At 41.8% G+C, this 134,639-nt stretch overlaps 3 protein-coding genes across 3 annotated transcripts; 1 reads left to right on the top strand and 2 right to left on the bottom strand.

Moving 5' to 3' along the window:
* Positions 1–28,059: 28,059 nt before the first annotated feature.
* Positions 28,060–46,467, top strand: LOC139170772 (protein-arginine deiminase type-3-like). The gene is made up of 16 exons (XM_070758278.1): positions 28,060–28,151; positions 30,489–30,672; positions 32,371–32,443; positions 32,671–32,732; positions 33,149–33,266; positions 33,649–33,774; positions 34,702–34,874; positions 35,341–35,444; positions 36,288–36,396; positions 38,843–38,950; positions 39,223–39,383; positions 39,964–40,102; positions 41,906–41,999; positions 42,302–42,381; positions 44,409–44,570; positions 46,194–46,467. The coding sequence occupies exons 1-16, from the start codon at positions 28,060–28,062 to the stop codon at positions 46,425–46,427; spliced, it is 2,019 nt and encodes a 672-aa protein (XP_070614379.1). The 3' UTR covers positions 46,428–46,467.
* A 10,568-nt stretch (positions 46,468–57,035) lies between these two features.
* On the bottom strand, positions 57,036–93,027 carry LOC139170770 (protein-arginine deiminase type-3-like). The gene is made up of 17 exons (XM_070758277.1): positions 92,997–93,027; positions 92,749–92,902; positions 78,580–78,781; positions 77,669–77,741; positions 76,608–76,669; positions 75,971–76,085; positions 75,470–75,595; positions 74,865–75,043; positions 74,356–74,459; positions 74,109–74,220; positions 73,616–73,723; positions 73,185–73,345; positions 61,689–61,830; positions 60,453–60,546; positions 60,074–60,165; positions 59,250–59,411; positions 57,036–58,260 (listed from the first exon to the last, which is right to left on the bottom strand). The coding sequence occupies exons 2-17, from the start codon at positions 92,838–92,840 to the stop codon at positions 58,027–58,029; spliced, it is 2,058 nt and encodes a 685-aa protein (XP_070614378.1). The 5' UTR covers positions 92,841–92,902; positions 92,997–93,027; the 3' UTR covers positions 57,036–58,026.
* Positions 93,028–103,102: 10,075 nt separating this feature from the next.
* Positions 103,103–125,249, bottom strand: LOC139171331 (protein-arginine deiminase type-1-like). Its single transcript, XM_070759451.1, has 16 exons — positions 125,035–125,249; positions 120,408–120,588; positions 120,031–120,103; positions 119,171–119,232; positions 117,572–117,689; positions 116,125–116,250; positions 114,122–114,300; positions 112,349–112,452; positions 111,991–112,114; positions 110,923–111,030; positions 110,426–110,577; positions 108,897–109,041; positions 107,093–107,186; positions 106,821–106,900; positions 105,591–105,716; positions 103,103–104,091 (listed from the first exon to the last, which is right to left on the bottom strand). The coding sequence occupies exons 1-16, from the start codon at positions 125,127–125,129 to the stop codon at positions 103,858–103,860; spliced, it is 2,001 nt and encodes a 666-aa protein (XP_070615552.1). The 5' UTR covers positions 125,130–125,249; the 3' UTR covers positions 103,103–103,857.
* Positions 125,250–134,639: the final 9,390 nt, after the last annotated feature.

Below are 134,639 nucleotides of genomic sequence, written 5' to 3'. Positions count from 1 at the left end.
ACAAAAATCCCAGAAGGCAGCATCAAATTGCTTCCATATTGTTGCCAAGAAAGCTATTTGGAAACAAACATCAATAAAATGATGAGATGTCATTCTCATAATGAGCTAGATTTTACTTTTGCCTCCCAAGGACAATTCTATCTGTCCGTGGATCACCCTGGGGGGGGCAATTATTGACTCCCTCAGAGAGGGTCCGCAACTTGGGCATCCTCCTCAATCCACAGCTCACATTAGAGAAAGATCTTTCAGCTGTGGCAAGGGGGGTGTTTGCCCACAGTCACTCATGCCCTCATCACCTCAAGGTTCGATTACTGTAATGCTCTCTACATGGGGCTACCTTTGAAGAGTGTTCAGAAACTTCAGATCGTGCAGAATGCAGCTGTGAGAGCAATCATGGGCTTCCCTAGGTATGCCCATGTTACACCAACACTCCGCAGTCTGCATTGGTTGCTGATCAGTTTCCAGTCACAATTCAAAATGTTGGTTATGACCTATAAAGCCCTTCATGGCACCGGACCAAAATATCTGCGAGACCACCTTCTGCCGCATGAATACCAGCGGCCGGTTAGGTCCCACAGAGTTGGCCTTTTCTGGGTCCCTTCGACTAAACAATGTCGGCTGGCAGGACCCAGGGGAAGAGCCTTCTCTGTGGCGGCCCCGACCCTCTGGAACCAGCTCCCCCCAGAGATTAGGACTGCCCCCACCCTCCTTGCCTTTCGTAAACTTCTTAAAACCCACCTCTGCCGTCAGGCATGGAGGCACTGAGACATCTCCCCTTGCCTATGTAGTTTTATGTATGGTATGTTTGTATGTATGCTTTTTATATAATGGGCTTTTTAGGCTTTTAATGTAAAGTTGTTATTTTAGACTTTAATATTAGATTTGGTATTGTATATTGTTTTATCACTGCTGTGAGCCACCCCGAGTCTGCGGAGAGGGGCGGCATACAAATCTAATAATTAATAATAATGGCATGGTGTCATTTTCTTCTTTTTTTTTTTTTTTAGGACTACCTAGAAGAAAATGACATCATGCCAGTGGAACAAAAGGGCAATAAAAGACGAAGCAGAGGTACGAAAGACCAGCTCCTAATTGATAAAATGATTTCAGAGAACTGTAAGAACAGGAAAACAAACCTATACGTGACCTGGATTGACTACAAGAAAGCCTTTGACTCATTGCCACACAGCTGGATCATAAAATGCCTGGAAGTCATTGGAGTCAATGAAAACATCAGGAAATTCATAGAAAAGACGATGAAATATTGGAAGACTGAGCTTTTTGTTGGGAATGAACATCAGAAGGGGCATCTTCCAGGGGGATTCTTTGTTCCCATTGCTATTCATCATTGCTATAATCCCGTTGTCACTCATCCTACAGAAAACAAACCTAGGCTAACAAACTGTTAGAATTCACCAAAAATTTCACACCTGCTGTATATGGATGACCTGAAGTTGTACGGAAAATCAGAAACTGAGATACAGTCACTAACCAACACTGCGAATCTTCAGCAATGACATCAGCATGGAGTTTGGCCTGGATAAATGTGCCACAGTGGCACTGAAAAAGGGGAAAATCACTGAAAGTGAGGGCATTGAAATGCCAAATGGTCAAACCATCAAGTGCCACCAGCCAGAAGCCTACAGATACTTGGGCATCTTGCAACTGGATAATATCAAGCATGGCAGTATGAAAACTGTGATCAGCAAAGAGTACATCCAGAGGACAAGAAACAATTTGAAGAGCAAACTGAATGGTGGCAACACTATCAAGGCTATAAATACTTGGGCCATACCTGTCATTAGCTACACACCTGGCATAGTGAACTGGACTCAAGCAGAGCTGGACAACCTGGACAGGAAAATCAGAAAATTAATGACGATCCATCATGCACTACACCCCCGCAGTGATGTTGACAGGCTGTATTTACCAAGGAAAATAGGCGGCAGAGGACTTTTGCAAGTGAAACAGACAGTGGAAGAAGAGAAGCATGCATTAGCTGACTATGTGAAGGAGAGCAAAGAGTCAGCATTGATGGAGGTCAACAATAGGAAGCTTCTCAAGGTGAAGCAAACTAAGAACCAGTACAGAAAAACTGTAACTCAATGCCGTATGGACAGTTGGCGGAACAAAGCATTGCATGGCAGTTCTTGGAGAAGATTGAAGGCAAAGTGGATAAGGAAAAGACCTGGTCATGGCTTACAAGTGGAACACTCAAAAAGGAGACAGAAGGACTAATACTGGCGGCACAAGAACAGGCCATTAGAACAAATGCTGTCAAAGCCAGATTTGAAAAATCAACAGACGATCTAAAGTGCAAACTCTGTAAAGAAACAGATGAAACAATCAATCACATACTCAGCTGCTGCAAAAATATCACACAGACTGACTACAAGCATAGACATGATGCCGTGGCACAGATGATCCACTGGAACTTGTGCCGGAACTACCATTTACCAGTGGCAAAGAACTGGTGGGATCATAAGCCCAAAGAAGTGGTTGAAAATGAGCAAGCAAGACTTCCGGTTTGGTGGAGATCGCGGCGGGACATCCTTGGCAGGGCTCTGCCAGGCGATCCCTTCTACCCCCTCCGAAGGTCGCATTTGCGATCGGATCGGGCTCGGATGGCCCGATCCCAGAACAGGGGGCTCCCCTCTGCCCGAGGAGCCATCGCTGAGACTCCGGAGGCAGCGGTTCGCCCCGCAGCTTCGAAGACGGGAGAACCGATCCTCTTTGCCTGAGAGGACCGGCCAGCGCTTTCTCCCCTCACCCAGCGGGAAGCTGAGAAAAATTTTTAAAGTGAAAGTTTTACATTTAACCAACTGAAAAAGAATACATTCGATAAAGGACTCAAGGTAAAAAATTTCCTCTTTGTTTCAAGACTAAAATTTGAAGATTTGATCGTTCGGAAGCCTCAAGGGAAAGTTTTCTTTAACGAGGCGAAAGTGAAAGTTTTTTTTTCCTCTTTGAGTCTCATCCGCAAATAACAGCCGAGACTAATTCTTCTCATTTTCATTGTTTCCATCTTGTATTTGAACTTTGGAATCTATAAAACATTTTTTCTACCTTATGCTTTAATAAAAGAACTTAAACTGGAAATGACTATTTAGAAGATTTTAATGCTTAAAAGAAATCAGTAATGATGAGTAAAATTTCTTTTTTATAGTCTGTTAAAACATTGTGTTCCGGGCTGACATTTCAACAGCGGAGGAATATAACTTTGTTGCCTTATTTTTTCTCTCATCCTGTTGTCTCAGCAACATAATAACATTATATAACAACTTGAAAATAAAAGGGAAATAGAAAGAACTGATACCTTTCCTTTGGAATATTCACCTTTGGATTAACCTAGCTGGATTACTTGCTGATTGCCTTTGGATTACTTTGGATTACTCGCTGATTGCCTTTTTCTTGGGATTATTTTTTTTTTGAGAACCTTTTCACATCTGCCTGGTCATATGAACTTCTGACTTCTAACCTGACTCCATTTTGAGATCTACTTTTTTTGCCTTTGTCTTGAATTTGGAAAAGAACATAGACTCCATTTTAATCACAAGAAAATTATTAATTTGACTTTCTTTTTGAGACCTGCAACTGGGATTAAGTATAATTGTATCTTCTGACATTTGGATTCACATTCTTCATTTATCTAGTATAATTTCTTGATTTATAAGAAGACCATAACTATATATACTGTGTTTTCTTTTTGATTAATTAACCCTTTTTTGATCTCCTTCTGATTTTCCTTCTTTTTATTCCTATCTGTAAAAGAAGTTTGAATTGAAGACTATGCACTGTTAGCAAACCTTGGTTTCCTGCTCTATTCTAATTATTTGAATTGAAATATTCCCCCTTTTTTTTTCTTTCTCTCTTCTTTTTCCTCCCTCCTTTTACTGCCTTATTAAGTCTCTTTTCTCTTCCTTTTTTTTTTCTTTACCTCCTTAAAATCTCCCTTTTTAAAATAGTTATTATTCTTTCTTTGCTGTTATTTACTCTGTCTTTTTATTAGACCATTTATTTTTAACTTTTACTGGTTTCTTATTCCTAAAAGTTTTACATTTGTTTTCTGTGTTATTATATTTTTAAATTTTTAAATTTCCAAAATAATAACAATAATAATAATAACAATATATATTGGATTTTGAATTTTGAATTCTCTTGACAACTGAATAGTTATAATTTAAGTGTAACTGATAACAAAACAGATTGAATAGATTTGGAATTTATAGAAATTTTCTCCCTTTCACTACATATAAATTTAGATTGATTTAAATTAATTCGAATTTTAAACAGTGGATTCAAAATTGATAATGTCAACTTCTTCAACTGTTGTTAAAACGGTCAAAAAACAAACTACTGCAACAATCTCTTCTCCACAAGTGTCGCCGCGTCCTTCCCCGACGCACCAGGCGTCAGCTATGTCTTCCAAGGATAAAGAAAAAGACAAAACAATGCAGTCCAACTTTGCAACACTACAAGAAACTTTAAACAATATGCAGGACTTTATGTTTAAATCTCAAGAAAATGCTACCCAACAAAGAGAGGCTATAAAAGAGGATGCAACACAACAAAGAGAAGCTATAAAAGCAGACTTGACAGAATTTAAAAAGGAGATGGCCCAATTGAAAGTTGATATGGCCGAGGTGAAAGACCAGATAAAGGTGATTCAACAAACACTACAAGAAAGTGATGATCGCGTGAAAAAAGTTGAAGAGAAATCCGACAAAAATGCAAAAAGAATAGACTATCTTGAAGGGAGAGCTGATGCAAGACATAGAAGACATGATGAATCAATCATTCAGCTGGAGATGCAACGTGCTTCGTATGGACTACGATTTCAGAACATGAAAGAGGAAAAAGATGAAGATTTAAAAATGACTATGGCGGAAACTATTGGAGGAATACTCCAGGAGGATCCTGCTGCGCTAGCGAAAGAAATCGATGAAGTTTACAGAACTTCGAATAGTTACATCCGTCGCCACAATCTCCCAAGAGAGATTCACATCAAATTTACCAGGAAAACTTTGCGAGATGACATACTCCACTGGGCAAGAAACTCCAAACTCCAACATCAAGGAGTGGAAATAAAAATATTAAAACAAGTTCCAAGAAGTGTCAGAGAGAGCAGAAGAGATTACCATTTTCTTACCAGAATTTTGATCAAAGAAAATATAACCTATCGTTGGTTAATCCCACAAGGCCTTTCTCTGACATGGCGCTCTACAAGATACAAGCTGGAAAATGTAGAACAAGCTAGGTATTTCTTCGAAAATAGTGGCATCAGCCACATGGACTTTTCAGATAACCAACAAGAGGCTCAACAACAATCAGCACAACAGCAACCAGGGGAGAAATTAGCAATCCAACAAGAAGAACTTTTGGGGGCCACTGCCCAGGCAATAGAGCAGGACCAAGGTGCTAGAAGAGTTCAACCCCAGCGAGAAACCAAAAAACCTACTAAATGACAACAACTAAAGATCTAAAGATCTTTTCGGTAAACGTTAATGGACTTAATGAACCAAGGAAAAGGAAACAAATCTTTTCCAAAATCAGAAGTCAAAATGCTCAAATTGCAATATTACAAGAAGTACATATTAAAAAAGATAACCAAAAATTATTGTTGAATCCTAAAATTGGAAAAATGTATGCTGCATTAGCAGATCAAAAAAAAAGAGGTGTGGTGATGTATGTAGAGAATTCTATAAATTCCAAACAAATATACAAGGATAATGACGGTAGAATACTGATTGTACAAGTTGATATTGAACCTAGACCTATAGTGGTTGTTTCTATTTACGCTCCCAATGAAGACCAAATGACATTTTATAAAAATTTACATCAAATAATAATAGATTTAGCTATTGAGAATGTATTAATAATAGGTGATTTTAATGCTATTGTGAATAGGCAACTAGACCATTCAGGGGGGGGGAGTAATAATAAAAGGAAAAAAACAAAAAGAAATCTACTACCTAGTACTTTCCAAAAAATGAAAACAGAATTACTGTTAAATGATATATGGAGGGAAAGACACCCCCATAAAAGACAATTTACGTTTTATTCTAATCCCCACAAAATTTGGACAAGAATAGACATGGTATGGACATCAAAAATGGCTGCAGAACAAATAAGGGAAGTAGAGATAGATGTTAATACATGGGCCGACCACAACCCAATAGTGGTTTATATAAGAACGAATAACAAACAGAATACTTGGCGGATGAATAGAAATATATTAAACGATAAGAAATATAAGGATTGGATCGAAAAGGAATTAAAAATATTTCTTGAAATTAATAAAACTCCAGACACCACTCCACAGAATTTATGGGATACACTCAAAGCCTATATAAGAGGGTTAACAATATCCTATATAGCAAAATACAATAAGGAAAATAAATTAAAGTATGTACAATTAATAAATGAATTAAAACAACTGGAATTTGCATCACAGCAACACACCAAGAACAGAGATTTTAAAACAGAAATAAATGTAATTAAACATAAAATTAGAATTATAGAACAAAATCAAATGACTGAAAAAATTAAAAGAGCAAAACAACATTATTTTGAACATGCAAATAAACCAGGCAGATGGTTAGCATATAAACTCAGAAAGCAGAGTCAATCCAAATTGATAAAAAAATTAGAAGATAAAGATGGTACAATAAAATACGATACTGAAGGAAAGGCGGATATTGTCTATAATTTTTATAAAGATCTTTATGCCAAAGACAATGTTAGTGAAGATGAAGTTTTTAATTACTTACAGGCTTCAAAATTACCACAAATAACAGAAGACCAACAGACTATGTTGGATGGACCAATAACAATGGAAGAACTCCTAACTATAATTAAAAAACAGAAGAACAATAAGGCCACTGGTCCGGATGCTATACCGGCAGAATGGTACAAGATAGAAAACGAAATAGTAAGAAACCATATGTTAGAAACTTTTAATTTATGTAGACTTGAGGGTAAAATTCCGAAATCTTGGTCAGAATCGTTGACAACTTTAATACACAAACCTGGTACTGACCCAGTAAAAATCAAAAATTATAGACCCATATCTTTATTAAATGTAGATTATAAAATATTTATTGCCATTTATGCAGATAGACTTAAAAGAATTATAAATGGAATAATACACCAAGACCAAAATGGATTTCTACCAGGGCGACAAATTAAAAACAATCTTAGAACTGTAATAAACACATTAGAATATTATGAACAACATTCAGATAAGACAGCATCTTTAATGTTTTTAGATGCTCAAAAGGCCTTTGACAACGTCAACTGGACATTTATAAAAATGCAATTAAACAAAATGAGATTTGGCCCAAAATTTGTTAATTTAATAGATACTATATATTCAAAACAAACGACTAAGATAATATTAAATAATAACCAACTACAAACACTTGACATAAATAAGGGAGTTCGTCAAGGATGTCCTATATCACCATTGCTATTCATTATGACACTTGAAACTTTATTAATTAAAATAAGAGCGGATTCTGAAATAAAAGGTTTAACTATAGGAGACGAAACTTACAAACTCCAAGCCTTTGCCGATGACTTAACGTTTATAATTGAAGAACCGATAACAACAGTTCCTTCTTTATTGCAAACTATTGAACAATACGGAAAGGTAGCAGGTTTAAAGATAAATAAAAGCAAAACTTCTTTCTTAACTAAAAATATGAATAAAATACAAGAAACTAAACTAGAAAATATTTCTGGAATAAAAACCGTAAAGAAAGTAAAATATTTAGGAATAAATTTAACAGCGAAAACAATAACATTAAAAAATGATAACTACACAAAATTATTATCAGAAATTAAAAAAGATTTAGAAACGTGGAATAACCTGAAAATATCATTTTTAGGAAGAATTGCTACAATCAAGATGAATATTTTGCCTAAGGTTTTATTTCTCTTCCAGGTAATTCCAATAAATCCAGGGGGAACTTTTTTTAGAACTTTGACAAATTTAGTCAAAAAATTTATATGGCAAGGGAAAAAAGCAAGGATAAAAATAAACTGTTTAGAAGACATTAAAGAAAGAGGAGGATTTGGTCTTCCAAACTGGAAATTATATTACCAGGCCGCCGCCTTAACATGGATTAAAGATTGGATAACTTTAGAGAATAAAAGAATATTAAATTTAGAAGGACATGATCTCATGTTGGGTTGGCATGCATTTATATGGTATGACAGGGAAAAAAATCACTCATATTTTAAAAGACACACATTAAGGAAGTATTTATTAGAGGTTTGGAAAGACATAAAGAAAAATCACTTCTTAAATGTTCCAGAATGGATAGCCCCCTAGAAGCAATAACACATCCAAAGTCCATAAAAGATACGAAAATATTTTATAGATATAAAGAACTATTAAATGACCAGATGAAGTTAAAACCTAGGAATAAATTACAAGAAGAAGGAATAATAATAGACTGGTGGCATTATGCCCAGATCCGATCCAGATACCAGAAGGATAAAACTCTTTACATTTTTAATAAAAGTAAGAATTTGCTAAGTAATTTAATTATCACCAATTCAGTAAAAATGATAGGGAAAATATATAAATTTCTTATCGCTCACAAAAATATAGAGCTGACTTTAAAAGATACTATGATAAGATGGTGCAGAAATATAGGTAAGGAAATAGACATAGATACTTGGGAAAAAGTTTGGATTAATAATTGGAAAATGACCAAGTCAGTTTCATTAAAAGAAAACCAAATTAAAATGTTTTATAGATGGCACCTCCCACCAAACAGGATAGCAAAAATGTTTCCTAAAACATCCCCACTATGTTGGAAATGCAAGAAAGATATAGGAACTTATTACCATCAATGGTGGACATGTGGTAAAGCTAAAACTTATTGGAAGATGATTGAGAAGATATTAAAAGAAATATTAAAGCATGATATAGATAACACCCCGGAATTTTACTTATTAGGAATTACCAATCAGACTTATAAGAAAGAAACTCTTTATTTAATCATACACATATTAACTGCGGCTAGAATAATATATGCGCAAAACTGGAAGGGGGAGGAAATCCCCAAGAAAGAAGAAGTTATAGCTAAAATATTAGATTGCGCCGAAATGGATATGATGACAAGACGATTAAACGATCAAGAAGATACTAAATTTTATGAAACATGGAATAATGTATATAGATGGTTAGATAAGAAAAAATAAGAGATAGATTTGTTTTTATTTAGGTAATAACAATATTAATATTAGTTCAAATGTATTTGTTGATGATTTTGATATAATAGTTTACTCACAAGCAACATATTAAGAATTTTGTTTTATGTATGTTTAGTAACTGAGATTTGTTTAAATGTTAGATTAGATGAATATATTACACATAAACAACATATTAAGAATTTTTACCTATACCGTACTAACATTGCATTTAAGATTTGAAAATTTTTTACCAGACTTTTTAACATTTAACAAATGTTTGATTATGTATTCTTTTTTCTATTTGAATGTATACTTTCAAAAGAAGCGGGGAAATACATCCCCATTCTATGTTTAATGTTTGTATGTCTGTATGTCTATAAAAAAAAAAAAAAAGAAAATGAGCAAGCAAAACTACTGTGGGACTTCCGACTTCAGACTGACCAAATTCTTAACCATAACACACCAGACATCCTGATTGTGGAAGAAAAGAAAATATGGATCATCGACATCGCAATCCTGGGGGAAAGCAGAATTGAGGAGAAGCAGCTAGAGAAATTAGTAAAATACGAAGATCTAAAAATCGAGCTGCAACGACTCTGGCATAAGCCAGTGAAAGTGATCCCAGTGGTACTTGGCATGCTGGGCGCAGTGCCAAAGGATCTCAGCGGACATTTGAAAACCATCGGAATTGACAAAATCTCCATCTGTCAATTGCAAAAGGCCGCTTTACTGGGATCGGCAAACATAATTCGCTGCTACATCACGCATTCCTAGGTGCTTGGGAAGCGCCCGATTGGTGTTGGAATACGAAATCCAGCATAGTGATCTCGTTTGCTGTGTTTTATTGAAATAATAATAATAATAATAATAATAATAATAATAATAATAATAATAATAATATACTATTGTAAACACTTTTGTGTACAATTGACATACTGGGATATTGATACAATGGCATTTCCTTTTTCCTTTCCTCCCCCTCAACCCTGGCCTCTATAGGGCAAGATCAAGTGGGAAACTGGAGTCACAGAGGGAGACAATGAGGCAAGGCTTCAATTTGACTTGGTCTCTGCGCAGAAAGGACAATGTCCCAAGCATTCTTGGACTTTCCTGCTGTTAGTCAGAAGAACATTAAAATCTTTTGGAACCTTTATAGATTGGTGGTAAGGACAATCAATGTCTTAGCAATGTCTTCGTATTTATTCACATTTAATCACCAAACTTCAATTATTAATATAGCCAACTCAATGGTGGGTTGCTCCCGGTTTGGCCCAGTTCTAAGAACCGGGAGCACCAGTGGCAAGAGACTCCGCCCATCTGCCCAGGATGCTTCTGTCCATATTCATGCAGAAGCATCACACGCATGCATGAAATGCATGCATGAAGGGTTTTAGAACCCACTATTGAGCCAACTAGAATCATGACATAAAAAGTTATTGTATTGGCTGGATTCATATATGACAGAGGTATCAAACTGGTGGCACACACAGGTCATTCCCACTCCAGCTCTGCAGAGGGAAAAAATGTCATGTGACAGCAACATGACACCATGAGTTTGACACCCATGGTATATGACAATAAAAAATTGCACATTAAACATGCTATCATGGTCTAATTCCCAGGCAGAGTTTGGTAATTAATCCTTATTTATACACTTGAATATTTGGTGTTCTAAATTATAGACAAACGAAAGCAACCATATTGTCACTAGCAAGATGGACATTTTTACCTAATAGTCTGGATTTTATAGATATTGTAGTAACATGCAGAAATAAACCATCTGTTGTTTGTTTCTAACGTGGAACCTGTGTAGGATGCAATTAAAAGAAACATAATAAAATACAGTGGTATCTCTACCTAAAAACACCTCTATTTAAGAACTTTTCTAGATAAGAACCGGGTATTCAAGATTTTTTTGCCATTTTCTATTTAAGAACCCAAGCCCGGAAAAATTCCCCAGGAAATTTGAGAGCAGCACAAAGGCCCATCCAGTTTCCTGCCATTCCCCCTTTACTCCCAGCCATCTCATGCTTTTCTGGGCTGCCAGAGGAGCCTTTCAGTGGCGCTTAAGGAGGCTTTGGCAATCTAGAGTGAACAAAGCATTTTCCTTTCTCTGGGCGCTTGGAGAGGGAATAACCACTTCGCTGTGGTGACTCCCCTGCGCTGCCTCACATACACCCGGCACGAGGTTGCCTCCGGCAGCATCTGGGTGCAGAAAGGCAAAAGGAGGCGCTTTCGACCGGCCGGATCAACTCGGCTTCGGCCACACCAAGGAGTCACTACAGTGAAGGAAAGGTGTTGGCTACAAAGCGAGTGAGTGAGAGGAGGGGGGAGCCCTTCAGCATGGAAAGGAAAAGGAAGCAGGTAGCAGCAGACACCTTTCAATCAAAGTAGCGGGAGGTTCCCCCCTCTCGTCCGCCTGGGGTTCTTTCTCTGGCGCAGTATATGGGAGGCAGCCTTGCACCGGGTGTATGGGAGGCACGTGCTCCTCTTCGCTGCCTCAAGTCCCTCTTTTTCTTTTTTAAGCCTTTAAGTTTTGGACTTTCCTCCTCCTCTTCTTCCTCTTCCTCTTCCCACCCAAATTCCGAGCCTTTAATGGGTTTGCATGCATTATTTGCTTTTACATTGATTCCTGTGGGAGAAATTGCTTCTACTTACAAACCTTTCTACTTAAGAAGCTGGTCACGGAATGAATTAAGTTCTTAAGTAGAGGTGCCACGCTACAGCAATCAGCCTCTTGTGTCATTTAAAAAAAAAAGAAAAACAGATACCGGTACCTTTTTTCTGTTTAATAGGAGCACGCAATACACCTTGAGGTAATCCTCAATGTACTGTACAACAGTTTATTTAGGGTTAAGGTTAGGGTTACAAGAGCATTGAAGAAAGTGTATCATGACTATTTTTCACACTTATGACCATTGCAGCATCCCCATGGTCATGTGATCAAAATTCAGACACTTGGCAACTGCTTCATATTCATGATGGTTACTGAGTCCCAGTGTTATATGATCACCTTCTGATAAGCAAAGTCAATGGACAACCCAGATTCACTTAACAACCATGTTATTAAGAACTGCAGTCACTCACTAAACAACAGTGGCAAGAAAGGTCGTAAAATGGGGTAAAATTCCCTTACTGCCTCATTTAACAACATAAATATTCAATTGAATTAGGGTCATAAGTCAAGGAATAGCTGTACTAGTTTTAAATTGTTGATTCCCTGAGCAGCCAGCCAGCCAACCAAGCAGACAGAAAGCTCAGTCTTCATGGACCTGTTCAGCAGCATTTAGAATAGAATAGAATTGAATAGAATTGAAGCTGAAAGGGGCCTTGGAAGTCCTCTAGTCTAGTCCCCTGCTCAAGCAGGAGAACCTATATAATATCAGACCAGTGACTGTCCAGTCTCTTCTTAAAAACCTCCAGTGATAATTTCCGAAGGCAAGCTGCTTCACTAGTTAATTGTCCTCACCAGGCAGGGATTCCTATTTATTGCCACTACTGGTGCAATGCGCGCACAGCTCTGGGCGACCAGTGAGTGGGCGCATCCCAACAAGATTTTGCTTCTGTGCATGAACAGAAGCAAAATCTCACCAGGATGTGTTTGCCTGCCTACCGGTCACCTGGAACTGCGTGCACATCGCTGTTTTTAGTACTGGTGCACAGTGTGGCCTGTACCAGTAAGGAACCTAATACTAGTCCTCACTGTAGGAAGTTTTTCCTTCATTCCAGGTTGCTTCTCTCTTTGATCAGATCCCAACCATTATTTCTTGTCCTGCCCTCTGGTGCTTTGGAGAAGAATTTATCTTCTTTGTGACAGCTCTTCAAATGCTGAAATATTGCTATAATGTCACCCCTAATTCTTCTTTTGACTAGCCAGACCCAGATATTGGTTGAAATATTCCTGGTGTGGTCTTATTAGGTTTTTGTAAAGCAGCACTAATACATTGCTGGCTCGTATTTAAGTCCACTAGAATTCCAAGGCCTCTCTCACAGGAATTGTTTTTGAGCCACGACTTGCCTAATCTGTACTTATGCCTTTGGTTTTACATGCCTAAATGTAAAGTTTTGCTTTTCTCCACATTAAAATTCATTTTCTTGGATAAGGCCCATTGTTCAAGTTTGTCAAGATATTTTTGGATCCCGAGTTTGTCTTCTGAGGTGTTGGCTATTCCTGCCAGTTTAGTAGCATTTGATGAGTTCCCCTTCTATTCCCTCATCTAAATCATTTATAAAGCTATCAAAGAGTGCTGGGCCTAAGATGAAACCTTGTGGTACCCCACTGCTACTTCTTCCCATGTGGATGTACTACTATTAAGGACGACTTGTTGAGTACAGTTTGTCAGCCAGCTACAAATCTATCTGGTGATGATGTTACCTATTCCACATTTTTCTAGCTTACCAAGAAGTAGATTGGGGTCTCCTTTGTCAAATGCCTTACTGAAATCTAAGTATACTATGTCCACAGCATTTCCCTGGTATACTAATAGAATGAAATGAGATTGGTTTGACATGATCTGTTTTAAAAACCTACGCTGTCTACTATTTATAAGTTTATTTGCTTTGTTTCCTTCGTTTGCAGGTCTGTTTTTTTATTATCTTTTCCAGAATCTTTCCAAGTATTGATGTTAAACTAATTGGTCTGTAGTTTCCTGGGTCTGTTTTTTTTACCCCTTCTTGAAGATGGGAACCCCATCAGCCCGTTCCCAATCCTCAGGTACTTTCCCTGGGCTCCAGGATTTTTGAAAGTACAGTACAATGATTCTGAGATAACATCTGCCAGTTCCGTTAGAACTCTGGGATGTAATCAGTCAGGTCCTAGTGATTTATATTCATCAAGGTCAGATAGCTGTTCACTTGCCATTTTCTTGCTTATTTTAATTTTTATTTCTGGTTTGTCTTTTACAGTAGCTTTTTTTGGTAGGTTGAGTTATAATTTATTTTTGCATGAATACTGCTGCAAATAATGTTAAGCAGTTGTGTTTTCTCCCTATTGTCTGTTTCTTCTTTGCCAACTTCTCTATTTAGGGGGCCTGTTTCCTTCACTTTTTTCCTTGTTATTAATATGTTGGAAGAAACATTTTTATTATCTTTTGTACCAAGCCTTAGTTCATTCTGAGCCTTTGCTTTCTTGACTTCATCTTTGCACATTGTGACTATATATTGGTAATCAACCTTAGTTATGGGTAAGTGTCCCTTTTTCCATTTTCTGTGCTTGTCCTTTTTGTCTTTCAGTTTGTTTGAGAGATCTTTGTGCAGCCATGATGATTTCTTCTTAAATTTTTGTTTTAAGCAAATGTTTAAGTAAAAGGTATGTTATACAACATGCAGATCTATGTATAATACACTTCTCTTCAATCTGCTAAGGCAGGTTATCCTCACTAGTTCTGGTATCTTTTCATACATAAGAAATCATACTTTGCTGGAAAATTAATTGAAGAGAAGGATTTTATGTGTAATCTTGTACATATTGCAAAGCATATTTTTGTAGCATTTGCATGGCCCTAATATCTCTTGGATCTGTACTGTTGCCAATTTTAAGATGAGGAAACATTTTATAAAAGTTATATATGTAAAATAGAAATGCACAATGATCATGAACCAATACATTGCTATAAATCATTCTAAATAATTGAATGGCTAATAAGACAAGATCTAAATTTGCACAAAACAAGATTATAAAACTAAATCTATATTGATATGAAAATCTAATATTTACATACACACAAAACTGTATGTGAATAGTAAACATAATAGTCATATTACTGCATTTTACAAACGTATATTAAAATTTAAAGTGTTCATAAATAGCTTCTTAAATTCATTTAAAGTTCTTATTAAATGAATCTTGCTTTTTTCCCATTTTGCTTTAAAGTATAATACTATTGCATTAGAAAAATCATAAATGTGTACAAACTTAATGGATTCAGACTGGTATGTTAAGATGCTCTACATATTAATCTACCAGTCATTTGACAGAAACTCCAAAACATGCTATTTTTATAGGGGTTCAATTCTTGAATTACTTGCCCTAGACCAGTGTTTCCCAACCTTGGCCACTTGAAGATATCTGGACTTCAACTCCCAGAATGCTGGCTGGGGAATTCTGGGAGTTGAAGTCCAGATATCTTCAAGTAGCCAATGTTGGGAAACACTGCCCTAGACTACCATCTTGTGGTTAACGATTATTATTTCATGCTTTCTTTTTTCCTAAGTAGTATGTAAATTATTTTAAGTATATTACTTAATATTTAAAAGAAGAAAGTAAAATTGCCTATTGAATTGCTGACAATTGTCTTTCTAATTATAAAATGCATATTCAGTGTTACTATTCATTGCTTCATTGACCTTTCTAGCAGCCTACAGATTCTATATACATGTAAATATTTAAATCTGGAAAGAATGGGCACATATATATTGATATATATTTGCCTCAATTACTTAAAATTATTCATTGATGAGTCTAATTTAATGAATAATGTTCATTTTAAATATTCTTATCAGTACATTATTCTTATGTGAGATATACAAATGGAAATTAACGCTTTCCTTTGAAAGAATTTGTGCTCATTATTTTTATTTCTTTTCTTTTTATTACAAATAACTATAATTTAAGTGCATACATACTCAATACACAAAACACTAAGACATTTTTTTAAAAATTTGAGGAAAGTGCACAAATCTTAACAATTCTAACTACATTATGTCAAACGCCAAAATATAATTTTAAAACAAAATTGTACTATCCAAATCCTAACATCTTTGAGCATCTTCCTTAAAAGTGTCTTTAAAAATTCCAGAATGTTATATGGATGAGTATAAAAGGGTCTATATATGAACCTATATGAACTATATAGCAATTTGGAAGATGATTCCCTTTTATACAGGTGTAACTCTACGTGATTTAAATATATTTGACAATTTTGTCCTCTGAGCCACATGTAATAAAACAGAAAACCCACTCACAAATAACAGAACACTTGACATATAGGCCAAGTAAACAGCGCCCCCAATTTTTTGTGAAATGGGCTTTGAGGGCAAATGATAAAAGGAGGGAAATGTTATGCTTTCATTTTTAAGTATACAATAGACATTCCAGGTAATGGGAACAAAGACACAGATGCTAGAAATAAAAAAAAAGTTGCCTCCCATAAAAGGCAGAAATATAGACTTGACATATTGTCGAAAATAACTGTTCCATGGAATTAGGAATGCCACCAACAACCCCAAAAATGCGAAAAAAGAGCCAGTGAACATTGAGACCTGAGCAACCTTCATTTCTAATGGGAAGAATTCTTCAAAAAGGTCAAATCCATAACAACATTCCAATGGTTCAAAGTCCTTTGAATTCGGAGGAAAGCAGATCTTCCATATTCCCAACTGAGTGACACCAGCTGCATAATAGCTACTTTTTTCATTGAACCACAACCTCCAGTCCGGGTGCTGTATTGCAATTGGCAAGAAGATGCATCCCATAGTTCCTGTTGCAAATCCAATCAATTGCAGAAAATACATTCTCTGCTTTATTACTTCTTCCCCAGTTGTCAATGTAGGCAGCATTTTAGAAAGTTCACACAACAGCAAAGAGTGCTGAAAAGATATGAATTGTTGTAATTCTTCAATATTTTTACTCTCATTTATCACATTTCTAATCACTACCATTGCAGTTATTTCTATCCTATCATAGATCTATTCATTAGCTTGAATTAGCATTAACTGGATGTAACTTATAATATTTAAATATCAATTTCTGTGTTTTAGAATAGCTTCTTTTTTAAAAAAAAATCTAATTGTTACATTGTTGTATGAATCATACTAACCTTTCTATTATAAGCACTCAGAATTAAATAAAATCAAATTAAAAATATCAAATGTATGAAAATCTTAAACAGAGTCACAATATTGATTCAAAGAACAAAATTACACATTGGTGGTCACAAAGAAATTCTATTATTAATATTAATTCCTATTCCTCCAGCAACACTTATTACATTCTCAATTATATCCTAATTTTACAGCTTTATTTATTTCAAATATTTTAGAATGGGGAATCTTTACTAATACTGTATGTAGGGCTAACTGCCTGAATGGTGCACTGTAATTTAGACTATTTCCTTAGTACTGAAATAATTCCAGGTTTTAGACCATCTTTAGTAAGTTGACCTGGTTATTAATTTTATTGACTCAAGCAAAAATGTAAAATTTTCTGTGGTGGACTTCCTGGTTTTAATCGTCCTCTCTCTCTTTCTTTTTCTCCCTCCCTTCCTCTCCGTGTGTGTGTGTGTGTGTGTGTGTGCTTCAGTTAACATTCTATTGTAAAAAAATAAAAAATATCTTTCATGTGAGCTCCATAAAACATAGCACATGTGAAATGGAACATAATGTGATTTGCAAAAACAGAACTGTGTTAAAATTATCATGCAATTTATTTCCTTTGTTTTTGCCTGTGGAGGGAGGGAGGTTATCACAGGAATTGTTACTGGAAATTCAGAATCACTTCCAAGATCCTGCCTCTGATTGATACTTCTGGATGATACTTTCTACTTTATCATGAAAGTAATTTGTTGTTCTTGTTAAATAGAGCTGGAAGAAAATGTGTGTGTGTGTGTGGGTGGGTGTTTTCTAGATAGGGCAGAAAGTAGAAAGCTAACTAGTAATGTTATTACAGTTAATATCATAAATAGTAAATAGCTAATCTAGTCCAGAGCTTGTTAACATTACTAAAAAGTGTTAAATGAATGCTCATTTGACAAACCATGATAGGCAAAAAGTCAGCAATGTAAATGTCATAGAGTTGGAATGATCACTGGCTTGCCTTGATGAGTAAAACGTGCTTACGAATTGCAGAGGAACTACTCCGAGTAAGATAGACAGAAAAACAGGAAATACAAGACTCCAGGGCAGATGCTTTGGAGATGTAGGTATCAGCCCTCTTATCAGAAAAAACGATGACACTTTTCTTTTTAACCTAAAGCAAAGAATGTAATTTGTTTTGTTATTTTTTACTGACTCAAATACTTTGGCTACCTAATGAGAAGGGAGGACTCACTGGAGAAGAGCCTAATGCTGGGAAAGATTGAGAGCAAAAGAAGAAGGGGGTGACAGAGAATGAGATGGCTGGATGCAGTCACTGAAGCAGTAGGCATAAGCTTAAATGGACTCCAGAGGATGGTAGAGAACAGGAAGACCTGGAGGAACATTGTCCATGAGATCGTGATGAGTCGGACACAACTTCACAATTAACAAATGACACATTTATTCTTGTATATCCACTAACCTAGGTAGCCATTAACTGAGTAAAATCTTTTTATCGCCTATTGTAGCAACACACAATCACATCAACTAGGTTAACCCTAATCATTTGGGGAAATGACATTTTCACAGCCAGTTCCTCCATGAAATCTTATATCTAATGTAATTTCCGTGAATTAATTATGTAAAGGACATCAAAGACCTGACAAGGAAAGTAAAAGCAGTTGATGTATTCACATTTACTGGTTTCAGATTGGACAGATCTAGAAGTTGAGACATAGATAATATTTTCAGATTTGCATAGTAATCCAGATTTCACTACGGGGTACCAATAGATTAGAACAATCCACAAGGAACATGACTACCATCAGATTACATCATTGACCTTTTGAGGCAAACTTGAATGACATCATTATAGAGAAGTCACAAGTACATTTACGATATCCCCAAAGAATACTAAGGATACCAATTGCACCCTCGCTTTTTAGCTTTCATTTCTATGTAGCTATCTATTTGATTAATAGCTCAAACAATTCTATCTCTTCTTCTAAATTCTGAGTTTTGTATTTCAGTTGCTCTGGTCTACTTCAACTCTTTCAAAGTAATTCACGAGTTATTAATTCACGAGTTATTAAAAATATGATCACTAGTTATTAAAATTCACGAGTTATTAAAAATATGGAAAAATACATGAGATTAAAAAATATAACAACCTGGTCACGCTTCAACTCAAAAACAACCTCACGAACCACCTCAGAAACCACCTCAAAACCAGCCTTGCTGAAATCTGTCTGGACTAGACTAAAATAATTCAAACAAGACTACAGTTTTTACTGGTCATTCTTTGGAACAAACATTCCTGTTGCCCTGGGAAACTCAAAGGTTTCGGTTGAAATGTTTAGAACAGATTTAAAATAAAATATTTAAAATATAGATGAACTCTTTTGCTCTTTTACTATTAGAAATGTAGCTTTAGCTGCATTAACTAGTATCTTCTAGTAGTTTCACACTATAAGATTTTAAAGATGCAGTGTGCTTTTTACAAGCTCTTCATTCTTACAGAGCTTCAGAAAAGACCATATTTTGATTTCTGTTTCTATATTGTATAAAAAATATTCTAAAATATTACTCATAACAAACATTTTTAATAAAAGGAAGACAGTATTTGTATTGCTTATAATATGAAAAAATGAATGTAAGGATGAATTAATATGTGAAATAGAAAAGGATATCACATGGAAACAAAAATTTCCTTTGGGAAGGTCAAAAAAGAGGGCCTAATCTAGTCAAATAAGCTAACACTTTTTCTAAAACATTTTTTTTTAATATAGAATAAAATAGAAAAATATGAAAGCAAATAATAGGACATACTCTTAGTGCTTATTTTAGGGCACAAAAGAAAATAAATCCGGTTCTTATTTTCAGGGAAACACGGTATGTATGCTTGCAATGTTCCCTCTAATTTTTTTCCGGGGTGGGCGGAAAAGTATAGTGTCTGGGCTGGGCGGCATAGAAGTATAAATAAATAAATAAATGAATGAATGAATCCTTTCTTTTTAATTAAAAGAAATTAATAATAAAACAAAACCAAAATCTATTACTATTAAAACTAGAACAACCAGCAAATCCAAAAACATAACTATAAATAGAAACAAGTGAGGGCTGGGGTTTTTTTTCTCTGTTATTATTTAACTGCTTTTACCATCTGCTTTAAATCAAGTCACTTCTCTCTCTGTTTCTCTCTCTTTCCTGTCATTCTCTGCCTCAATCATTTTCTCATTTCTCTTTTTTTCTCCCCTTTATTCTATCATTTCTCTCTCTCTCGCTTCCTTCCTCTCTTCTCTCTCTTTCTTTCTTGCTCTCTCTCACTCTCTCTTCCTTCCTATCTTCTCTCTCTCTCTTTCTCTTCCTTTCTTTCCTTCTCTCTTCCTCTTTTTTCTATTTCTCTCTCTCTCTTCCTTCCTTCCCCTCTTCCCCTCCCTCTCCTTCTCTTTCTCCCTCCCTCACTTTATATTTCTCTCTTCCATCCTTTCTCTCTCCCTCACTTTTCTCTTTTACTTCCTTCCCTCCCTCCCCTCCCTCCCTCCTTCCTTCCTCTCCACTTCTCTTTCCCTCCCTCTTTTTCCCTTCGTTCTCTCCACTTCTCCGGCGGGCAGCCAGCCAGCAAAGCCAGCTTTCTGGGAAAGCAGCAAGCTTTTCAAACGCGCAGCTTTCCTGCACCTCTTTCCTGGGCAGGGGTGAGAAGCGGCCATCTTCCCCCCGCGGCACCAGGCTCAAGCCCTGTGCCGGCCTGCAAAGCTGGCTGCCTGGGAAAGCCCTGCGCCGGTCAGCAGAGCCGGCTTTGCTGGCCAGCACAGGGTTTGAGCCTGGTGCTGCGAGGGGAAGGTGGTTACCTCCACACCCCTGCCCAGGAAAGAGGTGCAGAAAAGTAGTGCGTTTAAAAAGCGCGCTGCTTTCCCGGAAAGCCGGATTTGCTGGCCGTCGCGCCCTCCCCTTGGATCCGCATCCTCCCCTTGGCTCTGCCTCCCACCGCCGCGCAGTTCACCTCAGAAGCCTTGACGCTTTGCTGGCCAGCACAGTGGCGTGGGAAGCGGGGGATTTCAGGGCAGTGTAGGCCGATCCCGGGCCCATCGCCCCTGGTTCCAGGGGGCAGCTCCCAGCGTGGCAGCTGGGGAGGAGGCAAATGCCTCCGCTGATGCCGTGCAGGTGTGTATCCGAGCCGGGGCGGGTAAGTGTGGCGGCAGCTGAGGGGAAGCGGAAGGGCATGGGAGGAGGTGGGCGTGGTCGATGGCCAAGACGAGGAAGCCAGGGCTTTCTCCCCCTCCGACAGCTTGGGAGGGGTGGATCAGCTGTCAGCCGTGCCAGCTTGGAAAACTCTGGGCTGTCCTTAGGATTTGCCTGCGCTCCAGCATGCTACACAGCTTAGAGGGAACTATGTATGCTTGTGTGTGTATGTTTGTATAGAGTTTAAGAAACCATATTTTTCTTTCAAATTACAGTGATCCCCCGATTATCGCGAGGGTTCCGTTCCAAGACCCCTTGCAATAATCGATATTTCGGGATGTAGTGGTGCGGAAGTAAAAACACCATCTGCGCATGCGCGCCCCTTTTTCCATGGCCGCACATGCGCAGATGGTGGAGTTTGCGTGTGGGCGGCGGGGAAGACCGGGGAAGGTTCCTTCGGCCGCCCAACAGCTGATCTGCTCCGCAGCGCGGCAGCAGCGAGGAGCCGAAGATGGGGTTTCCCCGTTGCCCAGGCAACGGGGAAACCCCATCTTCGGCTCCTCGCTGCTGCCGCGCTGCGGAGCAGATCAGCTGTTGGGCGGCCGAAGGAACCTTCCCCGGTCTTCCCGCCGCCCAGGCAAAGGGGAAACCCCAAGATCGCTTGCCGCTTGCCGCTTGCCCGTCACCCGCTCGGCCGGCCGCTCGCTTGCCGCTTGCCCGTTCGCCCGCCCGCCTGCTCGCTTGCCGCTTGCCCGTCACCCGCTCGCCGCTCGAGAGCAAGAGGGGGAGAGATAGAGAAAGAGAGAGAAGGAAAGAAAGAGATGAGAGAGGGAGGAAGAGAGTGTGAGAGAGGAAGAAGCAAGATAGAGAAAGAGAGAGAGAAAGAAAGATGAGAAAGGAAGGGAGTGATGTCATCGGGTGGAAAAATCGCGATATAGCCTTTCGCAATGATCGGGATCGCGAAACTCGGGGGTTCACTGTACTACAAAAAGAAGGTAATGCTACCTCAAAAATGAAGAAGTCCACTGATGAAAAAATAGTAGTTTTCCTTCTGCTATGCTAACAGTACATATTGGCAAGTTTTTGTGATGGAAAAATAATAAAATAAGACTGCAAACTCCCTCCTCTTCTCTCGCCTCTCCTTTCTGCTCCTGTGTCTTTTGTTGCAAACTCTTTCCCCCGTTTCCTTCTGCCATATCCTGCTTCCCCCACTTGCATTTATAAAGAAGGTTCTCAGCTGTATGCCAAACACTCGGTTAAGTGAGCATCAGGCACCCAGTTGCCTGAAAATTCCACTCTGTCATATAGGTGCATTTTTTTTGCTTTACAACAGAAAGACACTTTACCCATTTAACCCTATCTCACTTCTTCAAAAAACTTGCCCATGAATTAGGTCTCTTAGATTTCACATCTCTCAATCCCACAGTGTACAGTGGTATCTCTACTTAAGAACTTCATTCGTTCCGGGACCAGTTTCTTAAATAGAAACATTCTTAAGAAGCAATTTTTCCCATAGGAATCAATGTAAAAGCAAATAATGCGTGCAGACACATTAGGAAAGAAATAAAAGCTCGGAATTTGGGTGGGAGGAGGATGAAGAAGAGGAGGACAGTCGCTGCTGAAGGAAGAAGATTGAGGTGAGTGGAATAAAAATAATCCAAAACTTTAAGGCTTAAAAGAAAAAAAGGAGGGACTCTGAGGTGGCGAGCAAGAGCACGTGCCGTCCATACACCCAGCACGATGCTGCCTCCCATACACTGTCTCCCATACAGTGGCTGCTGCTGCGGCTACCTGCTGCCTCTTCCTTCCTATGCTGAAGGGCTCCTCACTCCTCTCCCTCACTTACTTTGTAGCCTATGCCTTTCCTTCGCTGTGATGACTCCCGGCTGCCCAGAGTGTTTATTTTCTCTGGCAGAGGTTTATTTCCTCTCCAAGCGCCCAGAGAAAGGAAAATGCTTCATTCAATCTGGACTGCCAAAGCCTCCTTAAGCACCACCAAAAGGCTCCTATGGCAACCCAGAAAAGCGTGAGATGACCGGGATTAACGGGGGAATGGCATGAAACTGGCTGGGCTTTTGTGCCGCTCTCAAATTTTCTGGGAAATTTTTCCAGGCTTCGGTTCTTAAGTAGTAAATGGTTCTTAAGAAGAGGCAAAAAAATCTTGAACACCCAGTTCTTATCTAGAAAAGTTCTTAAGTAGAGGTGTTCTTAAGTAGAGGCACCACTATATAAGAAATCTCTACCTTGCTGTTTCCTCTTTCTTGAAAAGCTACAGCCAATGATAATTTCAATAAGCATGTTTTTTGTCTTTAGCATTATGTTCCTTCAGAATTTCAGCGAAATAAGATTTATCCAGGCATGTCTGAAAGTATTAATATTTTTTTAAAAAAACTTATCAAATACAATATTAGACATAATGCAAATTGGTCTATTTACATGCTGTAATTTAAAAACAAAAAATCCTAAAAATAATAAAGTTAGAATAAAACATAATGGATAGTAAGATACTTCTGGCAGATGTTGAAAACTTCATATCAAATGAAAACAATCTCTATATTAGAGGCATTGGTGAAAATTTTTAAAATGACATCATGCTAGATTACATTATAACGAAATGACTTTTAAATGATATTTTTCAAAGTTTTAAACATGCCATATACTTTCACAATCAAAAATTTACCTTAACACTTTTTAATTAATTAGATTTGTAGGCTGTCTTTCTACTCTGGCCTATTTTGGAGCACAATGAGGAAAATAACAAATGTTTACTTGGACCAGAAAAGTGCTTTACTTTTCAGAGACAGAAACGGAAAGGGAATATGGTACATTTCTTAGTATGTTAGATTATTTCTTTATTTGATTTATATGCCGCCGCTCTCTGAGGACTCGGGGCAGCTTACAACATATATACACATATATAATACAATACAGTGGTCCCTCGACGTGCGCGTTCTCGATTAGCGCGAAACGCTGCAACGCGGTTTTTCAAAAAATATTATTTAAAAAATAAAATATTAAAATATTATTTTAAAAAAAAATTTTTTAAAAAAAAAAATTTTTTTTTTATTCTGTTCCCTGAATGGAGACCGCCGGCCGCTCAATCGGGCCGGCAGGGAACAGAATGGAGCCTTCCGCGGCGGGGCTGGTAAGGGGGGGAGCCGAGGGGGGAGCCGAGCCCAGCCCCGTGGCATTCGCTTTCCTCCCGCCGGCAGCCGACTGATCGTGGGCTCCTTCGCAACCTCGGAGAGCTTCCTGGTTTTCGTGAGCTTTCATGCCCCGGAAGCTCTCCGAGGTTGCGAAGGAGCCCACAATCAGTCTCGGCTGCGGGTGGGAGGAAGGCGAATCCCCCGTGGGCTCCGTTACATTTTCCGCTGCCAGCCAGGCCATGCTGGCGGCAGCGGAACAATCGCTGGGTGGAAGGCGTGCTCGGCTCTGCCGCTCCAGCCGCTTTCGGCCGAGCCTCCCCGGCCAAGCAGCCAGGGAAGTCGAGCCAGGCGTGGCGGCGGCCTGCGCCGATGTTCCCCGCTGCGACGGAAGGCAGTCGCTTGGCTAGGGAGGCTCGGCCGAAAGCGGCTGGAGCGGCAGAGCCGAGCACGCCTTCCACCCAGGGAGTCCTGCCCTTTCATTCCCGCCGACCACAGGGGCGAGGGGTGGGGATGAAGGGGCAGGACTTCCCGGGCGGAAGGCGTGCTCGGCTCTGCCGCTCCAGCCGCTTTCGGCCGAGCCTCCCTAGCCAAGCGACTGCCTTCCATCGCAGCGGGGAACATCGGCGCAGGCCGCCGCCACGCCTGGCTCGACTTCCCTGGCTGCTCGGCCGAAAGGGGCTGGAGCGGCAGAGCCGAGCATGCCTTCCGCCCGGGAAGTCCTGCCCCTTCATCCCCACCCCTCGCCCCTGTGGCCGGCTCATCCAGGGGGGCGTGTGTGGACTGGCAAGCGGCAAGCGGGAAGACCAAGGGAAGGTTCCTTCAGCCGCCCAACACCTGATCCGCTCCGCAGCGCGGCAGCAGCGAGGAGCCGAAGATGGGGTTTCCCCTTTGCCTTTACCCCATCTTCGGCTCCTCGCTGCTTCCGCGCTGCGGAGCAGATCAGCTGTTGGGCGGCTGAAGGAACCTCCCCTTGGTCTTCCCCGCCGCCCACACGCAAACTCCACCATCTGCGCATGTGCGGCCATGAAAAAAATGGCGCACATGCGCAGATGGTGGTTTTACTTCCGCATCCAATATAACGCGGAAATCGGTTAGCGCGGGAGGTCTTGGAACGTAACCCCCGCGCTAACCGAGAGATCACTGTATATACAGTACATTTCCAACATTTCAGAGTTATCTTTAGTCATTTTCGCTATTTTCTCTGGTGACATATACCACCTATAAAACATAGAACAAAGTTCAAAAGTTATGGTACTTATATAGTTATTTAGCAAACACATCTACATTGTATTAAATTAAGCAAAATATTTTTACTATCCCCAAAACATGTCACAACCTTTGAGTACCCCTAATGTTTGGAAATTCAAAGTTGCAAAATTCGACACGCCCTATAGCAGTGATGGCGAACCTATGGTGCGGGTGCTAAAGGTGGCACATGGAGCCATTGCCCTAGCTCAGTTCCAACCTGCATGTGTGTGCTGGCCAGCTGATTTTTGGCTCACACAGAGGCTCTGGGAGGGTGTTTTTGGCTTCTGGAGAGCCTCTGGGGTGATGGGGGAGGACAGTTTTACCCTTCCCCAGCTCCAGGGAAGCCTTTGTAGCCTGGGGAGGGCCAAACACATGCCTACTGGGTCCAAAGGAAGTTAGGAAACAGGCCATTTCCGGCCTCCAAGGGGGCGGGGGAAGCTGTTTTGACCCTCTCCAGGCACAGAATTATAGGTGTGGGCACTCATGCATGCATGACAGCGCATCCCCAAGCTCTTTTGGCACCTGAGGAAAAAAAGGTTCGCCATCACTGCCCTATAGACATGTCCCATCAGTCCAACCTCAACTGGGTTCACATCCACTTCTCTATTTTTACTGGAATAATAAATATAAATCTAACCTCCAGAAAAGGACCAATCAGAGAAAGACGCCCCAGGAAACAGGGAACATTTTCTGTCTTTCCCAAAGATGTTCTGAAAGGGAGATCAAAAACTTCAAAGCAAAAGCAGCTTCTTAAAATGGGGGAGATTTCCACCTCACCTCTGGAGATAATGGGAGATAATTTTTGTTTTATCTCACAGAAGGTGCTAATTGGCTTAACAGAAGCTGGCAAATTTCATCATCTCTCATTAAGACTGTTGGAAAGGGACCCTGGGTGTACACTCAACACCTTCCAGCATTAATGTCATTGTTATAAAATATGTGTGTGTGTGTGTGTGTTACAGGTAACCCTCAACTTACAACCACAAGCTCCAAACTTTCTGCTTCTCCTTTCGACCTTCCTTTCCAGAGTTGTTAAGTGAATCACTGCAGTTGTTAAATTAGTCACAAAGTTTTTCAGTGAAATTGGCTCCATGATTCATTTTGCTGGTTAGAAATTCACAAAACGGGATCACGTGACTCCGGGACACCGCGATCATCATAAATACGAGCCATTTGCTAACAATATGAATCTTAATCATATGACCAAAATGTGTATTGATACCACAATGGTCCTAACTGTGCAAAATGATCCTAAGTGACTTTTTTCAGAGCTGGACTTTTTCGAAATATGGACTGAACCAGAGTTGGGTTCCTCCTAGTTCGGACCGGTTCATCCGAACAGGTAGCTTTCACCATCTTTTTTTTCCCTTTCTTTTGGGAAAATAAATTTGCGGGGAATTTTTTTTGGGTGGAATTTTTTTCTGATTCTTTTTTCTTCTGCACATGCATGTCTGAATGTACCGCCATCTTGTTTTTGGCTTTTTTTTTAAAAAAAAAAATGGGATTTTTGGCATTCTGCATGTGTGGGAGTAAGCGAGGTCAGTTAGAACCCACCCCTGGACTGAACGGGTAAACAGAGATACCGGATAGACTGAGTCCTTATTTGCAGACCTCCTCAAATCTATTTATTTATTGAAGAGCAAGAATACAGTTGTCGGTTTTCAAATACATCTTCTGTGGATCTCAAGTCCTCCAGACAAACTACTGCCCTGAATGGCCTGGATCTATGGTAAGTTAGTGTCTTACTTCTTTCCAACTACAAAAGACAAGCATTAGATGCTTTAACGTTTTTGGGGGGGGGGTTGTGAGGGTTCTCACTTCTCATTGGCTTCTACTGTCATTATTATTTTAAATGTTTTAAAGATTTTAATTCTAATCTACATTTCTGAATTGTGAGTCTCCTAGAGTCATTTGCCGGGAATGGTGGCTATAGCAATAGCACATATACCATTCCACAGTGCTTCAAAGCCCCCACTAAGCGGTTTACAGAGTCAGCCTATTGCCCCCAACAATTTGGGTCCTCATTTTACCCAACTAGGAAGGAGGGAAGGATGAATCAATCTGGAGCCTGGTGAGACTTGAACTGCCAAATTGCAGTCAGCAGACGTAGCCTGCGCACTCTAGCCACTGTGCCATCTCAGCTGGATAGAAATCAAATCTAAATAAATAAATAAATAAACTTGTGTCAGTCAAGAGTTGGGCTACTTTCTAGGAAGTCTCCACACCTTACAGCTACTTCCTCCTCCTCCTCCTCCCTGGCGTGGAAGCTGATAACACTGTTTGGCTGAGAACATCTCCTAAATCTGCCACCTGAACCCAGAAAAGGCGGGGTTAGAGTGTGCACTAGCCTATCAGCTGGCAAGATGGAGAGAGGCTGAGCAGGTACCCACCCCACCCTTTCACCTTTTAAATCTCTCCCTCCAGCTCAGGGATGTTTATTCCAGAGCCAGCAAACCCTCCTGGAAGACAGGAAAAAAAATACCCCAGCATGGCTAATCAGAGGTGCATCCAGCTTTCAACAGAGAAGGTTACCAGCACTTTCTACATTCTGGGCACTGAACTCTGCCTGGACATCCATGGGTAAGCATCTAGACATTCCTCTTATGCAACATTTTTATTTTTGATATACAAAAGAAAAGAAGAACTTAAAATATTATTTCAGTTTCGCAAGAGGCAGCTGAAATTTAGCAGAGAAAAAAATTAGAAAAAAAAATTATATGTTTTTTCATTTCACAACCGCTAACTGCTGGGGGGGGAGGGGGGGGAGAAGTGGTTCACTAAACCCGAAAGCATCTTTAGAAGTGAGTGAGGTATCTCAGAAAAAGTAAAACGATGCCCAGATTTCTGTATAGCCCTCAGTGTTTGCAAGGAAGTCCTCAACCTGGTAATCTGCAAGGGTAATGGGCAATGCTATCATTTGTTTTGCTATCTGAAAGAACTCCCTGAACTGCTGACAGGCAGCAGGAAAAGTGCTTGGTTTCATAGAGAGAAGGGAAGGGCCCCTGTTGAATTTCCATTCAGAATTGATGGCAACGCAATCCATCTTGTAGGACATTTTGAAAACTTATTTATGCCGCCAGGCTTGGGTTCATTAGATCCCAGCCTCTGGCCACTGAATGTCTTCTATGCTTATGGTTTGTACTTGAATGAATGATTTTTGATGTTTAGCTTTTTATAAAGTTTTAAATTAATTATTTATATTAATTGGATCCAATGTATTATCATACTCTGTTTTATTATTGATGTGTTGTGAGCTGCCCCGAATCCACAGAGAGGGGCAGCATACAAATCCAATAAATAAATTAATTAATTAATAAGATAGGGTAGAATACAATAGGAAGTGGATCTGGAAGGGATCTTGGAGGTCTTCTAATCCAACCCCCTGCCCAAGCAGGAGACCCAGGGATGGGCAGCAGACAGGACGGGATGGAATGGAATGCAGTTCCACCAGCGGAAATAAAGATGCATGCACAGCTCCAGCTGATCGGTGGCTGTCACTTCCTGGATTAATGGTCTCAGCTCGGCTCTCCTTTTATTCCCTGCTACTGCTGCATCTACGCTCCTTGCTTTTTTCCTCTTTCCTCCTTCCTGGCCTTAGACGAACTTCCCTCTCTCCTGCCCAGCTCCCCTCCAGCCTCACACGGCCACCTCCCGCCTGAGGTGCAAGCAGAAGGCCTGGGTGGAAGCGGCGCTAGCAGCATTTATGCTTCTGACAGCACCCGTTCGCCTAGCTACCCAGCCTGAGGTGGGGGAGGTGACCCAGGAAGAAGTGTGTGGGAAACGCGAAGCAAATTGCCCCCCCAGTGAGCGACACTGGTAAGGTTGTAAGTCGAGATGTAAGATGATCGTTCAAGCCACTCCCACCTGATCACACGGCTGGCAAGCCACTCCTACCCAGGCACATGACCATTAAGCCACACCCACAAAATAAGCCACACCCAGTGTGGCAGTAAAAACCCAGTTCCTGCAACTGTTTTGCATTTTGTTAAAAAAAAAAATCACACTTCTTTCAGTCTCTCTACGCAGTCCTTCTCTACCTTCAAAACACAAGGCAAAGAGCCATCCCTTCTTTTATTTAAAAGCAAAACTTTATAGAAACTTAGCACCAACCTTTTCCAACCCAAAAAGGAGGAGAAATTGGGTTTGCAGTGATGGCTGGGAGGTCATTTTACAAAAGTTCTGATGGTTTCTGAATTTCGGAGAAAAATAATAAAACCCACACACTTTGTCGTAAGATATCCCTAAGTCATTCATTTATTTAACTTGGATAGGAATCATGGCAAAACTATTGAATATTTAAGTTCTTCCTCTTTATGTTTTGTGATTTTTTTAAAAAGCTGTTTATGGTTACTGTAATTAATTAAAATAACACCTATCAGGCTTAGACTGGGCAGCTTAAGGGATAGTTGTGATTGTCATGTGTGTGTGTGTGTGTGTGTGTATGCTGAATAAACACTGGCTCTGATCAGCCCATGGGGCACACCTTGGAACTGTCAACTACACAACAGAAACAGAGGAAGGTGTTGAGAACCTGGGTGCAGGTAGATGGTGAAGGATCTGCTAATCTGTTGTCACCACAGGTGTAAATGCAGCACAATCCTTGCCAAAGCCATGTACTTAAAAGCTCTTGCACTGTTGGGTGGGCTCAAAGACATCAAACCCACAAAACTTACGAGGATTTGCAGGGAGTTACAGGCTGAAAAAGGAGGGGAGCACCACATTCCATCAGTCAAAAAATAACTTGGACATTAGGAGTCAGATCTCATCCATATTTATGTGGAGATTTGGCAATGAACCAACAGAACTATTTCTGTGGCAGGAGGCATTAAAGGGACACGGGGACGATACTGCATATCTTAACTTCCTTTTATGACTTAAATGGGAACAGTTTTGCAATAAACAGCATCTTTTCTTTAGGGCAGCCCCGAAGGGTGTGACTTCCTTTGGGATCTGGGCCACCCCTGGCCTGAACATCTACAAAATCGAAGGTGACATGACCAAATCGAATATCAACTGCCATGACTCAAAATGGCCGCTGCACCAGACCGTCAAGGTCGGGGCCACCATGGATGCACCAAGCGACCATGTTGATGACAAAAAGGTGAGGATAGAAACGTAGGCCAAAAGTTGCTTCTCAGCACCAAAGGATCCTGGGTTTTGTAGGCCTCGTTTTAGACCTACTATTGGATTTCCTGAACAAAATCATCATAAATAAACCAGCGGAATGACTTTCCTGCAGTAGTTCTGGGTGGAAGTTTTTAATAAGAGATTGGACAACCATTTATCTGCAATGTTATAGGGCAGTGATGGCAAACCTTTTTTTCCTCAGGTGCCGAAAGTGTGTTTGTGTGCTATCGCGCATATGTGAGTGCGCACACCCATAATTCAATGCCTGGGGACTGTGAAAACGGCCTCCCCACCCCCATGAGGCCCTCTGGAGGCCTGAAATAGCCCATTTCCCAAACTCTGGTGTGCCTGATAGGCCTGCTTTTCCCCTTCCTCAGGCTTTAGAAGCAAAATCTTGTGAGGGGACGCACACACAAAATTTTTGCCAAAACCTCTCTTGTGCGCGTGTGCCCTTGCATAATTTTCCTTTCTGCACATGCACAGAAGCAAAATCTTGCTTGGATGAGTGCCCGCGCATGCCGGAAATGCGGAGCTGCATGCGCAGCTCAATATTTGCTACCAGTGCTATGGCATCAACCGTACTGGTAGGAACCCGCTACTGATGATATATGACAGCTTTATTGATTAGCCTATAGGCTAAGGTGACCAGCCGTCCCACTTTTGGTGGGATGTGAGCCAGGTCTTCTACTTCTGCCACTCCACAAATGCAGAGACGCTCATTGTAAGGGATAGAATGGAATCTCCTGTATACGACCATTGTGTCAAGCTGTTCGAATCTCGCTCACATAAATATCTCCCTAAGATGTTTTGGCAGTTGTAGCTTCAAATAGCTGTCTACTTGAAAAGTACGTTTGTATTTACTCAGCCATTTCCAGTTACACACCATACTAAGAATCACTATATCATTTTGTGCTTATATATATCCCTAATTATTTGGGCACCTTTTTTTTCGAATTGTTCTGTTACGCAAGAGACAGGAAGGCCACAGCTTCTTACAACATTTGTTAGTTTGGTGATGCAGGAAATTTGTGATTGTAATTTTATTTGCTCTAGTAGACATAACTTGGGGAGTGTCTCCGTCTTCATTTAAATTGACTTTGCACCAGTAGTTATATGCTCCAATTTTGGATAGGGCATGAATTGTATGAATTCATTTGGTAGGTTCTCAAACTCCCCTCCTTCGGAGGACCCTTGTCAAGATGCAACACAAGAATTGTTTTAAAAACTGAGTGAAATAAAAATGCAGAGCAAAGTTAATTAGAGCCATGGTGGTGCAGTGGTTAGCATGAAATACAGCAGGTTAATTCTGCTGACTGACAATTGTTAACAGTTCGATCCTCACTGATTCAAATTTGACTGAGACTTCCATCCTTCTGAGGTCGGTAAAATGAGGACCCAGATTTTAGGGGTAATAGGCTGACTCTGCAAACCGCTTAGACAGGACTGTAAGGCACTGTGAAACGGTATATAAGTCTAAGGGCTATTGTTATATGAAAATATTTTTAACGATCATGAAGCAAATTGAAAGTTTCCCAGTACAATATTCCTTTGGGCAGAGACCCCCTGATAGATTATAAAGTTGAAAACATACTGTGTTAGAAAGGGAGGAATTTAAGGCGTGACATCCAAAATTCCCTTTGTCTTAAGTTTACTGTTTGATGCTATATTGCAGATCAGAGTTTCCTACTATGACGATATCAGCAATATCCCCATCGCCAAAGCAGTTTTGCATATTACCTGCATAGGTAAGCTGGCAGAGATGCAGAGGTGTGGCACAGCCAAAAGGTGGATGGGGGAGGGCTGTATCTCAGCACATGTGGATCGGTGAATCCTGCCTTGATCAGACTGGGCAAAAGCAGACAACTAAATAATATGGCCTGAAATACATTTTTCAAGCAGAGGCTTTGGATGGGAATAAATGAAAAGTTTCTTTGTTTTAAACACAGACACCCTCTTTGTTTTCCTGCTGCAGAAATGTCCTTGGATGCTGATATAAACCGTTCAGGAACAGTGACCAAAGGAGGGAAGCAAAAGGTTAAAATAAGATTTTTAGTTGGAGCAGATTGACGGGGATGAAAATATTTTTAACATTAATGCAAAGGGAGGTTGGGAAGCGGATGGCTTTGTGGGCCGTTTCTCCTGCTGACAGGGGAGGGTGGGATTTGCTAACAGATCAGTGGCACACCTAGCTAGGGTGTTACTGTAATGAACTCACTCGGCTAATTACAATCATCTAAAGCTAATGAATAAATACATAATAAACAAAATTGTAGCTGGATCATTTGGGAAGCAGATGCTACTTTTCACAAGAGCAGCTGAGACCACAGATTGGTCTTCTGGCAGCTTCTGGAGAGGAAGGTGGTTAATTTTCATGGCCTCCACAAAGAGGAGGAGGCACAGATCCCCAACTTTGCTGATGTCCATCCTGACACGGCTTCCCATCCCTGCAGGACCAGTGGAAGTGGGGGCCAGATGGAAAAGGGGCCATTCTCTTGGTGAACTGTGACCGAGACAACTGTACAGCCAAAGAGGAAGACAACAAGGACACCAAGCTGATGTCCATGCAAGGTAGGCATGAGGAGCACCCATTGTTAAGGGTATTTTTTTTCATTCTCAAAAACTTTTAAGAGGTGTGGACTTCAACATCCACAATCTGTAAAGCAGTGTTGTTGCAATGGGGATACACAAGGCTGAATACAGTGAGTCCTCAGTCGGTTATTGACCGGTTATGGCCGGTTATTCTGATCACAGAATGGGTGCTTGATGGTCCGTCTAATACCCCAAGGTTATCATAAATGGTCATGCCATGCACCCGTGGTCATGTACAAAATTGTGAATAGTTGAGGTCATCAGTCGAACTAAAGCCAGACTGTGGTTAATGAAAGCATGAGTCCAGAAGTCAAGAATTTCTGGCTCAAATGGAATTGAATTGAATTGTTTCTCCTTTTAGACATTGGAGACATGTCCCATATGATCCTGACAACTCAGGGACCTAATGAAGCTTTTGCAAAGTGGCAGCTGACTCTCCACATCTCAAAAGCTGATTGTGACAAAGTGGGGGTCTTCTACAATAAAGGTAAGTGTTGAAGGCCAGCTGGCCGTTGGGTTCCAGGACTGAGGCCAAAGGTAAATGAAGCAAAGACCCAAAGGAGAATGCTTATTCTAGATTCTCCAAGCAACCATGGTGTCCAGTTTTCCCCTTTTATGCTCTTCATCTAGAGAAAACAAGAAAGAAGTGTTGCAATGACCTACAGGTGGTTGAGGAAGCTATGAGTTCAATCCTATGTAGAGGCAGATATTTCTATCTCTGGGCACAATGAAAATATATCTACTGAACAAAACTTCACAATGGCAACAGAAAGGGCATCCAGCCATTAAAACACTCTACTGGCTCATTTCAGTTGCCCAGACTCTACCTTGCAAAGGACTATAGGTTGTTAAATGAAGATGATGGTGATCTAGAGAACACAAGGACGTATTTTTGAGGGGATAATGCAGATACCTATCTACTTTGTCCTGGATCAAAGAGGGTGGCTGTGATTACCCAGGCGTGGCACAAAGGCAACACAGGCACAGAATAAGTATGAGTCCCTTGAATCCAACAGGGCAAGCAAGATAAGGAGTTTGTTTGTTTGTTTGTTTACTTACTTACTTACTTACTTACTTACTTACTTACTTACTTACTTACTTACTTACTTACTTACTTACTTATATATTTGATTTCTATGCTGAAGTTCCAAAAGTGAAGTAGCATGGCAGTAAATCAAACCAGTTGGGAGGATGCCAGGAATTCAGATAAAGCAGTTAAGAACAGATGAACTCAGCAAGTTCGGTTCGCCCAACACTAATGATGACCAATTGAGACCTTTGGATCTCAAAGAGTTAATGTGCTTGGGTTTAATTATGCAGATTGCCTAAAACTGACAGATCTGGATAAAAGTATGTATGTTTGCTTTCAAGAGACAAAGAAATGAATAATACAAGATTGGGTTTTGATTTACAGACAGGAAGAGAGATTACGAACATGTTCTAGGATCTGGAAAGATCTCCTACCATGTGAAACGGAACCCTGGTCAAGTGGAGAGCATTTTCTACGTGGAAGGGCTGCAATTTCCTGATGTTGACTTCTCAGGGCTTGTCACTTTCTACGCGTCACTCCTGGATCCTGCCAAGAAGGTATGGAGAACATCAAAGAGAAGATGGGGAAGAGGGAGAAAGAAACACATTTGAAAAGAAATGGAGAAAGCTTCTGGGATGCTTTTTCAATCATCATCATAGGACCTCCCTCTAGGACCTTCTTCACTTCTTCATTTATCATCTATTCAAGAGAATGCAGGTCAGGAAAAAGAACCCACAAAACTGCAGGATTTCTATTTTTTTATTGTATAAAGTACGATGAACAGAATCTTGAAACCTTAAATTTCCTTCAGTAAAGAGGATCAACATGGTATTATCTTGAGCTTCTTTCTTACCCCTCTTCCTTTCCTGAACTAAAGAGAATGTTGGCCTCTCTTTCTGTTGTTGTTTTTACTTCAAGCTTAGCTCTGTACTCCTAAATCTTGTAGCTTTTAAATATTTAGATGCATTTTTCTGGAATTCAGCATATTTCTTGACTCTTGTCTCCTGTGTTTTCCTGCTTCAGGGGGTCCCAGAAACTTCCATTTTCATGGATAGCTTGATCTTCCGTGTTGCTCCATGGATTATGACCCCAAACACCTTGCAGCCAGTTTCAGTTTACGTCTGCAGGTAAGGAGTCATGGACCAATATATATGTGTGAAGCTTTTTGTATACCCGGTGTTGTGGTTACCTCTGGCCCAGCTCCTGCTCCAAGGACTGTGGGGGTGGATGTGGGTGAAACATCTAAATGTCACAGGCCTGTTTTGCTGCTGACAGCTTCGGGCAGCGAATTATCCTCTGAAGAATGGAGTGTCTGTGAGATAGGACCTTCAGAGTGGGGCCTGGCAGGCAGCCCAAGAAGCCAGTCATCATCTTCCTTATCTTCGATAGACTCTGATGAGGAAGCTGTGATAGACCCACGCATGCATAGAAGAGAACAGCTTTGTAGGGATTACAGGTGATAATAGAGTCCACCTGTGGTTGTTTGTGTGGAGTTCAAATAATTAGGGCTGCTGTTAAATGGGCAGCGTGCCGGCCTCGCAGTGTGGAAGATTATCTGATCGTGCTTGTGGAGTTTGCATTGTTTGGATTTCAGGACTCTGACCATAAATCATAGTGAGTTTACAACGTCTGAAGAGAAGTAGCTGTGACGAATTCACAGCTACTGGTTAATGGACTTGAGTTTATTGTTTTGGTTATTTCACTGCATTCAAGTTTGTTTGTTTTTACAAGTGAGCCCGTTGAATTCAAAATAGGGTTTTTCTTCTATTTTTCTTTGGATAAAGAAACTATTGTTGCCTTTTCCTGTGTGTGTGTGTGTGTGTGTCTGTTTTTGCTACTTTTACATTTAATTGAAGGCTCGTGCCAGGAGCCGGCAGAACACCCACCATCAAGTTTGGTGAATACACAAGTCCTTAACTCTCTTCTTATTTTTTTTCTTCTAATCTCCACCCGTTCCTCTAAATATCCAGTTATGATAATAAGGATTTTGTGGAAAATATAAGGAAGCTTGCCACAAAAGCTGGATGCAAATTTATTATTTGCCCGGAAGAAGAAAATCGTGGTGACGTATGGATCCAGGTAGGTCACAGACCAGAAGCTGTTTGGGTCAGGTGATCTGCTAAATGAGATCCTGGTGTTACTAGAGCAGAAACTTGGATAGTTCTTACCTGTACATCATCCTCATCTTTTAACGACCCCCAATCTCTTGTGGGGTGGAGTGTGTGCAACTGAATGGAGGTAGCAGAGTATTTAATGGCCAGATGCCTTTCCTGCTGCCAAAGCGGAGTTTTGTTTAGCAGATATTAGAACATGCCTCAAACATTAGTCTTTAAAAGCAATTTTAGTAGATAAACCTGAATTGCTTTCCCTTGACTTTCAACAGATTGAAAACCAAACATAAATTTCTATAATCTATTGCATAACACAAAGAGGTGACCATCAAAAAGCTGTAATGATTATTAACAATGAAAGAAAGTTTTCAAATTCAAAAAGGAACAAGCCAAGGCTGTCTACTCTCACCATTATTATTCATATTATGATTGAAAGTATTACTAAGAATAATTAGAGCAGATAAACAAATCAAAGGTATAGAGATAAAGGGAGAAATTTATAAGATTCAAGCATTCACAGACGATTTAGTATTTATAATTGAGGAGCCATTAAAATTGGGAAATAGGCTAAAGGAGCTATTGGTGGACTATGGAAAATTGGCTGGATTAAAAATTAACAATGAAGGAACAAAAATGATAGTTAAAAATATGACCAAATTGCAGGAATCAGAATTAATAGAAAAATTTGGAATTCAAACGACAAACAAAATTTGAAATATTTAGGGATATTATTAACATCAAGGTGTTGTGCCACATTGAAAAAAGATAACTGTGAAAAATTAATTGAACAAATAAAAACAGACTTGGATGATCAAGTCTGCAATTCTCCTTTATTTATTTATTTATTTATTTATTAGTTGGACTTGTATGGGAAGGATAGCACTAATTAAAATGAATATTTTACCAAAATTATTATTTCTATTTCAATGTGTACCAATAAAATTAGAGAAGAGCTTTTTTTCCAAAATTTGAACAAAATTATATTAAAATTCATAAGGCAAAAGAAAAAAGCAAGAATTAAAATGAAATTATTACAAGATTCAAAGGAGAGAGGCGGACTTGGCCTACCAGATTGGGAAAAGTATTATCAGGCCATGATTTTAATTTGGATTAGAGATTGGAGATTCAACTAAAAAAATGAAAGAATTTTGAAATTGGAAGGTCATGATCTACAAATTGAATGGCATGCCTTTTAATGGTAAGAAAAGTATAAAATCAGCCAATACTTCAAAAGGCACAATATTAGGAATGCTTTAATTGAAGTCTGGAAGAAATTAAAAAAGCAAAATTATACACAGATTCCAAATTGGTTATCCACACTAGAGATATATGTGCATCCAAATTGTTATTAGTCAGGAAACGCAATAACATATTAGATGTAAATGGAGATTTAAAAACAAGGATAGGTTTAAATGAAGAAGGCATAAAATTAGAGTGGTGGACATACTTGCAAATACAGGCCAAATACACGAAGAATAAAAGAGAACTAGGCATAAAAATGGAGACAACACAGTTAGATAGAACAATTCTAGGAAGAGAAGAAAAAATTATTTTAAAAGTATATTATTACTTATTAGAGCAGGCACTCTGGGAAGAGCAAGTCAGAGACAATGATTAAATGGTACAGAGATTTTGGATACAATACTAATTTAGACAATTGACAAGACCTATGGCAAAGGGATAGAAAATTAACAATAGCCATCTCTTACAGAGAAAATCTGTACAAAATGTTCTATAGGTGGCAACTCCCGCCAGCAACACTAGCAAAAATTAACCAAAATATATCAGAAATATGTTGGAAATGTCAAAAAAGTATTGGAACATATTACCATATGTGATGGGAGTGTGACAAAGCAAGAGAGTATTAGAAGAAAATTAGACAATGTCTCAAAGAGATTTTAGAAATTAAACTCGACCTGAAACCTGAATTATTGCTACTGGAAGTAACTATTGATAAATGTGAGGGTGGGGGGGAAGTATATCTGATGTTACCTATTTTAATTGTGGTAAGGATAGCCTATGCCTAGAAATGGAAAAACAAAGATGCTCCCACAGAAGAAGAAATACTGTTTAAAATTTTAACATGCGCTGATATGGAGAGATTGATGTTAAAATTAAAAGATATATTGGACACAGATTACTTTGAAACTTGGAATAAATTATATAATTGGATAGAGAGGAGAACCAAGATCAAGGGATAGAAAGTAAGAAGGAGAAATATTTAAATAAATGAAATTTAAACAAATACCAGAAAGTTAATAAATGGGGGAAAACAATGTGATATACTGAATAGACCATTTTGTATCTTATCTTTTGTGTGTGTGTGTAAAATGTTTTATATATAACATTTTTTTTAACAAAAAAAAGGTACTGTGACACCTTTTAATTTTATTTCAACTCTTCTGTCAATTTAGGATGAGATGGAGTTTGGGTACATCCAGGCTCCCCACAAAACATTTCCGGTTGTCTTTGACTCCCCAAGAAATGGAGACCTGAAGGATTTTCCCTTTAAGGAGGTTTTGGTAAGTTGTATTCCACTCCCGCCCCCTCCCCGCTTTGCTTTGATGTTGGCTATTGAAAAATCACAGCTCTACATTATATCCTCAACAATTAATTCATAAAAAATTCAAAATTCATGATTACCTTACTGATATTCCTTTCATCAAAGGTGAGACTGATGGCTCAAAAAGACTGGAAGCAAGTTTTATAAGCATTTGTCTAACTCAAATACAGCATGGATAAAAAGAAGATTGAATAAGATGTGTTTGACACAACTGTTTGTTTTCCCTCCAAGGGTCCAGATTTCGGGTATGTAAAACGGGAGCCATCCTCTGATGAACATGCTGGCGGTAGTAGCCTGGACTCATTTGGGAATCTTGAAGTCAGCCCTCCGGTGAACGTCAAAGGCAAGGAATATCCCCTTGGGCGCATCCTAATAGGGTCCCGCTTCCCTAGGTAAGTGATGACAGGAGATTATAAGAAGATTCCCACATACCTATGGTTTAAACTCAAATGCACTTATAGGGGTTCCTCTTCTCATATGGAGGTTCTTAAGACATTTGAGCTAGCATTCCCACAGAATTGTACATTTTTCCAAGTTAATGATGTTCAACCTTCAGCGTGAATGCCAGTAGGAATGTGTATGGGAAATTTTATTGTTCTAGTAAGACTTTCCCCAGGAACAGACTTGAGAAAAAGCTTCCAAAAACGAGCAGATGGAGATCTATGGAGATTTTTAAAAATACATTGTATTTTTCAATGGTTTTAAATTGGATGAAAAAGGATTGAATAAAACGGAAAGAGTCCCTTGGTTGAATGCCTTACTCAAAAGCTGCCCTGTCTCATAAGATGCTAAAACATCACCTGGTTGATTAAGTTTTAGATCAAGACACATTTACCATTGAAGTTTATCTTTTAATGGATACTGTAGTATGAGTTAGGGTGCTGTGAATCCATCATTTTCCCTGCATTCACAAATCATGATTTAGCATACCATGAGAATTCAGATCCCACCTTTTTTCTTTTTCTTTTAAAGAAATAATCCAATGTCCAAACTGGTCAAGGACTTCCTCTACGCCCAAATTGTACAATCTTCTATTGAACTCTACACTGACTGGCTCTTTGTGGGACACGTAGATGAATTCCTCACCTTTGTGCCTGCCCCAGACCAGAAGGTATGGATCCATACTACAGTATTCTTTCAAACTGGAAAGACCTTTAAGTGACCAATTTGCATAATTAGTGAACATGTCAAGGCAGCTTAGGAGGCTGGTCAACAGCTGTAGGCAAGAATTGTTTGACATTCTGCATTTCCATCCAGTGGTGCTACTTCTAAGTCTTTTATAAAGTGTCCCACCAGAGTCTTCTTATCTCCTGAAAGAAAGAAATTGGCCTAACCAAATATTTCAATTTTCCATTCTTAAGAGCCTGGAGGCCTATAAGGTCTATATGAAGGTTCTCAGTCATCCAGGTTGTCCCAAAGATTCTGTTTCAAAAGGCAGCTGGACAATGAAATAGCATTTAGACTTACCATATTCCCTGGAGTATAAGACGCAGCTTCTTCCTCCCTAAAAGAGGCTGAAAATTCAAGTGTGTCTTGTACTCTGAATGTAGCTTTTTTAGGAGCTTATTTTCCCCAGCCCTAACTAGGTGCTAATGATCTTCCCAGCTCTTATTTTGCAGATTGTTTCATTGTTACTCTCTGCCAAGAATGTTTTCCAAGCCCTAAATCTTTGCAGAGATTTTTTTTCATTGCTCTAACTTGTTCCAAATAAGTTTCTTTCCAGTCCTAACCAGGTGCTAATGATGTTCCCAGCTCTTACCGCTTGCAAGGTCTATCATTGTTACTCTCTGCAAAGAATATTTTCCAAGCCCTAACTTATTCTAACTTGCTCCAAATGTTTCTTTTCAGCCCTAACCAGGTTCTAACAATGTTCCCAGCTCTTACTGGCTTGTAAGCTTTTTCATTGTTACTCTCTCCAAATAAAGTTTTTTAAAAGCCCTAACCAGGGAATAAAATAATGTGCTGAAGCTGACCAGACCAAGGACGCTAGCCAGATGAATATCTGGTAAGCAGATTCTTTTCCCTATTTTCCTCCCCAAATACTAAGTTGAGTCTTATACTCCGAAAAATATGGTATATACCACTGCACAGTGCCTTACAGCTCTCTCTAAGGGGCTTACAGAGTCAGCCTCTTACTCCCAACCGACTGGGTCTTCATTTGACCAACCTCGGAAGGATGGAAGGCTGAGTCCCCCTTGAGCCAGTCAGGATCAAACTGCTGGCAGTCAGCAGAATTAGCCTGCAATACTGCATTCTAACCACCACTGCATTCTAACCACCACTGTGCCACCACAGCTCTTAGAAAATAGAACAGAGAATGGCTGATAGAAATGAAGCAGTTTTGGGATGAGAAGTGAAACAACTTCAAGGAAAAACAAAGTCCAGTTGCCTTTTGAAAAAACTCCTTTGGAACAACCAGTTGGTATGTTGGAATTCTGAGCTCTTTTAGGGAACTTCACTGAATTTCTAACTCAATGGAGAACCTGTTTTGCTACCAAAGGAATAACAGAGTTGGAAGGGACCATAGAGGTCTTCTAGTCCAACCCAGAGGAGAGATATTCACAAGGATCTGTCCTAAGGCTTTAGCTTTAGACTGTTTTCAAGGTGGATCTCTGATCCAGCTGTGAATCTCTAAGGTTTGTAGAGACCAAGAACTGGAACTGATTAAACATCAGTACATTTATAGAATACCTCTTCCCTAAAAACATTGAAAAAGGCAGAAATAACTTGCCATCCTCCACTTCTCGACCTGTGCGATGGATGAAAACCTATGGCGGTCAAAGTGTTCGTTCAGCAGTTTCTGGCTGTCTGCCCTGCATCAAACTTCTCCTAAGCTGCTAAATTCTTATTTTTAGCCTGCTACTCTTCTCTCTGTTTCGTCTGCCTTATTCCCTTTCTTACTCCGTCGTTCCAGGGTTTCCGCCTGTTGCTGGCCAGCCCAAGAGCCTGCTTCAAACTGCTGGAAAAGAAGGAAAAGGAAGGCCACGGGAAAGCCAGAAGGCCTGAAGGTCGGGTGATTCATCCTCTTCTGTGCAGGGCTTTTAACTGATACAAAAATTAACTGGGAAGCCCAATGTTTGCATAGGATGCTTCATTTTCTGAAAAGGATGAGGTTAACTGTTGGACTGGGTTGCGTTACGAGGAGTTGTGTTTTTCCCTTCCAACACGGTCTCCCCATTGGGAATCAGCAAGGACTTTCTCTATTGTTGAATAGTTACAATAATCCTTCACACCAAGCACTGGGCTTCTAACTAGGGATGAAAAGAAACATGCACACCAAAAACCAAATAATTTTGCTTTTTTCGAACAGGAATTGAAGGTCCGCAGCCCCGTTCCATATCAGAAATCCTTGCTGACAGATTCTTACACGAGTGGAATGAACACTGCCAAGTGAGATTCCACCTATTCTGCTATTAAATCTGGAGACCGAGTGATCCAACAAAGAGGACTAAGGGGTTATTCATTGTTCTGTTCAGATGGGGATTGATTGATTGATTGATTTATCTATCTATCTATTTATCTATTTATTTATCTATTTTTTTATCTATTTGTTTGTTTGTCAAAACATGTACAAGATAATAGGTATGGTATAAACATAAACAAAACCAAGTAGGTATAGGTAAATTTGGACAATAGGACAGTAGTTTAGGGACAGTAGACACGATCATAGTTCCCTCTAAGCTGAGCAGTGAGCAATCGCTCACTTAAAAATCATCATCAACTCAGAGTTTTCCAAACCTGCTCAGAAGCCAAGAGGGAAAGAGTGAGAGGGAAGGAGAGAGAGAGGAAGAGAGAGAAAGAGATAGAAAAAAGAGAGGAAGGAAAAGAGAAAGAAAAAGAATGGGAGTAAGGAAGAGAGAAAGAAAATCAAAATCTAGTTTGAAACTAGCTCAACTATTTAAGTGGCATTTTGATATTGATAGAGTTGCCCTATTATGAGCTCACTGTTATAGACACACAGTACAGTACAGTATTTTATTTTGAAATTCTCTGAGGCAAAACAGGGTGGGTTTTTTGTTTGTTTGTTTGTTTGTTTATTTATTTATTTATTATTTCTGTGCCGCCCAGTCCCGAAGGGACTGCCACTCAGACACTATACTTTTCCGCCCACCCCCCCCAAAAAATTAGAGGGAACACTGGACACAATGGTGCGCTTATGCATGCCCCTTTACAGACCTCTTAGGAATGAGGTGAGGTCGGCTGTACATAGTCTAAGGTTAAAGTTTTTGGGGTTTGGGGAAGAAACCAGAGAGTCAGGTAGAGCACTCCAGGCATTGATCACTCTGTTGCTAAAGTCATATGTTCTGCAGTCGTGTTTCGAGCTGTTTACATTGAGTTTGAATTTTGTGCAAGTGTGTTCATACTTCAGTTGAACCTGAAGTATTCATTGACTGGTAGGACATTGTGGTAGATGATTTTATGAAATACATTTAGATCTGATGAAAGGTGATGTAGCTCTCTGTTTTCTAAACCCCAAATTTCAAGTCTGGTGGCAAGCAGAGGAGTGGCGGACTCTTCTTGTGAAATATTTCTGGACTCCCTCAATTGTATTAGTGTTCAAAATGGAGTGCGGGTTCGAGATGGGTGAGCTGTATTCGAGGATTGGTCTGGCAAATGTTTTGTATGCTCTGGTTAGCGGTTTAATATTGCCAGAGGAGAAGCTATGCAAGATTAGGTTATCAACTCTTAGTATCTTTTTGGCACTGTTATTACAATGGGATCTGGCACTTAGATCATTATATATGAGTACTCCAAGGTCCTTAACAGAAGGACAGAATGAGGGTCTCTACAAGGTTGTGTCATCCAAGTTTGTATTTTGTTTTCTGATTCTTTTTGCCAATGTGTAAGACACATTGGGGATGGCCTTACCTAATCAGTAAAACATTAAAGCAAGGGGTTATATTTGAAAATAGACCCAGCTTTCCAATCAAATTCTAAAACTTCCAGGGATTACAGGTTGTCCTTGACTTAACAATAGTTCACTCAATGACCATTCCAAGTTATGATGACACTGAACAAAGTGATGTAGGGATCCTTTTTCACACTTAGGACTGTTGCACCATCCCCATGGTCAAGTGACTTATGTTTCAATGATTGACAACTGACTCAGGGTCACATGATCCCTTTTGATGACCTTCTGACAAGCAAAGGCAATGAGGAAGCCAGGTTGACGTAATAACTGTGTTACTAGTTTAACAACTGCAGGGGTCCACTTAAGAAACGTGGCAAAGAAAATCTTAAAATAGAGCGAAGTGCACTTAACAAATTTCTTACTTACATATATTGTGGGTTCGATTGTGGTCCCAACTGCATTGACGTTATGGTTTAATTGAATTCACTTGGTGGGCACTGACGTATTAAGTGTGGCCTCTCTCTACTTTCTTTTTCCATGAAGCTTCTCTTTCTTCCCTTTTCAGAAGTGCATTAATTGGAACAGAACCATCCTTCAAGAGCAGCTGGGCCTGGCAGAGGAAGACATTATTGAGATACCTCAGCTTTTTCATCCTTACCTCAAATTACCTAAGAATTTTGCTCCTGGAGTGATCAAGGCTTCCGCTGAGGCCTATTTCCCAGACATGGTAAGACTCCCATCCCAAATGAGTTTTGAGAAGAACCAGCTAAGAAGTCACCCAACAGGTCCTCCCAGTCAAAGGTTCAGTTTACTTCAACTTTGGCGGTCCTTTGGAGAATTAGTGGGCATCTCACCTAGAGCCAGATTTGGCCTTCTGATTGCCAACCCTACTCAAGGCAAGGGGTGCTGGTAAGAATGCAACAATATCGCCAAAAAGGCTTCTAGAGTTGTTAACCTGATCCTACGCAGCTTCTGCTCCGGCAATCTCACACTACTCACAAGAGCCTACAAAACTTTTGCCAGACCCATCTTAGAACACAGCTCATCTGTCTGGAACCCATACCACATCTCGGACATCAACACCCTTGAAAACATCCAAAGATATTTCACCAGAAGAGCCCTTCACTCCTCCACTAGAAACAGAATACCCTACGAAAATAGACTAACAATCCTGGGTCTAGAAAGCTTAGAACTACGACGCCTAAAACACGATTTAAGTATTGCCCACAAGATCATATGCTTCAACGTCCTACCTGTCAATGACTACTTCAGCTTCAACCGCAACATCACAAGAGCACGCAACAGATTCAAACTTAATATTAACCGCTCCAAACTTGACTCTAAAAAAATATGACTTTAACAATCGAGTTGTCGAAGCGTGGAACTCATTGCCAGACTCAGTAGTGTCAATCCCTAACCCCCAACATTTCTCCCTTAGACTATCCACATTTGATCTCTCCAGGTTCCTAAGAGGTCAGTAAGGGGCATACATAAGTGCACCGGTGTGCCTTTCGTCCCTTGTCCAATTGTCTTTCCTTTATCTCATATATCATATATATTTTCTTCCTTTGATATATCTTCTCCTCTATCTTATATTTTTCTTTATATATATTACATCATGTCTATTATCTTCTATGTATTGTGTATTGGACAAAATAAATAAATAAAAAATAAAAAAAATAAAAAGAAAAGAAATGCAACACACACGGCGGCATACAAATCTAAATAATAAATAAATAAATACATACATACATACATACATACATACATACATACATACATCACAAGAAACTCTTAAGACAGTGGTCCCAACCCCTTGGGTCTTGCTGGCCCAGCTGTGGGGGAACAGGGGAACTGGACTCTGTGAGTGGCAGGCCAGTACATACGCAACCCTTGAGCAACATATAGCTCGACTTGTGTATGTATCAAGGTGGTACGCATGCAAGTGCTCACTGGTCCATCACTCATATGAATTGTGTGCATATGCGCACATGCGCTCCAGCCAGCCATTTACATGGCCCAGTAGGATGCTCCAGCCCCAGGATTGGGGACCCCTTCCCTAAGGTTTGTTTGGCTCAAAGTATTGGGTAAATCCAGAGGGGTGTCTTGTGTTCACTTCTACAGCATCCTTCTGAACAGCTGTAACATGAAGCTACACAATCCCAGGGAAAGTGGAAAATCAAGACTTAATTGTCCCTAGTAAAGAACTTAACCTCTTTGACTTTAAAAGTAGCTGGAAAAGTGGACAATTACAATTTATCAGTCTCCTTTCTGTTGAATTTCAATACAGTTCAAAATCATGTTGATTACAATCTAACCTATTATACCACTGATTATCTCCCTTGTGCAGGTAAATATGATTGTTCTGGGGAAACACCTGGGCATCCCAAAGCCGTTCGGACCTATCATCGATGGCCAATGCTGCTTGGAGAAAGAGGTCCAACGTCTCCTGGAGCCCTTAGGGTTGTCCTGCAATTTTATTGATGATTATGGAACTTACTACATGTGCCATGGCGATGTTCATTGTGGTACAAATGTCCGTCGGAAGCCCTTTTCCTTCAAGTGGTGGAACATGAAGCCTTGAAGACCACATCATGCCTTCTAGTTTCCACCCAATCAAGATGATGACACAGACTTTCTGTATCTTCTCCTGCTTTTCCACAGGAAATCCAGTAACGGTGATTCTGCTTTCGGTTGCTTGGAAGGTGCTTGGAAGCTTCTCTTGAGATTTAGACTTTCTCCAGTATCTAAGAAGGCCTTTCTCATCTCTAAATGTATCAAGTCTGCCAAAATGTTGTCAGTTGTGTTTCCCCAGTTACTCAAAAGAACGAAAAAGAAGGCAGCTAAGTTCAGGCAGGATGATCTAATCCAGGGGTGTCAAACTCGCAAGCTGCAAACTGCAGACCCACCCCCGGTTTAATGAAAGAGGAGAAAGCCGCAATATGTCACATGACAAAAACATGACACAGCAAGTTTGACACCCTGTTCTAATCCTTCTCCTTATCCACACATAATAATTCTAAAACTAGTTATTTTATTTATTTTTATTTATTTTATTTATTAATAGAGTTGAAAGGGACCGTTAGGTCATCGAGTCCAACCCCCTGCCTGAGCAGGAAACCCTACAGCACCCCAGCCAAATGGAAGTCCAGTCTCCTCTTGAAGGTGTCCAGAGTTGGGGAGTTCACCACCTCCCCTGGCAGGCAGTTCCGTTGGTTGATCGCTCTGACCGTCAGGAAGTTCTTCCTTATTTCCAGGTTGAATCTCTCCTTGGTCAGCTTCCAACCATTGTTCCTCGTCCGGCCCTCTGGTGCCCTGGGGAATAAAGAGACCCCCTCCTCACCGTGGCAACCCCCCAAGTATCTGTAAACTGCTATCATGTCCCCTCTAGACCTTCTTTTTTTTAGGCTGTCCATGCCCAGTTCTCTCAATCTCTCTTCGTAAGTCTTGGTTTCGAGTCCCCTAATCATTTTGGTTGCTCTTTTTTGCACCTTCTCCAGAGTTTCGATGTCTTTTTTGTAGTGAGGTGACCAAAATTGGATGCAGTACTCCAGGTGGGGTCTGACCAGGGCATAGTAGAGTGGTATTAGTACTTCCCTGGTCTTGGAGCGTATTCCTCTGTTGATGCAGCTTAGGATTGAGTTGGCTTTTTTGGCTGCTGCTGCACATTGCTGACTCATGTTTAGTTGATTGTCCACCAAGACTCCAAGATCTCTTTCGCAGTCACTACTGCTGAGTGGGGTATCTCCCAGGTTGTATGTATGTCTAGGGTTCTTTTTGCCGAGGTGGAGGACTCTGCATTTGTCGGTGTTGAACCTCATTTTGTTGGTATGGGCCCACTGTGATAGTCTGTCTAGGTCTTCTTGTACTCTGAGCCTGTCCTCAAGGGTGTTGGCTACCCCCGCCAGCTTGGTGTCATCTGCAAATTTTATTAGTTCCCCTTTTATTCCCTCGTCCAGGTCGTTGATGAAGATGTTAAAGAGTACAGGACCCAGGACAGAGCCCTGTGGTACTCCACTGTCTACTTTTTTCCATGTGGATTTGGTGCCGTTGAGGACAACTCGTTGGGTGCGGTTGGTCAGCCAACTGTTTATCCATCTACGTGTGTAGTAATCTACTCCATTTTTTTCTAGTTTGTGGATTAGGAGATTGTGATCGACTTTATCGAAAGCCTTACTGATATAGAGATATAGAGATCCAGCAAAACATTTCATAACCCTAGTTGGTTCATGGTCCTTCAAAGAATGCTATTTCTCTCACCTCACCAAATCTCATCAGCTCAGGTTTAGTCAAGTAAATAAGCCAAGTCAGATTGTCAGAAATCAAGAAGTCCCCAAAACACACTCTAAAGGTAGACATCCAACAGATGTAGAACAATGTCCACAGTCTTATACCTGGAATGACGGAGTTGAAGAAAAATAATTTTTGACCTGAAAGAGCTTAGTGGGTGGCCCCAGATGTGTTGGGAAGGCTGAGAGTCCTTCCAATTGTACAGATCAAAATAGTCATGAGTAATCAATCCGTATTTCAGTTTTATATTGATTTCTATCATTTCAACCATTTGATTCACAGAGGCAATATGAAGGTGTAATGATTGTAAAGTCCATATTTTTTTAGCTAAATGGAAAAACTTGCAGAAGCTTTTCTCACAGACTTACAGACTGATTGAATAAATTGTGAAGAACAGTTAAGTACTGTGTTTTAACCATTTTTAAAATCAACGTGTCCATTATAAAGTAATAAATGCAGAATGATTTTGAGGCCATGAATATGGGTAGCCTTTGACTTACAAGAGTTTGCTCAGTGACCATTCAAAGTTATGGCACTGAAAAAAGTGAGAGTTTTTCAGAGTTACATCATATCATCCAAATGCAAAAGATTGGCAACTGGTTCATATTTATGACCGGTTCTGTGTCCCAAGGTCATGCAATGCCCAGTTGCAACTTCATGACAAGCCAAGTCAATGGGGAAGCCAGGTCCACTTAGCAACTAACTTATCAACTGCAGTGATTCACTAAACAGTTGTGGCAAGAAAAGTTGTAAAATGGGGCAAAACTCACTTAGCAGATGTTTCACTTAGTAACAGAACATTTGAGGTCCATTGTGGTCATAACCTGAGGAATACCTGTACATATCAAGGAAGGATTCAAAAACTATCAGAGCAAGGTATACAAATCTAATAAATAATAATAATTATTATTATTTAAACAACAATTATTATTATTATTATTATTATTATTATTATTATTATTATTATTATCTATACCCCTGCATCCTAAGAGAAATATGGGGACCCTGTAAAGAATTTTGGACAGGAAGGCCTGTGGTGGCTCCTTCTCACTGGCCTTCCTCTGTTGACTTCAACCATCTGCAACATCTCTGTCCACCCTCCTTGGTGATCTTACTCTCTCTTTCTATGCTTCAGAGAGATGACCAATGTGGCGACCACTAAAATATCAGCAGATGCTCATCAAAGCTTAAACCCACCTCAAGTATTTCAGTAAAACTGCTTTGGGGCTGCCAAGCAAAGCAGTAGCGCATTCTCCAAAAAATGTGACCGCTAATGGCAGACTTCCTTCCGTCTTCAGTTTATAGTTTGACTTGGATCTTGGCTTCCCTTTTCCAGCAGAAGAACAAATAAAAAACAAGCAAGCTTCAAAACCTTACATTTTCACAAACCGCTCCTTGGCCATTTCTGTTCCAACAGAAAATTCTGCATCTTTTTTGGTGGGATTAATCTTTTCTCAATCCTCGATTTCCTAAAATTCTAAATGCTTCCAGAATTTTCTTCAAAGTGGACCATTATCTTATTGTCTATTGTCGCTTAATAACTTAAGTAACTTTCAACTTATCATTTTGAAGAAAAGGTGTCTTACATACCCAGCTCTTCCAGATAATTCCATGTCCTGTTTTCAACCTGCTAAGGAATGAACAATAATTAACAACAATTTGCATGGCAAAAAAATGCAATTCTAAAAATATTATTTATTAATTAGACTTCTATATTAAACATCTAGCAAGGAAAACCAGCTGCAAATTAACCAGTTGTCTAAAAGTTGAAAACTAGGGAGACTGCTGGATTCAAGTACACCAGTTTGGGATTAAAATTAGATTTAGAATAACTTTATTGTCACTTTGAATGTACACTAATAAATATAAATCCTTAAGATTTATATTAATATTGATTATTTCCTGATTGCTTATTTGACCCCTATGACACTCATTAAGTGTTGTACCTTATGATTCTTGACAAATGTATCTTTTCTTCTATGTACACTGAGAGCATCTGCACCAAAGACAAATTCCTTCTGTGTCCAATCACACATGGCCAATAAAGAATTCTTTCTTCCTTCCTTTCTTTCTTTCTTTCTTTCTTTCTTTCTTTCTTTCGTTCTTTCTTTCTTTCTTTCTCTATCAATCTTTCTATCTCTCTATTTCTGTTTCTATCTATCTATCTATCTATCTATCTATCTATCTATCTATCTATCTATCTATCTATCTATCTATCTATCTATCTATCTATCATCTATCTATAAAATGAAATGCCCTTTCAGTGAAAAGGAGCCATTGCAGGCCACCTGTACCTTAGGAAGCAGAAAATCAAAATTCTTCAGAGGGTCTCCATATTTCCCATGTAGGGGTATTGAAAATATTTTTATTTTATTTATTTATTTTGTCAAGCATGTGTAGCAGGGAGAAAGAGGGAATAAAAGGAGGGTTTTAAAGGAAGGGGTGGAGACAGGGAGCGCAAGGGAAGGGACACTGGCTTGGCTGGGGAAGAAGGAGAAAAAGCGGGAGAGAAGAAGGGAAGTTTGTGAACCAAGCCTGAGAGAAATAAAGGGATAGCATAGCAGAGGTTTGTGTGGGCCAAGCCTGAGAGAAATAAAGGGATGGCATAGCAGAGGTTTGTGTGGGCCAAGCCTGAGAGAAATAAAGGGATGGCATAGCAGAGGTTTGTGTGGGCCAAGCCTGAGAGAAATAGAATAGCAGAGGTTTATGTGGGCCAGGCCGGAGAGAAATAAAGGGATAGCATAGCAGAGGCTTCTCTGGGCCAAGTCTGAGAAATAAAGGGATAGCGCAGCAGAGGTTTATATGGGACTAACCTGAGAGAAATAAAGGGATAGCAAAGCAGAGGCTTCTGTGGGCCAAGTCTGGGAAAAATATAGGTGAAACTCGAAAAATTAGAATACCATGCAAAAGATCATTTATTTCAGTAATGCAACTTAAAAAGTGAAACGTAATACAGTATGTGAGAGAGACTCATTACATGCAGGGCAAGATACTTCAAGACGTGATTTGTCATAGTTGTAATAATGATGGGGTGCAGCTCATGAAAAATCTACAACCTCAGAAAATTAGAATAATACATGCAATCAATGAAAAAAGGATTGTACATAGAACAATATCGGACCTTTGAAAAGTATAAGCATGCATATGTACTCAGTACTGGTTTGGGTCCCTTTTGCAGCAATTACTGACTCAATGCAGCGTGGCATGGACGCTATCAGCCTATGGCACTGCCGAGGTCTTATGGAAGACCGGGATGTAGCAGCCTTCAGCTCTTCTGCATTGTTCGGTCTCATGTCTCTCATCTTTCTCTTGGCAATGCCCCATAGATTTTCTATGGGGTTCAGGTCAGGCGAGTTTGCTGGCCAATCGAGCACAGTAATACCATGGTCATTGAACCAGGTTTTGGTGCTTTTGGCAGTGTAGGCAGGTGCCAAGTCCTGCTGAAGGAAGGTCGTCTGCTGAAGGAAGCATGAAGTGCTCCAAAATCTCCCAGTTTACAGCTACGTTGACACTGGACTTAATGAAGCACAGTGGACCATCACCAGCAGATGATACTTTTTACTTATGTTAATACAAACTACTACTATCCTATACATGATTGACAATTAAATAAACAAATAAAAATAAATAAATGACATGGCTCCCCAAATCAACACAGACGATGGAAACCTTTGCATCTCATTTGGAAACCCGGAACCCAGAGTATGGAGGAAGAATGGAGAGGCACCCACTGCAAGATGCTTTAAGTCCAGTGTGAAGTTTCCACAGCCTGTGTAATATTCTAATTTTCTGAGATTGTGAATCTGGGGTTTTCATGAGCTGTACCCCATCATCATTTATGACAAATCACATTTTGAACTATCTTGCCTTGCACGCAATGGGTCTCTCTCATACATTATACCTTTTAAGTTGCATTACGGAAATAAATGAACTTTTGCACAATACTATAATTTTTCAAGTTTCATCTGTAAAGGGATAGGATAGCAGAAGCTTCTGTGGGCCAAGCCTTATAGAAGAGGATGGGATAGGATAAGCTTCTGTGATGCAAGCCTGAGGAAGAGAAGAGTTTGAGTGAAAGGAGGCAAGTAGAGGAAACAACAACGAAGAAGCAGAGGCTGTGGAAGGAGAGCCCAGTGCACAGTTCAAAAGTGTGTAAAGAGAGAGAAAGAGGAAGACACTCCAAACAGCCAACTGAATACCACCCCATCTCATGACCTGCCTGCTGATAGGAGGCTGACCACCAACCCGCAGCGTGACCTTGGCAAGTAGGTGTTCTTCAGAGAGGGACCAGAGTGGACTGACATAGACAAAGAGGTCCAGGAGAACTCAGATTCCAGCGATCCTTACGAGGGTAGGCACTACACATGTATTAAATAATATATATGTATAATAATAATAAATAATAATAATAATAATTTATTAGATTTGAATGCCGCCCCTCTCCGCAGGCTCAGGGCAGCTCACAATAACAATAATAACAATGTGACAATGTAACAAATCTAATATTTAAAAGAAAGCATCTAAAAACCCATCATTTAAACACCATACAACACAAGCATACCATACATAAAACTATATAAGCCTGGGGGAGATGTCTGAATTCCCCCATTCCTGGCAATATAGGTGGGTCTTAAGCAATTTATGAAAGACAAGGAGGGTGGGCGCAATTCTAATCTCTGGGGGGAGTTGATTCCAGAGGGCCGGGGCTGCCATAGAGAAGGCTCTTCCCCTGGGTCCTGCCAGATGACATTGTTTAGTCGATGGGACCCAGAGAAGGCCAACTCTGTGGGACCTTATCGGCTGCGGGGATTCGTGTGGCAGAAGATGGTCCCAGAGGTATTCTGGTCCGATGCCATGTAGGGCTTTATATGTCATTACCAACACTTTGAATTGTGACCGGAAACTGATCGGCAGCCAATGCAAGCCACAGAGTGTTGGAGAGACATGGGCAAACCTAGGTAACCGCACAATAGCTCTCGCGGCCGCATTCTGCACAACCTGAAGTTTCCGGACACTTTTCAAAGGTAGCCCCATGTACAGAGTGTTGCAGTAGTCAAACCTCGAGGTGATGAGGGCATGAGCAACTGTGAGCAATGACTCCCTGTCCAAATAGGGCCGCAACTGGTGCACCAGGCAAACCTGTGCAAACGCCCTCCTCGCCACAACCGAAAGATGATGTTCCAATGTTAGCTGTGGATCAAGGAGGACGCCCTGGTGTAATGGATGGACAGATGGAATTGTCCTTGGGAGGCAAAACCCACAGCCACTCTGTCTTGTCGGGGTTGAGTTTGAGCTTGTTGACACCCATCCAGACCCCAACAGCCTCCAGGCACCGGCACATCACTTCCACTACTTCGCTGACTGGACATGGGGTGGAGATGTATAACTGGGTATCATGAGCATACTGATGATACCTCACCTCATGCCCTTGAATGATCTCACCCAGCGGTTTCATGTAGATATTGAATAGCAGGGGGGAGAGGACCGACCCCTGAGGCACCCCACAAGGGAAAGACCTAGAGGTCGACCTCTGTGCCCCCACTAACACTGACTGCGACTGACCAGAGAGGTAGGGGGAGAACCACCTTAGAACAGTGCCCCTCACTCCCAACCCACTTCCAACCCCGACTGGAGAGGTAGGAGGAGAACCACTGGAGAACAGTGCCTCCCACTCCCAACCTCTCCAGCTGGTGCAGAAGGATACGGTAAATGGTATTGAAAGCCGCTGAGAGGTCAAGAAGCACCAGGACAGAGGACAAGCCCCTGTCCCGGGCCCGCCAGAGATCATCCATCAGCGTGACCAAAGCAGTTTCCATGCTGTAGCCGGGCCTGAATCCTGACTGTTGAGGGCCTAGATAATCAGCTTCTTCCAAGGACCATGGGAGTTGGAGCGTCACCACCTTCTCAACAACCTTCCCCATAAAGGGGAGGTTGGAGATTGGACGGTAGTTATTAAGCACGGATGGGTCCAGGGAAGGCTTCTTGAGGAGGGGGCGCACAAGTGCCTCCTTGTAGGGAGCCGGGAAGGACCCCCTCCCCAAAGAAGCATTGACAATCTCCTGGACCCAGCTCCGTGTCACTTCTCAGCTGGCCAAAACCAACCAAGAGGGACACAGATCCAGTAAGCAGGTGGCGGAACTCACAGCTCCAATGGCCTTGTCCACTTCATCAGGTGTCACCAAGTCAAACTCCTCCCAGACAGATGGACAAGGACATGATTTGAATACATGAAATGAATATGAATAAAAGGGAACATTAGGACAGGGATGGTAGGCATGCTGGTGCGCTTATGCAAACCCCTTACAGACCTCTTAGAAATGGGGTGAGGTCAAGAGTAGACAGTCTAAGGCAGGGGTAGGCAAAGTTGGCTCTTCTATGACTTGTGGACTTCAATTCCCAGAATTCCTGAGCTAGCATGATTGGTTCAGGAATTCTGGGAGTTGAAGTCCACAAGTCATAGAATAGAATAGAATAGAATAGAATAGAATAGAATAGAATAGAATAGAATAGAATAGAACAGAACATAATTATTGGCCAAGTATGATTGGACACACAAGGAATTTGTCTTGGTGCATATGCTCTCAGTGTACATAAAAGAAAAAGATACATTTGTCAAGAATCATGTGGTACAACACTTAATGATTGTCATAGGGGTCAAATAAGCAATGAAGAAACAATCAATATTAATAAAAATCTTAAGATACAAGCAACAGGTTACAGTCATACAGTCCTAAGTGGGAGGAAAAGAATGATAGGAATGATGAGAAAAAAACTAGTAGTAATAGAAGTGCAGACTTTGAATAGAAGAGCCAACTTTGCCTATCCCTAGTCTAAGGTTACAATTTTGGGAGTTTGGGGATGAAACCATAGAGTCAGGTAGTGCATTCCAGGCATTGACCACTCTGTTGCTGAAGTCGTTTTTTCTACAGCCGAGTTTGGAGTGGTTCACTTTAAGTTTGTACCTATTGTGTGCTCATACAATATATTGTGGTTGAAGCTGAAGTAGTCATTGAGAGGTAGAACATTGCACTAGATAGTTTTGTGAACTACACTTAGGTCATACTGAAGGCAGCGTAAGATATTCTGTTTCGAGCAGAGGAGTGGAGGACTCTTCTTGTGAAATATCTCTGGACACTCTCAATTGTATTACTGTCTGATATACATTGTGGGTTCCAGACAGATGAGCTGTGTTCAAGAATTGATCTAGCAAATGTTTTGTATGCTCTGGCTAGTAGTGTAATATTACCAGAGAAGAAGCTACGCAAGATTAGGTTTACAACTCTTAATGCCTTTTTGGCAATGTTGTTACAGTAGGCTTTGGCATTTAGATCGTTATATATGAGTACTCCAGGGTCCTTGGCAGAGTGAAGGTCATCTACAAGGTAGTTTTCCACTCAACTTTTATTTTGTGTTCTGATTCTTTTTGCCAATGCGTAAGACAGAGCATTTGTTGGTTGAGATTTGGAGTTGCCAATTGTTTGACCTTTCTGACACAAAGTCAAGGTCTTTTTGAAGGGCAGCAGCATTGTTGGTAGTGTTAAATAGTTTTACATCATTGGCGAAGAGAATGCAGTTGCTTATAATATGATCGCAAAGATCATTTATGTAAAATATAAAGAGTTTTGTTCCTAGAATGCTGCCTTCCGGGACACTGCTGTTAAGAGGTGCAGGATTTGATAGGGCACTCCTTATTTTTGACCACTTGTCTGTTTGACAGGAACACACCTATCCAATTATGTAAAGGTCTAGAGATGCCCTAGGACAGTGATGGTGAACCTATGGCACAGGTACCACAGGTGGCACGTGGAACCATATCTGCTGGCACATGAGCCATTGGTCAGGTCCAATAACTCAGCATATGTGTGCTGGCCAGCTGATTTTTGGCTCTCACGGAGGTTCTGGGAGGTGTTTTTGGCTTCCAGAGAGCCTGCAGAGGGATGGGGCAGAGCGTTTTTACCCTCCCCCAGCTCCAGGGAAGCCTTTGGAGTCTGGGAAGGGCAAATCACGAACCTACTGGGCCCACCCGAAGTTGGAAACAGGCTGTTTTTGACCTCCAGAGGGCCTCCAGGGGGATAGGGAAAGGTGTTTTCACCCTCCACAGGCATTAAATTATGGGTGTGGGCCAATGAGGGGCTACCAAAAATTTTACTACCACACTGTGGGTGTGGCTTGGAAAACACCCAGCATTTTCTTTCAACATCTTTCAGTGCAAATTGGGTGCTCTGGTGTGGACTTCCATTTTCGCTATCCCACTGCATTCCCCCCTGCCCGGACAGTAGCCCATCCCTGGAGTGGGCACTTATGCATACATACATGCTCTTTTGGCACCTGAGGAAAAGGTTTGCCATTGCTGCCATAGGATTTTAGTTTTAGAATTAGTTTGTCGTATACCACTGAGTCAAAGGCTTTATAGAAGTCCATGTAAATTGCGTCTATAATAGCACCTTGCTCTGATTATTTTTGAATCCTTCCTTGCTATGGACTAATAGTCTTCAATGTATGGCCACAATGGACATCAAATGTTCTGCTTGCCTCATTTTACGTCTTTTCTTGCCACAGCTGTTAAATGAATTGCTGCAGTTGATAAGTTAGTAACCCGTTTAGTAAGTGTATCGGACTTTGCTTGTCATGAGGTCGCAAAAGGGCATCGCGTGACCTTGGGACACAGAAATGGTTATAAATATGAACCAGTTGCCAATCTTCTGAATTTAGATCACATCATCACAGGGATGCTGCAAAGATCTAACTCTGAAAAACCCTCACTTTTTTCAGTGCCATAACTTTGAACGGTCACTAAGCAAACTGTTGTAAGTCAAGGGCTGCCTGTATACATGGTCTCAAAATCATTCTGCCTTTATGATTGTATAACGGATGCATTGATTTAAAAAATGGAACAGAATGCTTAAGTTCTTCACAATTTATTCAAACAAATGGTAGATCCGTGAGAAAAGCCTATGCATGTTTTTTTTAAATATAAAATAATTCAGCACTGCACATTCCATTTAAAAACAAATAGCCAAAGAAATATGAACTTCACAATCATTACACCCTCATAATGCCTCTTTGCAAATCAAGTGGTTGAAATGATAGAAATCAACATAAAACTGAAATATGGGTTGATTACTCATTACTATTTTGATCTGTACAATTGGAAGGACTCCCAGCCTTCACAACACATCTGGGGCCACCCACTAAGCACTTTCAAGTCAAAAATTATTTTTCTTCCCAGGTTCAACACTGTGGACTAACTTGTTTTTTGGAAAACGTTCTACATCTGTTGGACGTTTATCTTTAGAATGTGTTTTGTGGACTTCTTGATTTCTGACAATCTGGCTTGGCTTATTTACTTAACTAAACCTGAGCTGATGAGGTTTGGTGAGGTGAAAGAAATCGCATTCTTTGAAGGACCATGAACCAACTAGGGTTATGAAATGTTTTGCTGGATCTCTATAACTAGTTTTAGAATTATTATGTGTGGATAAGGAGAAGGATTAGAGCAGGGTGTCAAACTTGTGGTATCATGTTGTTGTCACGTGATGTATTGCTAAACCGGGGGTGGGTCTGCAGTGTGCAGGCTGTGGATTGGATACCCCTGGATTAGATCACCTTGCCTGAGTTTAGCTGCCCTCTGTTCTTTTGGCTCACTGAGGAAACACAACCAACAACATTTTGCAAACTTGATACATTTAGAGATGAGAAAAGCCTTCTTAGATACTGGAGAAAGTCTAAATCACAAGAGAAGCCTGCAAGCACCTTCATATAACAACTGAAAGAGGAATCACCAGGGATTATTGGAAAAGTTACTGGATTTCCTGTGGAAATGCGGAAGAAGACCTAGAAGGTCTGGGTCATCATCTTGATTGGGTGGAAAACTAGAAGGCATGATGAGGCCCTCAAGGCTTCATGTTCCACCACTTGAAGGAAAAGGGCTTCCGACGGACATTTGTACCACAATGAACATCGCCATGGGCGATAAAGTAAGTTCCATAGTCATCAATGAAATTGCAGGACAACCCTAAGGGCTCCAGGAGACGTCGGACCTCTTTCTCCAAGCAGCATTGGCCGTCGATGACAGGTCCAAACGGCTTTGGGATGCCCAGGTGTTTCCCCAGAACAATCATATTTACCTGCACAAGGGAGATAACCAGTGGTCTAATAGGTTAGATTGCAATCCGCATGATTTTAAATTGTAATAAACTTAACCTCAAAGAGATTAAGTTTATTTATTTATTCAACTTCTATGTCGCCCTATCCCGAAGGACTCAGGGCAGCTTACAACATAATAACAATACAAAAAGATACAGTAATAAAAAGAAGTTGAATATAAACTCTAAAAAAAATTAACCCCAATAAAACCCATTTACATAAAAAACCAATTAACTCTTATGCATGCACACCATTCATAAAATAAAAATTTGGACATGAAAGAAAGTTCTTTACTAGGGACAATTAAATCTTGATTTTCCACCTTCACTGGGATTGTGTAGCTTCATTTTTGAACTGTTCAGAAGGATGCTGTAGAAGTGAACACAAGACCCCCTTCTGGATTCACCCAATATTTTGAGCCAAACAATGTCTTAGGGAAGGGGTCCCCACTCCTGGGGCTGCAGCACCCTACTGGGCCATGTAAATGGCTGGCTAGAGTGTATGTGCGTGTATGGAAACAATTCATATGAGTGATGGGCCAGTGGGCACTTGCATGCATGCCAGCTTGATATCATGCAAGTCGAGCTACATCTGTGTGCCAGCCCACCCCTTGCTCAAGGATTGCGTGTGCGCTGGCCTGCCACTCACGCAGCCCAGTTCCCCTGTTCTCCCACAACTGGGCCAGCAAGCCCCAAAGGGTTGAGACCACTGTCTTAAGAAACTTTTGTTTCTTGTAATGTGTGTATCCAACCAGCACACCAAAACTGAGTGTTGCGTTTTTTGTCTTACCACCAACCTTGCCTTGAGTAGGGTTGGCAACCAGGAGGCCAAATCTGGCTCCAGGTGAGATGCCCACTGCTTCTCCAAAGGACAACTGAAGTTGAAGTAAACTGAACCTTTGACTGGGAGGACCTGTTGGGTGACTTCTTAGCTGGTTCTTCTCAAAATCCACTTGGGATGGGAGTCTTACCATGTCTGGGAAATAGGCCTCAGCAGAAGCATTGATCACTTGAGGAACAAAATTCTTAGGTAATTTGAAGTAAGGATGAAAAAGCTGAGGTATCTCAATAATGTCTTCCTCTGCCAGGCCCAGATGCTCTTGAAGGATGTCTCTGTTCCAATTAATGCACTTCTGAAAAGGGAAGAAAGAGAAGCTTCAGTGAAAAGAAAGTAGAGAGAGGCCACACTTAATATTTCAGTGCCCACAAAGTGAGTTCAATGAAACCATAACGTCAATGCAGGGAATAGTGGAGTTGGGACCACAATCGAGCCCAAAATATATGTAAGTGAGACATTTGTTAAGTGAGTTTCACTCCATTTCAAGATTTTTCTGGATCACTGTGGTTGTTAAACTAGTAACACAGTTATTATGTCAATCTGGCTTCTCCATTGACTTGGCCTGGCAGAAGATCCATAAAAAGAGATCACGTGACCCTGAGTCAGTTGTCAATCATCAAAACATAAGTCACTTGACCATGGGGATGGTGCAACAGTCCTAAGTGTGAAAAAGGATCCCTATGTCACTTTGTTCAGTGTCGTCATAACTTGAAATGGCCATTAAGCGAAATATTGTAAATCAAGGATACCTGTAATCCCTGGAAGTTTTTAGAATTTAATTGGAAAGCGGGGTCCATTTTCATATATACTTATTACCGTGTACACATTTTGACAAACAAGCAAATAAATAAATAAATAAATAAATCCTCATCTGAACAGAACAATGAATAACCCCTTAGTCCTCTTTGTTGGATCACTCGGTCTCCAGATTTAATAGCAGTATAGGTGGGGTCTTACTTGGCAGTATTCATTCCACTCGCGTAAGAATCTGTCAGCAAGGATTTCTGATATGGAACGGGGCTGCGGACCACGTATCTGAACTTTAATTCCTATTCAAAAAAAGCAAAATGATTTGGTTTTTGGTGTGCATGTTTCTTTTCATCCCTAGTTAGAAGCCCAGTGCTTGGTGCAAAGGATTATTGTAACTATTCTACAATAGAGAAAGTCCTTGCTGGTTCCCAATGGGGAGACCGTGTTGGAAGGCAGAAACACAACCCAGCCCAACAATTGACCTCATCCTTTTCAGAAAATGAAGCATCCTATGCAAACATTGGGCTTCCCAGTTAACTTTCGTTTAAGTTAAAAGCCCTGCACAGAAGAGGATGAATCACCCGACCTTCAGGCCTTCTGGCTTTCCCGTGGCCTTCCTTTTTCTTCTCTTCCAGCAGATTGAAGCAGGCTGTCGGGCTGGCCAGCAGCATGCGGAAACCCTGGAATGAGGGAGTAAGAAAGGGAGTAAGGCAGATGGGACAGAGAGGACTAGCAGCGTAAAAATAAGAATTTAGCTGCTTAGGAGAAGCTTGACGCAGGGCAGCCAGCCAGTGCTGAATGGACATTTTGATCGCCATAGCAGGTTTTTCATCCATCACAAAGGTGGAGAGGAGAGGAGAAGATGGGTAAGTTATTTAAGTCTTTTCTCATATCAAGGTTTTTAGGGAAGATAGTCATCTGCTAAAGCCTTAGGACTGATCCTTGTGAATATCTCTCCTCTGTGTTGGACTAGAAGACCTCCAAGGTCCCTTCCGACTCTGTTATTCCTTTGGTAGCAAAACAGGTTGAGTTAGAAATTCAATGAAGCTCCCTAAAATAGCTCAGAATTGCAATATACCAACTGGTTGTTCCAAAGGAGTTTTTTCAGTAAACAAGTGGACTCTGTTTTCCCTTGTAGTTGTTTTGCTTCTCATCCAAAAACTGCTTCATTTCTATCAGCCGTTCTCTGTTCTATCTTCATTTCTCAGAGCTATGGTGCTGCAGTGGTTAGAATGCAGTATTGCAAGCTAATTCTGCCGATAGCCAGAAGTTTGACACTGACCAGCTCAAGGTAGACTCAGCCTTCTAACCTTTTGAGGTGGATCAAATGAGGACCCAGCTTGATGGGAGCTAGAGGCTGACTCTGTAAACTGCTTAGAGGGAGCTGTAAGGCAGTGTGTAGTGGTATATAAGTCTAAATGCTATTGCATTTAGTCCAGCTGCCTTTCTCCAGGCTCTTGAGAATGGAAAGTTGCAATATTTGGTTAAGCCAATTCCTTCCTTTGGGTGGAAATGCAGAATGTCAAACAATTCTGCCTGCAGCTGTTGGCCAGCCTCCTAAGCTGCCTTGATATAGAAACCATGATATCAAGCCAGCAGGCCATTTCAGGTTCCTAAAAAGCACAGAGGCAATTCTGGTGACACGGCAAAAAGACATGGATAGGTATATGAAAAGTTGCACCATCTGCGCCACAGTGAAGAAACGACCTTGAAACACAACACCCACCCACCCCCGACTGCTGCAACCAGTAGCAAGCCAACATGGGAGGAGATTGCAATGGACTTTAAGCTTTAAGTTTGAAAGAAAAGTATGGATCCATACCTTCCAGTCTGGAGCAGGCACGAAGCTGACAAATTCATCTACGTGTCCCACAGTTAGCCAATCCGTGTAGAGTTCAATGGGAGATTGTACAACTTGGCTGTAGAGGAAGTCCTTGACCAGTTTGGATATTGACTCCTGGAACCTAAAAACCCCCAAAAGGTCGGATCTGAATTCTCATGGTGTGCTAAACCATGATTTATTAATGTACTCTAAATAATACTACACCATTCATTAAAAGATAAACCATAAATTAATTAATTAAATTAATTTCTTAAATTAATAAATAGTTTTTATTGTAATTCTTTAAAAACATAACAACCAAAAATAGACAAACAGACATTTACAAAATACAAAAACAAAATACAAAAAGAACAACACCGTTACAAATAACAATCAATGAATAATTGACATCATCATAAGAACCTAAGAAGAGCCGTGCTGAATCAGGCCAAAGCCCATCGAGTTCAGCATTCTGTGTCACACAGTGGCCCACCAATTGTCCATGGGGATCTTGAGCAGAAAGAGAAGGTCACCCTAAACAGAGCGGCCGGGCGGGATTCTGCTGATGCAACCAAGGCGGCATGGTACGCGCATCTTGCCGCCTTGAGCGCCACTTTGTAAGTCTTAATAAAAGCTCTTACAAGTGTTCGATCAGATTCAGATCTACTCTTCCTCCATCGCTTCTCTAGACGTCCTCGCTGAACCATGGAGCTCTACGGGGTCTAGCGCCACGGAGAGGTCGCAAAGGCGCAATCCGGTCAAGAGCCTCCGCTGCGGCCTTGTTCCAGGCCTCCGCAAGAGACTCCGCCGAACTGTGGACGGGTGCCTCTGGAATAACCCCAAGCGCCATCTGAAAGCCCTCTGGGTCCATCAGGCGTCTGGGGCGGAACATCTTAATTGGTTCCGCCTCCCTGCGGGGAAGGATTGGAGCCAGGAAGTCAAGCCGTAGTAGGAAATGGTCTGACCATGACAAAGGCAAAGCTTCTAAGCCCCTTAGTCTCAGACCATTACTCAGTTGCTCGGAAAGGAATACCATGTCAGGTGCGTGCCCTCCCTCGTGAGTCGGACCCTCTACTACTTGAGTCAGGTCCATGGCTGTCATGGTGGCCATGAACTCCTGTGCCAACCCAGAGGTTTCGCCGAGTGACGGCAGGTTGAAGTCCCCCAGGATAGTAAGTCCGGGGAACTCCACCGCCAACCCGGCTACCTCCTCAAGTAGCACAGGCAGGGCTTGTGCCACGCAGCTGGGAGGCAGGTACGTGAGAAACAAGCCCACCTGAACCCCTAAGTCCAACTTCACAAGGAGGGACTCGCAACCTGCAATCTCCGGAGCAACGAGCCTACGCAGGCAAAGGCGCTCCCTGGCTATAATAGCCACTCCTCCCCCCCTTCCCTGGGGTCGAGGTTGATGCCATATCTGAAACCCGGCTGGGCAAATTTCCGAGAGAGGAACTCCTCCCTCCGGGCCCAGCCAGGTTTCAGTTACACATGCCAGGTCGGCCTCCTCATCCAGGATTAAATCCTGGATGAGGAGAGCTTTATTTACCACCGACCTGGCATTGAGCAGCAGCAACCTGAGCCCAGGGCCAGAGTTACACTCATCACCAGTGCCCTGGGTTGAGCTCACGGAGCCGGAACAAGGAATAGTTATTAGACAGCGATCTGGGTATAAGGCCACCAATCCACTCTTCATTTTTTTCCTAGTCTTCAATTCACCTCTTTCATCCAACAATTGATAGTAAATGACCATTCTATTTAAGTCTTTGGTGTTCAGGTGCATCATGGCTTCCATACTGGAGAACCATTTCGGAATTTGTGGATAATGAGCTCTTTTGATTTTGGTCCATGTCTCATAAATTGAATTTCTGATAATATATTGTCTAACATATTTGTGGGTTCTGTTGGTATGTCTCGGTGCAGCTAGGCTACACGACCTTCGACATACGCTGAGCAGAGATTAAGGAAGAGTGTGGATGTGTGATACAGCCAATAATGACACAGACTTAGTATGCTGAATAAGTACTATTTACATATATACATAAAGCAGAAATAATCTACAAACCGCACATACCAAGCACTAAGCAAAATAATCTACAAACCGCACATAGCAAGCACTAAGCAAAATACACTCCCCCCTCAAGGTAAATGCAAAAAGGTGAATGAGCAATCCAGCATCATCGACAGGGGAGAGTACTAGCACCCTCTTATGGCTAGCCAGTCAAAGTCCTTAAAGTGATATTACAACTGTAAAAGCATAAACTACAATAGGCAGACATGGCAATCCCAAATAACAGTATGTACCATGTATCTTTCCCATCCCATAAAAAAGCATGCCATCCTAACAACAGGTCATGGCCTTCTAGCAGCAGTAATCTTTTGTTCTCAAGTTTAATCCATTCTCTTAGCCAATCAATACTCGATGCATAATAATACAATTCAAAATCAGGTAGTCCAAATCCTCCCTGTTTTTTGTTATCTTGTAAGTACTGTAATTTAATTCTAGGTTTTTTTTCCTACCCATATAAATTTCATTATAATTCTATTTAGTTTTTGGAAAAAATCTTTCTTCAGGGTAATTGGAGTTGTTCAAAACAAATAGAAGATTTTAGATAAAATGGACATTTCATTGCTGAAATTCTTCCAATGAGGGAAATCGGTAACTTGTACCATTTTTCCAATTTCATTTGAATTTTTAAAATTAGCGCTATATAATTATCTTCTTTAATTGTTATTGTCTTAGAAGACAAATTTATACTTAAATATTTTACGGAGAGGGGCGGCATACAAATTTGATTAATAAATAAATAAAATAAATAAATTATTTACATTAAGAAAAGTAAAAGAAACAACACGACATTTACAGAAGAAAAAAGAAATTACATAAGATTACATAATTACATGCATACATACACTCAAGACAAAATAAAGCATTATGCTTTATATGTGAGTTGTTTTTAGTATCAGAATTTAGTAGTTGTACCTGCTAAATTGCAGGATAATTGGTTTTTGCAGTTTATTCATTTATAACATTTTTTCCCTTATTTATTGATACACATAAATCTCGTTAATTTATTAATATCCATTTCTATGTGATTACTTTCATTTCCTCTATATTTTTCCATGGTATAATGGTGCCTTGAAACAACGATATTTACTTTTAACAACAGTTTGATTTTTCTCTCTTAGTTTTTTATATAAATTATTATTATTATTATTAGTTATTTTTATTTTATTTTGTTATTTATTTATTTATTTATTTATTTTGTAATCCAGACATACCACCTGTCCCAAGTATTGTGAAATTCCTTGATATCTTTATCCTGTAGTTCATATGTGAGCTTTGTCATTTCTACTACCTCATATATCTTTGTTATTAAATTAAGCAGTGTCAGAACGGTCTCCTGTTCCCAAGTTTGAGCGTATATAATTCTTGCTGCAGTCGTTATATGTAAAATCAAATGTCTGTCATTTTTTGTAATTTTATGCCTAATTATTCCAAGAAGGAAGAGTTCCGGTTTTAATGGTATCTTTTCCCCTGTAATTTCTTCCATCATATCTTTAATTTTCTTCCAAAATTTCTTGACTAATGGACACGTCCACCACATGTGATAATATACCTATTTTCACTTTGCATTTCCAGCACTTCGGGGAGAGTCTAGGGTACATCTTAGCTAAGCGTGCGGGTGGCAAGTGCCACCTATAGAACATTTTATATATATTTTCTCTATAAGGAACTGATGACATTATTTTATAATTAGATGTCCATAGTTTCTCCCACTCCTGCAGGTTTATAGCATAACCAAAGTTTTGGCCCCATGCTATCATGGGGCCCTTTACCTCTTCCTCCACTAGTTCTTGGTGTAATAAGTACTTATATATCTTGGAAATCAACTTTTCATCTGGTCCAAATAGAATTTTATCTAGTATACCTTTTTTTTGAAATCCCAATCTATTTCTATCCTCATTGTATTTTGACTTAATCTGGTAGTATTGAATCCAGTCTACATCAATCCCTTTTTGTTGCAGGTCTTGTTTAGAGATTAAAATATTGTTTTCATCTAATATTTGATCATATGTTATTGTTTTATCTATATTCATTATATTAGGGTATATAATAGCTTCATTTGGTGACATACATCTTGGAATTTGTAAATAATGGGATTTTTGCACTTTTAACCAGGATTCTATTAAACTTTTCCTTATGAGATGTTGTTTAAAATAGGTATAGGATTTATTTTTATTCCCGAATAGGAAAAAGTGCCATCCGAATTCAAGGTTGAAGCCCTCTATTGCTAGTATTCTCTTCCCTCTGAGAGTTATCCAGTCTTTTACCCAACACATTGAGACAGCTATATAATACAATTTCCAGTCTGGGACTCCCATGCCCCCCTCTAATATTATGATCTTGTAAATTTTTATATTTAATTCTCGCTTTTTTCTTACTCCATATAAATTGATGTGTTATTTTTTTAAGTTTGTCAAAGAAATTTTTGGGTAGCCTTATAGGTACCGTTTGAAAAAGAAAAAGGACTTTCGGTAATATGTTCATCTTTATTACTGCAATCTTGCCTAAAAGGGATAGTTGGAGTTTTGACCATTTGTCCAAATTTGTTTTAGTTGTTTGTAGGAGATTCTCATAGTTATCCTTAAATACTGTGCTACATTTGGCAGAGAGTGTTATTCCTAAACATTTCACCTTTTTTACAATATTAATGCCTAATTTGTCCTCTAATTCTAAATTCTGTTTAAAAGTCATATTCTTAGTTATTATTTTGGTTTTATTTTTATTTATTTTTAATCCAGCAACAGTTCCAAAATCTTCAATCTCTTTTAATAGAAATTTGCCGGATACTAATGGATTCCCCAAAATAAAAACCATGTAATCGGCGTAAGCTTGAAGTTTAAATTCTTCTTTTTTTACTCTTAGGCCTTTTATATTTAGATTATTTCTTATATTAATTAATAGTGATTCTAGAGCTGTAATAAAAATTAAGGGTGCTAAGGGGCACCCTTGTCTTACACCTTTCTTTATTTCTATTTCCTCCGTCAATTCTCTATTAACTATCACCCTGGCTTTTTGATGGCTGTGTATTGCACTAATTAAACCTGTTAATTTATCACCAAAGTTCATTTTTGTAAATTGTAAAATAAGGTATTTCCAAATTACTTTATCAAAGGCTTTCTCCGCATCTACAAATATTAAGGCTACTTGTTTTTCCATGTGTAAATCGTAATATTCAATTGTATTTAGTATGGTTCTAGTATTATTTCTAATCTGTCTATGGGGTAGAAAACTGCTTTGGTCTATATGAATAATTTGATTTAATACAGGTTTTAATCTTTCTGCTATGATTGCAGCTAGAATTTTATAATCCATATTCAGGAGAGTGATTGGTCTGTAGTTTTGGATTAGGTGTTTATCTACTTCATTTTTAGGTATTAGACTTATATAAGCGTGCTTCCAGGATTCTGGCAACTTTCCTCCCTTCATAATATCATTAAATAAGTCTAACATAGTTGATTCCAAAATATCTTGTAAGGCCTTATATAGTTCAAATGGAATTCCATCTGGGCCCAGAGATTTATTGTTTTTCTGTCTACCCATGGTTGATCTTAATTCTGTTATTGTAATATTTGCATTTAGTCTTTCCCTATCTTCTTCAGAGATTGCTGGTAGATTAATTTGTTCTAAACAGTCGATAATTTTCCCTTCCTCTACCTCTTCCTGATTATACAAACTAGAATAAAATTGCTCCACTATTGCTTTTTTAAATATTTTGTTTGTTTTTCTTTCTCATCTGTTTATTATTTTATTTATTTATTTATTTATTTATTAGATTTGTATGCCGCCCCTCTCCGTAGACTCGGGGTGGTGCACAGCATACAATAAAACAATTCATGACAAATCTAATAGATTTAAAAAACATTTAAAAACTCAATTATTAAACCAGACATATTCACAGACATACCATACATAAATTGCATAGGCCCGGGGGAGGGGGGGGGAATGCCTCAGTTTCCCCATGCCTGACGGCAGAGGTGAGTTTTAAGGAGTTTACGGAAGGCAAGGAGGGTGGGAGCAGTTCTAATCTCTGGGGGGGAGCTGGTTCCAGAGAGTCGGGGCCACCACAGAGAAGGTTCTTCCCCTGGGACCCGCCAGATGACATTGTTTAGTCGATGGAACCCAGAGAAGGCCAACTCTGTGGGACCTAATCGGTCGCTGGGATTCGTGTGGCAGAAGGCGGTCCCGGAGATATTCTGGTCCGATGCCATGAAGGGCTTTATAGGTCATAACCAACATTTTGAATTGTGACTGGAAACTGATCGGCAACCAATGCAGACTGCGGAGTGTTGGTGTAACATGGGCATACGTGGGGAAGCCCATGATTGCTCTCGCAGCTGCATTCTGCACGATCTGAAGTTTCCGAACACTTTTCAAAGGTAGCCCCATCAAGAGAGCATTACAGCAGTCGAATCTCGAGGGGATGAGGGCAAGAGTGACTGTGAGCAGTGAGTCCCAGAACAGATAGGGCCGCAACTGGTGCACCAGGCGAACCTGGGCAAACGTCTCCCTCGCCACAGCTGAAAAATTGTTCTTTTATGTGAGCTGTGGATCGAGGAGGACGCCCAAGTTGCAGACCCTCTCTGAGCGGGTCAATAATTCCCCCCCAGGGTTATGGACGGACAGATGGAATTGTCCTTCGGAGGCAGAACCCACAGCCACTCTGTCTTATCCGGGTTGAGTTTTAGTCTGTTGACACCCATCCAGACCCCAACAGCCTCCAGGCACTGGCACATCACTTCCACTGCTTTGTTGACATACTGATGATACCTCACTCCATGCCTCTGGATGATCTCACCCAATGGTTTCATGTAGATATTAAATAACAAGGGGGAGAGGACCGACCCCTGAGGTACCCGACAAGGGAGTAACCTTGAAGTCGACCTCTGATCCCCCACTAACACGGACTGCGACTGACCGGAGAGGTAGGAGGAGAACCACTGAAGAACAGTGCCTCCCACTCCCAACCCCTCCAGACGGTGCAGAAGGATACCATTGTCGATGGTATCGAAAGCCGCTGAGAGGTCAAGAAGCACCAGGGCAGAGGATAAACCCCTGTCTCGGGCCCGCCAGAGATCATCCATCAATGCGACCAAAGCATTTTCCGTGCTGTAGGTAGGCATGAATCCTGACTGTTGAGGGCCTAGATAATCAGCTTCTTCCAAGGACCATTGGAGTTCGAGTGCCACCACCTTCTCAACAACCTTCCTCCTAAAGGGAAGGTTGGAGACTGGCCGATAGTTGTTAAGAATGGCTGGGTCCAGGGAAGGCCTCTTGAGGAGGGGGCGCACAAGGGCCTCCTTGTAGGGATCCGGAAAGAACCCCCTCCTCAAAGAAGCGTTGAAAATCTCCTGGACCCAGCTCCATGTCACCTCCCTGCTGGCGGAGACCAGCCAGGATGGACACGGATCCAGTAAGCAGGTGGCGGAACTCACAGCTCCAATGGCCTTGTCCACTTCATCAGGTGTCACCAGATCAAACTCTTCCCAGACAGATGGACAAGTATGGGCCCCAGTCACCTTGACTGACTCGTTGTCAGTTGACTCTGTTATCCAATTGGAGTCGAGGTCCACCCGGATCCAAGCGATTTTATCAGCGAAAAACGTGTTAAAATCCTCAGCACTACTCTGTAAGGGTTCCCCAACTCCCCCTTGATTAAGGAGAGAACGGGTCACCCTAAACAGAGCGGCCGAGCGGGATTCCACTCATGCAATCAAGGTGACATGATACGCGCATCTTACCGCTTTGAGCGCCACTTTGTAAGTCTTAATAAAAGCTCTTACAAGTGTTCGATCGGATTCGGACTTACTCTTCCTCCATCGCTTCTCTAGATGTCTCTTCTGGCGTTTCAACTCTTGGAGCTCCCCATTGAACCATGGAGCTCTACGGGATCTAGTGCCACGGAGAGATCGCAATGGCGCAATCCGGTCAAGAGCCTCCGCTGCAGCTTTGTTCCAAGCCTCAGCAAGAGACTCTGCCGAACTGTGGCTGAGTGCCTCTGGAATAACCCCAAGCGCCTTCTGAAAGCCCTTTGGGTCCATCAGGTGTCTGGGGTGGAATGGCCTAATCGGTTCCGTCTCCCTGTGGGGAAGGATTGGAGTCAGGAAGTCAAGCCGCAATAGAAAATGGTCTGACCATGACAAAGGCAACACTTCTAAGCCACTTAATGTCAGACCATTACTCAATTGCTCAGAGAGGAATACCATGTCGGGTGCGTGCCCGCCCTCGTGAGTTGGACCCTGCACTACTTGAGTCAGGTCCATGGCTGTCATTGTGGTCATGAACTACTGTGCTAATCCAGAGGTTTCACCGAGTGACGGTAGATTAAAATACCCCAAGACAATGAGTCTGGGGAATCCCACCGCCAACCCAGCTACCTCCTCGAGCAGCACAGGCAGGGCTGTTGACATGCAGCTGGGAGGCAGGTACGTGAGCAACCAGCCCATCTGAACCCCTAAGTCCAACTTCATTAGGAGGGACTCACATCCTGCAATCTCTGGAGCAATGAGTCTATGCAGGCAAAGGCTCTTCCTGGCTATAATAGCCACTCCTGTCCCCCTTCCTTGAGGTCGTGGCTGATGCCATCTCTGAAACCCGGCTGGGCAAATTTCAGAGAGAGGAACTCCTCCCTCCGGGCCCAGCCAGGTTTCAGTTACACATGCCAGGTCGGCCTCGTCCTCATCCAGGATCAAATCCCGGATGAGGAGAGCTTTATTTACCACCGACCTGGCATTAAGTAGCAGCAGCCTGAGCCCAGGGCCAGAGTTATGGAACCCATATTGCATCTCAGACATTACCTTGAAAATGTCCAAAGATACTTCACCAGAAGAGTCCTTCGTTCCTCCACTCAAAATAGAATACCCTACGAGACTAGACTTTCAATCCTGGTCCTAGAAAGCCTAGAACTAAGACGCCTTAAACAAGATCTAAGTATTGTCCTCAAGATCATATGCTGCAACGTCTTGCCTATCGGCGACTACTTCAGCTTCAACCACAACAACACAAGAGCACACAACAGATTTAAACTTAATATTAACCGCTCCAAACTTGGCGGTAAAAAATATGACTTCAGTAACTGAGGTGTCGAAGCGTGGAACTCATTACCGGACTCCATAGTGTCATCCTCAAACCCCCAACACTTTACCCTTAGATTACCTACGGTTGACCTATCCAGATTCCTAAGAGGTCAGTAAGGGGCGAGTACAAGTGCACTAGAGTGCCTTCCGTCCCCTGTCCTATTGCTCTCCTATATCTCCTACACATTCCTTCTATTCCTATATCTCTTCTTCTATTCTTTCATTGATATGCTCTATTACTATATCTTCTTTCATATTCTTTCATAGATATATTTTACTATGAGTATCTCCTCTATAACCTTCATCATGTATTTTATTATGTGTATATATGTATATATATACCTACTTGTGAGTTTTGACGTCGTATCCCTTTTCACACAAATACCTATTAAAGAAGCCTTAACAGCTATCCAGGACAAACACAAGCCCCCCAAATATATCCTAGATCTAACCAACCACTGCCTGACTAATACATACTTCATCTATAACGAACAAAGATATAAACAGATAGAGGGAGCCCCCATGGGATCACCCCTCTCACCTGTCATCGCCAACCTCTATATGGAATATTTTGAAAATAATGCATTAGAGCAATCCAAACACAAACCTAAACTTTGGCTGAGATATGTTGATGATACTTTTGTAATTTGGCCACATGGAAGGGAAAAACTAGACAATTTCCTCACACATCTCAATAACCTACACCCCAAAATACAATTTACTATGGAAACAGAAATCAATGATCAACTTCCCTTTCTAGATGTACTGGTCTATAAAAAACCCAATGGCACCCTAGGACACACTATCTACCAAAAGAAAACCCATACCAACCGTTATCTAAATGCACACTCCCACCACCACCCTGCACAGATCACCTCAGTGGCCAAAACTCTCATCACCAGAACCAAACGCCTAGCTGACCATGAGCACTTAAAAACTGAATTGAACAAACTCAAAGATGTATTAATTTCTAATGGATTCGAAAGGAAAACAATCACAAACCTAATCAAAAAAGAGACACCCCCCAAAAATCAAGATCAAGAACAGGACAATGGTACCACCCTCCTCCCTTACATCAAGGGCACCACAGACAAAATTAGTAAAATTCTGCACAAACATAACATCAAAACTTCATTTTTCACTAACCAAAAAATATCAAATATCCTAAGGAACCCAAAAGATAAAATCCAATCAGAACACCAAGGAATCTATGAAATCCCTTGCAAAACATGTGCAGCCACATACATTGGACAAACCAATCGAAGAGTAAGTGCACGCATTGCAGAACATAAGAATGCAGTTAAAAAAGAAGAAAAGACTTCCTCCCTTGTCCAGCACATTAAAAAAACAGGGCACGAAATTGACTTTGAAAAAACTAAATTACTTTCCAAAACAGAAAATTTATATAGAAGAATTACTTTAGAAGCTATAGAGATTGAGAAACACCCCCTCTGCATGAATAAAAGGGATGACACGTCCCGCCTACCAGAGATTTGGAAACCAGCCTTAAACAAAAAAACACTTCATAATAATCACCATGTCAATCCTTCAAGTAATTATGATTCCACCAACCAATCAGATAACTAAAACATAGTCACCCAATCTATTTGCTACATTCAAACCAAATCTCCACCCCTAACACTATATATAAGGAAGAAATGGCAGTTGCAAACATTCCATATTTACAACAGCACGAAGCTTGAAACTTCAGCCTGATGATGGTGAATGTGATTTCACCGAAACGTCGCATAGACACTCAAAATATTACACGGGGCAATCTACATACATATACCCGTGAAAATCTACGAATATGTATGTATGTATGTATGTATGTATGTATGTATGTATGTATGTATCAAGTTGTCGGCTATGAATAAATTAACTGCCTTGAAATGGTCCTGCGTTTTAGTGAAATCACATTCAACATCATCAGGCTGAAGTTGTAAGCTTCGTGCTGCTGTAGATATAGTTATATATACATACCCACTAAAACTCTCATTGTGTATTGGACAAAATAAATAAAATAAATAAATAAATAAACATCTGTCACTCCATTGATCACCACGGTTGATTCGGCTGATCTTGCTGGCTAGAGGGGTGTCCCCTTCCTCCCTCACACTCGGTGGAAGAGGACGACCTTCCCAGATAGAACGAGTGTACCGATCTTTGGTCAAGGGTATACGATAGCTGCGCTCCCCTGCTAGAACCTCATTAACATGGAGAAATATACAATTCTGTGTGGTTGCTAGGGCAAACTTCTCCAGAACTTCCATATGGGAAGAGGAACCCCTACAGACAATTTTGAGTTTAAACCACAGGTACGTGGGAATGTTCTTTTGCTCTCCTGTCAACACTTACCCAGGAGACAAGGACCCTATTAGGATGCGCCCAAGGGGATATTCCTTGCCTTTGACATTCACCGGAGGGCTGACTTCAAGATTCCCAAATGAGTCCAGGCTACTACTGCTAATATATCCTTCAAAGGATGGCTCCCGTTTTACATACCCGAAATCTGGACCCTTGATGGGAAAACAAACAGTTGTGTCAAACACATCTTATTCAATCCTCTTTTTTATCCATGCTGTATTTGAGTTAGACAAATGCTTAGAAAACTTGCTCCAGTCCTTCTGACCCATCAGTCTCATCTTTGATGATGGGAGTATCAGTAAGGCAACCATGAATTTTGACGTTTTTATGAATTAGGTTTTGAGGATAAAATGCAGAGCTGTGATTTTTCAACAGCCAAAATCAAAGCATGGGGGAGCAGGGCAGGGTGGAATACAACTTACCAAAACCTCCTTAAAGGGGAAATAGTTCAGTTCTCTGTTTCTTGGGGAGTCAAAGACAACCGGAAATGTTTTGTGGGGAGCCTGGATGTACCCAAACTCCATTTCATCCTAAATTGACAGAAAAGTTGAAATAAAATTTAAAAGGTGTCAAGGTCACCTCTTTATGTTGTGCAACAGATTATAGAAACTTATGTTTGGATTTCAGTCTGTGGAAACCCAAGACAAAACAGTCCAATTTCTCTACTGAAATTATTTCTTTTTAAAAAATGTTTTGGGGGTCCTGGGTGCTCTCTGAGCTTGCTTGTTTTCCTGCAGACGTTTCATTACCCAAACCAGGTAACATCATCAGTGCCAATATGGAGTGCTGTTTGCTCTCCATTTATATTCTGGTGACCTGCCTATATGTCTGTGTGGGTGGGTGGGGCAGTCTTAATTTATTTGGTTGGGCTGTTTACTGTTTACTGACCCAAACAGCTTCTGGTCTGTGACCTACCTGGATCCATCTGTCATTGAGATTTTCCTCTTTCGGGCAGATAATAAATTTGCATCCAGCTTTTGTGGCAAGCTTCCTTATATGTTCCACAAAATCATCATTACCATAGACACTGTACATTCAGAAGAACAGGTGGTGATTAGAATAAAAAAATAAGAGGGATAAAATAAAGGTTCTGGTGTTTACCAACCTTATTGGTGGATATATAAAAAGCTTCATGCATATATATTGGTCCATGATTCCTTACCTGCAGACGTAAACAGAAACTGGCTGCAAGGTGTTTGGGGTCATAATCCATGGAGCAACACGGAAGATCAATGTATCCCTGAAAATTGAAGTTTCTGGGACCCCCTGAAGCAGGAAAATACAGGAGACAAGGACCAAGATATACATTGAATCCCTGAACGATGCATCTAAACATTTAAAAGTTACAAGATTTAGGAGTACAAAGCTAAGCTTAAGAACAACATTCTCTTCTTTACTAAAGGAAATTTAAGGTTTCAAGATTCTGTTCACCGTACTTTCTACAATACTAAAATAGAATTTCCACAGGGGTTTTTTTGCGGGTAGGGTGGGGGTTGTTTCCTGACCTGGCTTCCCTTGAATAGTTGATAAATGAAGAAAAAGTAAAGAGAGAATCCTAGAGAGAGGTCCTATGATGATGATTGAAAAAGCCTTCCAAATGCTTTCTCCATTTCCCTGTCGAAGGTTCTTCTTTCTCCCTCTTCCCCATGTTCTCTTTGATGTTCTCCATACCTTCTTAGTGGGCTCCAGGAGTGAAGCTTGGAAAGTGACAAGCCCTGAGAAGTCAATGTCAGGAAATTGCAGCCCTTCCACGTAGAAAACGCTCTCCACTTGACCAGGGATCCGTTTCACATGGTAGGAGATCTTTCCAGATCCTAGAATGTGTTGGGAATATCTCTGCCCCTTCTTGTCTGTGAATCAAAACTCAATCTTGTATTATTCATTTCTTTGTTTCTTGAAAGCAAACATACACACCTTTATCCAAATCTGTCAGTTTTAGGGTAATATGCATAATTAAACCCAAACACATTAACCCTTTGAGATCCAAAGGAACTTGTGGTTGGCTATCCTTGGTGACCAGAGAGCTGGTCAAACATTTGATTTGTCATAACAAAATTATGGACTTCCTCTTTGATGCATGGCAAGGAAGATAGGTATCAACTTGATCCACTCGAAAATACTTCCTTGTTTTCTCTAGGTGAAGAGCATAAAAAGGAAGACTGGACACCATGGTTGCTTAAAGAATCTAGAATAAGCATTCTCCTTTGTGTCTTTGTTTCATTTACCTTCGGCCTGGAGTCCTAAAGCCCAACGGCCTGCTAGTCTTCAACACTTACCATAAATGTAGAAGACCCCCACTTTGTCACTATCAGCTTTTGAGATGCGGAGAGTCAGCTGGTACTTTGCAAAAACTTCATTAGGTCCCTGAGTTGTCAGGATCATACGGGACATGTCTTCAAGGTCTAAAAGGAGAAACAATTCAATTCAATTCCATTTGAGCCAGAAATTCTTGACTTCTGTCCTCATGCTTTCATTAACCACAATTCGGCTTTAGTTCAACTGATGACCTTAACTATTCACTATTTTGTACATGACCACAGGTGCATGGCATGACCATTTATGATAACCTTGGAGTATTATATGGACCATCAAGCACCCATTCTGTGATCAGAATAATTGCCACCGGTCATCATCTGAGGACTCTCTGTACTTCAGCCCCGTGTCCTCCCATTACAACAACACTGCTTTACAGATTGTGGATGTTGAAGTCTACACCTCTTAAAAGTTTTTGAGAATGAAAAAAACTGCCCTTAACAATGGGTGCTCCTCTCGCCTACCTTGCAGGGAGGTCAGCTTGTCCTTGTTGTCTTCCTCTTTGGCTGTACAGTTGTCTCGGTCACAGTTCACCAAGAGAATGGCGCCTTTTCCATCCGACCCCCACTTCCACTGGTCCTGCAGGGATGGGAAGCCATGTCAGGATGGACATCAGCAAAGTTGGGGATCTGTTCCTCCTCCTCTTTGTGGAGGCCATGAAAAATAGCCACCTTCCTCTCCAGAAGCTGCCAGAAGACCAATCTGTGGTCTCAGGAGTTCTTGTGAAAAGCAGCATCTGCTTACCAAGTGATCAAGCTACAATTTTGTTTATTATGTATTTATTCATAATGCTTAGATGATTGTAATTAGCCGAGTGAGTTCATTACTCGTGAGTTTTTAACTGTGGGATTTTTAGAACGCGATTTTATGTAGATTTCTAATATGTTGTAAGCCGCTCTGAGTCTCAGGAGAAGGGTGGCATAGAAATCAAATCAATAAAATAAATAAATATATTATAGCACCACCCCAGACAGGTGTCCCACCCTCCCCTGTCAGAAAGAGAAACAGCCCACAAAGTCATCCGCTTTCCAACCTCTCTGCATTATGTTAGAAATATTTTCATCCCCGTCAATCTGCTCCAACTAAAAATCTTATTTTAACCTTTTGCTTCCTTCCTTTGGTCACCGTTCCCGAACGGTTTATATCAGCATCCAAGGATATTTCTGCAGGAAGAAAACAAGGGAGTGGTATTTAAAATAAAGAAACTGTTCATTATTCTCATCCAAAACCTCTGCTTGCACCCCAGTCATAGTTCCCTCTAAGCTGAGCAGTGAGCAATCGCTCACTTAAAAATCATCATCAACTCAGAGTTTTCCAAACCTGCCCAGAAGCCGAGAGGGAAAGAGTGAGAGGGAAGGAGAGAGAGAGGAAGAGAGAGAAACAGATAGAAAAAAGAGAGAAAGGAAAAGAGAAAGAAAGAGAATGGGAGTAAGGAAGAGAGAAAGAAAATCAAAATCTAGTTTGAAACTAGCTCAACTATTTAAGTGGCAATTTGATATTGATAGAGTTGCCCTATTATGAGCTCACTGTTATAGACACACAGTACAGTATTTTATTTTGAAATTCTCTGAGGCAAAACAGGGTGGATTTTTTGTTTGTTTATTTATTTATTTATTTATTTATTTATTATTTCTGTGCCGCCCAGTCCCGAAGGGACTGCCGCTCAGACACTATACTTTTCTGCCCACCCCCCCAAAAAATTAGAGGGAACACTGACCCCAGTCTCATTTTTCTGTGAGACAAATGTATTTCAGGCCATGTTAATTATTATTATTATTGTTGTTGTTGTTGTTGTTGTTTAGATTTGTATGCCACCCCTCTCCGGAGACTCGGAGCGGCTCATAACAAAAACAACAATGTAACAAATCCAATATATTAAAAGACATCTAAAAACCCATTATTAAAACTATGCAACACAATCATACCATATATAAACAATATAAGCCATGGGGTATTTTAATTTCCCCATGCCTGACGACATAGGTGGGTCTTCAATAGCTTACGGAATTGTTATTAGTTTTCTGCTTTTGCTTTTTCCCTGCTCGATCCCAGTCTGATCAGAGCAGGGTTCACCGATCCAGAGTTATAGCCTTCATCCCCAGATACCCAATTTTGGGGCCATGAAACACCGCTGCAACACCTCAGCATCCCTGCCAGCTTACCTATGCAGGTAATATGCAGAATCGCTTTGGCCATGGGGATCTTGCCATTACCTTGATAGTACGAAACCCTGATCTGCAATATAAGTATCAAACAGTAAATTTAAGTCAATTTAAGAATAGTGCGGGTGGCACCCCTTAAAATCCTCCCTCTCTAACACACCTCTGTTTTCAACTTTATAATTCATCAGGGCTCCTCTGCCCAATGGAACATTGAATTGGGAAATTTCTAATTTGCTTTGTGATGGATAGATAGCAATAGCATTTAGACTTATATACCGTTCCACAGGATTTTACAGCCCTCTCTACGCAATTTACAGAGTCAACCTATTGCTCCCTACAATCTGGGTCCTCGTTTTACCGACCTCGGAAGGATGAAAGGCTGAGTCAACCTTGAACTGGTGAGGATCAAACTGCTGGCAATCAGCAGTCTGAACTGCAATTCTTTCTTTCTAATCACTGCACCTCCACAGCTCTAAAAACCTTGCTCTGCATTTTTATCTCACTCAGCTTTTAAAACAATTCTCCCGTTGTATCTTGACATGACTCCTCCAAAGGAGGGAAGATTGAGAACCTACCAAATTAATCCTTTTTTGGGAGGTGGCAGGTTTAAGCACTTTGTCAATATCTGAATTTCATAAACCAGGCTTATTGTGGTATTTAGGATGATGAATAACAGGGTTGGAAGGGACCTTGGAGGTCTTCTAGTCCAACCAGCCAGTCCCCTTGCTCAAGAGCCTATAACATTTCAGACAAATGGTTGTCCACCTAGGACTTCTGCAGGTAAATCATTCTGCTGATTTATTCATGATGTTTTGTTCAGGAAATCCATTGGTAGGTCTAAAATGAGGCCTACAAACCCCAGGATCTGTTGGAGCTGAGAAGCAACCTTTAGGTTACATTTCTATCCTTACCTTTTCGTTGTCAACTTGGTCGCTTGGTGCATCCATGGTGGCACTGAAGTTCATGGTATAGTCCAGCGGCCATTTTGAGTTATAGTCGGAGACCTTCGATTTTGTCGGTTTTGTTGATTTTGTCATGAGATCTTCGGTTTTGTAGATGTTCATGCCAGGGGTGGCCCAGATCTCGAAGGAAGTTGCACCCCTCGGGGCTGCCCTAAAGGAAAGATGCTATTCATTGCAAAACTGTTCCCATTTAAATCATAAAAGAGATTTTATTCATTCATTCATTCATTCATTCATTCATTCATTCATTTATTTATTTATTTATTTATTTATTTATTATTTAGATTTGTATGCCGCCCCCCTCCGATATGCAGTTTTCTCCCAGCCTTCCTTTAATGCCTCCTGCCACAGGAATAGTTCTGTTGGTTCATTGGCAAACCTCCACATAAATATGGGTGAGATTTGACTCTTAAAGTCCAAGTTATTTTTCAACTGAAGGAATAAGCCCTCTAAAATATCACAGCAAATTCTATTTTTTTATTTTTTATTTTTTATTTTTTTATGTTTATATAAGTTTTATTAGTTTTTTCAAAGTTATACAAACTGAAATATTAGGAAACTTTGCAGACATTATTTCTCATATTACAAATCATAGTTATATAAGAAACATAAAATAAGTCAAAGGAAAAAACATAAATAAAAGTTTCCCCCCATAACAGTTACACTAATCTCTTTCCCTCCCTCTCGCCCTACCCCCCCAACCTCCCCCGCTTCTCGAACTTCCCAGAGTGAAATCAGATTATCAATTCCCTTAATATCAAAATCATACATACTTAAATTCTATGTTATCTGTTATCCTCCCCAACTCTACTACCTTCACACCCAAATCCATTTAGGCTCTTTATACTAATAAGAATCCTAAACTATTCATAAGCTATTTGAAATTTTTTAGAATGATATTTAATTTGAATATAATCAATCCATTTTTTCCAGTCCAATATGTATTTCTCATTCGAGTGATCCTTCATATAGGCCGATATCTTCGCCATCTCTGCTAGATTCGTGACCTTTATTGTCCATTCTTGAATTGTGGGTAACTCTTCCTTCTTCCAATATTGGGCAATCAAGAGTCTCGCTGCTGTTATTAGATTCAATATTGAAAAGTCAGGACTCCGGTAGTTTAATCAGAACTGGTTTATTCATAACGAGGCAAAATACAAGCACTGGAACAGCAGTTTTCCGAATGAGGGCAACGGCTAATCCGTTGCCCTATTTATACTCTCTTAAAACGGCGGGCTTTTCTTAACTGACAACAATTTAACCTTCGCGGCTATTTTCTAAATAGACGCGTCTTAACCAATCACAGATTTTCTGTGAATATTTTTAAACAAACACAACACCCCTCCCTCTTTGGATGAGACCATGATTACGTGTTAATCCACGTCACATAGTCCTGTAAGCGGATTGGCGGCTTTATAGATCTCTGGGACCTGCGCAGTTCATTTTGCTGGGAGCTGCTTGCCTGGACGGCCGGCTCCGTTGCTCCGCTAAGGCTAGTCTCTGACGGGCCTGGTTGCGATGATGCATTTTGATCTTCGCCGGCCGCCAGGGGCAACAGGCAGCCATCGCTGGAGTCACGAAGTGGTTCTGGTAAGTCCTCTATTGGTTTTTCTACAGTAGGCAAAATGTCTGAGTTAGTTTTAATTCTTTTGCGTAGTTGATCGACATGCCGATGCCAACTGCGCCCATCTGTTAATATTATGATATATGTTTTTAACCCGGTTTTTTCTAATATCATTCCTTCTTTCCATTTATCATTTGAATCATAGTCTTTAGCATAAATTAAATCCCCAATGTTAAACTGTCTCTCACTTTGTAATTTAACTTCTTTTTGGTCATTTTGGTAATTTGGGTGAATTCTGTCTAATTTAGAGCGGAGGTTTCTGCCCATTAAAAGTTCTGCCAGGCTTTTGTTCGTGGACGCTGATGACGTAATGTGCTGAATGGTTAGGAATTCATCGATTTGTTGTTGCCAATCTCCTAATGGTGCTTTGTTTAATGCTTCCTTTGTGGTTCTAACCATTCGTTCTGCTTGCCCATTCGCTTGGGGAAAATGAGGTGGGGTGAGCACATGTTTTATGCCCTGGTCTGCAAGAAATAGTTCCATTTGACGGGCTATTAACTGAGGCCCGTTGTCAGAGACCAAAATGTCTGGGATGCCATGTGTGGCAAACATTTTCCTTAGTGCCTTTATGGTTGCGCTAGTAGTTGTAGATGCCATGAGTTCAATTTCCAGCCATTTGGAGTATGCATCTACAACTAGTAAAAAGGATTGGCCCCTGATTGGTCCCGCAAAGTCAATATGTATTCTGGACCAGGGCCCTCTTGGTGTTGGCCACTCTGATGGTGTGGCTTTTGGTGGGTTGGGTCTTGTTCTCTGGCAGGGTGCACAACCACCAACCCATGACTCTATGTCCCTGTCCAACCCCGGCCACCATAAATGACTTCTGGCAATAGTTTTCATTTTGACTATTCCTGGGTGACCTATATGCAATAACTGCAATGCTTGCTTCTGTAAGGATTTTGGAATAACAACCCTGTCTCCCCATAATATACAATCTTTTAACACATTTAATTCAAGCTGTCTATTCTTAAAGGGTTGAAATTGATTTGATTGCTGTTCATTTGGCCATCCTTTTAATATCCATTGTTTAATATATTTTAAAATTGGGTCTACTTGTGTCTGATTGGCTATTTCTGTCGCTGTTAATAAATTTTGTTTACTAGTTTCAATTAATAAAATGCTTGAGGCAGGGGCAGGATCACTGACCAATTCTGTTTGGGGGCACCTGCTTAATGCATCGGCATTCCCTATATCTTTCCCCCCCCCCTGTGGATTAAAGTATAATTGTAAGCGGCAAGGAAAATAGCCCATCGAGTCATGCGAGGGGAGAGAAAGGCGGGAGTTTGTTTGTTTCCCGCCAAAATGCCTAAAAGAGGTTTATGGTCGGTAATTAAAGTAAAGGAGCGACCACAGAGATAGTAGTGAAATCGTTTAACTCCAGCCACAAGGGCTAGCGCCTCCTTGTCGAGTTGGGAATAATTTCTTTCAGCTGAAGAGAGAGTTTTAGAGTAATAGGCTATTGGGGCTTCTGTGCCGTCTGGAAAATTATGGCTGAGGACAGCTCCTATGCCGAACGGTGAAGCGTCGCAGGTTAAGGATAAAGGCATAGCTACATTATATTGTACTAAAACACTGTTGGAGGAAAGTAAATTTTTTACTGCGGTAAAAGCGGCTTGTTCTTTTTGTCCCCACGTCCAGGCAGAGTCTTTCTTTAGAAGGTTATGTAGCGGTTCTGCCACCGTCGCTTTCTGTTTAAGAAAGACGGAATAAAAGTTAAGGAGTCCTAGGAATGCTTGCAAATCTGTCTTATTTGAGGGGGTGGGAGCATTTCTTATAGCATCAACTTTGTCATTTGTGGGGTGAATTCCAAATCTATCTATTGTAAAACCCAAGAATTCTACTTTGGGAACGGCCCAGGAACATTTGTCTGCTTTTAAATGGAGTCCTGTTTCTTTAAATTTAGTTAAAACGCGCCTGATTCTATCCCATAATTCAGATTTAGATGTGGCTGATACATCGTCGAAATATGGGACGACCCCTGGAATATTATTTAAAATTCGTTCCATGAGACCCTGAAAGATGCCAGGGGCGGTAGAGACTCCAAACTGGAGCCGGGTGCATTTAAAGGCACCTCTGTGCGTTACAATCGTCTGGGCCTCAGAGGCGTTTTGATCAACGGGAAGCTGTTGATATGCCTGGGCTAGGTCCAACTTCGCAAAGATGGACCCATTTCCTAATGTGTGCAAGAGTTGTTGCACGACTGGGATTGGGTAGGCATTATGCTGTAAGGCTTTATTTATTGTGGCTTTATAATCTGTGCAAATTCTAATAGATCCATCCGGTTTAACGGGGGTTACGATAGGAGTTTCCCATTTAGCATGATCAGTGGGAATCAAGATGCCCTGAGCTATTAATTTGTCCAATTGTTCATCCACTTTAGGCAAAAGTGGGATGGGAATTCTGCGGGGCTTTAGTCAGATGGGAGAAATGTTTGGGTTCAAATTAAATGATATGGGGCTGCCTGTATATTTACCCAGAGTGCTAGAAAAAACTTCGGGAAATTCTTTCAATAAGTCATTTGAGTCAAAAGAGTCACATACATTGTTAACCCCTGAAATTTCAATGCCTAGGGGTTGCAACCATCTAAGTCCCAATAATGTGTGTTTAGGACCGTCAACCACTATGAGAGGTAAAAACCCTTGAAACTTTTTAAAAGCAATAGGCACATTTAAACATCCTAATACTGGAATCTTATGTCCCTGAAAATCACTCAAACCCGGTTCCCAAGGTTCTAAGTCAGTCTCTTTTACACGAGGTAAATATAATTTAAGTTTTCCCCAAGGCATTATGGAATGTCTGGAGCCAGTGTCCAATTCCATTTCGCAGGGACGGCCGTTGAGGAAAAGAGAAACAAATAGCTTGTTATCCGCAGTGGGGAAATTGCAGTTTACAGAAGAAGGGCGGTTACCTCGTTGGTTTGAAGAGTGAGAGTTGTCAGCCGGGCGGGAAACGTTGCGTGAAAACGGCGGTCGTCGATTCCTTGGTGAAAAGTAGGGTCGTTGGTTTTGCGGATTTGCTGGAGTTGGGTTGGCGGCGCGGCAGACTTCAGCGATGTGGCCGCGGCGCTGGCAACGGCGACAATAGGCGTCCTTGAAATGGCAGCGAAAACGAGGATGATTTCCGTTGCAGCCGGCGCATCTGTCTGAACGGGGTGCCTCTTTGGCGTCGTGGTCGGGAGCTCTTCGGATTTGGAGGCAGGTGTCGTCTGGAGTGGTGGATTCCAAGTGTTTCTCATCGGGAGAGCAGGCGTGCCAAGTTGATTCATCGGGGATGTGATGAACGGTTGAGGTTGCGCGTTTAATCTCGGCAACAGATGTTTCAGATACCTCGGAGGCTTTTGCTGCCTTAAGAATGTCTTGGAGGGAGGCATCCTCATCTACTAAATATTTCTTCTGTAGCGTGATATTGGTTAGTCCGAAGATAAGGCGGTCAATCAACTGTTCCTCCGGGTCCTTGTATTTGCATTTTGGAAGGAGTGCGCGTAGCCGAGTAATAAAATCGTTGGTAGATTCTCCGTCTGCTTGCCGCATTTGTGCAAATTGGTGGCGGTATACGCGGACAGGAGTTGTCGGCTGGTAATGTGCGGCAAGTTTTGCTTGTAGAGCTGACCATGCGATGGTTTCCAGAGTGTCTGGGTCAACGAGCGTAGAGGCTAGGCTGTAGACTTCTGTGCCGCAATAAGCGAGGAATATAGCTTTCTTTCTGTCATCATCGGCGTCATGTAGATTGCTCGCTTTCAGGAAAAATGTGAATTTGGACATGTATGAGGTCCAAGCTTCCGTCTCGGAGTTGAATACAGGCAGTGGTGGAGCCATGGCCGAGTTCATGGCTGCGTTCGCGGGAGTTCGACCTCCTCGTCGCCACTGAAAAGTCAGGACTCCGGTAGTTTAATCAGAACTGGTTTATTCATAACGAGGCAAAATACAAACACTGGAACAGCAGTTTTCCGAATGAGGGCAACGGCTAATCCGTTGCCCTATAAAACGGCGGGCTTTTCTTAACTGACAATGATTTAACCTTCGCGGCTATTTTCTAAATAGACGCGTCTTAACCAATCACAGATTTTCTGTGAATATTTTTAAACAAACACAACAAATATCAATTTAGTCTCTATACTTGTACAGTCTGTGGTAATACCTAATAAAAACAACTGTGGTATAAACTTCAATTTTTTCTTAAGAACATTTTGCATAATCCACCATATTTTTATCCAAAATGCTTTTACTTTTACAGCAAATTCTATTGTTGGCTAATTCCAACCTGGCAAAAACTGGGAATTTACTCCTAATGTATTTGGCAACGGAGAATTGACTTCCAAAATGGTTTTTTGGTCATCTCCGGCACAATGAAGCCGTGAAAACAGAATTGAAAGTGTGTTTCCAAGCTACCTTCTCACCAGGGTAAAATCCACCAACAATCCCAAGTAGCAATTATTTTAAACTGGGAATACCTCCTGAAGTCTATAGAGATATTCTCCCACCCCCCTTTAAATATTTTTGTATTAAATACACAAGCACATGCAAAACAAACAAACCAGCAGAGGTACAGTTTCCCCATATTTACAATAAGCTTGCATCAGCTAATATCCACACTTATATTACCCCTTATGTATATATTTACACTTATAGTTTACTTGTTCTTCCTTTCTTTATTTTTACTTATTCTATAATGTTGTTATATAAAATAATCTTACTTCGTCTATAATAGTTTGCCTTTAACTTTCTTATCAGTCATTCAATTATTGATTCCATACTAAGTAATATTCAAGTTCTTCTTTTTCTTTTCTTTTCTTCATTAATTTGTCTATTTCAGCACATTCCAATATTTTTCTAAGTATGTCCTCATCTTTTGCTATTTCCTCATTTTTCCAGAAGTGCGCATAGGTTTTTTCTTGCTGCCGTAATAATGTATATAATCAAATACTAATTCCTTTTTATAATTTTTTAATCAATTATGCCCAATAAAGTAGTTCCCCACTTTCAGATTTCCCATCTGTATCTTCTTTCATTATCTCTTTTAAGCATGATCTAATTTCGTTCCAATACTTTTTTGCCTTTAAATAAGTCCACCATAAGTGATAGTAAGTTCCATTTTCCTTCTTGCATTTCCAGTACCTTGGTGATGAGTTTGGGAACATCCTAGCAATTCATACAGGGGAATGTCTATGGAGATTCTCAATCATCCAGGGTCATGGTTGGTTATCCCAAAGGTGCTTTTTCCAAAAGACAAGTGAACTTTCTTGCTGTCTTCTTTGAAAATGTTTCACTCTTAGAAGCTTCTTGGATGAGAAGAGAAATGTTTTCAAAGAAAATAAGAAAGTCCAATTGCTTTTGGGGAAAAAACACATTTGGGATCAATTCTTCTTGAAGTGAAGATCCTGTGATGGGGAAGTGTTGAGCGCCAGTGCAGGAAGACCAATAAATCATCCCAGGGAAAGGTTCCTCCCGAAGCAGTAGTGGCCCACTAATGATGTCACAATGATGTCACCGAATCAGATCTGTGGGTGCAGGTCCCTGGGCACCACCATATATTTTAATGTTCTTTGAATTTTTATTTTATTTTTTTCCTTCTGAGTATAAGCAGAAGCCAGGTTCCGGCATTGTAAGTTTAAGGGGCGTGCACTGTAACTTTAAGTTACGCTTAACTTATTTAAGTTACACTTAAGTTATAAGTGCACTGTAACTTTAAGGGGTGCGCATAAGTGCACCAGCATGGCTTCGGGCCCCGGTCCTAATGTTTCTCTTTTACTAATATCATGTACAGTATATAAATTTTGTTACTGGTATATCTTTGTAAACCACCAATACGTACTTGACAAAATAAATAATAAATAAAAACAAACAAACAAACTGTGCATGCGGTTGCCATCTCTTTTTCAGCTTTTTTTTTGCCACGCAGCACAGAAGGAAGTGAACCAGCAGCAAGGTAAGTTAGAATCCACCCCTGTTTCCAGGGTCTCCCCCCCTGCCCCTTTTTGCTCCCTGTAGGGAGCTTACTAGGCCCTAAACGGGGCATAGGAGGGTGTGGCACTGCCCCACACCCACAGAGAGGTAGCAAAAAAAAATTGGAACCCACCCCTGCTTCATGGCCTCAAAATCATTCAGCCTTTATGACTGTATAACAGACACATTGATTTTAAAAAATGGAACACAATCCTTAACTGTTCTTCACAATTTATTCAAACAATTGGTAGAACAGTGAAAAAAGTCTCTGCAAGTTGTCACGGTAGAAACAAATGCTGGGGAATGAGAATTAACACATTTAGTCTGCATTGAGCTGTCTTTTTATTGTCTGTTTCCTGCTTTCTCTGTCTTCTCTCCCCATATTTAGGTCCCCCCTAATCTGAATTTAGTTCTTCGGTTTAATAAAGCAGGGTTTTCTGCATGATGCGTGGTCAAAAAACAAAGGTGGAAAAAACTATACACTTGTTTTTAAAAAGAGCCTGTTGCTCTCTGCAAATCTTCTTAAGACCATCACATTCCTAAGGGTTTTGTGGTTATGGTGTCTTTGAATCCACCCAACAATGCAAGAGCTTTTAAGTGCGTGACTTTGGCAAGGATTGTGCTGCATTTACACCTGTGGTGACAACAGATTGTCAGATCCTTCACCATCCATCTACGCCAGGTTCTCTCATACCTTCCTCTGACTCTTTTGTGTGGTTGATATTTCCAAGGTGTGCCCTGTTGTATTCTTGTAAATAGTTGGTTCCGTGTGGAAACGCTGTCTGAGCGGGAAACAGGAAGTCGCGTCTGCTCTCTTTTGGCGGGAGCCGCAAATGTATAAAAAGAGCGGTTTCTCCCAGATTGAGCAGACGGTATTCCGCTGATTGTCACTTACCTATAAGAGCTGAAATAAAGGAACCGTCTTTACCTAGCCCTCTCTCTGGACTTTTCACTGGCGACGACAGACGGAAGAACCACGCGTGTAAGATGAACAACCTTCAAATCGGCCGGGCTCCTGAGTTCTTCGATCCGGAGAAATCTTCCTGGGACGCCTACATAGCCAAGTTCGAGATCTTCCTCGAAGCCGCGGGAATAAGGGACGCCGACGCCGAACGAAAGCGGGCAATCTTCCTGAACTACTGCGGCCCAGAAATATTTGATCTCGCCCAGACTCTCACCGATCCGCTCCCAGCCAAATCCGTCACTTGGGATGTCCTGCAAACCAAGCTCGCGAGCCATTTCAAGCCTACGAAACCAGCCGTCGTTTTCCGGCACCAGTTTTCAAGAATGGCCCAGCTCGAATCCGAATCCATTAATCAGTTCACTACGCGTCTTCGAACGGTGCTTTCAAAATGCAAGTTTGATAGCCCGGAAGCTCGCCTCACTGATGCCTTAATTTTCGGCATGAGAAATGCCATGGTGCGGAACAAACTCCTCACCGAAGACGAGCCGTCTCTCCAGGCAGTAATCAAGCTGGCACAAACCGCAGAGGTCGCCGACGCTGCTGCCAAAGAGCTGAAGGAGCACGACAAGCGAGAAGTCATCGCCAAGATCGACTCCACGTTTTCCCGCGCTGAGGCCCCAGACGACCTCAGCCCACCAGCCCTCAACGAGGACAACTGTTTCCTGCTGCAACAGGACCAACCGAGACAACCCAGATACCCTCGCCCCGTCGCCCCCTGCGCCGGCTGCCGAGGAAACCATCCGTGCCAACGCTGCCCCTTCCAGGATGCCATTTGCCGCCGCTGCAACCGACGCGGCCATATCGCCGAAGCCTGCAGAGCACCTTTACCTGAGGAATCTTTCTCCACTCCTTGTCCTCCTCGTTTCCAGACTCAAACACCTCAACCGCACGAAAACCGGTTTCCCCGGTTTTCCGGCCGCAAGAACTACTCAACCGCTAACCGCGACTACTCAAGAGGTAACAATCAATTTTCCGTGAATAGCACGGCAACAAAAAATGGGGGCAAGATTGTAATCTCACTGCTCCTAAACAACAAGCCATGCTCTATGGAACTTGATACGGGGTCTAAATACACCATTATGCCGTGGGAAAAGCTTATAATGTACATGCCTAACCTCTCAAAGTCTGACCTTTTACAAACCTCATTGGTAATTAGAGATTTTCAAGGGGGAATAATACCTGTTCTAGGCCAAGTGAATGTACCTATTATGTTTAAGGCTGTTAAATGTACCCTTCCTATGATTGTTGTTACAGGGGCTAGACACTCTCTCCTGGGGTTGGCTTGGATGGAACCATTGGGAATTGAAATTTCTGGTATATGTACTGTTAACTCTGATAGCATGCCTAACTTCTTACAGGAATTCCCAGAAGTGTTTAGCCCCACCTTGGGATCGTATAAAGGGCCTCCTATCTCCTTTTCTATTGACCCCAAGGTCCCTCCTGTCCGGCTCAAACCTCGCAGGGTACCCCTCCCGCTCCTTCCCAAGCTTGACCTACAGCTAGATAAGCTCATAAGCCAGGGCATTTTAGTTCCTGTAGAGCAGTGGCCATGGGAAACACCCATAGTTACGCCTCTTAAACCAGATGGCTCTTTGAGGGTTTGCGCTGACTATAAGTCTACGCTCAACAAAGCCCTCCAACATCACCCTTACCCCATTCCAGTGGTACAACAGCTCCTTCACTCCCTGGGGGAAGGGAAAGTGTTCGCAAAAATCGATTTAGCCCAAGCTTACCAGCAGCTCCCTGTCGATGAACCAACAGCACTCGCACAGACAATTGTCACCCACAGGGGTGCATTTAAATGTACCAGATTACAATTTGGGGTAAGCATAGCTCCCGGGATTTTCCAAAGCATAATGGAACATTTGTTGTCAGGAATTAAAGGGTCCATTCCCTATTTTGATGACATTTTAATTTCAGGAGAAAACCAATCTCAACTCAACGAAAGAATAAGAGAAGTATTACATAGACTACAAGATAAAGGGTTAAGAATCAAACCTGACAAATGTGTGTGGGGAACCAACAGTGTAGAATTCTTAGGATATAGAATCGATGGGGAAGGCATACACCCCACTACTGAAAAATTAAAAGCCATCAGGGAAGCCCCAGAGCCACAGGATAGAACAGAATTGCAGGCATTCTTAGGCCTTCTAAACTTCTACTCTGTCTTTTTAAAACAGAAGGCAACAGCAGCAGAGCCTCTACACCGGTTACTTCAGAAAGGAACCCTTTGGACATGGGGGAGAACTGAACATGAAGCCTTTTTACAAATAAAACAGTTGTTAACTTCCGCAAGTGTAGTAGTCCAGTATAGCACGTTACTACCCATCAGGCTTACGTGCGATGCGTCCCCATATGGCGTAGGAGGGGTCTTGGCACACATGTTGCCAAATAATACAGAGGCCCCAATTGCTTTCTTTTCAAGGACAATGACCAATACGGAAAGAAATTACAGCCAACTAGATAAGGAGGCTCTAGCGTTAGTGGCTGGGGTAAAGAAGTTTCATAATTATCTCTTTGGCAGGAGTTTTGAATTGGTTACCGACCACAAGCCTGTACTAGGCCTCTTAGCCCCCAACAAACCAACTCCCCCATTTATGTCTCCAAGATTAATCAGGTGGGCTTTGTTCCTCTCAGGATACCAGTACGAGCTCATTCACAAAGGGGGTAAAACCATCAACCACGCAGATGGTCTCAGTAGGTGCCCAATGGCAGAGTTAGTAGAGGACCCTGCCCCATCTGCTGATGTTTTAATGATAGAGCTCGAAGATAACCCACTAACTACTGCAAGGGAGGCGGTTGCGCACACGCAGCAAGACCCAATTCTAAAAAAGGTAGTAAACTGTGTACTTAAGGGGTGGCAGAATGACTCTGTAGAATCTGATTTGTGTGATTTTAAAACCAAAAGGCTGGAATTGTCATATGTTAAAGGTTGTCTGTTGTGGGGTGATAGAGTGGTCATTCCTGAAAGTCTAAAGACCAAAGTACTCACAATGTTACATGTGGGCCATCCTGGGATTGTCAAGATGAAGGCCCTAGCTAGGGGGCACTTATGGTGGCCAGGTCTGGATACTGATATTGAAAAGTGGGTAACCAAGTGTGATCCATGCCAAGAGTCGTGGCCTAATCCCCCCAAAACAACTCCAGCAGAGTGGGAACAACCTGCAGGGCCTTGGTCCAGAGTCCATATTGATTTTGCAGGGCCAGTGGGGTCACAATATTTCTTAATAGTAGTAGATGCATTTTCCAAGTGGGTGGAAATCATTGCAATGAATAATATAACCACGAGTGCCACCATTAAGGTTCTGCGCCATTTGTTTGCCACCCATGGCTGTCCTGACATCTTAGTATCAGACAATGGACCCCAATTGACAGCCAGGCAATTTGAATTAGTTTTAGATAACTTGGGGGTCAGACATGCTCTCATCTCGCCTTACTCGCCCTGGGCTAATGGTTTGGCAGAACGATACGTTCAGGTTGCAAAAGAGGCATTGCGCAGGTCAGGCCCTGGAGATGTACAACAGCATCTGGACCAATTCTTGTTAACACAACATATTACACCAAATTCCCACACACATGTAAGCCCTGCTGAAATACTAATGGGAAGGAAACTGAGATCCCCACTGGATAGGTTACACCCAAGGTTTTGTACTCATAACCCTATGTATGTGAACCCTGAAAGACAAATGTATTTGGGTCAAAGTGTTTTTGCAAAGAATTTTGATGGGGGTTTGAATTGGATGAAGGGAACAATTGTACAACAAACTGCTCCTAAAACATACATTGTAAAATTGGATGATGGTCGAATGTGGAAGCGGCACATTGACCATGTACGAAAGCGCATTGAAACCTCCCCTGAGCAAACCGCTAAAACAGACTCTCCCACTCTAATAGACTGTAACGCGCAACCTGCTTTAATGGACATTCAAATGGACTTATCGAGTCAGGAAGGATCCTCCAGCGACGCCGAGCCATCTTCATCCTCAGAGGTCGGTGTTGTGCCTGCCCGATCGACTCAGCGGGCCAGAGCCCAAACTAGGCCCCAGCCGCACTGGGGAAGTGCAGGCGAACCGACCTCCACCGTTGGAAGCGAGGACTCAAATGAACTGCGCAGGTCGGAGCGAGCCTCGCGAAGACCAAGCAGATTGGAGGATTTCGTCATGTGGCTTTCTTGAGTGATGTATTCTGACTAAGGAGGGAGGGGTGTTGTATTCTTGTAAATAGTTGGTTCCGTGTGGAAACGCTGTTTGAGCGGGAAACAGGAAGTTGCGTCTGATTGGCTCAGACGCGGGCTGCTCTCTTTTGGCGGGAGCCGCAAATGTATAAAAAGAGCGGTTTCTCCCAGATTGAGCAGACGGTATTCCGCTGATTGTCACTTACCTATAAGAGCTGAAATAAAGGAACCGTCTTTACCTAGCCCTGTCTCTGGACTTTTCATGCCCCACTGTCATGGGCTGATCAGAGCCAGTGTTTATTCAGCACATGCAAGGCCACACATTCACCCCTGCGACAATCACATCTATCCTTTAAGATGGCCAGTCTAAGCCTGACAGGTTTTACTTTAATAAACCTTGACAATTACAGTAACCATAGATAGCTTTAAAAAAAATCACAAAACAGAAAGAGGAAGAACTTAAATATTCATCAGTTTTGCCATGATCCCTATCCAAGCTAAGTAAATGAATGAATGGCCTAGGGATATCTTAGGACAAAGTGTGTGGGTTTTACCATTCTTCTCAGAAATTCAGCAACTATCAGAAATTATGTAAAATAACCTCCCAGCCATCACTGCAAATCTAATTTCTCCTCCTTTTTGGTTTGGGAAAGAGGCTGTTTTCAACCTCCCCAGACTTCAGAAAAGCCTCCAGAGTCTGTGGACAGCAAAAAAACGGACCCAAAGGGCCTACCAGAAGCCCATTGAGGCTTGTGCACATGCATTGGGGAGGCATCCATGCATGTGTGCATGTGGGCATCCATGCATGCATGCATTGCATTATGGACAATTTTTGGCACCTAAGTAACAAAAGGGTTGCGATCACTGGTATAGAGTCTCCTGTTTGAGAAGGGTGTTGGACTAGAAGACCTCCAAGGTCCCTTCCAGCTCCTATTCCATCGTACCCTTGCTAACAAGATGGATTGTGTTGCCATCAATTCTGAATGGAAATTCAACAGGGGGCCTTCCCTTCTCTCTATTCAACCAAGGAACTTTTCCTGCTGCCTGTCAGCAGTTGAGGGATCTTCTTCAGATAGCAAAACAAATGAGCATTGCCCATTACCCTTGCAGATTGCCTGGTCGAGGACTTCCTTGCAAACCCTGAGGGCTATACAGAAATCTGGGCATCTTTTTTTTCTTTTTTGAGATACCTCACTCACTTCTATTCGGGCTGTTTAGTGAATCCGTTCTCCCAACCCCTCCTGCCCTGGCAGTTAATAGTTGTGAAATGAAAAGACATATGCACACTATTTTTTTTCTCTGCTAAATTTCAGTTGCCTTCTGCGAAACTGAAAGCATCTTTTAAGTTCTTCTTTTCTTCTGTAAATCAAAAAAAAAGTTGTGTAAGACAAATGTCTAGACCCTAGATGCTTACCCATGGATATCCAGGCAGAGTTCGGTGCCCAGAATATGGACAGTGCTGATAACCTTCTCCGTTGAAAGCTTGATACATCTCTGGTCAGCCATTCTGAGGTATTTTTTTCTGTCTTCCAGGAGGGTTTGCTGGCTCTGGAATAAACATCTCTGAGCTGGAGGAAGAGATTTAAAAGGGGAAAGGAGGGGGTGGGTACCTGCTCAGCCTTTCTCCATCTTCCCATCTGATAGGCTAGTGCTTACACTAACCCCGCCTTTTGGGCTGGGGTGGCAGATTTGGGAGCTGGCACCCCATGTTCTCATCCAAAGCGAGTTATCAGCTTCCATTCCAGGGAAGAGGAAGAGGAGGAAGTGGTCAGAAGGGGTGGAGACTTCCTAGAAAGTAACCCAGCTCTTGACTAAAACAGGTTTGTTTGTTTAGATTTGATTTCGTATGAATGATACAAATGCATGCTGCTTTGATTGTTTAATTATGGTGTTTTAAATCAAGGTTTTAGACAGTATTTTAGACTTTTGTATTGTTTTTATATTTATATTGCTATTGTAAGCCTCCCTGAGTCCTTCGGGATTGGGCGGCATAAAAGTCAAATTAGATAGATAGATAGATAGATAGATAGATAGATAGATAGATAGATAGATAGATAGATAGATAGATAGATAGATAGATAGAAAAATAAATTTTTATTGAGCCAAGGTGGCGCAATGGTTAGAGTACAGTACTGCAGACTAGTTCTGCTGACTGCCAGCTGCCTGAAATTTAGCAGTTTGAATCTCACCAGGCTCAAGGTTGACTCAGCTTTCCATCCTTCCGAGGTGGGTCAAATAAGGACCCAGATTGTTGGCGGCAAAGGCAAGAGATAAAAATCGCATAGAGGGGGATGTAAAAGCACTGTGAAGCAGTATATCAGTCTAAATGCAATTGCTATAGCCACCCATCCTGGCAAATGACTTTGGGAGGCTCACAATTCAGAAACGTAGATCAGAATTAAAACATTTAAAACAACAAAGACAGCAAAAGCCAATAAGACACCCACACACTCCCCCAAACCGCCAAAACATTAAAACATCTAATCTTTTTATTTTCTAGTTGGAAAGAAGTTTATTTTTATCTATCTATCTATCTATCTATCTATCTATCTATCTATCTATCTATCTATCTATCTATTTTGGTCCAATACAAATTGAAAGTTAAAGAGAATAAAAACATGTAGTAGTAAATATCAGGGAAAGGATAGAAGAAAAGATATGAGATTAGAATACATCAATGAAGAGTAGAGGAAACGATATATGAATGGGAGAAAAGATATATAAAATATAGGAGAGACAATTGGACAGGGGACGGAAGGCACACTAGTGCACATGCTCGCCCCTTACTGACCTCTAAGGAATCTGGAGAGGTCAACCATGGAAAGTCTAAGGGAAAAATGTTGGGGGTTGGAGGTTGACACCACGGAGTCTGGTAATGAGTTCCATGCTTCAACAACTCGATTGCTAAAGTCATATTTTTTACAGTCAAGTTTGGAGCGGTTGATATTAAGTTTGAACCTGTTGCGTGCTCTTGTGTTATTGTGGTTGAAGCTGAAGTAGTCATTGACAGGCAGGATGTTGCAGCATATGATCTTGTGGGCAATACTTACATAATGTTTAAGGTGTCGTAGTTCTAAGCTTTCTAGACCCAGGATTGTAAGTCTAGTTTCGTAGGGTATTCTGTTTTGAGTGGTGGAGTGAAGGGCTCTTCTAGTGAAGTATCGTTGGACATTTTCTAGGGTGTTGATGTCCGAAATGCGGTGTGGGTTCCAGACAGATGAGCTGTATTTGAGGATGGGTCTGGCGAAAGTTTTGTAAGCTCTGGTGAGTAGTGTGAGATTGCTAGAGCAAAAGCTACGTAGGATCAGGTTGACAATTTTGGAAGCCTTTTTGGCAATATTGTTGCAGTGGACTTTGGCAATTAGGTCATTTGATATTAGTATTCCAAGGTCTTTTACTCAGTGGGGGTTGTTTGTGAGATTTTGTTTATTTAGTTTGTATACGAGGTTCAGATTCTTTTTGCCGATGTGGAGAACAGAGCATTTGCTAGATGATATTTGAAGTTGCCAAGTGTTAGACCAAGGTCTTTTTGGAGAATAGTTGTGCTGTCTGTGGTATTGAAAAGTTTTACATCATCGGCAAAAAGAACATATGATCGCAGAGGTCGTTGATGTAGAAAATGAAAAGAGTAGGTCCTAGTACGCTGCCTTGGGGAATGCCACTTTTAACAGGGACAGGGGTGGAAGTGGTGCTTCCAATTTTGACAACTTGTTGTCTGTTACAGGAATGCAGTAATCCAGCTGTGGAGGAATCCTGAGATGCCACAGGATTTAAGTTTTAGGAGTAGTTTGTCATGGACCACTGAATCAAAGGCTTTGCAGAAGTTGATATAAATTGCATAAATGGATTTTCCTTGATCTAGGTGGGTAGTCCATATGTTTTTGCAGTGAAGTAGTTGTAGATTGCAGGATAATTTCCTTCTGAATCCAAATTGTTTATTAGAGAGTAAGTTATTAGATTCTAAGTGAAGAGTAGTTGATTGATTTATAATTGATTCCATGACTTTTCATGAGACGCAGCATAGTGATATTGGTCTGTAGTTATCAACGAGAGAAGGATCTCCTTTTTTGAAGATGGGGATAACTAGTGCTTTTAACCATAGCTTGGGAAGTGTGCTGGTCCTGAAGGATTTTTGGAATATAATGCTTAGAGGTTCAGCTATAGCAGAGGAAAGCTGTTTTAGGAAGTATGCACAAAGACCGTCAGGTCCGACTGATAGGGAAGGTTTGAGATCTCGTATTGCTTTTTCAACACGGTCTACAGTGAAGTCGATTTGGGTTTGGTCGTTGAGTGGGTTAGAGATGCGATTTGTGAAGATGGGGGATGAGCCGTTACTGTTAACAAAGACAGAGCTAAAGAAAGAGTTGAAGAGGTTGGATGCTAAGATGCTAGCTTATCATCGATCCAGATCGTTCAGTGGTTTACCTGGAGACCTTGGGAAGATGTGTTTGAAAACAGACATCTGTCTCCCTGCTCTGCAATAAAGAGATTTGAGGAGGTCTGCAAATAAGGGCTCACCATATCCTGTATCTTTATATCCCTGTTCAGTCCCAGAGGTATGTCTGTATTTGAGACGATGGATAATGAACTTGGTTTCTTAAATACAGCTCAATTTAGATGTCAAACACTTTTGGAAGATGCTAGAATAGATTTTGGGCAGCCCGGAAGCAAAGAAACTTGCCTTAAATTGACGAAGAACGTTTTTGTCCTTCCATCTGACAGAACGGATTTAGCTTAGACACCAAAGAAGGAGGCTGTCTCCAGAGTTCAATTCAATAAGTTTAATTTCAGCCACCAACTAACAGAATAACAAAGTTGGAAGGGACCTTGAGGGTCTTCTAATCTAACCCTCTGCTCAAGCAGAAAATGCTATACCATTTGAGACAAATGGCTGTCCAGTCTCTTTTTTACTTTGTCCTAAAATATCCAGTTAATTATCAATCAGCATTTTGGTCAAGTAATCAGAATTCAGATTGTTATCAAATGGTTCATATTTATGATAGTTGTAGTGTCCCAAAGTCACGTGATCCCCTTTTGCGACCTTCTGACCTGCAATTTCTGAACTAATTTAAGTGTACCTACCTTGCTAATGTTTATGTTTATACCAATACCTACCACCTTGTACATGCTTGACAAATAAATAAATAAAATAAAAATAAAATAAATAAAACTCAACGAGGAAGCCAGATTCACTGAACAACTGTGTGGCCAACCTAACAACTGCAGTGATTCATGTAACAAATCAGAAATTTAGGTCTCAATTGTGGTCGTAAATCGAGAGTTACCTGTAATGCACACACAGATTTTTTTTGACAATGACACTAATGTTGGAAGGTGTTGAATGTAAACCCAGGGTCCCTTTTCCAACGATCTTAATGAGTGATGATGAAATTTGCCAGCTTTTGTTAAGCAAATCAGCACCTTCTGTGAGATAAAACAAAAGTTATCACCCATTATCTCCAGAGGTAGCGGTTTTAAGAGGCTGCCTTTGCTTTGAAGGTTTTGATCTCCCTTTCAGAAGATCTTTGGGAAAGAGAGACAATGTCTATGGCTTTCTGGTCCTCTTCTGGAGGTTAGATTTATATTTATTATTCCATAAAAATAGAGAAGTGGATAAGCAAACCCAGCTGAGGTTGGAACGATGGGAGATGTTTATAGAGCGTGTCAATTTGTTTCAACTTTGAATTTCCAAACATTAGGATGTTCAAAGATTTTGACATGCCTTAGGGATTGTAACGATATTTTGATAGGTTTACTATAATTTAGATGTACTTGGTAAATAATTACATGAATACCATAACTTTTTAAGACTGGGATTCTATAAGTTTGTTAATTTTCTGTACAATTTTGTATCATTACTTTTTAACATTTTGTTTGTTTCATTTCATTTCACAGCTTCAGCTGTCTTTCTTTTTCTTTTCTTTTTTTTGTTAAACATTAATTTTGTCCGAGAGTGTTAATACTGCTGGCCTCATTGCCTATGAGTGGGATAATAGAAGTGTAATGGCTTCTAAACCAAAGAACAAAACTGAGAATCTAAATTTATTAATTTTCTGTACAATTCAGTTTTCAAAGTGACTTAGGAGTAAATAGCCTTGCTTATAAACCCCATAATCCATTATCTGTTTCTCCCCATATAGCCCTGGGTTTCTGACAGCTTGCAGATGCCAGGACCTTCAATGGAGATGTGGAGATGTGGACACCTTGAATTTTGAAAAAAAAGTAGACCTTGATAGACCATCCTGTATGGTCTATCCACTCCTTGTCAAAAGGACACAGCTTTCACAACATCTTATGATCATGAGCTTTACAAATTTATTGTTTGGGAAAAGTTATTTTGTTTGTCCAATAAGGTTGGTGGGATGACCCTAATTTTGATATTTGAGGTCTTCTCCAGATCTTCTTAGTGGTATGTATGTATGTATGTATGTATGTATGTATGTATGTATGTATGTATGTATGTATTCATTCATTCATTCATTCATTTATTTATTTATTTATTTATTTATTGTTAGAGTTGAAAGGGACCATGAAGGCCATCAAGTTCAACCCCCTGCCCAAGCAGGAACTATAGTACACCAGGCAAGTGGCAGTTCAATCTTCTCTTAAAAATGTCCAGAGTGTTGGAGTTCACAACGTCCGCTGGTAGGTTGTTCCATTGGTTGATCGCTCTGACCGTCAGGAAGTTCCTCCTTATCTCCATGTTGAATCTCTCCTTGGTCAGCTTCCAGCCGTTGTTCCTCATCTGGCCCTCTGGTGCCCTGAAGAATAAATTGATCCCCTCCTCTCTGTGACATCCCCTCGTATATTTGTAGACTGCTATCATGTCCGCTCTGGCCCTCCTTTTCTCTAGGCTATCCATGCCCAGTTCCCTCAGACTCTCTTCGTAAGTCTTGGTTTCCAATGCCTTAATCATCTTGGTTGCTCTTTTTTGCACCTTCTCCAGAGTTTCAATGTCTCTTTTGAAGTGTGGTGACCAGAACTGAATACAGTACTCCAGGTGTGGTCGGACCAGGGCGTAGTAGAGTGGTATTAAGACTTCCCTGGTCTTGGAGTGTATTCCCCTGTTGATGCAGCTTAGGATTGTGTTGGCTTTTTTAGCTGCTGCTGCTCATTGTTGGTTCATGTTTAGTTATTGTCCACCAAGACTCCGAGGTCTCTTTCGCAGTCGCTAATGCTAAGAGAGGTTTCTCCCAGGTTGTATGTGTGTCCAGGGTTTTTTCTGCCTAGGTGAAGGACTTTGCTCTTGTCGATGTTAAACATCATTTTGTTGGTGTGGGCCCACTGTGTTAGTTTGTCTAGGTCTTTCTGTAATTTGAGCCTGTCTTCTAGGGTATTGGTTACCCCTGCCAGCTTGGTGTCGTCTGCGAATTTGATCAGTTGCCCTTCTATTCCCTTGTTCAAGTCATTGATGAAAATGTTGAAGAGCACAGGGCCCAGGACTGAACTCTGTGGTACCCCACTGCCTACGTTCTTCCATGTGGATTTGGAACCGCTGAGGACAACTCGTTGGCAATGTTCCCTCTAATTTTTTTTTGGTGTGGGCAGAAAAGTATAGTGTCTGAGCAACAGTCCCTTTGGGACTGGGCGGCATAGAACTATAAATAAATAAATAAATAAATAAATAAATAAATAAATAAATAAATAAATAAATAAATAATCCCTTCTTTTTTATTAAAAGAAATTAATAATAAAGCAAAACCAAAATCTATTACTATTATTACTATCTTCTCCTCTTTTTCCATCCCTGTCTCCTCCCCCCTTGTGTGTGTGTGTGTGTGTGTGAACTCTTGAACCATTTCCAATAACAGGTGAGCTATTGGAAATGGTTCAACAGTTCACACACACACACACACAGACACACACAAACGGCTGGAGTTTTTTTTCTCTGTTATTATTTGGGTGCTTTTTACCATATGCTTTAAATCAAGAGCCATTTCTCTCCCCCCCCCTTGCTCTCTCTCTCTTTTTCTCACTTTCTTTCTCCCTCTCTTTCTATCTCTCTCCCTGTCTTGCTCTCTCTCTCTATCTTTCTCTCTCTCTCATTTTCTTTCTCTCTTTCCATTGCTTTCTTTCTCTCTCACTCTTTCTTTCTATCGCTCTTGCTTCCTTTCTCTTCTCTCTCTTGCTATCTCTCTCCCCCCTTTTTCTCTCTCTCTCTTTCTCACTTACTTTCTCTCTCCCTCTCTCTCTGTCAGTGAGGGGGCTGTGAGAGCGCTTTCTCCGAGTGCTTCGGGAATGCCTGCCCTGCCTCTACTGCAGCCCCCTTGCTGAAAGTCCGGGACGAAAGTGCTCCCAGCGAAGGGGCTGCGAGAGGGGCGGGCATTCCCGAAGCGCATGGAGAAAGCCCTCTCTTGCAGCCCCCTGGCTGGGAGCGCTTTCATCCCGAGGAGAAGCCGCAGCCACCACCGCCGTGGGAGAAGTCACACCCCAAGGCAGGAGGCGGCGGAGGAGGAGAGTGGGTGGATCGGGCGGGCAGGGGGCAGGGCCAAGAGGCCAGGGGTGCGAGGGGGGCGGAGGCACCGTGGGGAGGCAGGGGCGGCTGCGGCTCCCTTTCCTCCTACTGCCGCCCCCCCCCACGGGCTGGCAGGGGGATGGGGAGTGCGCGCCTGTGGAAAAGGGTGCGCGGGGGGGTATTTTGGGGCATGTGCATTCATGCACGTGCACAGCTTACGGGGAACGCTGCTCCTTGGGTGCAGTTGGTCAGCCAGCTATTGATCCATCTGCATGTGTTGTAGTCTACTCCGCTTTTTTCTAATTTGTTGATTAGGAGATAGTGGTCGACTTTGTCGAAAGCTTTGCTGAAGTCTAAGTATATGAAGTCCACCATGTTGCGCTGGTCTACTGATTTGGTTATGATGTTGAAAAAGGATATGAGATTGGTTTGCCATGATTTGTTTCTGACAAACCCGTGTTGGCTGTTGGATATTATCTTGTTTGTTTCCAGGTAGTGGCAAAGCTGTTTTTTTATTATTTTCTCCAGTATTTTTCCAGGTATTAAAGTCAGGCTAATAGGTCTGTAGTTGCTTGGATCTGTCTTTTTCCCTTTTTTGTGGATGGGAACTACGTCCGCTCGTTTCCAGTCTTCTGGTAGGTCTCCAGTGGCCCAAGATTTTTGGTAGATGAGGAGAAGAGGTTCCGCTATGGTGTCTGCCAGTTCTTTTAGGACTCTGGGATGGAGTCTGTCAGGTCCCGGTGATTTGTACTCGTTAAGCTCCCTCAAGTAGTCCCTAATGGTAGCTTTGTCTGTGTTGAGTTCGGTTCCCGGGCTGTTATTTGCAGTTAGGTTGTAGGTTGGTTGGTTGGTGGTTCCTTTATGTGTGAAGACTGATGTAAAGTAGGTATTGAGCAACTGTGCTTTGTCTCTGTTGTCGGTGATTTCATTACCATCTTTGTTTTTTAGTATGGTGACTGTTTCCTTGATTTTTTTCTTGTTGTTTATGTGGTGGAAGAAACTTTTTTTGTTGTCGTTAATTTTCATTGTGAGGTGCTGTTCGTGTTGAGCTTTTGCTGTTCTTATGTTTTGCTTGCAGGTTCTGGCTGTTTGCTGATATTCCATCTTGGTTATGAGTCCTTCTTTCCATTTGTTGTATTTGGCTTTTTTTTTCTTTTACGTTTTCTTTTCCTTGTTGATGGCATCCCATGGACTAATTTATTTTATTTATTTTATTCGATGTTTTATGCTGCCCTTCTCCTTAGACTCACAACATGTTAGCAATAGCCCTTCTTTAAACAGAGCCAGCCTATTGCCCCCACAATCCGGGTCCTCATTTTACCCACCTCGGAAGGATGGAAGGCTGAGTCAACCTTGAGCCAGTGAAGAGATCTGAACCGCTGACCTACAGATCTACAGTCAGCTTTAGTGGCCTGTAGTACTGCACTCTACCCATTGCGCCACCTCAGCTCTAATGGGTCATGCTTACCTGATTTAAGGTGTTTCTTGTTAATTTAACAATCCCCGTTCCTGTTCATTCAAGGTGTGATTTTGGCTCTTAGGATCTTGCAGAGTTTTATTCATTGCCATAAAGCATGGGTTGGGGGCTTTGCATTTCTGCCCCCCTCACTAGATTTGAAGGGTCTAAATCCAAGGCATCTCTGCTTAAGCACAGAAGCTACATGTTCTCCTTTCATAGGGATTTGTCATTAGTTTTTTTATATTTTTCCCATGACATTCTAAGCCAACCTGTGATAAGGATCCACATACAGGTACAACTTACAAATGCCATTGCGACTAGAATTTCTGTTGCTAAACAAGGCTGCTGTGAAATAAGTCGCGCCCAATGTTACAATCCTTTTTTTCACTACAGTTGTTAAAAGAATCACTGCAGGCGTTAAGTGAATTGTGCAGTCATTAAGCAAATCTGGCTGCCTGGGAAGGTCGCAACTGGCAATAACTATTCTGACCTAGGTTTCCTGATTAAATAATACAGCATAAACGGTGTCCTAAAAACCTCTTTTATTTTAACAGCTGATAATTATTTTCATTCTCGGTCGTAATAAGTCCCAAACAAATGATAACGTCCGAGGGCAGTCTTTCAGGGGAAAAGCATATAAACACATGAACCTTGATCTTCCTTGACAAATTGCCAAGGACCAATTCTAGCAGGAAACTTGGCAAGGCCAAACAGAATCAGGGTCCGAGCTAGAAAGACTAGAGCTAGAGTTGAACTAAGTTGCTTCCTGCAATGAACCCTCTTGTATGCGCCACTTGTATAGCCTATGGGAGGGGCCAATTATCTTTAAGCCTTACTCTCGAGTATTCTTGCCTTCTGGCAGGTCTGCACATGCGCACATTGAGAACAGGCTCCCCCCGTTCCTCCCCAGTCTCCTCACTATCCAACTCTGCCACCAGCTCTGCAGGCCCCTGGCAGACCACAACAATAACCTGACCTCTGCAACTACAGTTATTCCTCACCACTTTGCGGTTCACCTTTCCCGGACTTGGTGCATCGCAGATTTTTATAAAATATTAATGGAAAAAATAGGTTGCAGGTTTTCTGACCAACCAGAGAGTGCTGGTTTGTATCCCAGAGCCTGATTGGCTCAGTACAGTAGCGCGTTGTTTACTTTTCGTCTGTGCACAGCTTCCCCATCTCTGAGTCTGCTCCTACACTCAGCCATTTCACATGGACCATCGTTTTATCGCGTAAGTTTAGGAATTCAAAACATTTTACACTAAGTGTAAAGATACAATACATACACAGAATGGTGTGGGAATAGTTATTAAGGGAATGGGAAAGATTTATGTAGCGTAAAAGTGTGGGGAAGGGTTTATAAAACATTAAAATGGTGTTTAAATACTTAAATAAATATAGTGTCCCTACTTCGTGGATTTTCCTTTATCGCGGGTGGTCCTGGAACGTAACACCCGTGATAAACGAGCGATCACTATATTGTAAATACATGCCAGTCACCAAGTGTAATTATGTTGCAACCGTCGTAAGTGCAAGGACCAGTCACAAGTCATTTATTTCAGTGCCGTTGTAACTTGGAACAGTTGCTAAACATGTGGTGATCAATCCAGGACTATCTGTACGGTATGAACTGTGCTACCGTATACTGTATTTCTTGCTTTTCTGATTTATTGAGTCATGAAAGACTTCACGTAATGTAACTGAGAGTGTCTGTTGCTAAAGAGGTTTCATTGGAAAAAGCACCCGTGCCTCTCGTTTCGAAGAAAAATCACGGTTAATCAGGCACTTCCTCTTGTGTGACTGGAAAGCATCAGGTTGCAAAGAGATCGGCTTGCACAACTGAGCCGGAGACAATTTTGTAATGCACATTTTTATTTTTGACAATTTTGCGTTCCTGGCTGAGATAACAACCCCATCTCAATCCCTGTGTTCAGGAATTCCAGTCCTTCTCCTTGTTTTTGGCTAGATTCTCACCTGAGAATGCTGGTTCTTCATTGCTCTAGTCATAACCTCTAAATCTACCCGTGCGTGGTGATGAACGTGAAGCGTTCTGTTCCCACATGCAAATTCGGCCAAGTAATTAAGAGTTAGGACTGGATTTGCGTCTGTTTAGAACCCAGAGTGAGCAACTTGAAACCACAACATTTGCAAGATTTACAAGTGCCTCTTTCCTCATTAAAAAAACCCCAAAACTTGGGAGGTCAATTTGGTTTAACCTTCATACAATGAGTAAACATTTCTTGCTCATTACAAAGAGAAGAGACATAATTTCCTCCTTGTGGTTTTATCCGAAAGTCCTTGGTGATCGCTTTTGATTAACTCTCACTGAAAATGTAAATGTATTTGGCTTTTCCAGGTAATTTCTTCTTCTCTTGCTGGTTTCTCTTGAAACAGCGTTTTTCTAGAAAGCCAGACAATTTTATCGAATGTGCTGTCTTGCATGGTTAGTTGGTTACTGCCTTTTGTTTTCAGAGACCCAAAATTGAAATAAATTTCAGGAAGGTGCTGAGAAATGATCTCTGGGAAATGTTCTCCTTCTTCCTACAATTTTCCATGCTGCTGCTTCCTCAAACACAAAATGTTGAGAACATTAAATCTGAGTTCTTTTTTCACAGATGAATATTCCACCAGTGAAAGGAAAAAGGTTCCCGCCGGACGTTGGTGCCACAATGGATTTCTCCCGATAAAACGTGGTAGGAGAAAAAGTCATCAATGAACGTGCAGGAGAGGCCCAGTGGCTCCAGGAGGGAGCGGACTTTCACTTCCAAGCAACACTGGCCATGGATGATGGGTCCATATGGCTTGGGAATGCCAAGGTGTTTTCCTAAGACGAGCATATTTACCTGCAGAGAAAAGGACAAAGATTTGAGTTGACTTCGCATCCATTCTCTTTCTTCAAAGCAGAATATCAGAGTTGGAAGGGACCTTGGAGGTCTTCTAATCCAATCTCCTGCTCAGGCAGGAAACTCTGTATCATTTCAGACAAACGGTTGTCCAATCATTTCTTAAAAACCTCCAGTAGTGGAGCATTCACAACTTCTGGAGGCAAGTTGTTCCTCTTTGTTCCCACTGTCAAAAAAATTATCCTTAGTTCTAGATTGATTCCCTCCTTGATTAATTCCCATCATTTATCCTTGTCCTGCCTTCACGGGTTTGGGGGAATTTGCTGACCCTCTTCTTCCTTGTGGCAGCCGCTCAAATATTGGAACACTGGTAATCTTTCTTTTCATTAAACCAGATTTCAACTAAACTAATTAACTGTTCCAAACTAGACTGCAAAAAATACAGAGTTCAGCAATAGAGTAATCAACACCTGGAATGCACTACCTGACTCTGTGGTTTCTATTTCTAACCCCAAAACCTTTCACCTTAGATTATCTACAATTGACCTCTCCCCCTTTCTAAGAGGTGTGTAAGGGGCGTGCACAAGCGCACCATTTTGCCTACCGTCCATGTCCTACTGTTCTACTGTCTTCTATCACGACTTTTTATCATTACTTATCTAATGTTTTACAAATTACCATCCTATAATTGTTTGACAAATATATAAATAAAATAAATAAAATATCTTTCCATGTTTTAGCCTCCAGCCCTCTAATCATCTTTGTTGCTTTGCTTTGCACTCTTTCTAGGGCCCCAACACCTTTGGTTGCTGTGGCAAATAAAACTGGATGCAACATTCCAGATATGATCTTACCAAGGTATTAATACTTCACGTTACTTGAGTAAAATGATTCTCATCCTCATGTCTTTTTTATCTGCTAAAGCGTTTAAAGTCTACGCTTCCCTTTTTTGAGTCAACAGGAGTTAGCCATTCTTCATGATTAAAAGCCATTGCTTAGATTTATTCATGCTGGTTGGCCATTGCCTTCATTGCTAACAGTCTACCTCGTGTAATTTTTTAAAAGAAAAACTTCCTTTTGGCCATTACCCGCTCAATTTAAAGACCTTAAATGCAGTCTTAAAAAACTAGGATTAGAAAATTAGGAAATTTTCCAGTTTCTCCCTTTGGCAGATGAAAAACATGGTAGATTATTCCAAAGGTGGTTTTTTTTTCAAAAGGAAACTGGACTTTCCTATTTTTCTTTGAAGATGATTTGCTTCTTGGACAAGAAGCAAAATGTCTTCAAAGGAAAACAAGAAAATCCAGTTGACTCTTGAAAAAACACCTTTGGAACAATTAGGGCCTGGATGACTGAACATGGTAGAATATCAATCTCAGTTGTTCTCCCCAGGGAACCCTGAAATTGAAACCCAGCCTCAGGTGTTGTGGCTCAGCCCCATAGGATGCTCAGGAGGGATGCTTGCTTTGGAAAGACCAATGGGAAGGTGGGTCTCTCACCATGTCTGGGAACAAGGCTGTCGCGGTGGAGCCTTCGAGAGTGAAGAGTTGGGGAACATCAATGATGTCTCGTTCGGTCAGTCCGAGTTCCCGCTTTAAAATACTCCGGTTCCAGTCAATGCAACTCTGGGAAGAGGAACAGAAGAACAAGGTGGGTGATGCAAGTAGAAACATAGAAGATTGATGGCAGAAAAAGACCTTGTGGTCCATCTAGTCTGCCTTTATACTATTTCCTGTATCTTAGGGTGGATATATGTTTATCCCATGCATGCTTAAATTCAGTGACTGTGGATTTACCAACCACGTATGCAGGAAGTTTGTTATTTTATTCTTTCAGTAAAATAATATTTTCTCACGTTGCTTCTGATCTTTCCCCCAACTAGCCTCAGATTGTGCCCCCTTGTTCTTGTGTTCACTTTCCTATTAAAAACACTTCCCTCCTGAACCTTATTTAACCCTCTCACATATTTAAATGTTTTGACCATGGCCCCCCTTTCCCTTCTGTCCTTCAGACTAGGTTCCCATCAGATTAAAGCAGGGGTCTCCAAACTTGCCAACTTTAAGACTTATGAACTTCCATTCCCAGAATTATTCCACAGCCAGAAGAGAAATTCTGGGAGTTGAAGTGCACAAATCTTAAAAGTTGCCAAGTTTGGAGACTCCTGGGTTAAAAGTTCAATTCGTGTTATCTGTTCTTAAGGCAATTTTATCATCTCATTAATGTCCTGAATTTAGTATCCAAATAATGATCTATTACAGTTAATTTTGGAGTTGAGCCCAAAATATCGGTGGCTAATTTCAATGGTTGCTAAGCGAATTTTGACAGACGTCATCCTTAGATCCAAAAAGAGGATTTGACACGAGTCAAGGAAGGAAATTACTAAGAGTGATCTAGACAAAATCTTAGAAGTTGGATGTTGAAAACCAGATGTTGAAAACTCGTGCACAAAGGCGCATCCTAAGATACTGGGTTCATTTTTATATCTCTAAATCATTGGTAAATGGTTGCTTAATGGTGCAGAATTAATCATGCAATGGAAAACTTTTGCTTTTTGCTGGGAACTATTTATTTATTTATTTATTTATTTATTTATTTATTTATTTATTTATGCATGCATGCATGCATGCATGCATGCATGCATGTGATGTATTTCAGAAGTCTTTGTAAATGAGAAAAATGCACCTGAATTCCCTAGTGTAGAAAATTTCCCACTTTTGTTACTGTTTTACCTGAACGTATTTGCTGTCTTGGTGCAAATTTCTATCCATCAGGATCTCATCGAGGGTAATTTTCCCCACCCTCTTCAGACCTGGAAAAAAAAAATCCTCTATATCCTCCATTATGTATTTTACTATGTGTATACCTACTAAGACCCTCATTGTGTAATGGACAAAATCAATCAATCAATCAATCAGTCAATCAATCAATCAAATAAAGATTTAAACATCAGGATAGGTGGTCTCCCAGGGAATCATCCAGGAGGAACAATGTCAGAGCTCACCTTCAAACAGGGCAGCGTCCCCATAACCTTCTTTTTGCTTCTCTTCAAAGAGCTTCAAGCAAGCGAGGGGACTGGCCAGAAGCAGCCGGAAACCCTGCGTGGAGACCCCACCCCCCAGGAGGGAAAGAATCTGAGTTAAATTTTATTTCAACAGTATAACTAGATGTGGGATGTTGCCTGTGGTTTGCTTCCTTCAATGTAAGTTAAATACCAGTTAGTTAATTACAATGCCAATACAGGTAGTCCTCATCTTATGACCAGAAAGGAGACCAAGAGTCCTGTCACTAAGTGGGACAGACCACACCTGAATATTGCAACCAGTTTTGGTCAAAGGCCTGGAGACTAAACTGTATGAAGAACAGTTTAAGGAATTTGGTATGGACAATCTAGAGCAGTGATGGCGAACTTTTATTTCCTCGGGTGCCAAAAGAGTGTGTGCGCATACTATCGCGCATGCAGAAATGCCCACACCCATAATTCAATGCTTGGGGAGGGTGAAAACAGCTTCCCCCACCCCTAGAGGCCCACTGGAGGCCTATAATGGCCTGTTTCCCAACTTCTGGTAGGCCCAGTAGACTCGTATTTTGCCATCTCCAGGCTCCAAAGGCTTCCCTGGAGGAGGGGAAGGGTAAAAATGCCCTCCCCACTCCCCCTAGAGGCTCTCTGGAAGCCAGAAATGCCCTCCCAGAGCCTCTGTGCGAGCCAAAAATCAGCTGGCCAGCACAAACATGCACGTTGGAGCTGAGCTAGAGCAATGTCTCATGTGCCAGCAGATATGGCTCCGTGTGCCACCTGTGACACCTGTGCCTTAGGTTCACCATCACTGGTTTAGGGTCTCCAGCTTGAACAGGGGGGCTGGACTAGAAGACCTCCAAAGTCCCTTCCAGTTCTATTCTATTCTATTCTATTCTATATTACCTTTCTTGTCGTGGTTATAAAGTGAATCCTCAGTTTGCAACTATAACCGTCATAAATATCAATCAGTTGCCAAGCTTCCGAATTTTGATCATGGAATGGTAGGGATACTGCAGCGGTTATATGAAAATGGTCCTAAGTGGTTTTACTTCACTGCCTGCGTAACTTTGAATCGTCACTAAAAGAACTGATACAAGTTGAGGATTACATATAGACAGTCCTATATTATTTTATCTTTTATCTTTTTTAAATTTAATTTAATTTAATCTTATTTTTTGGAAAACGAAGAAATGATAAATGAAATGTTCACACAGATTTATGTAGATGGCCGAGAGCACGGGTGCCAAATTCATTTGCGTGATGTGATGTGATGCATCATAATGTATCGTGACATATTTTGCCCTTGCGGAGCTGGTGTGGGCGTGGCCTATGCTTGACGCATCCATCCCGTGGGCTGCAAGTTTAATTGGCCTGTCCTAGAAAGTGACAGGTGACATCTTTGTAGCCAAACATTTGTAATCTATTGTTCTACATGCAAACGTAGCAACAGCACCTATAAACCGTTTCACAGTGCTTTACAGCTCTTTCTAAGAGGTTTACAGAGTCAGCCTATTGTCCCCAACTATCTGGCTCCTCATTTTACCGACCTTAGAAGGATGGAAAGCTGAGTCAACCGTGAGCCAGTCAGGATCGAACCTCTGACAGTCAGCAGAATTAGCCTGCAATCATGCATTCTAATCACTGTACCACCATGTCTCATATATGGCTATGCAGGTGAATGCCAGCTTAATTGCCAAAGGGAAATGTTAAAACATAGAATAATTGGCTTGGAAAGGACCTTGGAGGTCTTCTAGTCCAACCCCTTCCCAATTCCCCCATTGATCCCTACCTTCTTGTCTGGAGCCGGAACGAAGCTCAGGAATTCATCCACGTGACCCACCGTCAGCCAGTCCGAATAAAGCTCTACAGGAGCTTGAACTTTCTGAGCATAAAGGAAATCTCGGACAACTTTTGTCATTTTCCTGTGGCCGGATCTAAGTGTTGGATAAAGAGAGAAGCATGAAATGCAGAAGCTCCAGAACGATTCTGATGTCCTACGTGCCGAGAAAGACCTCTTGGGACATGTCTATTTTGAGGTAAAGCTTACAGAAAAATTCCAGGTTTATGTCACCTCTCGCTCTACATTATTGTTGCGGTAAATAGAAGATTTAAGTCAGGACTTCCCTGCCTTGGACACCAAATGAGAAGAGAAAACTCATTGGAGAAGCCCCTAATGTTTGGAACAATGGACTGTGAAAGGTCCAGAGGATGGGATGCTTAGATAGAGTCATTGACACTATGAATGTGATTTGGGGCAAATCCTGGGAGACGGTGGAGGGCATTGGGGTGCTTGGCATGCTGTGGTCTGTGGAGTTGTGAAGACACAGCTTAGCAACCAAACAACAAAAAGCTAGACCATAAATGGTCAGGGGTCTTTTTCTGGCTCTCCAGCCTGCTTGCCTTTGGACCACCAAATGCCTTGGTTACAAGGAAACCTAGATTTATTTCCTGACTGTCGTAACATTTGCTATCCCCCAACCGACCGCAGTTGGCAAGTCAATGAAAAGATGCATGAAGGCGGATTAACGACCCTCCCCTCATTACAGTCACCAAAGGGTTCAAGTACAGAAGTATCAAAGCCTCTTGCTTGACTGGGGAATGCTGGGAATTGAAGTCTTAATGTTGCCAAGGTTGAAAAGATTTACTTTAGGTGAGAAGGTGAAAGGAAGGGGCAGATCGTCTTTCAAGATTCTCAGTCATCCAAGACATGGTTGTCCCAAAGGCACAATTTGGGATGAACACAGGGGTGAAATGCTTAGCAGTTCAGGCCAGTTTGGGCATACCAGTAGTATACCGGTAGCAGCAGCAGTGTGAGGCTCCCCTCCCCTCCCGGATGCTGCCATTTTCTTTTTTTAACCCTCTGCCCAAGTGCAAAGTGTGCACTTTCAAACCAGGAGGAAAAGTGAGTAGATTTCACCACTGGATGAACGCCCTTTCAATGGTGTGGGAGAAGAAATGGATTTTAAAAATGCCAACTACAGGAACCAGTCTAGAGAAAGATGGACTAGGGGGGGCTGATAGCAATATTCCAGTATTTGATGGGCTGCCACAAAGAGGAGGAGTTCAAATTATTCTCCAAAGCACCAGAGGGCAGGACAAGAAACAATGAGTGGAAGCTAATCAGAGAAAGAAACAACTCAGAATGAAGGAGAAACTTCCTAACAATTAACTAATGGAACAGCTTGTCTTCAGATGTTCTGGTGCATCACTGGAGTTTTTAAAGAAAAGACAGAGTGGCACAAGACTTCCTTGTGTGTCCAATCACACTTGGCCAATAAAGAATTCTATTCTATTCTATTCTATTCATTACCGCCTCACCCAGGAAAACTGCTGCCAATGAGAATCCGTCCCAAGGAGTAGTCTCTTCCCTTGACCGAGACAGGTGGGCTGACATCCAGGTTACCAAAAGAATCCAAACTGGATACTCTCCCATTCTTAGGTTCACGAGTGACATACCCAAAATCAGGACCCTTGAAGGCAATACAGACAAAGACGATAAGAATATTGTAAAAGCCTTGAAATGATTATTCTTTTTTCTGCCCCAAGAAAATAAGTAAATAAATGAGAGGCCCACTGAAGAATCTTTTATCACTTAGAAGACAAGTGCAAAGTTTTATGGAGGGTCATTCTACATTTTTGGTGAAACAGGATAACTTAAGGCGTTTCAAATTCCTTCGGTAAGGCTGCAAGTCAATCCTTATTCTGTTGAGGTTCCTCAGGGAGAGGAAAGTTGGCCCTATTTCTCCTCTATTTATTCTAAGGAGGGGAGACTCTGATCTCTCTTGGCCAAGAAAGGATGGGAGAAGTTGACTTACCAAAATCTTTTTGAAAGGGAATTCCTTCAGGCCCCGATTCCTGGGAGAATCAAAGACGACAGGGAAGGATTGATGAGGAGCCTCTACGTAACCAAATTCCATCTCGTCCTGTTGTGGAAAAGATTGCAGAATAACAGAGTTGGAAGGGAGCTGGACCTTGGAGGTCTTCTAGTCCAGCTCCCTGACCAAGCAGGAGACCCTATACCAGTGATGGCGAACCTTTTTTGGTTTGCGTGCCAAAAGGATGTGTGTGTGTGTGTGTGTGTGTGTGCTAGGGCGCATGCACATGCCACACACATTCCCTCCCCCTACGCATGCACACATCCCGTGCTGCCCTACGCATGTCTACGGAGAGGGGCAGCATACAAACAAGCAAACAAACAAACAAACAAACAAACAAACAAACAAACAAACAAACAAACAAACAAACAAACAAACAAATAAATAAATAAATAAATAAATAAATAAATAAATAAATAAATAAATAAATAAATAAATAAAAAACAAACAAACAAACAAACAAACAAACAAACAAACAAACAAACAAACAAACCTGGCTGGAACTCTTTTTTTCCAAATTTCTGGTTTGCCTGTTGGGATGTTTTTCACACTCCGGGGCTTCAGGGAAGCTTCCCTGAAGCCTCGGAAGGGCGAACCTATGATCAAAAATTAGCTGCCCAGCATGCAGATGTGTGCTGGAGCTGACACAGGGCAATGCCTCACATGCCCTCCGATATGTTTCTGCATGCCACCTGTGGCACACGTGCCATAGGTTTACCATCACTGTAACGGCTTTGTTCCCTATATCATTCATTTGGTAAACTTGTAAGATTCATTTTTCTCGCCAGGAACATGTCTACATCCGAAACTAGACTGTGTTGTTTCTCTGTGTCCTTTGCGGCCATGTACATAATTTATTTATTTATTTATTTGGTCATGTTTATATAGTGTACATTGGAGGCAGTATGCAAAGGAATGTCATTTTAATATATGCCGATTAGTCTACATTCAAAGTGACAATAAAGTTATTTGAAGTCCAAGTCTAATTTTGGTCCCAAACTGATGTACCTGAATCCAGCGGTCTCCTCTGTGTTCAATTTCTGGACAAATGGTTAATTTGCAGTTGGCTTTTCTTGCTAGAAGTTTTATTGCCTCCAGGAAGTTTCCGTTGGAGTGTATGCCCTTTTCGATGCTGAATGACAAAGAAGATGGCAACAGGAATTGCAACTGAGAAAGTTAGACCACCAATGAATGTTCCCTTAATTTAGGAGGCCTCCGTCATAACTGCCCAGTTATATTTCTGCCCTATCCTGAGAAATTAACTCTTGTTGGGAGATGCATTTCCCAAAATCTAAATTTAGAAGTATTTTGGTTAATGAGTCTTGTTACACCTGGGAAGGGAATCCTGCTGGTGTTTCATGGCTACCTGCAGACAAAGATCTCCAGGGGTCTCTGGGTGTTGGGGGTCATGAGCCAAGGAGCCACGTGGAAAACCACAGTATCTGTGAAAACTGGAGTGGCTGGAGAGGTCTGGAAAGAAAGGAAAGAAAATGGATGACATTAGGACCAGCGCCTTCCAACTCGAACTTGGATCTTCTTCTTAAAAGTGGTTTGCAGAGTTGCTTTTATATAAAGCAGTCAATCAACAAATCAGAATCAATCAGAACAGAGCTGGAAAGGACCTTGGAGAACTTTTAATCCAATCCCCTGCTCAAGCTGGAGACCCTCTACCATTTCAGACAAGTGATTGTCCAGTTTTTTCTTAAAAACCTCCAGTGATGGAGCAGCCACAACTTCTGGAGCTATTCCACTGGTTAATTGTTCTCACTCTTAGGAAGTTTCTCCTTAATTCCAGGTTGTTTCTCTCCTTCGTTAGCTTCCATCCATTGTTTCCTCTCTTGCCCTCATGTGCTTTGGAAAATAAGTTGAAAGCCCCCTCCTTTTTTTGTGTGGCAGCCCCTCAAATTCTGGAATATCATGTCATCCCTAGTCGTTCTGATTTGTAGACTGGCCATACTCAATTCCTGAAACCATTCGTCATAACATATGTTTCAGTTTCCAGGCCTTTAGTTGCTCTTCTCTGCATTTTTTTCAAAGTCTCAACATCTTTTTTACAAGGTGGTGGCCAAAACTGGATGCAGTATTCCAGGCGGGGTCTTTACTAAGGATTTGTAAAGCATTACTAATACTTCACGTGATTTTGATTCTGTGACTGTTTATACAACCAAAGGCTTTATTGGCTGCTGTTTAAGTGATTGTCCACTAGGACTCCAAGGTCCCTCTCACAGTTACTGTTTTGGAGCCAGGTTTTGCCTCATCTGTACCTGTACCTTTGGGGGGGTTTTCTGCCTAGTTGTAAAACTTTGCTGTTCTCCACATTAAATTTCATCTTGTTAAATAGGGTCCATTGTTCATGTTTTTCAAACCCATATATCTGCGATTGACCGCCGCAGACCAAAACCTTAATAAATCAACTAACATTGGCATGGAAAACTGACTGGAAGTATCTCACTAACCTGTATCTCAGCCTTTTTGAACTGGATATCAAGGGTATATCCAAAGAAAGGTTTTATGTTTGCTTCATTAAACTCTGGATCTCCCCTACATTGCTTACAGCTTCAAAATTACTTTTCCTCCTTTGACTTATTCTTCTTTCCAAAGTTTATTAGCTCTCCAGAGTGATAGCTGTCATACTGATATAGTTGTGACAAATACCGGATGCTGTATTGTACAATGAAGACAGGAAAGCAGCAGAGGGTAGAGGTCTGCAACCCGTGGCTCTGGAGCCACATGTGGCTCTTTCATCCCTCTGCTGTGGCTCCCTGTCACTCAAAATATGTGTCACAACCGCCAATGGGATTTATTGAGCTTTTTAACCAATCTTTTTTTTCAGGAGTTCAAAATCCATTGTTGCACATGGATTTCATAAATGCACATGTGTTTTTTATACATAGCGTAAAGGTAAAAAAATAATATATGTAGTATTATCCTTATTTTAGATGTCAAAAGGTTTTTGTGGCTCCCGGTGTTTTCTTTTCTGTGGGAAACGGGTCCAAATGGCTCTTTGAGTGTTGAAGGTTGCCGACCCCTGCGCTAGGAAGAAGCCATCTTGCACCCAAAACACAGAGAGTGAAGTGAAAGACCAAAAATAACAGGCTATATATGGGTCATGGGTTACAATAAAGAATAAATATGTTACCGAGCTAGTCTGCTCCAGCAAGGTAGCGTTCAAGGACACAAGGCCGTTGAAGTCTCCGTCTGGGAATGTGAGGCCCTCCATATAAAAGGTATGCTGTCCTCTTCCCTCTGTCGGTTGCACTGTGTAGGACAGCTTGTCTGACCCCAATATGTTCTCGTAGTGGGAGACCGAAGTGTTTTCTGTTGAGGGAACGTATCCAGAAAGGTTTCCATCCAATGGGAAAGGAAGTCAATGGGAATCAATAATAATAAGCCCTGGAACCAATGCCTCTCATCCAATTTGCAATAGCGAAAAGCTCTCAGAGTAGAGAGGGTTCCTGGATCTACTGCAACTGCAGATGGTGGCATCTGGGCTACTTCCTTTCTTTCTTTATATTTATTATATACACAAAAACTTGACATGACATAACATACAAATGTATAATCCTAGGAATCCAACTTCCTATCTTAATTTTAGCTAAAGATCAGTACAAAATTTCATATATATATACAGTACTGTAAATATTTATGTTTCAAATTCATTTCTATATCTATTTCTACGATATATTTGTCAGTATAAGTTATCTTGTTTACTAAATCCTTACTTGTATTATAATTTATCAATCTATTTTCTATATTATATAATAGTATAATATTTAATTAAATAGTTGCTCAATATTTAATCTCATTTAATTATTATATCACTACATAAAGTATTCTAATTTCTAATTTGCTTTCTATCCTATTTCGTCTAACTCCCATATGAATTTCTTTAATACATACTCAATCCTCTATTTCTAATCATATTTACTCAGGAATCTATCTTCTCCATTGTGTAGAGACCCATATACATCTATGTCTAAATTTTCTGAACTTTGTAAATATTTTATTTCTCTTTTTTAGTGTATTAAAGTCCATCTGTGTTATTTATTTATTTATTTATTTAATTTATTTATTTATTTATTTATTATTTAGATTTGTATGCCGCCCCTCTCTGCAGACTCGGACTGGGCAGCAATTAATAGAAATTAATTTGATTTCTTCTCTCAGTTTTTTTATATTGTTTCCTTGGGTGACTTTCTTTAAATCTGAAAACAAAGCCCGTTTTGGCCCAGTTGATTTCTAGAAAGGAAAGTATCTGGAAGACTGAGGCTACAGAGAAAAAGCAATGTGTGAAAGATCCTACAAGGTGCATGGACATTTACTCAAATCATCTACTTTATATAGAGATAAACTTCTCCAATCAGATGCTACAAAGCCTCTACACCTGTGATGGCGAACCTATGGCATGTGTGCTGGAAGTGGCACGCAGAGACATCTCAATGGGCGTACCAGCCATCATGTTCCGGTGCACACATGCGCACCGGTCAGCTGGTCTTTGCATGCAGGGAAGCACCGGAAACCAGAAGAGCAGCTCCCTGGCACACATGCATGTGCTGGGAAACTGAGATTCCAGTTTCTGGTGCATGCATGCATGCCAGCCAGCTAGTCTTTGCATATTTATTCATGCCAGAAACCAGAAGCACAGCTTCTCAGCACATGCATGCCCGCCAGGGAACTGCTCTTCAGGTTTCTAGTGCTTCCCTACATGCACGCAGGCAATACTGTTTCAGCACCCAGTGCCAAAAAGGTTCAGCAACACTGCTGTGCACAATTCCTGGGAAGCATGTTGCAAGCTCTTCCATTGCGTAAAAGACCGAGAGAACGACTCTGAAGGACAGAAGGACAAGCAGCTACCGAGGCAAGATCTCATAAGAATGGTGTGATCCAGTTCCAAGAAATTCATCCGACAAAATCTCTCAAGACAGATCCCTGCCTAGATCCTAAATGAGGTAGGAGACGCCCATCCAGACTTGCAAGGTTCTGTCACTTCCACTAAAGATCGAGAGTGGTCAAGAGCAGTTCTAATCTCGTTGGCTTCGATCTCTTTGCCTGGGTCCACCTTGTTGGGCTGACCCACGGGAAAGGCAACACAAGCACTGGAAGACTCTGCCAAGCCAGAGAGGAAGGACCTAGGCTACTTACCATCCGCGTGGAAAACTCTCACTTTTGCAGCATCAAACATGGAGATGTGAAGGATGAGTTTGTGGTTGTCGAAGATCCCAGCGGGGCTGTTGATATTGAGAATCACAAGGGACAAGTCTTGAAGATCTGGAGAAGAGAAGAGACATGGGTTTGGTACGGAGACAGTAGGCCATCAGCAATGTCACCTTGGGGTCCCACCAAATGGAGTCTTGAGTTGTGAAGAACAGACCCTTGGATTGCTTCTGGAGGAAGTCTTGGAAAGGAAAATAAGCTGATCTTTCTGCACAGGCTTAGTGTTATTGGATGCCCAAGAGCTTTATGTAGTCACCCCAGGACCCTCTTTATCCCAGGAAAGGTGCAAAATAGATTCATGTGTTTCTATCTTTCAGATTTCACTATGTATTTCTCACTTCTGCACAGCTTTGATCCTACATTAAGTGGTGGGTTTACTGGGGGATGCTTTGCTTTGGGTCTTCTCCTCATTAGAAGAGATTGAATCAATTCTACCCTGAATTTATCCAAGATTCCTTGGCATAACCAGCTCTCTTTTCTGTCACCTACAGGCAGTAGAAGGGGTGGGTTCCTACTGGTGCAGCCTGGTCTAGGCGCTATGGTAGCAGCCCACTGATGATGTCATTTAGGTGTGACGGCTCCAGTACTGTCTTTCACAATCCATGCATTCCGCCATCTTTGTTTTGTAGTTTTCAGCCCTTTTTTCCTGGTCTGGTGGGTGGGTGGGTGGGTGGGTGGGCGGGCGGATGAATGGATGGATAGATAAATTAGATAGGTAGGTAGGTAGGTAGATAAATAAATAAATAAATGTTCTTTTTTTTTAAAGTCCTCCTGCCTGCCCCCGCATTAATACCGACCTTTATTTCTTCATTTCACAGCTCCTCAGCCGTGTTTTGGCTTGAAATGTCTTTCTGCACATGTGCAGAAGTAGAATTGTGCACACAAAATGTCACGATGCGCACCAGTAGCAAAAGGTGAGTGGAACCCACCCCTGAGCATTAGGCCCAGGAGGACGGTGTCAGCCTCCTTTTCTCTTGGAGTTGGCTCACCTTTTACCAATCACCTGCCCTACCAAAATGTGGCTGCTTCTTCAAACATTTATTATTCCCCCATTGTCCTAAGGGCCTCAGGTGAATGATGCTCCATAAATATTGTTGGATTAAACAAGACAAGGATCACCTTTTAAAATGTCAAACAGCAACATCAAAATACAGCAATAGAGAGCATTTGGGTTAGAGGTGGGGTTTAGCCACAAAGTCCTGAATCTGAAAAGGGAAATCTCCAGCTGGCCACCAAACACAAAAGAGTGTTGAAATCAAGAGTGGCCTTCAGAGGAAGTTGACTCAAAGCATGGAGTCCCACCATGAAGAAGGCTCCAGAATGATGTCCAGTGATTCAATTCCTCCATTTTATTATGGGATGCCTGAACACCTACCTGCATGGGATCGCACATAAGGATATGTGTGATCCATGTTTCCATAGCTTGGACCATCTCGGTCACAGTTCACCAGCAATATCGCACCTTCTCCCTCTGGGCCCCAGGTCCATTTGGTCTGTGGGAGAAAAGAAGAAGAAAGAAGTTGTTCTGCCCTGGTTAAGAACGTAACAAACACACAGTTTGTTCAAATGTATTCAATAACTGATTACTAATAACTATCTTAGTAGAGGTCACACATATACACATATCTCAAAGCAGTATTTTCTTGCAAAAGCCCAACTGTCAATTAGTCATCATTAACAGTTGGCATACGTTCAGAAAGTCTTAAATCACAGAATAGCATTTAGTCTTTGATAGCTCATGAAGTTTGGCAAAATGCCCAGGAGTTGTCTTCAATAAGCAAACTGAATCAGATAAGCAGAGCAGAGATTTTCCTCAGAGATTCAACTGCCCTGGCTTTCCTTAAATAGACTAGAAGAGTTGGCCAATTAGCCCCAAGTCTTACTCCCGAGGAGACCTCCTCTTGAGTAACCATTCCTGTCTCTTGGCAGCTCTGTGAACTCTTGCATCAAGAAGAGGAGAAGCCTCTTCTTCCTCATCACTGCCAAGAGGTGCTGGAGGTTCCAAAGGCCCTGGCTGAACCTCTGCCTCTGGCACTGAGTCCTCGCCATCCTCCCTACTGTCCGATTTAGGTGCCAGCTGCACAGGCTGCTGGCACCTCACCACACGTCAGTCTCCTCTTGAACGGGATCCACTATCAGCTATCAGCTGGTGGGCCACAACAAAAGTGAAGGATTTCACCATGTCAAGGAGGACTTGAGCACATTCAATGTGACTTCCAACATCTCTTCCAGCTTTATTGCAAAGAGATTGTCCATGTTTTGGAATATCTCTATTGACCTCTTTTCCCCAACATGACCTTTTGAAAGAACGGTTTCATAGCTCTGGGAAAAGAGTCCTTCAGGCTACATGACCAACAGAGACTTGTCCAGAAACAGATCCTTGTGTCTAAATAAGAGGTATTCAGCCGGTTCCGATCGATTCAGATGAACCTGTAATGGCAACCTGTGGGCCAACCCACCCAGGCACTGTGCTGTCCTATTTCGGCACAGTTTGAAGCCATACATGTGAGCGCAGCGCATGGACAGAAACAGGTGGGTTCTCATTTAGCTTGCTACCGGTTTGCTTCCTCCCGTGCCGTGTGGGCTTGCCTCGTGGGCGCACACGCTTTCCATGCGCGTACACAGTGCCAAAAAAGTAAATAAAAAGAGCCAAAAACAAAATGGTGACTACATGCACAGTGCCAGAAACTCGGCTTCTGCACATGCTTAGAAGAAAAATTAAAAATAAAAATAAAATAAAAGATGGCGGTACCCATGGATCGGCACCAACCAAACTGGATCCGTGACATTGTGACATCACCAGCGGGTCGCTACTGGTTTGGGTGAACCAGTCGGAACTGGGAGGAACTCACCCCTGCACAGAAGGCCAAATGCCTGCGTGGAGGAGGCACGTGTGAGCAAAGCATGCGCACATACTCACCTTTGCCAAACAGCAAGGAAAGCAAAATCATCTTTGGTTTAAATCCAGCCTTACCTTGTTGGTGGTGTAGCTCTGGACGGTTCCGGTTCGGTTGGTATCAGCATCCAGGGAGAGGGCTAAGAGAAGGACACACTGAAGTTAAAACATGATCTTTCTTCTGCCTTTATACATAGAAACATAGAAGATTGACGGCAGAAAAAGACCTCACGGTCCATCTAGTCTGCCCTTATACTATTTCCTGTATTATATCTTACGGTGGATCTATATTTAACCCAGGCATGTTTAAATTCAGTTACTGTGGATTGACCAACCACGTCTGCTGGAAGTTTGTTCCAAGCATCTACTACTCTTTCAGTAAAATAATATTTTCTCATGTTGCTTCTGATCTTTCCCCCAACTAACCTCAGATTCTTGTTCTTGTGTTCACTTTCCTATTAAAAACACTTCCCTCCTGAACCTTATTTAACCCTTTAATGTATTTAAATGTTTCGGTCATGTCCCCCTTCTGTCTTCCAGACTAGACAGATTGAGTTCATTCAGTCTTTCCTGATACGTTTTATGCTTTAGAGTTAGACCTTCCACCATTTTTATACTTTCACTTCTGACATCCAGGACTTGAGAAGCAAACCTGATGTTCTAAAAGAGCTTGAAAACAGGTTTATCCTCCATGTTATCTGGGGTGAGCAAAACTATAATTCCCATCCTTGTTCACCATGGCTTCCTACCCATGGTTTCCTACCTACCCTTCGCACAGAATTGCTGAGAAAGTTTGCAAAGGCTAACACAAAATAAAGCCAGAATCCACAACATTCCTCACAGGATGAAGAAATTTTGGTGAGGTGTGCCACCTGGTGCTCCTTGGTGCCTTAAGAACCCAGGAGAAAATGCAGGTTGCGGGCTAAGCTGTTACTTACCTATGCAGGTGATGTACACCCAGGCTTCAGCAATTGGCGTGAGACCTGCTCGATCGTAATAGGACACTCTGACCTACAAAGAAAACGAATGTCCAAGTCACTGCTGAGCTGTCAGACAGGTTAATATGTCAGTTTGTCTCCTGTTGAGACATGACCTGTGTGCATGCAACGGGAAAATAGATGACTGGACTTAGAAGTGAACGCAAAGGAGCTCCTAACTCAAACTTTGCACCTCAAGAAGGGCTTATAAAGGGGTAAGACTTTGCCCAGGGCCCTTGATCTTCTCTTCTGAAAATTTTCTCCAACAACCTGAGCCCAAAGAGCCTTGGGATGCTATTCCCCACCATCTCAGCGGAGCATCAAGGTGTGCCTCTCACCTTGTTGTCATTGAGCGCACTGCTAATAGCCTTCAGGGACACGATGACTTCGGTGTCTGCATCAAGAGGCCACCTCTTCGAATCTTCAGGCTTGGGAAGGAGTTTGGGGTCGTAGGTCACGTAGACCTGGAGCCCGCCTGTGCCACGGGCTTCAAAAGATGTGGCCCCCCTGGGCACGGAACTAGGGTCAAACCAAACAACACAGATACACGTGGAATTACTTTACAGTGCTTGGGGTTTTTTTTTCCCAAGAATGGTACGGCTGATCTAGAGAAGGGCCTTTATCTGCACTGCAAACCCCAATGGCCGGCTTTGGGGTTTGACTCAGTTTCTGAATTTGTGGGCAGGAAGAAGACTTGCAAAACCCTGAAGGAAATCCCTGATTTTTGGTGAATTTAAGCCTGAAAACTATGGCAACAGAAGTGGTATTCAGCCTGACCAGTTCTGGTGAAGCGGTAGCAGATTGACTCATCCTTTCATCCTTCTGAGGTGGGTAAAACGAGAACCCAGATTGACTGACTCTGTAAACTACTTAGAGAAGGCTATGAAGCATTGTAAAGCAGTAGATAAGTTTTCTATAGGGAAGAAAAGGGGGAAAATTACATAGGAAAGAAAGAGGGAGGAAAGGGAGTGAGGGAAATGCAGATAGGATGTGGATGGATACGTTTTAATGAAACTGGGTTTAAATGTAGTGTTGTGCTTGACTCCCTTCTTCTTTTCTTCTCTCTCTTCAATGTCCTGCAGTGACTTATTAAGAGATATATTGCTCTGTCAGTACACTCAATTACACTCAAAAGGGGAGAATCCAAGGCTATAAATCTTCCCACAGGTCCATATATCAGTGTCTTCTCTTGCAGCTGCCTTCCGCAGGATTTCCAAGCTGTTGTAGTACAGCCACGGACCAACAGCTCCACTCTGAGAATTTATACCAGTGCTGTTTTCCATTGATACCAAAAGAGATCTTTCCTCCTCCGTCGAAGCGGAAGGCAGGCATTAAAATGCTCCTTAAACGTGGATCCGTCCATACAAAATTAAAAACTCTCTGCAAACCTTTAAGCTACTCTCAACACACTCCACTTAGGCCAAGGAGAAAAAGGGTAAGAAATCAATAAAAGCGGAAAGGGTGGTCTGTTTAACTGACCTTATCATTAAAAGAATTCCTGCGCACCCTTGGTGTTTGACAGGAAGAAGAAACGTTTTGGGTGCAGCCCAGATGTGAGTTCTTGTCAGTTTGTTCCAGTTATATAGAACTGGTAGTAAAAATAGGGACTGGTTCTCCAGAACTAACAGTAATGGCAGCCTGGCCACCTTGTTTTTTCCTTTCGCGCATATGCAGAAGCTTTGTTTTAGCACTGCACATGTGTGAGACATGGCACACCACTGAGCAACAAAAACTGGAACCCACCCCTGGTGCAGCCACGAAAGTATCCAAGAATTTTGGGCAACCTTAAAGGTGGACAGTTTGAATGATGGATTTGTTTTGATGGGATTTCCTGCGACCCAGAAATGATTGAGTACAAAAATTTTGACATCAAAGGCAGCCCTCTTGCTGAAAATCATTCCACATTTCAGGATTTTTGACTGCTGAATCCTGTGATTTTTCCTCTCTGCAACCTGCACTCATTCCAAATTACTCACGAAAGTGACCCGGTATTACTCAGTGGGCTGTTGTTGTTTTTTAAATCCTTTTTCAAAATAATGCATGGACATGTTTTTTTGGTGTGGCTGAACAACAATTGCGTACTCTTAGAAGGAAATGCAGCCCCCCCCCCAAATCTAACTACACTCACATTGTGAACAGGCCCTCCTCACTTGAGCATGATGGCATTTTATCTTTCTAACGTTCAAAATATAAAATGCGCCACCATGCTGAAAAATAAACAGTGGGAAATGTCATCAGCAAGAACCGCCAATTTTTCAGACAATCCTCACTTGGCGCAGATTGACTTTTGTTGACTTAGAAATGTGTGTCACATTCAAAAGGATTTTGAATGTTTTGTGGTCACCACAATGTAAAAAGGGATGTGGAGACTCTAGAAAGAGTGCAGAGAAGACCAACAAAGATGATTAGGGGCCTGGAGGCTAAAACATGTGAAAAACAGTTGCAGGAAATGGGTATGTCTAGTTTAATTAAAAGAAGGACCGGGGAGACAGGATAGCAGTCTTCCAACATCTCAGGGGTTGCCACAAAGAAGAAGGAGTCAAGCTATTCTCCAAGGTATCTGAAGGCAGGATAAGAAGCAACGGATGGAAACTGATCAAGGAGAGAAGCAACTTAGAACTAAGGAAAAACTTCCTGGTGGTTAGAACAATTAATCAGTGAGACAACTTGCCTGCAGAAGTTGTGAATGATCCAACACTGGATTGGACAAGCATTTGTCTGAAGTGGTGTAGGGTTTTCTGCCTAAGCAGGGGTTGGACTAGAAGACCTCCAAGGTCCCTTCCAACTCGGTTGTTCTGTTCTGTTCTGTTCTATTCTACTCTACTCTACCCTGTTCTGTTCTATTTTTACATCAAAATTGTGCATGTGGCACACCAGGGTTTTTTGTCTCTCTCCCACTGAAAAGTGCAAGCTAAACGTAAGAGAAGAAAACGTCCAGAAATCTTTTATTTTTTTTAGGAATGTGTTTTTAGCAATGCATGTGAAATTTCTTGGAGTTGTAAAACAGTTCCTATCAACTTTTTCTTCCCCTTTTGCACAATTCGGTCCTCTGCACATTTTTTTCTGCAAAAAACCCCAAAATTGCAGCTGGGTGTGACAGGGGACAGAAATAGCACCTCGCTCCCAGGGGTGTGCACCACTCGCATCTGCATTTCAGGTTTTTGCACGCCTAATGCATTTTGTGATTCTGATACCCATCCTACAAGATTGGAGGAAAAGTTTACTTTTTCCTCCGGTTTGCTGAGTTGTATTTTGTCAGCTTCTTAATTGCAAGCCTTCTCTTTCAGTCTCTCTCTCTCAATGATCATGATTTGATCTGAAGCCCAAATCTTGTCATTGGGATTCAAAATTAAGATCCTAGAAAAAGATGTGCTTTGAAAGATGCGGTGTTATCTCATTCCTCCTGGGGGGGGGGGGCAGGCACGCTGAGCTCAAAGAATCTTAAGATAGAAACCAATTTGCCTTCTGCAAGCTTAGGACAGTGTTTCCCAACCTTGGCAACTTGAAGATATCTGGACTTCAACTCCCAGAATTTCCCAGCCAGTATTCGCTGGCTGGGGAATTCTGGGATTTGAAGTCCAAATATCTTCAAATTGCCACAGTTGGGAAACACTGGCTTAGGAGACAGAAAAACAAGTGATAATCAAATTCTGCAGAACTAGAATTTATCTCACTCGAATGAGATAGCCTGTGTTTTCTTTCCATTCTTTTTTTTTTTAGATCGCTTTGTTTTTTAAAAAGAAAACTATAATGCATTTGGATTAGCCTTATTTTTCATTATTAGTAGCTCCTGGGGAAAGTCAGGAGGCTAACAAAGAGACAACAATTTCTTTTATTTCCTGACTGGTCCTTGCGAAGGTTTGCATTCTGTCATTTCTGGCAATGCATTGTTCTCAAGTCGTGAGTTCTAAGCTATGTTGGGAAGACTAGAATTTATTTGACGCTGTTTTTTTTTAAAAAAAAACTTCAAATGGCATTTATAAAACCTGTCCTGCATCCTTCCCCCCCTGTATATTATCTTTTTCAAAATGGGTGAACAGTGCGGTCAGGCGATAGGGAAAGCAAGTAGAATGCTTGGCTGCATAGCTAGAGGTATAACAAGCAGGAAGAGGGAGATTGTGATCCCGCTGTATAGAGTGCTGGGGAGACTCCATTTGGAATACTGTGTTCAGTTCTGGAGACCTCACCTACAAAAAGATATTGATCACATTGAACGGGTCTAAAGATGGGCTACAAAAATGGTGGAAGGCCTTAAGCATAAAACTGATCAGGAAAGACTTCATGAACTCAATCTGTATAGTCTGGAGAACTTTTAAATATGTTCAAGGGTTAAATAAGGTTCAGGAGGAAAGTGCCCCCTTGTTCTTATGTTTAAAAAAGTGAACACAAGAACAAAGGGGCACAATCTGAGGTTAGTTGGGGGAAAGATCAGAGCAACGTGAGAAAATAATATTTGACTGAAAAAGTAGTAGATGCTTAAAACAAACTCCCAGCAGATGTGGTTGGTAAATCCACAGCAACTGAATTTAAACATGCCTGGGATAAACATAGATCTACCCTAAGATAAAATACAGGAAATAGGATAAGGGCAGACTAGATGAACCATGAGGTCTTTTTCTGCCGCCAATCTTCTATGTATCTATGTTTGTCCTCCTGAGCATCCTTAGGTAGTTAGCCACAAGATGTGCGGAAGGAGAAAGAGGCAGCAATGAAATCTGTTTATCTTCCATATTGGCTGAGAAGTGCTTGCTTTTCCACCCACTGCGCATGCGCAGAAGGCTTTGTGCATGCACCGAGGGTTAAAAACATTAAAACGGCAACGTCCAGGTGGGTGGAGGGGAGACTCGCACTGCTGCCACTACCAGTTCTCCGAACCACCGGCAGTCACTGCTACCCGTATGCCCAAATTGGTAGCATTTCATTCCTGCACCCAACCCAACTCTCTTGAAGAATCGCTGGACTTACCTCTTGATGTCTAAGGAAATCTCTGTCCCCAGGACGCAAACCGTGTAGCTCGGCTGCTTGGTGGACACATGAACTACCCTCTGCTTGTTCATCATGGTTTCCACCAAACCAGAACTCCAGATATGAAGAACCCAAGATTTATTTTGTGGTTAAACCAACATGGTTAGCTCGGGAGATAAAAAGACGGTCTTTGTTCTCCTTGTCTGACGTCTTAATGGGCAGGTTCTTCTTCTTCTTGATTTCTCCTCCAGCTTTTATAGACTGTTCTGGGGGAAGAACAAGTAGGAGGAGGAGGAGGAGGAGGAGGTGAAATTAAGCCTAAGTCTCCACCAAGTCTGAGGACTAGGCAAGGTTGGATCATCAGGGAGGTCCTACTTAAACCAAAAAGGGCAGGTCTGAGAAATGCCATAATTTAGTTATTCCGGTGTGTTTTGTGCAGGTTACTCAGAAGCCCATCAGGTTTTGTGTTTGGTTGGCGAGAAGAAATAGCGCAGCCAGGAATGCTTAATTCTCCGAGGACTGTACAAATAAATAATTTCCTTTTCTCTTTCATCACTATTGTTTTTAATTCTTTTAAGAGGCAACTTCTAAATCACTGCACAGAGCTTTTTCCACACTCTTGCAAGTTTTTGCTCAGCTGGTTTCCTGCAGTTGTTGACAAGAAGAACCCTTAGCAAAAGGTGGAAAAAAGAAGTTATAAAAAGCAGACAAACAATATTTAAAGTGGATCATGCACCATCTTTCTAGGTTTTGTGACAATGTCTTTTTTTTTAATCTATTGCAGTGGAAACCAGGAAACTAAAAATACTTTTGCTCCCACTCCGTCCTCTTATCATAAAACGCATTTTCACCCGTGAATCTTTCTGCCACAATAAATTAGTTAGTCTTTAAGGGAAGACTTAACAGCAGAGGAAGGAATTATGACAATTTGAGAAAGGGGGTCCCTTTACCCATATAAAGGTCTTAGAGAAAATCAGCTTTAAAGAAAATGCAGGAAGGCAAAGCTGATAGGTGGAGTCCTCAGAGAGGGGTGGCATATAAATTCAATAAATCCAATAAATAAATAAATTGATAGTCCACAGGGAGCTGCAAAGCTTTTACCCCTTGTGAGTTCTGCAGTGCAGCAACCCATGTAATGTGGTGTGGTGGGTGAAGGAAAGCATGGAAGAGGAAATACGGTACGTTGAACCTGCGCTGATGATGCCTCTTCTTGGAGTCTTCTGTTGCTTGCTCTCTCTTGATCTTCAGTGGCCCAGAAGAAAATCCCATCGAAATTGGGCTGGCAACAATGCACAGTTCTGGAGGCACCTTAAGTCGTGGGTGGTGATTGGTCAGTGCAGGAAAACATCAGTAATCCTCAAACTTACAACTTTTCATTCATGGAAGCTACTACAGGGGATGGGTTCTGACTTGCCTCGCTGCTGGTTCGCTTACTCAGATGCCGCATGAGTATGCCATGTGGGCACATGCACAGTGGTAAAACCCCAGCCTCTGTGCATGCGTAGAAGCAAAAAACAAGATGGCGCCGCATATGGCGCTGCTGAGAGAGCCGGTTTTGGGGCGTGGCCAAGCATCCATCTCTGTAGAGAGAAATTCCCGCTACCAGTTCTATTGAACTGGTGCAAACCGGCAGGAATCCACCTCTGAAGCTACAAGGACTCTGGAAAAGGTGATGTGCGACTGTTTTTCACACACACACACAGAGTGATTGGCTCTTACAGGTATGGTCAGGTAAGCAGAACCAGTAGAAAAATTTTGGTCAGGTATGTAGAACCATTAGAAAAATTTTGAATTTTTTTCTTTTTCTCCCCTTCTGGGCTCTGGGTATGTTTTTCCTATTGCAGTAAATGAGGTTGAATGTGTGTATAATTTTAGAAGAGCTGTGCATGTGTGTATGTGTGCGTACATACACATACAGTTTATATAGTAGATAATGTATATTTTTGTGTGCCTGTGTGTAATATGTATGTACACCTATGGCCTATATACATAGAATTAAAGAGTATATTTTGGATGTTCAGTAATAGTCAATAGAGAGGGAAATTGTCTCTCTCTGAGGCCAGGAGAGGCCAGGCATCCTCACCCAAACCCTTGATGTGAGTGACGTCAAGTTGGCCGCCTTTAAGCGAGTCACATGACCTTTAAGCTACCCCGCGATCACATGATTGTCAAGCCACTCCCACCTGATCACATGGCCGGCAAGCCACACCCATAGTGTGGTAGTAAAATTTTGTGCAGCCCTTCACTGTACACACACACACACACACACACACGAATACAAATTTTCAGTGTTTCACCAGCTAATCACTGGCAAGGAAGAGATCTCATTTACGTGTCTGCTTGGTGTGAGGATTTATTGGGTTAACCCCTAATTGCTTGGATGGGACGGGGGGGAGAAGAGGGGTGTGCTGTATCCCTGTGCAAGAAGGGCGAGACAGAGAGGATTATGGGCTGTGAAGTGGGGTGGGAAGGAGAGGTTTGTAACCTCACTCTTCTTCAAACTGCTTGAAATCTGATTTAACATTTGCAATGGACACTAATTTCAGGAAGAGATTTTATTTATTAAGTGTACAAGGGTTATCCAGAAAGTAAGGTTACAAGGCACATAGCTCTCGCAGGGAATGTTCGCGGGGGAAGTTGGTGTTACTATCATGTAGCGGGAAGCCAATGGAAGAGAACGAGCAGTGCCGGCAGTCAGTAGATCATCGACTGGCCTTGTGGGGAAGGTTAGAGATGAGCGTCCTCATCCCGTTTGCCTCCAAGTGTGGTGTGTGCTGTAATACGCTACCTGAATGCTAAGGGCATGAACTCTTCTGCGCTGGGTGCCCAAGTTTTTTGTGCGATGGGTGCCCAAAATTTTCCTCCCCAATTGCTCAGTTTTGAATTTTTTGGCTGAAGGAGAATGGGTCTGGCGCCACTGCATTGATTGACGTTTGCTCTCTGGAGTAGGGTGATAAGCCCAAATCTCCTGTCACTATACAGTTGAGAAAAGCCTCGCCTTCAATCCCGAAATGGTCAGGAAATTCTCAGGCAGCAATGGTTCTGTCGATTTTGTGCACTTCAGTCAGCTCTTGGGCACCCATCGCAGCAGCGTTCATGCCCTTAGCATTCAAGTGGCGTAATACAGCACACACTTCACACTTGGAGGGAAACAGGATGAGGATGCTCATCTCTAACCTTCCCCACCACAAGGCCAGTCGATGATCTACTGACCACTGGCACTGCTCATTCTCTTCCGCTGGCTTCCCACTACATGATAGTAACACCAACTTTCCCCACGAACATTCTCCCGCGAGAGCTACGTGCCTTGTAACCTTACTTTCTGCATAACCATTGTGTATGATGCCCATCTTACCCTTGCTGCGTTTAGTGACCAGATGATGATAAGTATTTATATATACATATATATATATATATATACCATCCCAGACAAATGCCTGTGCAGTCTTTTCTTGAAAACTTTGAGTGATGGAGCACCCATAACTCCTGGAGGTAATAATTATAATTCTTACAGATGTCCCTGTGACCAGGGCAGGCTCTTCTCCAGTGTGTCACTGGTGTTGATGGCTATGCAGCCAGGGACAGCCCTTTTTTTTCTGTCAACCTCCCCAATCTTCTTAATGAGCGTGGTCCGGTATCTCTTGTGGCAGGGAGTTCCATAGTTTAACTCAGGAGTTGGCAACCTTAAACACTCAAAGAGCCAGAAAGGTCCTAACTGGAAGCCGCCACGCCCCCCCCCCCCCCATTCAATTCTGGAGCCAACCAGAAGTCCAGTTCCTTCATCATAGAGTCTCCTCCTAGCACGGCATCCTTTTTACCTGTCCTAGCTGAAAGTTCTATCAATTGTGGAACCGACCAGTGACAGGGAGCCACAACAGAGGGATGGATGAGCTACATGCAGCTCCAGAGCCATGGGTTGCTGACTCCTGGTTTAATCAATGCACGATCCAACTCCTCTCCACTCGCTTGATTAAATTCCCGGGGTTACCAGATTTGGGATCCCTGCCTATACTTATGCAGCTGTCCACAAAGATGCTTCTGGTTCATTTTAATTTTATTTATTTATTTTGTCAAACATGTATAGTATAGTAGCTTGTATAAACATAAGTAAAAAAAATAAGGATAAAAGGAAACAATAGGACAGTAGGACAGGGACGGTAGGCATAGTGGTGCGCTTACCCACGCCCCCTTAGGTATGGGGAGAGATCAACTATAGACAATCTAAAGTTAAAGTTTTTGGGGTTTGGGGAAGAAACCACAGAGTCAGGTAGTGCATTCTAGATATTGATTACTCTATTGCTGAAGTTGTATTTTCTGCAGCTGAGTTTAGAGCGGTTTACATTTAGTTTAAATCTGTTATGTGCTTGTGTATTGCTGCGGTTGAAGGTGAAGTAATCATTAATAGGAAGGACATTTTGGTATATGATTTTATGAACTACATTTAGATCAGATCGGAGGTGACATAGTTGTAAATTGTCTAAATTCCAGTATTTCAAGTCTGGTGGAACAAGGTATTTTGTTGCGAGTGGAGGAGTGAAGGACTCTTCTTGTGAAATATTTCTGGACTCTCTTGATTGTATTAATGTCTGATATGCAATGCGGGTTCCAGACAGGTGAGCTACATTCCAGAATTGGTCTAACAAATGTTTTGTAAACTCTGGTTAGCAGATTAATATCGCCAGAGAAGAAGCTACGTAAGATTAGATTAACAACCCTTAGTGCTTTTTTTGGCAATGTTGTTATGGTGGGCTCTTAGCACTTAGGTGCTATGAGTACTCCAAGGTCTTTGACAGAGTGAGGGTCATCTACAAGTGTTGAAACGCCAAAAGAGACGTCTAGAGAAGCGATGGAGGAAGAGTAGGTCCGAATCTGATCGAACACTTTGAAGAGCTTTTATTAAGACTTACAAAGTGGCGCTCAAGGCGGCAAGATGCGCGTACCATGCCGCCTTGATTGCATCAGCGGAATCCCGCCCGGCCGCTCTGTTTAGGGTGACCCGCTCCCTTCTTAATCAGGGGGGAGTTGGGGAGCCCTTGCAGAGTAGTGCCGAGGAGTTTAACACGTTTTTCCCTGATAAAGTCGCTCGGATCCGGGCCGACCTCGACTCCAATTGTAAGACAGAGTCGACTGACAACGAGTCAGTCGAGGTGACTGGGGCACGTACTTGTCCACCTGTCTGGGAAGAGTTTAATCTGGTGACACCTGATGAAGTGGACAAGGCCATCGGAGCTGTGAGTTCTGCCACCTGCTTACTGGATCCGTGTCCCTCCTGGTTGGTCTCGGCCAGCAGGGAGGTGACACGGAGCTGGGCCCAGGAGATTACCAACGCTTCCTTAGGGAGGGGAGTGTTTCCAACACTCTATAAAGAAGCGCTTGTGCGCCCCCTCCTCAAGAAGCCCTCCCTGGACCCAGCCGTACTTAATAACTATCGTCCAGTCTCCAACCTTCCCTTTATGGGGAAGGTTGTCGAGAAGGTGGTGGCACTCCAGCTCCAGCAGTCCTTGGAAGAAGCCGATTATCTAGGTCCCCAACAGTCAGGTTTCAGGCCCGGTTACAGCATGGAAACCGCTTTGGTCGCGTTGATGGATGATCTCTGGCGGGCCCGGGACAGGGGTTTATCCTCTGTCCTGGTGCTTCTCGATCTCTCAGCGGCTTTCGATACCGTCGACCATGGTATCCTTCTGCACCGGTTGGAGGGGTTGGGGGTGGGAGGCACTGTTCTCCAGTGGTTCTCCTCCTACCTCTCTGACTGGTCGCAGTCGGTGTTAGTGGGGGGTCAGAGGTCGGCTCCGAGGTCTCTCCCTTGTGGGGTGCCTCAGGGGTCGGTCCTCTCCCCCTTGCTATTCAACATCTACATGAAACCGCTGGGTGAGATCATCCAAGGACATGGGGTGAGGTATCATCAATATGCCGATGATACCCAGCTTTACATCTCCACCCCATGCCCAGTCAACGAAGCGGTGGAAGTGATGTGCCGGTGCCTGGAGGCTGTTGGGGCCTGGATCGGTGTCAACAGACTCAAACTCAACCCGGATAAGACGGAGTGGCTGTGGGTTCTGCCTCCCAAGGACAACTCCATCTGTCCGTCCATCACCCAGGGGGGGGAATTATTGACCCCCTCAGAGAGGGTCCGCAACTTGGGCGTCCTCCTCGATCCACAGCTCACATTAGAAAACCATCTCTCAGCTGTGGCGAGGGGGGCGTTTGCCCAGGTTCGCCTGGTGCACCAGTTGCGGCCCTATCTGGACCGGGACTCATTGCTCACAGTCACTCATGCCCTCATCACCTCGAGGTTCGACTACTGTAATGCTCTCTACATGGGGCTACCTTTGAAAAGTGTTCGGAAACTTCAGATCGTGCAGAATGCAGCTGCGAGAGCAGTCATGGGCTTACCTAGGTATGCCCATGTTTCACCATCACTCCGCAGTCTGCATTGGCTGCCGATTAATTTCCGGTCACAATTCAAAGTGTTGGTTATGACCTTTAAAGCCCTTCATGGCATCGGACCAGAATATCTCCGAGACCGCCTCCTGCCGCACGAATCCCAGCGACCGATTAGGTCCCACAGAGTGGGCCTTCTCCGGGTCCCGTCAACTAAACAATGCCGGTTGGCGGGTCCCAGGGAAAGAGCCTTCTCTGTGGCGGCACCGGCTCTCTGGAACCAACTCCCCCCGGAGATTAGAACTGCCCCTACTCTTCCTGCCTTCCGAAAACTCCTTAAGACCCACCTTTGCCGTCAGGCATGGGGAAACTAAACATCTCCCCTGGGCATGTTAATTATACATGGTATGCTTGTGTGTGCGTTTGCTATTACATGGGGTTTCTCTTAAATCGTTAAACATTTTAATTAATTGGATTGTTGTGACTGTTTTTACTTGTTGTGAGCCGCCCCGAGTCTTCGGAGAGGGGCGGCATACAAGTCCAACTAATAAATAAATAAATAAATAATAAATAAATAAGTACATTTCCTCTTTGTATTTTACATTCTGATTCTTTTTGCCAATGTATAGGACAGAGCATTTGTTGGTTGAGGTTCTCTGGGGGATGTTCAGTTTTTGTCCTGAAGAATTTCCCTCCTCGGACTGGACCCAAGGGAGGGGCAGAGCAGGGTAAATTAATAGGCAGGGAATAATTCCTGTTTGTAGGGAAATTTCTTGACTTCTCCTGGGCTGGAGTTGGCTCTTGGTGTTGAAGAGATGGGCACCACCTAGTTCTGGGTGTTAAAAACATTTGTGCCTAGCAGCAGCCAACTGTGTGCCAGAGCTATTAGCACATCTTTTCATAAAAAAAAAAAATCCTTCCAAATTTGTCATGGAGGGGAGGCGATGATGGGAGGGAGGGAGGTCGGGCGGGCTGTGGAAATCTCTTCCTCCAAAACTGGTTATGTGGGTTCCTGTTTTTCTTGGGCTGCGGTGTTTCTTTCCTCAAGAATGTCCATCAAGAGGTTGGATTTAGGGTGACAGGGAGGGCGGGACAACCCGAACGGGGTTCTGGATGATTCCCAGTGATGAAAGAAAGACGCTTTGAGCACACCTTGGTTAATTTATTCATGACTCATCCGCGGGCATTGAAGTGGCTCTGTAAAGTTTCCAATTGGGAACGTTTGCCTGGAGGGTTAAGGCAGCCAGCAGCCACTGGCAAGGGGCCTGCTTCCTAGAATGACGCGCTACTGTCTCTAGTGGTGGGAGAGGCCAAAGCAGGCAGGTACCTTGGCAAATTTAGAAATTCTCTATGGCAGTGATGGCAAACCTTTTTTTCCTCGGGTGCCAAAAGAGCATGGGGATGTGCTATCGTGCAAGTGCCCATACCCATAATTCAATGCCTGGGGAGGGCAAAAGCAGCTTCTCCCGCCCCCCAGAGGTCCTCTGAAGGCTGGAAACGGCCTGTTTCCCAATTTCTGGAGGGGAAGGGTAAAAACACCCTCTCCCATCCTCCCGGAGGCTCTCTGGAAGCCAAAAACGCCCTTCCAAAGCCTCTGTGTGAGCCAAATATCAACTGGCCAGCACCACATGCAGGTTGGAGCTGAGCTAGGGCAACGGCTCATGTGCCAGCAGATATGGCTCTGCGTGCCACCTGTACCACCAGTGCCATAGGTTTTCCATCACGGCTCTATGGGTAATCCTCAAAGTATGATCAGAATTCAGCCAAAATGAGGGGTCCTTTGGTGCCGTCTGAGGTTGCTTGCAGCCTTTCATTACCCTAACTGGGTAACATCATTACTGCTAGTAGGAGGGAGGGAGGGAGGGAGGGAGGGAGGCAATTTTTTTACCACTAGTGTGGACGTGGCTTATTTTGTCTGTGAGGCTTGCTGGCCATGTGACCAGGTGGGAGTGGCTTGATGATCATGGGGTTGCTTAAAGGTCATGTGACTGGCTTAAATGTGGACAATTTGATGTCACCCACATCAAGGGTTGGGGTTAGGATACCTGGCCTCTCCTCGCCTCATATTGATAAAATTTCCCTCTCTATTTACAATTACTGAACATCCAAAATATACCATTTAATTCTATGTACATAGGCCATAGGTGAACATACATATTACACACAGGCACACAAAAATATACATTATCTACTATATGAACTGTATGTGTATGTACACCCACACATGCAGGCAAGCACAGCTCTTCTGAAATTATACACATTCAACCTCATTTACTGCGACAGGAAAAACACACCCAGAGCCCAGAAAGGGGGGGGGGGAAACAAACCAAAATTTTTCTACTGGTTCTGCGTACCTGACCGTATCCGTAGGAGGCCATCACTGGAAGGAGGGAGGGAGGAAGGAGGGAGGGAGGAGGGAAGGAGGGAGGGAAATGGAAATGAGGGGAAGAAAGGAAGGAAAAAGGGAGGGAAATGGAAATGAGAGGAAGGAAGGAAGGAAGGAAAAAGGGAGGGAAATGGAAATGACAGGAAGGGAGGAAGGAAGGAGGGAGGGAAATGGAAATGACAGGAAAGAAGGAAGGAAGGAAGGAAAACGGAGGGAAATGGAAATGACAGGAAGGGAGGAAGGAAGGACGGAGGGAAATGGAAATGACAGGAAAGAAGGAAGGAAGGAAGGAAAAAAGGAGGGAAATGGAAATGACAGGAAGGGAGGAAGGAAGGAGGGAGGGAAATGGAAATGAGAGGAAAGAAGGAAGGAAGGAAGGAAAACGGAGGGAAATGGAAATGACAGGAAGGGAGGAAGGAAGGAGGGAGGGAAATGGAAATGAGAGGAAAGAAGGGAGGGAGGGAGGGAAGAAGGAAAAAGGGAGGGAAATGGAAATGAGAGGAAAGAAGGAAGGAAGGAAAACGGAGGGAAATGGAAATGACAGGAAGGGAGGAAGGAAGGAGGGAGGGAAATGGAAATGACAGGAGGGAGGGAGGGAGGGAGGGAGGGAAGAAGGAAAAAGGGAGGGAAATGGAAATGACAGGAAGGGAGGAAGGGAAGGAGGGAGGGAAATGGAAATGAGAGGAAAGAAGGAAGGAAGGAAGGAAAAAGGGAGGGAAATGGAAATGACAGGAAGGGAGGAAGGAAGGAGGAGGGAAATGGGAAATGAGAGGAAAGAAGGAAGGGAGGAAGGAAGGAAAAGGGGAGGGAAATGGAAATGACAGGAAGGGAGGAAGGA

This window comes from Erythrolamprus reginae, chromosome 8 (assembly GCF_031021105.1).
Source record: "Erythrolamprus reginae isolate rEryReg1 chromosome 8, rEryReg1.hap1, whole genome shotgun sequence".
NCBI lineage: Eukaryota > Metazoa > Chordata > Lepidosauria > Squamata > Dipsadidae > Erythrolamprus > Erythrolamprus reginae.
Note: the sequence above shows the minus strand (reverse complement) of the source record. Positions and strands in the feature narration are given on the sequence as shown.

Bases quoted from the DNA above. Each gene is read 5' to 3' on its own strand.
- LOC139170770 (XM_070758277.1), bottom strand. From the start codon at position 92,840: ATGGCTGACCAGAGATGTATCAAGCTTTCAACGGAGAAGGTTATCAGC. The intron at 77,742-78,579 runs GTAAGGATAGAA...CTTATATTGCAG, and splicing joins ACCAAGTTGACAACGAAAAG to ATCAGGGTTTCGTACTATCA. The intron at 60,547-61,688 runs GTATGGATCCAT...CCCTCATTCCAG, and splicing joins TGCCTGCTCCAGACTGGAAG to GGTTTCCGCATGCTGCTGGC.
- LOC139170772 (XM_070758278.1), top strand. From the start codon at position 28,060: ATGGCTAATCAGAGGTGCATCCAGCTTTCAACAGAGAAGGTTACCAGC. The intron at 39,384-39,963 runs GTAAGTGATGAC...TTTCTTTTAAAG, and splicing joins ATAGGGTCCCGCTTCCCTAG to AAATAATCCAATGTCCAAAC. The intron at 40,103-41,905 runs GTATGGATCCAT...CCGTCGTTCCAG, and splicing joins TGCCTGCCCCAGACCAGAAG to GGTTTCCGCCTGTTGCTGGC.
- LOC139171331 (XM_070759451.1), bottom strand. From the start codon at position 125,129: ATGATGAACAAGCAGAGGGTAGTTCATGTGTCCACCAAGCAGCCGAGC. The intron at 120,104-120,407 runs GTGAGAGGCACA...TTTTCTTTGTAG, and splicing joins GTGCGCTCAATGACAACAAG to GTCAGAGTGTCCTATTACGA. The intron at 107,187-108,896 runs GTAGGGATCAAT...GTCTCCACGCAG, and splicing joins TTCCGGCTCCAGACAAGAAG to GGTTTCCGGCTGCTTCTGGC.